At 47.0% G+C, this 144179-nt stretch overlaps 1 protein-coding gene and 1 pseudogene across 1 annotated transcript; both read right to left on the bottom strand.

The window, feature by feature from the left end:
- Positions 1 to 3512: 3512 nt before the first annotated feature.
- On the bottom strand, positions 3513 to 5385 carry GSC (goosecoid homeobox). Its single transcript, XM_068551200.1, has 3 exons — positions 4966 to 5385; positions 4235 to 4494; positions 3513 to 3928 (listed from the first exon to the last, which is right to left on the bottom strand). The coding sequence occupies exons 1-3, from the start codon at positions 5318 to 5320 to the stop codon at positions 3773 to 3775; spliced, it is 771 nt and encodes a 256-aa protein (XP_068407301.1). The 5' UTR covers positions 5321 to 5385; the 3' UTR covers positions 3513 to 3772.
- Positions 5386 to 23539: 18154 nt separating this feature from the next.
- On the bottom strand, positions 23540 to 141095 carry LOC137764945 (small integral membrane protein 12-like; annotated as a pseudogene).
- Between the last annotated feature and the right edge of the window lie 3084 nt (positions 141096 to 144179).

The following is a 144179-nucleotide window of genomic DNA, read 5'->3' as shown; positions in this document are numbered from 1 at the left end:
AACTTGATGGAAGAACTGTCATTGAGATACACTCTCCAAGGGTGCGGTTTGTAAAGCAATTGTTTTAAGCCCTTCCCCCTCCCCCATCCCCCCTGCATAGCCCGGAGCTAAGAAGATGAACGCGCCCTCCCTGGAGCAAGGGGCCCCGCATCTTCCCCCATACACTCCGTGGTCTCTTACTTGTCAGCTCCTTGCAGCCAAGGGCCTCCTTGGCTCAGGTGACCTGGGGTACCCGGAAGTCGTCACCCCGTATCTTGCCACCAATCCCAAGAGGCAGGTGGGGGCTCTGCTCAGGTCTGCTCTGCCCTTTACTAAGTGCCCCAGGGAAGGCATTTAGTCTCTCTGAACCTCCATTTCCAATCTGCAAAATGGGCTGCGACTCCCACCTCCTGAGGGCTCGAGAGGCGTGCAGAAGGGCTTGACAGTCGAAAGTGCTAGACTGATGTCAGGGGTTCTAATGGTCATCATTGTTCTTTGCCAGAGCCTGTCTGGCACCTTGTGGCAGATTAATTCCTGTGTCCCCCAGGGGCAACTGCATTCACTCCTGCGGAACTTATAAACGCAGCTTCAATCACCACCAGAAAAGAACAGCCTGGGTTCTGTGAGGCAGCCTGATTTATGGAAAAGAGCCCTGTCCCTTGGAGATGGCAGTTCTCATCCTGGCCCTTTGTGATAACTTTGTGCCTCAGTTTGTTCAATGGTGAAATGGGGAGAACACCTTCAAGCGGGAAGGGGGACATGTTGTGAAGACTGGAAAACACTTCGCCCATCACCTGGCTTACGTCCCCCCCACGTGAACACATACACATCACTTTTCTAACACCGGGATCCAAATTCTCACCCAAGACAATTACAAGGTGCAAAGACAGCTCTTGAAAGCCTCTGCTCCCAGACACCATGTGGCCCTCCCTGACCCCAACAGCCGGGCTAAGACGAAGGTTTGAGCCCCACAGCTGCCTGGGGAATGCAGGAGGAGGTGGCCGGAGTGGAATCAGACCATCCTGACATTTCCCTCTTTGCTCCAGATGTCTGTTATGTTTATTTCCTGTGAGCTGGGCCGATACTAAAGTGCTTCGCCGGGTCCTCCTGCGTGAAGACCTGGACAGGGGGGGAGCTTTCTCTTGCCATCCTGGCCCTGCCCAGGCCAAGCTGGGAGCAGCTGTCCCGCTCCCCATCCCGCCCCCCTCCTTGCACACCCCACTAGCTGTGGCTTTTCGTCAGGTGCCCGTGGGGGAGGTGTATCTGAGAACCTACCCCTCCCTCAATCCCCCTCCCTGTCACTTGTTGAGGACACTTCTCCAGGCTAGACAAATACAATTTTTTTTTTTTTTAATGAAAGATCCTACTTATAAGGAGTCTAGGGACAAGCTGTGGAGAAAGACACACAGGAGGTTATAGAGTTCTGGAGACGTCAGATTTCTCAGGGTGAAATGATGCTGCCTGCTTCTGTTGTATGTCAGAATGTTCTAGACTAAGGGAGTACTGGAGGAAGGGTGGAAGACAGGGCTCACCCCTCTCTAAATGAGACAGACAGCAGCACCTCGGAACAGTGATACAGAAGGGGTGTCGGGCAGGCAAGGCTCTCCCCCTGGGAGTCTGATATCTAACGAGGAGGTACCATAATGGCCATTGCAAGATTCATTTGAAATTAATGGAACAGCTTCTTTGAGTATTTCTCACCAGAACTGACATTAGTGGAAACATTTCCAATTACAATATAAGATTTACTTGGGCGAAGATGCTGTCTCCCCTTTATTTCTTACAAGCTGAATGTTGTTACAAAGTACTTAACCTTTCTGAACCTTAGGTTCCTCGTCTGTAAAACGGTGAAAACATTCCCCATCTCAGAGTACATGAAAGGTAAAATGAGATAATGTACATAAATCTTGAAGTGCTACGTCTGACATAATATGTCATAATCACATTAAGAACAAATAAGTAGCCATGAAAGATTCCCCCGTACTAGGTGTCATTCTACCTTTAATGAGATAGATAGTGCCTCATGTCCACAACCCCCCTGAAAGGCAGATGTTATTACTGTGCCCATTTTACAGTCATGGAAGGTGAGGCACAGGGGGAGGTTCAGTCATTTGCCCAACGTCACAAATGACGGAGTCTGGAGAGGAACCAAGGCAATCTTGCCCCTTGAGGCAGACCTGGTCTCCAAACTGCTACCCACCTCCTTCATTGATGGATCCTCTTTATTTAAAAGGTGTTGTTTGGGGGCCACTCCTTATTTCCTAAGTGCTTTCACCTGCTCCAAGAGTCACTTCTACCTTTTAAACCTGATAAATGCTATAAAAAAAACCCTACCGCTTCTTGTAAAAGGAAAAAAAAAAAAAAAAAAAAGGTTACTTTGTGTGTGCTGTGCTCCTTGCCGGAGGCCGCCCAGGAGAAGGGACGAGCTCACCTCCTCGGCAGCAGACACATCGGGACGCTCTCTGAACCTGAGCTTCCTTGTCTATAAAATGAATTTAGTGCAAACCCAATAAAGTTTAACACATTAAGAGCCATTCCTGCTGGCCCTTGGCCTCCACTCCATCCTCCCCATGGTCTGGAGAAACGTACAGAATGCATGCTCTCATCTTCGCCCCCAGCGCTTCTCCAGCACCATCGGGAGGCTTCTCCAGGCCTTCCCAAGCTACTGACCAGCGCCCCAGCCGCTCCGGGGCTTCTCCTACTCTGGCCCCACCAGGTGCAGAGCAGAGACAGTAGGCAGAGTAAGCCAAAGGCTCAGCACTCCCACCTCGCTATGACTCTGCCACAGCCACTGGTGTGCTCTAGGCCCGGAAGGCGGACAGCATGCAGGGCTCAGGATGTGCACCTGGTCATCGCAAACTCCCAGGGAGAAGCACGATGGGCCCCCGCACCGGCAGGCTCCCCACTGGGCTCTTGGGCGCACAGCTCCGGGCTGCCCAGCAGGGCTGTGGGGCAGAAACTTTTGCCGGGGAGGAGGGGAGCGGCGAGAGAGACCAGGAAAGACCCAGGAAAGCTTCTGGAGAGAGGGCATGCCTGCCTAATTCCACGCGGACCCGCCGCCTTAGGTCTGGGGATTTCGCGGGAGCAGGGCCGGGTGAGCAGCCTAAACGGACTCTGGAGACGCTGGCAGGATCCCTCAACTCCAAGCAGATCCTGCTTATCCGCTATCCCATGGGCAGCAAGGAGGAAAACGGTCCTGGCTCTGCCCACGGGCGAGGGGGAACAGGAATCCCAGGCAGCCTGCTCGCAGGGACAACGCTACCTCCCCCAGACAGCCGGCAATGCCACTCTCCACCCCTGCCCGGAAACCTACAGACGAAGTTTAAACCAGGACACCCGGTCCTGTGACCATTCGTACCCAGACCTTCTGTCTCCCTCTCTCTTTTTTTCTTTCTTTTTTGGGCAGATCAGAGCTGCCCAGTTTTCCTTTTGAAGCTATAGACTAACCAGATTTTGTGTGTGTGTGTGTGGGCCTCAGATGGTGCTGGCGGTGGGGTACGAAATACAGAATGTGGCCCGTCTACATCGCCGTCACTTTATTGTATTGTCACCGTTAATTTAACTATAAATACTACGGTGGGGAGCGAGTCGCCGGCGGCCTCGGACTTCGGGGCAGCAAGCCCCGGCGCGGCCCGACCCCAGGCGCCCACCCTCCGGACGGTACACTATTTACAGCTCCTCGTTCCTCGTTCTCGACCCCCCTCCCGCAAGGCAGCGCGTGTGCAAGAAAGTAGCATCGTCTGGGTGTGCAAGTCCTTCGAGTTAGGCAAGGGCCACGGCTGGCCCGCGGCCGTCAGCTGTCCGAGTCCAAATCGCTTTTACCTTCCTCTTCCCTCTTCTCAGGCGACGCCTTCGACGACGTCTTGTTCCACTTCTCGGCGTTTTCCGACTCCTCCGACGAGGACCGCTTCTGCCGCCTCCATTTGGCGCGGCGGTTTTTAAACCAGACCTGTTGCGCAACGGAGGACGAAACAACGGTTAGGATCAAAGGCGCGCCCCCGCCATGCCCGGGCACCTCCGGGACGACCCCGGCGTGGAGAGGGAACCCGGGGGCCCCGCGCGCACGCCATCAAAAGGAGACCCGCTCCCGCTTCCGTATTTTCATCCAACTTCCTGGGCCTAAAGCGCCCTCCAGGCCGCTGCTGGGATGTTTTTAAAGAGCAGGGAGACCCAAGGAGAGCTGAGCAAACCCGGCTGGAGCCTTATTTCGCTGGGAAGGGCCGTGGGGCGCGCGCCGGCGGGGTCCCGCGCCTACCTCCACTTTCTCCTCGCGGAGGTGCACCTTCCGGGCCAGCTGCTCGCGGGTACCCACGTCTGGGTACTTGGTCTCCTGGAAGAGGTTCTCCAGAGCCTCGAGCTGCTCGTCGGTGAAGATGGTGCGGTGCCGCCGCTTCCGCCGGCAATGCAGCTGGTTAAGGAGCTGCAGCTCGGTGCGCGACAGGGTGCCCACGTTCATGTAGGGCAGCATCTGGTGCGGCACAGGGGACACCAGCACCGAGCCGGGGCCCTCGTAGCCTGCGACAGAGTAAGGCGTACGGTCAGCCGCCTCCGTTGCCACCACGCGCGCACACGCCCGGCCGCCCGCCCGCGACCCACTCCGGATTTAAAATCGTCTGCAAGGGGGTGCTGGGAAATGGGGTGCGCGGAAAACAGGGTGTGAGGAACCGGGGGACCGTGCGACCGCGTCCACCCGCACACGCCCAAAGCCGGTTAGGGAATCCTAAAAGGCTAAATTCTAAAATCCTAAAAGTCTCCTCCACGCAGACACTGTTACAGTCTCCGCTAACTCTCGCCTAAAGTTTGCAGCAAGTGTGCAAACGCCTGCGCCCGATCCACGGAAAGACGGGGGTCGGGTGGGGGCAGGTTTGCAAGAGGAGAAAAGTTTGTGCAAAGTGAAAAAGGCGAGCGCCACCGCCCACCCACCTCCCGGGGGCTGAGGACCGCGGCCGGCCGCCGAGGCCGAGGCCGGCGCGAGCGCGACCCTACCTGGGGGCGTCGGGACGCAGGAGCACTGCTGGGCACCCAGCGGCGGCACGGCCCCGCAGCAGGCCGGGCCCACGGGTGCCGCCTGCACGTGCAGCTGCCCGTAGAAGTAGTTGTTGTAGCCCAGGCGGGAGCCGCCGACCGCGGCCGGGAGGCCTGCGCCGCCGGGGGCCACGGGGCGCGGGTAGAAGGCGCCATAGTCCGAGGAGGCGCCGCCGCCGGCGCCGTAGAGCGAGTCCCCGTGCAGGGCCGGGAAGACGACGGGAGCCGCGGCGCTGGGCGCCACCGGCAGCACCGAGTCCTTGCAGCGCGGCCGGGCGGCCAGGATGTTGTCGATGCTGAACATGCTGGCGGGCATCCCCAGGCCCCGCGCCGGGACCGGGGGGCGGCGGGGACGCGCCGAGGAAAAAGCCTCAAAGTGGGGGGGGGGGTCCACGCTCCTCCCGCGGCGGACCAAACCGAAAGAGAGAGCCGGCGAGCGCGCAGCCCCGCGCCCCTCCCCGCCCCCTGCGTCCGCTCTCCCTCCTCCCGCCCTCCCCTCGCTGCAGCGTTCGCCGAACTCAACTCGCGGGTAGGACGGAGTTTAGACCAGCTGAACCTCTTGTTGGTTTTATACTGAGTCGACGTCATCCTGGATTTAGTTCCTGGTAATATGCAGATGACAAACAGAACCAGATTTGGCCCTTTCTGTTCCTTTGGTTGGGGGGGCTTGAACAGAGGGGGAGGGGAAGAGGTGCCAAGGGGAGGGGGCTACGGGGGCCTGAAAATAGATTGTGGATTGCGAATTAATGAAATTAACCTAATCTTTTCCATTCAGCCGCCCCGCCGCGGGCCGGCGGAGCTGGGCGGGCGTCCTAATTGCCCCGGTTAATCTCATTAATTCCGCCGTGAGGCCGCCGTTAACAACTCCCTCTGCCGACCTCTCCGCCCCCCACCTTTTTTCCTCAGATTGGGTCCTATTACTGGGTGCGATTTCCTCTCCATGAAACTCAAATTCATTGTGGCCAGTTTTACTTTGGGGCTACATTTTTCTTTTCCTTTCGGAACGTGTTTTGTTTTAGAAAATGTGAGGGGCTGCGGCCTCAATCAAGCGAGTTTGAAATTCCGCTCTTCCTTCGGCCCCCATGCACTGGCCGCCTAATTTCACCTCTGTTTTTTATCTTGACATCCTCTTCCGAATGGAATTGGTTACCCCCCCCCAAAAAAAAACCCTTTTGTTTTTGCAAACGCCAAAATTTGTAATGACAAAACGACGAAAGAAGTGCATCGTGGTTCTTAATTGTGTGTGTGTGTGTGTATATATATATATATATATACACATATAGGTAGATTTTTTTTATTTTTTGCAGTCACTTTGGGTCTGAAAACTAGCATAGCAGTCCCTAGGCCCTTACACAGCGGAGACCAAATTCATCCACTACTTTAAAATTCGCCACCCAGAGTAGCAGTCAGAAGCGATGCTTCCAACTGCCTCCTGCGTGGGTGTCAGTAGGTTTCGTGTTTGGTTTTTTTTAATTTTTTGTTTTCGGAAGTAGGGTGTCTTCTCCCTTAACCGTTTTTGTTTTCAGTGCAAAATACAAAAAATGGGACTTTAGGGATTCTCTGTCCTCTTTCCCAACAATTGAATCGCATTTTTCCCTTTCGACTTGCTGATTCCCTGACTGGGACAGGCCCCCTAAGCTGTCCTTCCCCTGGCAGGCCTAAGCTGGGATCCCTGGGCCCCGGTGGCCTGGCCGAAGTTCGGCTCTGCTCTCGGCAGGCGGCCACGGTGATTTGCCGGATCCTCGGCGCGTCACGGCCCGTCAGCCGGAGCTGCTGGAGGCGCGGCCGGTCCACGACGGAGCGCAGGCGGCCGAGCGCCCGGCGGGAAGGTAGGATACGCTGGGCGCGGAACGAAAGCAGCCCCCGAGGTCCTTCGAGCCCGGCGCAAGTCCCGGTCTTGCAGAGCCGTACTTTCTCGGCCCTTCGCGCAGGCAACTCCGGCCACTCCAGGGGAAAGGGCAGTGCCGGGCCCAGGCGAGACTGCCTAGCGCCGGGGTACCGGGGCACCTCGGGTTTCCCGAAGGATGGCCGACTTTAACTCACGCCCATTTTTCGCTATTTCTTACTGTCTAATTAACCTGGGGCCCCAGCAAGAGTATCTGAAGTTGCCGCACTACGGCTAAGTATGTGGGCTGCCTCCTCCGTGGCTCTGAGGCAAAGGGGAAAGGGTACTTAATTGCTGGTTTCGGGTCAGAGGAGAGATTGAGCGGAGGTTTGGTCCTGCCCGCGCGTAGAAGTCCGGAGGCGCGCAGCGCTGATCGTCAGAAGCTAGGCGGTGGCGCTTCTCCTCCTGGGCCTCCCCGCGTGGACCTCGGCGCCCTCATGCCCACCCGCTCACCCGCTCGTGGCTTGAGAGCTTTGCTTCTATGAGTGCTGAGCAACTTAGAAGTGGTTGTAGGAGGAGATTAGGGTAGGACGCAGATGGGTCTCAATTTGGGGATGCGCTGGATTTTTTTTTTTTTTTTTTTACAATAAACACCGCTCCCAGAGGAAGGAGTGTAACCCCCCCGCGCCCCCCCCCCCAAGAGAGGTCAGATCTAGGGAAAGAAGTGTATCGCCTCTCCCTCTCCCACTAACCAGGGATGGAAGCTTTTTTTTTTTTTTTCCCCCCTGTTCTTAAAGACTTAAACATCACCAGGTAGGTTCTGGACACACACATTCCCCGCCAACCTTTTCCGAGTTTAATTCTACAGGGCAAATGACGGAACACGACTAGAGGCTGCAACTTTAGCAGGGACTCTGGCTGCGTTTGTGTTCGTGGCTGGGCGCACGCAGCGGTGCGCGCGCGCGCGCGCGTGTGGATCTTTCAAGACCTTTGATGAGTCAGGCATTGGCAGAAGTACAGTGGGAAAGCGGGGCGTATTCCTCGCGGGTTTCCGCAAAAGTGCTCGGAGCAGCACTACGGGGCGACTTCAGCCTCAGATCTCAGCGTGCCTCCGAATTTTTAAATAAGGCAACCTCCTCTCTTAACTTGCGACACGCCGTCCTGCCTCCTTCCACTGGGCACAGAGTTCTCTTTAATAAGCAGATTTAGCAAAGCCCTACGCTTCGCCCCTCGTTTTTCTGCAGCCTTCCCACTGTGCCATCCGATTCCTGGAAGGAAGAGCAGGGTACAGCGAGTCTGGAGCGTCAGAGTTCTAGACCTAACGTTGCCACCTTGCAAATCATCCCTCCTCTCCAGGCCTCAGGTTTTTAAGTTATTGAACCAATGCCAACCTTCACTGGGTCCCTTACAACCCGAACATTTAATGAGGCTGGGCAGTTGTCCCCCGTTTGCCAAGGAGACTGAGGGTGGAATGAGAAGCATTTCTAGAAATTTTCATTGGGACAAAGGAGCCTGCTGTCCCCACCCCCACCTGAGGGCAGGGTCTCTGTATCAGCCGGGTCTAAGATGAGGAAATGCAAGGCTGAAAGCTCTGTCTTGCCGTGGGTGGTGGCTTTCCGGGAAGAAATCACAGGGACCCCGAGGCCACCCCACTCCAGTTATTCAGAGGGCTCTCGGGGGGAGCTCACCCCGATGCGATGGGGCCTCTTCCTTCAGGTTGCCCCTCAATCCAAAGACGCTCCTCTGAGGCGGTAGGGAGGCGAGAGCCGTGGAAGGCAGTCAGGGGCGCTGCGCCTCCTCCGCGGGGCCGAAACCCATAAGTGTCCACAGCGCGCTAAACAAACAACCAGTAGCCTCGCGTTGCTCGGTGCCATTGGAATAACAAATACGACGCACGCAAATTGCCTGCCTCGTGTTGCTAAGCGATTGTTTGTCGCCCTGCAAACGCCGCTCAGCATGGGAGGACCAGGAGCGTCTGCAGGGGCCGGCGAGCGCTTAGATCGGAAATGCAGTAAACACGCTTCTGATTTTCCCTATTACCACCCAAACACGATTTCACACAAAGCAATCACCACGCAGAAGTCTATGAAAATGTGTTCGTTGAGGATTCAGTCACCCTGGTAATAGCCCTCATTTTTAAAATATTAAAAGAATAGATCAGCGGATTCCACATGCATAAGGTATATTTGCGGTTCAGCATCTATCAAGACGCTTTTGCACTGCGATCATCCTTAAATTGATTCACAGAGCGTAGATTAAATTGCTTCTCTGATTTCAAACCGAGTGCCCAAGTTTGGAGTGTGCATCTGGGTGTCTCCTCCTGCCCAAAGATATTTCATGGAGAAAACTGTTGTCCCGCTACCCATACACACACACACACACACACACACACACACACACACACACACAAACACACACACACACACACCCATGGCTATAAAAAGAAAAATGTATATGTGGCCCCAGCTTCTTACGGTTCGTTCCAGGAACTTTCTTTTCTTAATTCTTTCAGCCTCTTGCCCGGTCACAGAGCAGAGTTCACAATCGGATGCGTTTAAGTAGGATTTTTCGTGGCACGTGCAAAAATCTGGCGTGTCCTTTTCAAAGGTACGGAGCCCCCCTCGCAGGGCGAATTAGCCGGGTCAGAGGAATTGGGAACAATGCGCAGACCCGGCTGCAGCCAGGGCGCAGCGTAGAGACCCGCGCAGTCTGCACAGCGCTTATCGGTTTTATTGTTTACATTTGGACTTAAAAAAAAATCCAGTGTCTCGAAACCAGTGCGCAAAACCCGCTCCACCTCCCTGCTGCTCCCTCGAAGACACCTTCGGGAGCCCCAGGGGATTTTCCGTGTGAGGTTGGGTGGATGGAGTTGAACACGAAGCGCAAATGCCACCCCTCTAAGGGGAAGCGCTTAGGAGGGCTGGGTCTCCGGCTTTCAGCCCGACTTAGGGAAGCTTGCTAGCTGAATTTTGCTGGAGGTTTTGGAAATTCCAAATAAACCCACCTAGCCCCTGAGGACAAAATAATCAAGGTGTTAGGAAAACTCATAACACTGGGGGAGAAGGAGAGGGTGTCGAAAAATGACGCGTTCCCAAGGCATCAGAAAAAAAAAAAAAAAAAAAAAAAAAAACTCTAGTTTTCCAGGGTTGCAGAAATCCGCTTTCAGCCGAGCTATTTACCAAAGTTTGTTTCAAAGTGACTGCGCCGTTGCTTTTGCAAATCACAGAATGCAAATGACGATAATTTGTTCTCAGTGGAACTTTCTCTTGAAATGATTAGCAAAGTCAGTCATTTGAAAATTAGAGCGATTGCACAGACGGTTCCCGAAGCCCCTCGCTAACCGATATCAGCTTCTAAAGTTTTCATTCATGTAAACCTCATTAATGAAGATCTTTTATTTAAACGTCAAGGGGATTTGAAATTTAGAGTAAATTATGAAGCTTGTATGTCTAGCCAAGTCATGGGTCAAATGCATTTGTGAAAAACTGCTAAAAGAGCATATGGTTTTGAATTTTTCTACAATGACTAGTGTTTAAATAAATTGCTTGTACTGCTTAACTTCATGTGTAATTTTGACAGAAATTGGCCTATAGCCTTTTGATATGTAAACATTTCAGCCTTTTATGCGGTATAAAAAAGACACTTGCTTTTTAGGATCAGTTCAGGCAGTCACCCTGTAATTCAGAAAGCTGGCACCTACCATTACATTCTTGCTAGATTTCAACTTTCAAGTGGCAGCCTCAGGGAGAAAAAAAAAAAAAAAAAAAAGGAAGGAAAGAAAGAAACAAAGAGGATATTTCAAAAGCAATGTCCATTTGGGATTAAAAGCTGCAAATGAGGTGAGAACGTGCCACTTACTATCTGAGAGAAATGGATAAACCATAGTTATTAAAGAACCTTTTATGTCATCTTTCTTTAAACCGGCCTGGCTGAGGGGACACTTAAGCAGAGCTGGGACTGACTGGCATGTCATTAAACGCTTGTCTTGGTCCAACACACAAATAGGTGTTAAAAATCTAGCTATCACTTCAGGATGCTACCAGTGAAATGGCTTCATGTCACATTAAGATGCAAAAAAAATCACTCAGTCTCGGAGGAGAATCATCCTGGGCACAAAATCACTGGACACAAATTACAGCACTGAGCCATGCACGGGGGTCTTTCAGGGTGGGAGGCTCCTGCTGGGAGATGCAAAGCTGGCACAGGGCACAATTAAGAGACCGCTCTGCGCTGCCAGGGTTCCTGAAACAGGTATAAATCTGCATAAACCCATTTGTTGCTAATATATCCGCCTCCCATAAATAAGCGTTGGAATGTGGATTGGAGGGTGGGCTGCTCAAGTGCTAGACGGGGCTACACACATTGACTTCCGGATCCCGGTGGCAGGGCTAAGGCTGCTCCTTCCCTTCTGTTCTCCGGGTCCTGCCCATATTTATCCTCCAAGTCAGCTTTGTCATACACAGACTTTCTGAGAGACATCGCCCCTTTTGTGAAGTTTTGGAGGAATTGGGGGGAGAGAGAACCGGAGGCAACGGAGTGTTTCTTTGTATACACTTGAGTCTTCAGAGCAAACTGAGATTCTCCTTGTAAAGATGGTGCTGGGGAGAAATGTAATTAAGAAAAAAGACTGGCTGAGAGAGAGACAGGAGGAGGTATTTTATTTACATTTTTTATGCATTCCATCACATCATATTGTGGTCAGCAAACCGGAAAGAAAGGACATATTTCATGACATAAAGAACGCACCAAGCGGATTTTTTTGTTTTTTTTTTTCTAAGCGGTCTACACTCCTGCCTAACCTTTCTATCCATTTTGAAATGAATAAGGGTAATTTGTTTTTCCTTTGCTGTAGTTTTAAAGTTCTTGGAAAAACAATTGATTTGCTAATAAAATAGTTCTGGAGCTTTTAGCTGATTAACTTTGAGAAACTTACCCCCCAAAATGTATTCGTGATCAAAGTTAGCTAGGCAAGATCTGTATTTTGGGTAAAAGAGGGACGCTTAATACTTAAAAGATAATTTGGGAAATTGAGGGGGCTTTTTTTTTTTTTTTGAAGGAAAGAATATTGTAAAATAAACTGAAAATTATATGAAAAGATAGCCATGCCTGGATGGCCACATTACGTGTATAAAGCTATGGATCTAGGAAGGTTAGTATCAGTAAAGATATGTGTAATGTGGAACTTTGTTATTGTATTCATCTTTTTAAAGAAGACTCGATAAAATGGTCATTTGCTGGTACGTCATCTTAAGATCTGGATTGAAATTTATATTAGATAGCATTGTTGATTCTTTTTAAACATTGGAGTAAGGAAACTAACAAGCACATTCCCAGATGTGTCTTGTTCTTCAAAGTAGTCACTGGAGGAGACTCCAACATCTCTGTTTGTCTGAGGTTTTGAATAGTTTTCTGAACTTCTAGAAGGGCACTTACTTGGGCCCATAAATTCCCATCTGCTTTTTAAAGAAGCAGCTAGACTCCCTTGCCCACTGGTTAGATGCAGAAATCAAGGCTTCCTTAGACTAAACAGTCAGGTAGAGTCATGGGAAATGGAGACAAACAAACAAAGCCATTTTCAGAGGTCACTGGTCATGTCACCTGCTCAGTCCCACCATCCGAAGGATCTGATGCTGTGACTCAGCTATAGCCTGGCCTTGCCTTGGGCAGAGGAGGCTAAGCCCTTACCAGCCTGTCTGGATAATTCAGTTCTCTGCTTGCCTGTGATGGGAAAAAGGAGGAGAATTCTCAGGAAGAGCCTCAGCTTTCAGTTTGACTTGTGTTGGGGCTTTCATTGTCTTTTCTTTAGCCAGGAGATGAGGAATTTTGGAATCTACCACCTTCCTCACTTTCTCACATTTGCATACCCCTCCTCCCTCAACCCCTTGCTCCTTCATTTTTGTACATTGATCATTTCTGGGCCAGTCAATTCCAAAGCCGCTCCCTGGTCACCTCCTTTCTGGAGTTTGTGTACATTTTCTTGTTTGGGGTACCTACCTGCAGTCAGGGACAAAAACTGAAGGATGCTTGATCCACGATGAGGATTTGGTTTCACTTAGCAGTAAAATTCTTTCTGCAGACCAGAAGGTCTTGCTTTTAAAATCACAAGAGTCTATCTCCCATGTCATTGGGTTGGTGTAATTTATGTATTATGTGGGGAAAGTAGTCTGTTTGTAGTAATGATAGCTTGGGGAATTCAGTAAACGAGCCAAATGTAGGACAGTTGAGCTGAAAAGACCCCCTCTTCTCTACATGATACCTCGCAGGATTTTTTTTAAAAATAGGTCCCCAAAGAACATTTCATTCCCCTCTCAGAAGGTTTGTAGATGTAGTCATTTTTGGTTCTGCCGGGTAGGTCAACACAGTATTTGCAAATGAAATGGTGATGGCAAAACACGTTCATGCCCAACTAATGACAATACTTTCTCTGAAACTCTAGAATTCTGGAATTATTTGGATCTTAAAGTATCTCCAGTTGACTTTGAGACAGCAACATAAGTTTTTGATAATGCTATCCACATTCTGATTTAAGCCGTGGCCATTCTTTCTTTCTTTCTTTCTTTCTTTTTTTTTTTTTTCCAAAACCCTCAGAAAGTAGCTTTCCAAGTTAAACCGGGTTGATCCAGTGAATGTTTGACTTCAAATAATTTTTAAAATAACTTGTTCACCGTTCAAGTCCTTCAATAAAGGAGGAGCAGAGGGGTAAAGTTGTTTTGAAAAGCAGCTCTGCTTGACAAAGGAATTCCAGCACTTCTGACAAAAGATGGATATTGAATATGTGTGGCGAATGCCCCCACTCCACATTTCAGGGAAGTTCCTCATTGAATACTTCTCGCTCACAAAGCTGGAGTCACTGTGAAATCTCGCTCCTCGGATCTCTGTCAGGGCTGAACTAGCCTCCCAACCTAGTAACAAATTGCCTCTTTATGGGTTCATGTTCTAACTGAGAGCAAACATCTGCATCCCACGGCATCAAGCCATAGAACCTAGTATGAGGGCTAGCCACGACCATGCTAATCTGGTTGTTCCAGAAAATGGAGCAAATGGACCTGCCACAAAATTCTGAAAGTCCTGCCCAAAAGGAAGGGTGAAGGAGGGGGCCATCTCCGCGTGCTCAGTAGATGGTCACTGCCCTCCTGGGAGGTGGGCCCTGTTACTGTCTCCTGTTACAGGTAGGACAGCAAGGTCAGATCGGGTCCTGAGTCTGCCCAAGTCTTCCAGCTGAGGTCTGGATTTGAACTCAGCTCTGTTTAGCTCCAAAGCCATCTTCTTGGTCTCATATTATGCCGGTAAAACAAGTGAAATGCCCAGCTCCTTGGCCTGGCGAGCAAGACCTTTTGATCCCTGGCACCAAGTACTTTTCCTGCCTTTCTTCCCACTGTTGTCTGTCAGGACTCCAGCCATGTGGAAGGCTCCTGCTCTGTGCCACTCTGTCTCTGTGCCTTTGCTGGCTCTGTTCTGTCTTCCTACACGGCCTTGCCCTGCTGGCTCTGCATGTCCACACTGGCTTCCCTGTCTGGCCGCGTGGATGCGGCCTCTGCCACTCTGAAGACCTTGGGGCCGTTGCTGGGGCTTTTCTGTACTCCAGGACAAGTCCCTCTGGAGTCGGAGGTGTCCTACCTGGGACCACACAGGCAGAATCAGCATCAATTCAGCTCTGTATCTCCCACCAGCTGACCCCAGGCCTTGGTGCAGTGAGTGTGCTAAATAACTCCTTGTTTAAGAATACGGCTTCACCCTTGCCACCCCCCACCAGCCCCCCCTCCTGCTTTTAGATCTCTCCAAATTCCAGGCCAAAGACCATTAGCAGGAGAGTGTTAATTAACCACAGTGGGTGCTCTCCTGAAATAGATAAAAAGAGGAGGAGGGAGAGGGTCTGTCCATCTGTCAGCCGAGCAGTTGCCCAGAAGTTGGCTGCGGTCATCACGCAGCCAGCATGTGCCTCGAAGTGGTCAGCCTGCAGGTCACACTTGTGTCTCTTCGGCCACACCTGTGTACACTGGCAGGCCGACTGTCACCTTTGAACCTGAGGATGGACACATCCAGGTGGAGTGTCCTTTAGTCATCTGGGTGGGTCCTGAATGAAGAGAGCATGAAGGCTCCCCAGACCAGCCTGGGTTATGTCCCCATTGGAGCCTTCCTTTTCCTGTCTGTGAAATGGGGCAATAATCAGGAAACAAACTGCAGTTCCCTCTCAGCTCAGACACCTGCCATGATCCAACATTAATACGAGTTCTGGCTGCGTTCAGGGAAGACGCATCCCAGTTTCCCAGTGGTACAGCCTGTGAGGGGCCACATGGGGAAGTGGGGGCAGAGCTGCCCAGACACAACTGACCCCCCAAAATGTTTCCTCCTGGCCTTGAGTAGTTGAAAAAGGCTGCCTCTTGACACCTAAGCAGTGGCATATTGTTGGGAGATCCTCAACCACTTTTGGGGATCCTATTTTAAGACCATGGTTCCCACCCCCTGCCCCTCCACATTGACAAAGCAAGTCAAGGAAAGAGCATCGCTTGGTCCAGCGAAAAGAATGATTCCAATGGTGGAACTCTGACACCGGCAGTTCATCTAGCGAGAGAATAGCATTGAGGACTTCCCTGGTGGCGCAGTGGTTAAGAATCCGCCTGCCAGAACAGGCGACATGGGTTCGAGCCCCGGTCCGGGAAGATCCCACATGCCGCAGAGCAACTAAGCCTGTGCGCCACAACTACTGAGCCTGCACTCTAGAGCCCGCGAGCCACAACTACTGAGTCCACGTGCCACAACTACTGAAGCCCGCGCGCCTAGAGCCCGAGCTCCGCAACAAGAGAAGCCACTGCAGTGAGAAGCCTGCGCACCGCAACAAAGAGTAGCCCCCGCTTGCCGCAACTAGAGAAAGCCTGCATGCAGCCAAAATTAAAAAAAAAAAAAGAATAACATTGAACACTGGCAAAGCTCAACCATCTCTATCTGATTCCAGAGCTTCTAATCCCCACGGTGGTGGCCGGGGAGAGGATTCTGAGCCTCTGGCTCCGTGGGTGGTGTGACAGCTACAAGTCCAGCCTCCGTTGTTAGGCTGACTCCCAGCTCTTGTGCCTACGAGCCGTGTGAACTGGAGAAGTCCTATAATCTCTCTGCATCTCAGGCTTCAACTCTGTAAAATGGGGATGATCTGACCCCCTTCTCGGGGCTTGTGAGCACTCATCAAACAGCTGTAGGAATGTTTGCAGGCTTAAAGGCCTTAGCACATTAAGGGATTTTCACCATTAAGGCCCTCAGCTCTCCCACATGAAAAATTAAGGAAGTTATTCATCAAGGGACAGAGAAGCCCAAATATCTGGGGCAGTTTAGATAGTGAGGCCTGGCCTTTGCTCCCTGCATAACAAAAGGCTCAAATCCTATCCTGGGGGAATTTCCAAGGAAAATGATACTTCAGTTAGGAATCACAATTCTCCACGTCTTCATTTAATGCTCAGATTAAAGCAATGGGGGACGGGGAGAAGGGGGTACCACAGGGTAGGGACTAGTAACTCAGCTTTCCTGATGAGGAAACTGAGGGCTAAAGAAGTCCAATTACTTGCTGGCTGGGCCTTCTGGTAGCCCTGGGGCTCCTGTCTAGCAGACAACCGAGAGTGCAGCCTGGCCTTTGGCTCCTTCAAGTAACCAGCCACTCCAACTCTTCCTGGGTCAAAATCAAGGTGACTTCCAGTGGTGATGCGTCTGAAAAGCTGCAGGACCACTTGCTGGGAGGGTGAGGTCCTCCTGCAAAGCTGTGCACACCTACCTGCCCAGGTGGAGGTCACCCTTAGCCTATCTCCGCCTCCCAAAAAAGCATGGGGGAACTGCCAATTTTTAGGTCAGAGTTCAACTGTAATCCACACCTCATCTCTCCTCCCTCCCCCACCTACTGACAGGTTTAAGAACTCTGCCCTAGACCTGTTTCAGTGAGGCATTTACTATTCATAGATTAATGTACTAAGTAAGGGTTAAGATTTAAGACCCCCTAAGTAGATTTACCCTAGAAATCCCCTCCACTCTTACTATACACAAGGGCTGTGGAAGGATGCTCATGAAGGATAATAAAATTCATTAGGGACACCCTAAATGTTCACCAGTAGGGTACTCATTAAGTAACCAGTGCAAACTCATAGTGGAAACCCCATAGCCATTGAAGGGAATGAGGTAACATATGTGTAACTGATATGAAAGGATCTCCAGGATGGATTGTAGTAACAGAGGCAAGTTGTGGAACTCTTGCATGGTATGACTGTGTGTGTGTGTGTGTATTACATACACGTGACAGCACTATTTTCCAGGGGTTAATAAATATAAATGAGATAATATTTGGAAGGCAGTTAGAACAATGCCTGGAACATAGTAAGTCTGTACCGCGTTTGAGAAACAAATATAAATGCAAGAGAAAAAATCAGGCAGGTCCACTCTAGAATTCAGAGTTGTGGCCACCTCTGTGTAGGAGGGGCTGATGATTAAAGGGGACTCAAGTGTTATCGCCAATGTTTTACTTTTGCACAAAGACACGACATTCATGTTTTAATTGTGGTGTTAAAATTAAATATGCATCCAAACCCAGTAACTCCAAAATATGAAACTCCTTTCCTCTTCCACACAGGCAGCGTTAGAGGGAAACAGCACCAAGGTCGAACAAACACCTTGAGATAAACCCACTCGCCACCCACTCCCCCATCTTCATTTCCTTCACTAACACCTCCTCACAGGCAAACAGTGTCCTTGGGAATGAGTCCCCCTTGCTAATGACTCACTCCCCTGGCTTCCTGGACAGCAGCTGGGGGAGTGGGGCAGAGGGGGGTGTCCCAAGTAGGCAAATTATAGGTTTAAAGTCTTAAGACTGGATTCAAGTCCCAAAATGTGCCCTTTGTATGTGTAAATCACTTCTCCTTCTGATCTCTGCAGTGGGAACCCCAATCTTCGTATACCTTTTAATTCTTTTTTTTAAAGGCACGCATTTTATTGGCTATAAAATATTAAGTTTTGCTGTTTGTGCCACACATGTACATGGGTGTGTCTGATTATCTTCTTAGAACATAACTCTGTGAGTGAAGTTATTTGGTCAAAGGCTATGCACATTCAAAAATTTGACTTTTTAAAAAAGTGTGTACCTCTTAATTCTTGAGAAACAAGTGGGGTGCATGTGAGCATAATTATAATTACAATCATCTTTGTCCCTTGGTAACTAACAGTGCCTGGCACTCATAGATGCTCAGTGGATATTTGTGAAACTGAGCTGAAAATAGTTTATGTGGAATTAAATTAATGACAAAGGAATTGCTATTATAAAGCCTGAAATTAACATTCTGATCTTTCAAACTCATATTCGCAGTATACTCATTCAGTAGATATTTATCATTTACCTTCCGTGTGCCGGGCACTGTGCTACGTGCTGGAAAAAAGTGATGAAAGTGAAAAAGTCCCTGACCTCACGGACCTTACATTCAAAAGAGATTTCCAGCAATAAAAAACTATGCCTAAGGAGGAAATAAAACAGGGGATCTTAGCTGCTCAGTGTAGCAAATGGGAACAGGACATTTTAATCACAGTTCAAAGGGTTGCAATGAACAGAGCAACATGCGAGTTATTGGGAGTCACATAGACTCATAACTCAAATGTAGATACCACATGTGATCTTTACATATACATATTTGTATATCCTGATAGAGCTTTTTCTAATAAGCCTACCTGATCTTCAATCAGGGGAAGATCTGTCAGCCAAATGACGATCTTGGGGAACGTAACTTTGATGCCATGAACTCTTGGACCAGCCATCGTACTCAGACCTGAGCTCAAACTCCAGTTTCACCATCTCTTAGCTGGGTAATTGGGGTGACAGGGCAAGTTCTCAGGGTGTCTGAGTTCAGATTGGTTGTTAGGACTGCTTTGGGGGTTGTTGCTACATGGAAGAGAATTAACATAGGTGCAAGTCCCCAGCACACATTGGCTCAGCCAAGGGAGGCATTCTGGCCTGGGCAGGAGGGACAGCCAGCAAGAAACCTGCGCCCCTTCAGAGGCAGATCACTAAATTGCAGCCTGCGGAGGCACCCTGAGTGTTCAGATTTAGCATTTACCAAGGCCCTAAATACTTCCAAGGCCCAAGTCGTTGTATGGAGACTCAATTTGACTCAGAAGATCAACCTCGGTCCTCTTCAAGGGAAGGAGAAAGATAAAGAGGATCTTGATAGTATTTCCTTATCTTTAATATCTTTTAAAGCCCTTTTATCTTGCATTATTATCTCCATTTGCACTTGAGGACCTGAGATCCTGGGAGATTAAGTGATCACACAGATTGTAAAAAAGTAGCAGAAGTATGATGTAAACCCGAATCTGCCCAAAGCCTGTATTCTTCTCACGCAACACACAGGGAGGTAAGGAGGAAATGCAGTAGGATAGAAATTTCCAGCAAGGGCTTTCGCCTGTTAGTTTGCTTGGGCAGGTTTTGTAACCTCCCCTGATCCTCAGTTTTTACATCTATAAGATGGGGCTAATAGTAGTCCTATCCATATAGATTGTCATGGGGACTGAAGTTGCTATTTGTGAGTGGCTTTAGCGACATGGTGGTCCCGAGGGATGATGTTATGTGGAAACACATGGGCCTAATTCACAGAAGGAAGACTCTGTGGTTAGAGGAAAGAAATTTATGTTGCTTGCATTGTTTTTTTTTTTTTAATTTTTAATTTAATTTTTATTTTATATTGGAGTATAGTTGATTTATAATGTTGTGTTAGTTTCAGGTGTACAGCAAAGTGATTCAATTATAAATTAACACATATCCATTCTTTTTCAGATTCTTTTCCCATATAGATTATTACAGAATATTGAGTAGATTTCCCGGTGCTATACAGTGGGTCCTTGGTGATTACCGTATTATATATAGTAGTGTGTATATGTTAATCCCAACCTCCTACTTTATCCCGCCCTATGTTGCTTGTATTTTTCTTTATGTGCACATGAGAATGTGATAGATGATAAAGATTACCCTATGGCTACATAAGCCTCAAGATCTCATCACCTGAGAATGAAGGTGCTAAGTGGCCTTTGTGTGCACAGACACATGTGACATCTTAGCCTGGTACTTAGCAGGTGCTATGGTAGAGGTAATTAAGAGATCTGGTGAGCAGGTGAAACCAGGATTTGAACTAGGTGCCTGACTCTGAACAGACATGGGCAGCTGGCTGGCTGTCTTCTAGACCATTCTACCTCCCCTGGATGCTGCTGAGAGGAGCAGAGAAAGGATTTACGGCAGCACTTTGCAAATTGCTGCAGGCGGTGCTGTACGGGAGCCTCACAGTCCCGCCCTTCCCCTCTGCATGACTTAGGACAGGTGGAGTGTTTCAGAGAAGCGGCTGACCGCAGGTATGGGATGCGGCCAAATCCCATTAGCTCTCTTCCTCTTTGGAAGAGGGCTGTGTGGGGCTGGAGTGCCCAACCAGGCCTGGGGGAGCCGATGGCACGGGCCAACTGACAACCAGGTCAACTGCGCAGAGCTGAGAATGCGGCCCAGCAAGGCTGCTTCCAACAATGGAAGAATGTGCTGGAAACCTGGGTAATGCCACTCATGCCTTGGGACATGGGCAGCCCTCTGCAGAGCAGGAGGCCCGCTCTGTGAGACGATACTAACCACTGCAATAATGGGTGCAGTGATGATGGGTGGGGTCCCCCTAGCTTTCCCTGTACCTCTCTGAGGAGGGTCCTGCTGGAGGGACCCCCTCATCCCCTGTTGAGTAGCCTGGCTCTCTGGTCCTGGCTCCAACATATTTTGCAAAAGTAACGAGCACCCTGGAACATGAAGGAAGCACCTTCAGTGTGAATCAGTTATTCACGCCCCAGGGTCGAGTGGGGTCTGAGCTCCATCGGGGCTGACCCGCAGCCTGGGTAGCAGTTTGCATTTCCTTCTCTCTCATGGGCTCAGGTCCCCTGGAGGGCGGAGAAACTGCACAGACTTCGCGGTTAGACTGCTCCAGGTTCAGCTGTCACCTCTGGCACTTGAAGCCATAGGATTGTAATAAATCCCTTTAAGTCTGATTCAGACTCACTGCGCTCCTCGTTAAAATGGGAATAAAGACACACCTGCTAGAGCTGGGGTAGAGTGCCGGCTGACAGTGGTGTTGGTGTCAGCCTGAAGGCTAAGGCTGCCTTTCAGGTTAGCCTTACAGGTTCCACTCAAGGGTCAGGATTAGGTCTACAGTGAAGTCAGAGCTAGGGGCCACCACTGGGGGCTTGATGGGTCTTAGAATTAGTTTCGATTGACCTCAATGACTATGCATCTCCCAGAATTGCTGTCGGGTTAAGAGTCAACTCAGATTAAGTGCTTGGCATTTACTGTAGTTCATCAATCCTAAGATGCGCTTTTTCTGTTATCTACATTCTAATGCATCCGATGTTAGGGTTGACTTACGCCTATGGTGAGCCATAATTAAATTGGCAAAACATTTATCTTTCTTTGTACACATGAAATAACGGTGCATCTGACGTTGGATGGCACCTTTGGTTAAGAGAAACACACTGTACGGTTACTATTCTTGAGCCACCTGCCCTCTGCTTGTACATCAGTTCGCTCAGATAAGTTACCGAGCCCTCCCTTTGCTATGCCTGGGAGCTCCCATCCCCACTTTAGCATGTGTCACATGGCATTTTCTGCTCACTACATATTCACATTTTTCTATCCTACTCCTATAAGGTCCTCCAGGGAAGGAACTGGTCTACTTTCCCTCCCACATGGTCCTGGTCCCCCAGGACCAGGGTCTGATATGAACCATGGTGTTAGTAAAAGCTGCCATTTATTGGGCATTTGAAAAAACGGCATTTGCCAGAGGCTTTGCTTTTATATTCTCATTTAATCCTCCTAACAGCCCTCAAAGGTAGGTATTATTATTACTATTACCCCAATTGATAGGTGAGGAAACTGAGGCACAAATAGCTTAAGGGGTTTTTTTCAAGGTTACTTTTTAAATAATGCCCTTGGGGCTTCTTTAAAGACAATTTTTAAAAATTGCTTTATCAAGATATAATTCACATCCCATAAAGTTTACCCTCTTCAAGTGTTCATGTCATTGATTTTTAGTATATTCCCAAGAATGCATTACCATCAGCACCATCTAATTTCAAAACATTTTCATTATTCCATAAAGAGATTGCATGCCCATTAGCAGTCACTATCATTCTCTCCCCAAAGCCCCTGGCAAACATTAATCTACTTTCTATTTTTATGGATTTGCCTATTCTGGACATTTCATATATATGGAATCATACGATATGTGACCTTTTGTGTCTGGCTTCTTTCACTTAGCATGTTTTCAAGGTTCCTCTACATTGTAACATATGTTGGTATCTCATTCCTTTTTAAGGCTGACTAATATTCCATTGTATGGATAGACCACATTTTTTTATCCATTGGTCAGTTGATGGACATTTGGGTCATTTTCATCTTTTGGCTATTTTGACTAATGCTGCCATGAATGTTTGTGTACAAGTCTTCGTGTGGACATAGATGTATACCCAAGAGAAGTGAAAACCCAGGAGTAGAATTCCTGGGTCATATGGCAAATTTAACCATTTAAGGAAATGCCAGACTGTTTCTAAAGTGGCTGTACCATTTTATATTCCCACCAACGATGTATGAGGGTCCCAATTCTTCCCCATCCTCACCAGCACTTGTTAGTGTCTGTCTTTGTTAATTGTAACTATCCTAGTGGTGTGAAGTGGTACCTTATTGTACTTCTGATTCGCATTTTCCTAATGACTAATGGTGGTGAGTGTTTTTTTATGTGCTTATTGGCCATTTGTATATTTTCCTTGGAGAAATATCTATTTGAATCCTTTGCGCATTTTTAAATCGGGTTGTTTGTACTGTTGTCGTTGAATTTTAAGAATTCTTTATATATTCTGGACACAGGTCCCTTATTAGATATGTGATTTGCAAACATATTCTCTCATTCTGTGGGTTCTTAATAGTGCCAAAAATGATTTCCAAAGTGGTTGTATCATTTTGCATTCCCTTCAGTGATGAACATTTATGTAGTTTTTAACCTTTATTCACCAGTTTTCAGGCTAATGAGGCGGTTCCCTAGTTATACTCCAAGAGAGACCCAATGAGTTCTTTTCTTCCCCCCTTTCCTCTGAGTGTCACAAATTCATGGATTTAAATTTATTTTATGTGTTTCAGTAGAGTGAAATTAATTTTCTTATTAGGCTCTCATTTTCCATCTTTTGTGAATGCGAATCTTTCCTCCTGAGTCCCAAGTTGACAGGGCCACAGTAGTTTTTCTTCCCTTTCCTTCCTCCCTTCCTCCCTACCTCCCTTCCTCCCTTTCTTTCTCTTTCTTTCTAGTTAAGGGAGCCAGGTAGATTTTTGAATTCTCCCCAGTGCAAACTGGAACAAGACATGCGGGTATCCCTCCTAAAGGCGTCCCCCAGTCCCAGCCGCTCCCAGCCTGAGCGTGGTAGCCACCGTCCAGCAGATGCAGCCTCTGGGCCAGAACGCTCACCGGCCTTCCCCTTCACCGGCTCCTCAGCTGCCCGCGTGTCTGCCTGGCTGTGGAGGAACGACAGTGTGTGTGGGGGGTTGTGTGGTGCAGGAGGGACCAGAAGAAGCAATGAAGCACATCAGACGTGGGGCTGGGGCTGGGTGGAGATAGTGGCAGGATCAGTCACGGCTCATGCAAGGACCCATAGGGCCCTGCATCCATTGATTCTTCTGTGTTCAATTCATTCTTCTTTGGGGTGGTTTCGGTTCAGGACAGCTTCCAGCATGTCCCCAAGGCCCACCACCTGGCTGTGGTCCTGGTCTAGGAGCTCATCCAGCTTGCGATCCTGTCCGCACTCTGAGATGCTCTTCTGCGCCTCCACAGCCTGGGGATCCTTTCTCCTGATGAACCATTCCAGGTGGTGGCGCACGGCCCAGACCACGAAGGCCACGGGAATGTGACACAGGGAGCATGGGTGCTCACCACGGTCCAAAGCACAGGCCGTAGGACATCTGCTGCAGCGCAGACTTATCCGTCCACCGCGCCCTCCACCCTGCACGCGCCCTGGAGCACCACACAGGCATAGGGCGGGGTCCCCTCCCACCTGGCCCCATTAGTCTTTCACAGCTGCCTTGCTCTCTTGTATGACAAGATGTTCCAGAATCATCTTGTTCATTTCCTGCCCGACACCTGGAACCCTCCATTCTGGTTTCTTTAAGTGAGAGACAGCATTTAGAGACCATAATCTGGGTACTGGGGCTGCTCATATATACTGACTGGATATCGTTCCGAGTCCTTTCCAGTGGATCTAGAGTTAACAGTTTTAATAAAATACAAAAATTTTTTTAAAGATAAAATAAGTCATGAGTTTGTACTGATCCTGTATTCCAAATTCAGGCTATACTTAACCTTTTTAAACTCAGATTTCTATCTCCTTGTTCCTACACCAAAATCCTGGCTCCCAAAGGCAAGTGGAAGGAGATTAAGCATATAAGTGAAGTGCTAACAAAAACAACTGACATTTATTGAGTGATCATTATGTGCCAGGCCCCATCCAGTCCTCACAACCAGCCTAGGACCCAGGCACAGAGAGGCTGAGGAAGCTTCCTGGTCACACAGTTTGTTCAGGGCAAAGCCAGGATTCAGACTCAGACAGCGTGGCTCCAGGGCGAGCCCCTCCACTCTGCCCTCCTTAACTACCTCCTGGCTTAGGACAGAAGGCAACCAAGGCCCCAGAGAGAGGAGTGATTCAGAGCCCCTCCACTCTTCCCTCCTTAACTACCTCCTGGCTTAGGACAGAAGGCAACCAGGGCCCCAGAGAGAGGAGTGATTCAGAGCCCCTCCACTCTTCCCTCCTTAACTACCTCCTGGCTTAGGACAGAAGGCAACCAGGGCCCCAGAGAGAGGAGTGATTCAGAGCTGAGAAACTGAGCAGAAGGGGAGATCCCTTCCACAGTGGGCTGGTGACACCAGGAAGGTTTCTGTGATGTTCTGCGTTCAGGGACACAGCCTAGGCCATGACAGTGACAGGCGAGGCCCATCACACCTGGCGCACAGTGGACCATGTTACCTCTCAGAAAGGTAAGCAAGCCCCATTCACCACTGAAGCAGCGCCTGGACATTTTGGGTAACTGACTTGTGTCATCTTGTTCTGCCCCATCCGGGCTGTCTTTGAGCGTGAAAGGGAATAAGAATGCCCCACACCCAGCAGAGTGAAAATCAGGTGAGGGCATCCCGAGAGGGAGTCCTATGACCAGCAAAGGGCTGGACCAGCCCATATGGGCCTGTCGCCGGGACCACCACAGTGGAATGCAGGCACCCTCTCTGCAGGAGTTTCATGAAGACATCAGTGTCACTCCCTTCTGGTGACAAATGCAGAAACTGAGACTGGGGAAAGACTTTCCTAAGCTCATGTAGCTACTAAGTATAGAATCTGGCTATGACCTCAAGCGTCAGACTCTCAGCCCCAGCCCCTTCCTTCGTGATTTGCAGCCCAGGAACACAAGGTTGTTACACCCATGGTGGGTGTATTAGTTTCCTAGCGTTGCTGTAATAAAGTGCCACAAACTGGGTGACTTAAACCACAGAACTTTATCGACTCACAGTTCTGGAGGCCAGAAGTCCAAAGTCAAGGTGTTGACAGGGTTGGCTCCTTCTGAGACTGTGAAGGACAGTCTGTTGCAGACCTTTCTCCCAGCATCCAACAGCCTCAGGCGTCCTTGGGTTATTGATGATGTTCTCCGTATGTCTTCACGCATCTTCCTTCTGTATGTGTGTCTGTGTCCAAATTCCCCCTTTTTAATAAGGACACCAGTCATTTTGGATGAAGGCCCATCCTACTGGCCTCATTAATCTAGTCAAAGATTTGATTTCCTCTATAAAGACCCTATCTCAAAATAAGGTCACATTCTGTGGTCCTGGGGGTCAGGACTTCAATATATGAATTTAGGAGGGACACATCAACTCATAACATTGGGGATGGGGGAATCTTCCCCTACATGGTGCCAGCAAGCTGGGCAGAGCTCAGGCTCCGGCAGATACCTCCAGGTGGCTGCATTCCCTCTGAAGCCCTGACTTCACATTTCACTGCCACTCCTTTCCTGTATGTATGTGTGTGTGTGTGTATGTTTGTGCTATGTGTGTCCTCTGTGCTGTGTCTGCTTTGTCTCTCCCATCTGATCATGAGCTGCTGGGGTGGCAGGGACCACATCTTGGTTATCTTTGTACTCTCCTCCCAAGCCATGCTTTGCCAATTAAAATTCTCAATACAGTGGGGCAACATTTTCCAGGCCTTTATTTCAAGCAAACTCAAGCCTTCACCTGTGTTCCCCCCACCCACCTCATTTACATCTTTAAACGTAATTTGCAGCTGTTCTCATAAAAATTAATTCAGGGCAAAGGTCGCTGATGGATGTTAAAATCTCTGGGTGAAAATTATTAGGAAACATGATATGTATACAGACTCAAAACTACTAATCAATTAAAGAAAGAGATCAGAGATTTCTTATTAATCAAAAAGGAGAAAATCTAGTAGATACCCCCTCAATCAGTGACTGCAGTTACCCCCACTGGGATAGGACTGACTGATCCTACCACCCCGCTACGGGATGCAGTGGGAGGGATACAGCATTGTTCATGTTGCGTATTTGCAAAACATTTTTAATTTGAATCTAATAATGAGGACAATCAGACAAATCCACATGGTGGAACATTTTAGGCAACAGCTACTCTCTGACCTTAAAAAATGCCAGTATCATGAAAGAGGAGAGCAGGCTAAGGAATTGTTCCAGATTAGTGGTGATTAAGACACGTGACAGCTAAATGCAGTGTGAAACCCTGATTTCTATCCTGGATCAGGAGAGAGTTGCTATAAATGGCTGGTGGCCCCCACGTAGAACAGCACAGGATTAGACCATGAAACAAGACAGTGGTGGGTTCGAATCCCAGCCCTGCCACTTACTAGCTTTGTGAACGTTGGGCAAATCATTGAATGACGTTAAGCCTTAATGTTTCCTAAACTGTAAAATGGGATTTGACTAGGGAACCTGTCTCTTAGGGTTGTTTTGAAAATGAAAGATAGTGATCTGTGTAAAGTGCTTTATGGAGTATTATGCAGTCATTCATCCATCCATCCATTCAACCCATTCAACACAGAAGGGTTGCCAGTTCCAGACAGAACGCTTGGCAGGTAGTAAGCACTCCCTGCAAGTGTCAGCACTCTATTTATACTGAACAAATCACTGAGCAAGTGTAGATGAGGACCAACGCTGACAGTGCTGTACTCATGTTAAATGCATATGAGCGATGCTGGGAAGAAGCAGCATTCCCTGAGATGGCCTGACTCCTAGCTCAACGGTGGACCATTCTGAGTGCCTGGATCTCTCTACAGACTTGATTATTTGACAGCTGTTCACCCTATAAGCATTTCCTGAACAGAGTAATCGAGCCTGGAACTGTGGGAGGAAAGAATGATTAGAAGAGGCGACAAGAAAAGGGTAGAGGAGCGTGGAGAAGTGGGAGCCAGGGAGAGGCCCGTGGGAGACAGATAGGACTTGAGGGCGAGACCGGAAGATGGGACAAGGTCCATGGTGAGGCAGATGGGAGATGACACTCAGCATCAGGACCACCGTATGGACCCGATATCCAGGAAGGATGGATGAAGTAGCTTCCTTCTCAGGTGAGTGGACATTTGAGTGATGTCTTGCACATGTAAGAGTCAAGGAGAGGTAGAGATGACATTTCTGATGGAAAAATCCATCCACTCGTGTGGAGATCAAATAGCAGAAAGGGGCCCTGAGAGTTTGGGGACTGGGCCAGGTTGAAAGGGTGTGGTGGGGAGAGGGCAGGGCGTGGTTGGGGTTGGAGGGTGGGTGGACTGTGAAGGGCTTGGAAAGGTTAAGGGAGGCTGGACTTTTATCAAATGGCATGAGGAAGGCGTGAACTGGTTCTGCTCTGTAGGAGCAGGAAGGAGGCCCTTTGGCAAAGGTGGGCCCCTCTCAGGGGAGATAGCTAATGGATGATAAAGAGGAGGAGACCTCAAAAGTGCCCTGGGTCTTAGCTGGGGGTGGAAGAGCCAGAACTGCAGCTCCATCTTCTTCCTGGAAACCAGGTTCCCAGAAACCAGTCCCGTGGGATGGACCAGTGGAGAAGGGCCTTGCCCACAGCCTAAGTGTAAGAGATAACACAGGACGAAGCCCTTGATAGTGGAGTTAGGGAGGAGGACCGCATTGGGTAGGTGCTCAGGAAGAGGATTAACAAGTTTCCTCTAACAAATCTAGATCTTTCCACTCTGGTCTCTAGGCCTTTGCACTTGTTGTTCCTAGAAGCTAAGTTCAGTCCCACTGTTTGCACAGCTGCCCCTTTATCAGCAAGCAGGTCTTATTCAAACACCACTTATGAAAGGTCTTTCCTGACCACACTTGCCAACACTGTCACCTCTTCATCCTCCTCTTTCCCCACAACTCCGGCGTGTTATCCTGTCTTACCCTGTTTTTAGATAGCACTTCTCACCATCTGAAATCACATTATTTGCTTGTAATTGTCAATTTCCTCCCCCAGAAAGTAATACACTCCCGAAGGGCCTAGTCTCATTCCGTGTTCTCTCTCCATCATTTGGGACAGTACTTGACATCTGGTAGATGTCCATAAGATAGTTGTCTGAAGGAATACATGGATGGATGGATGGATGGATGGATGGATGGATGGATGGATGGATGGATGGACGGATGGATGGATGGGTGGATGGATGAACAGACAAACTTGCTGACTGCTTTAATGTGATTGAAACTAGGGTGGATGGAGAGCTGGCCCATAATCTGAACCGAAGATGGACTTTTTTTTTTTTGGTGTGGTCCTCCTATTTCAGCAATGTTTCAGAGCTGGACTTGATCTTAGTGACTGTGGAATTTGCACATGGTGGTGAGAGAGATAAAGAGACCAGATCCTAAAACGGGATATAGAGAAGCCACCCAGGAGCCATATCCAGTCTACACAGATGGTTGGTTTGAACTGCACCATGTGGAAACATTATTTGGAATTAGTTGCCAGCATTTACAAATCTCTTATGATTTCAAATAAATGTACATATCTATTTGCACTTAACCAAAAGATCTGACGATATCAGGCCTGCATTATTACAGGGCAAAATTGGCTGGAGCTGACTCACGTTTGCTCCCATTTGATCTGGTGGCTCTAAAACCAACTGGCCGGCTTCCTCATTCCCACCCCAGGCCTGGCCCCATCAGCCTTTGAATTTGCTTTTCTTGCTCTAATGCGCTAAATCATGATTCAAAGCAGTGGTTCCCAACTCTTTGAAGTATGAGGACCCCTTTGGAAAATAACTTTTCCCTGTAATCATGAAATGAATACATGCTCACAGCAGGAACTCAAGAAACACAGAAAATCAATAGAAGATAGTAAACATCACCCACAGGCCCAACATGCAGAGATCAGCACTGTTTACACTGAATGGATGTGAGGACTCCTAAAATCTTCATGGTCCTCACACTCCAGTACAGGGCCGCACAGCGGGAGGTGAGTGGTGGGCTGGCAAGCAAAGCTTCCTCTGCTGCTCCCCATCACTCCAATTACCACCTGAGCCATCCCCCTCTCCCCAACCCCCCTGGAAAAATTGTCTTCCACAGAACTGGTCCCTGGTGCCAAAAAGGTTGGGGACCACTGCTCCAGTAGTTTTATATATAGTAACTATTGACTGACTGAAATAAGATGGAATAAAAAAACACTATTTTTTTCAGAAACAGGGATGAAGGAATGTGTCTTTCCCTCAACACACTGTTTTCCCAGAGCCATTTGGAAAATAGTCGCACTTATACGTGGGCACATATTACAGGCTTACCTAGTGGGTCCTTTTTGGGGCCCACGTGGAGGTTCAGACTCTCATCTTTTGGGGCCCATAACTACTTCTACATTAAGGAAATACAGGAGAGACTGCAAAGTGTGAAAATTTGGCATTATGGCACTCATATCCCAATTAGATCCTGGCCAAATTATAGCAAACATACATTTTAGTGCATTGATGATCTTATCAGAAAAAAGGGAATTGTTAAGGGTCATTATAAATAAATAAGCAAGAAAGTAAATAAGCAAATATATAAATGTCAGAGGGCTGAAACCAAGGCAAGGAATGGTAAATAGTAAGTGAGTAAATTGAGCAATAACTATAAGGCAGGGTTGTCCTGAGGTCAAAGACCTATATTGGCACCACCAATGAGAAACTAAATTTTGGGTTCTTAGAAAGGCGAGGGAGCTGAACCCCAGGATCTATATTGAGCCTTGGATCACTAAAGACAGGGAAGAAAAGAAAAAAATAAACGTAGCAAAATGCAAAGTCAAATGATGCAAACAAATCCAGTTATTTCAATAACAGCAATAAATGTAAGGGGACTAAACCACCACCAGTTAAAAGACAATGATTGTCAGATTAAATTTTTTTAAATTTAGCCATATATTAATTACAAGAAACAGATGAAACTATAAACAAAGAAAGGTTGTAAATAAAAAGAGGATAATAAATACACCAGACAAATAACAACGAATATCAAATCAAAATAATTTTAAGAAAAAAGATGCAAAATTAAAGATACAGAGGATCAACATATAATGATAAGAAGTTCAATTCACCAATAAGATAAGACAGTTGTAAACTTGCATTCATTTTATAAAGCCTCAAAAATATGAAACAAAAATTGAAAATAGCTACAGGGAGAAATGGATATATCATGATAGTAGAAGATTTCAACACATTTTTGTTAATTATTGAAATGTCAAACAGACAAAAAATTAGTAAAGACATAGAATATTTGAATTACAGCTGACAGCCATGATTTTTTTTTGAAACTACCAAAAAGCTTTTATGCATACCAATTGCTAGGATGAGCACAATTCTTTTCAAATCCCAGAGAAATTACAATTTAAATAACTTCCAAAAGTTGTGCTTCACTGAAAAATACTGCCTCTCTAGAATAGGTATATGAAAGAAAATATAAGAACTTTTTAAAAAATGTGAAAACAGAGAAGTATCTCTATTGTATTTTTCTTTTTATTTTTTTAATTTTTATTTAAAAAACAATTTTTTTTGAGTATTTGGGGATCATTTTTTTTCTAACCTAATTTTTTACCTCATTTTTTTTTAATTGCATTTTTGCCTTGTTTTTTTTTGTTGGTTTGTTTGTTTTAACATCTTTATTGGAGTATAATTGCTTTACAATGGTGTGTTAGTTTCTGCTTTATAACAAAGTGAATCAGCTCTACATATGCATATATCCCCATATCTCTTCCCTCTGGCGTCTCCCTCCCTCCCACCCTCCCTATCCCACCCCTCTAGGTGGTCACAAAGCACCGAGCTGATCTCCCTGTGCTATGCAGCTGCTTCCCACTAGCTATCTATTTTACGTTTGGTAGTGTATATATGTGCATGCCACTCTTTCACTTTGTCCCAGCTTACCCTTCCCCCTCCCCGTGTCCTCAAGTCCATTCTCTAGTAGGTCTGCGTCTTTATTCCCGTCTTGCCCCTAGGTTCTTCATGACCATTTGTTTTTTTAGATTCCATATATATGTGTTAGCATATGGTATTTGTCTTTCTCTTTCTGACTTACTTCACTCTGTATGACAGACTCTAGGTCCATCCACCTCACTACAAATAACTCAATTTCATTTCTTTTTATGGCTGAGTAATATTCCATTGTATGTATGTGCCATATCTTCTTTATCCATTCATCTGTCAGTGGACACTTAGATTGCTTCCGTGTCCTGGCTATTGTAAATAGAGCTGCAATGAACATTGTGGTAAATGACTCTTTTTGAATTATGGTTTTCTCAGGGTATATGCCCAGTAGTGGGATTGCTGGGTCATATGGTAGTTCTATTTTTAGTTTTTTAAGGAACCTCCATACTGTTCTCCATAGTGGCTGTATCAATTTACATTCCCACCAACAGTGCAAGAGGGTTCCCTTTTCTCCACACCCTCTCCAGCATTTATTGTTTGTAGATTTTTTGATGATGGCCATTCTGACTGGTGTGAGATGATATCTCATTGTAGTTTTGATTTGCATTTCTCTAATGATTAATGATGTTGAGCATTCTTTCATGTGTTTGTTGGCAATCTGTATATCTTCTTTGGAGAAATGTCTATTCAGGTCTTCTGCCCATTTTTAGATTGGGTTGTTTGTTTTTTTGTTATTGAGCTGCATGAGCTGCTTGTAAATTTTGGAGATTAAGCGTTTGTCAGTTGCTTCATTTGCAAATATTTTCTCCCATTCTGAGGGTTGTCTCTTCGTCTTGTTTGTGGTTTCCTTTGCTGTGCAAAAGCTTTTAAGTTTCATTAGGTCCCATTTGTTTATTTTTGTTTTTACTTCCATTTCTCTAGGAGCTGGGTCAAAAAGGATCTTGCTGTGATTTATGTCATAGAGTGTTCTGCCTATGTTTTCCTCTAAGAGTTTGATAGTATCTGGCCTTACATTTAGGTCTTTAATCCATTTTGAGTTTATTTTTGTGTATGGTGTTAGGGAGTGTTCTAATTTCATTCTTTTACATGTAGCTGTCCAGTTTTCCCAGCACCACTTATTGAAGAGGCTGACAACCATGATTTAATGGACATATATAGGACTCTCCCAACATTAAATAGTACTCATTCTTCTCAAGAAATGTGGACACCTGTGTTTTAATAAATTTATTTATTTTGTTTTTTATTTATTTATTTTTGGCTGTGTTGGGCCTTCGTTGCTGCCCGCAGGCTTTCTCTAGTTGTGTTGAGTGGGGGCTACTCTTCGTTGCGGTGCGCGTGCTTCTCACTGCAGTGGCTTCTCTTGTTGCAGAGCATGGGTTCTAGACACATGGGCTTCAGTAGTTGTGGCTTGCGGGCTCTAGAGCACAGGCTCAGTAGTTGTGGTGCATGGGCTTAGTTGCTCCGTGGCATGTGGGATCTTCCTGGACCAGGGCTCAAACCCATGTCCCCTGCATTGGCAGGTGGATTCTTAACCACTGTGCCACCAGGGAAGTCCCTGGACACTTGTGTTTTAAGATTCCTTACCATTTTTTCAAATTGATTTCTGATTTAATTGCATTGTGGTCAGAAAACATGGTTGAAATATATAGACTTTATTAAACCACAAAACATTTGTCATTATATTTAAAATAATCATTATCATACAAGTATCATCATATATCCTCTAATCACAATGGAATTAAGAAAGTAGATATAGATAATGCAAAGACAAATTTTAGTAATCCTTTGTGTTTGGAAATTTAAAAGCACACTTCAAAATGAGTCATGAATGAAAAAACTAATGTAAATTTTGAAATAATTTGAGTTGAATGATTCTGAAAATACTACATGTCAATGTTAAGCAGCAAGTGTGATACTTTAAGGAGAAATCCATAATAATCTTTCAGTAATATATTAAAATAAAGGAAAAGCTGAAAATGTGTAAACTAAAAAGAACAACAGAATACCCCCAGAGAAAGTAGAAAGGAGGAGACAATAAAGAAAGATCAGAAATTAATGAAATAGGAAAGAAAAAAGATGTAACAGAGCAAATCAACTAGGCTAAATATTGGTTCTTTGGAAAGATTAATAAGGTAGACAAACTTCTGGTAAGACTGATTTAAAAAGACATGCACACATAACAGTATTAGGAATTAAAATAGATCAAAACTATAGCTACAATGAAGATTTAATAAAATTTTATACAAGTCTTTTTGCCAAAAATTGGAATGCTTAAATATAACTCCAAAATTGATTCAGAAAGGATTAAAAAGCCCAAATTTTCTTATAACCATTTAAAAAATGAATAAGAGGTTAACTATCTTCCCAGATTTTTTTTTTTTTTTTTAAACAGGGGTGTTCAACCAATCTTTCAAGCTCATTCCAATCTTACACAGAATCTTCCAGAGATTAACAAAAAATGCCTAGCCCATTCTATGGTGGTAATGTAACCTTGATTTCAAAATCATTCAGGGACAGTATGAGAAAGGAATATTATAAGTCAATCTCATTCATTAACGTGAATGCAAAAGTCTTATCTAAAATATTACCAAAGTGAAATCTGGCAATACCTAAAAAAGATAATGCATGAGAACTAAGTTGGGTTTAATCCCCAAAATGCAGAGGTGATTTAATATTGGGAAAAAATTACAAATATTCACTACTTTAACAGATAGAAGTAAATTAATTATCCCAGTATGTGTAGAAATAAGACTTCAGAAAATTTAACACCCGCTTGTAATCAATCAGTTACACAAACACAAAAATATTTACCAAAATAGAAGTGGACAAAAGCTTCCTTGACAAGATAAAGGTAGGTACCCAAATCACCAGTCTCAGTGGTGGTAAATTTGAACCTTTTCCTTAGAAATTAGAGAGAAGGCAAGAGTACATTCTATCCCCCTTACTGCCCCAGAGGTCCTAATTAGCACCATAAGGCAAGAAAAACATGTCAAATATATAATGATTGGAAAAAAAGAAATAAAACTGTCATTATTCATAGATGATATGATTATTTACATAGGAAATAAAAAAGAATCTACAAATTATTAAGATTAATGAGAGTTCAGCAAAGTAGATATAAAGTCAATAATAGAAAAATGAATTCCATTTCTGTACACCAATAACAAGCGATTAGAAAATGCAGTTTCACTTGGAGGGCATTACGCCAAGTGGCATAAGTCCGACAGAGAAAGACAGACACTGTATGATCGCACTTAGATGTGGAATCTGAAGATACAGCAAACTAGTGAGTATAACAAAAAGAAGCAGACTCACGGAGAACAAACTAGTGGTTACCAGTGGGGAGGGGAGAGGAGGAAATACAGGGGTGGGGGAGCGGGAGGTACAAACTATTGGGTGGAAGACAGGCTCAAGGATGTACTGTACAACACGGGGAAGACAGCCAATATTTTGTAATAACTGTAAATGGAAAGTAACCTTTAAAAATTGTATGAAAAATAAAAAAACTAATTTAATAAAAAAAGAAAATATATTAACTTAGAAAAAAAGAAAATGTTTCAAAAATGATTTTATTTATTTAATAAATTTATTTACTTTATTTATTTATTTTTGGCTCTGTTGGGTCTTTGTTGCTGTGCGTGGGCTTTCTTTAGTTGCGGCGAGCGGGGGCTACCCTTTGTTGCGGTGCGCGGGCTTCTCATTGCAGTGGCTTCTCTTGTTGTGGAGCATGGGCTCTAGGCACGCGGGCTTCAGTAGTTGTAGCACACGAGCTCAGTAGTTGTGGCTCGCGGGCTCAGTAGTTGTGGCTCACGGGCTCTAGAGCGCAGGCTCAGTAGTTGTGGCGCACGGATTTAGTTGCTCTGTGGCATGTGGGATCTTTCAGGACCAGGGCTCGAACCCGTGCCCCCTGCATTGGCAGGCGGATTCTTAACCACTGCGCCACCAGGGAAGCCCTGATTTATTTATAATAGCAACAGAAGAAAAGGTATGAGGCACCTACAGATAATTATTTTTTAAATATGGAAGACTTTTATAGAAAAAAACATATACTATTAGAGAGAATCATTAAAGAGTTCATAAATAAAAAGATAAATATTTTCAGTTCTTGGCCAGGAAGACTTGATATGTTGAAGGTCTCAAATATCCCCAAATTGAGCCATAGACTTAATACAATGCCAATCAAAATCCCAACTGGATTTTTAAAGGAACTGAACAAGCTGATTCTAAGATTTATATGGAAGAACAAAGGCCCAAGAATAGCCAAGACATTCCTGAAGAAGCATGAAGTGGGGCGATTTGCCCAGAAGATGTGGAGATTTATTATTAAGCTATGAGAATTATAGCAGTGTGTTATTGGCACAGAGAAACTGACCGGTGAAGCAGAATAAAAAACTCAGAAACAAACCCCAGCACGTTTGGTAACCTGATATCTGACTGACTGCAGCAGCATTTCGGGCCACCAGCAAGAGGAAGAACTAGTCTGTAGAAGATGCTGGGGCCACTCACTGGTTTCCATGGGGAGAAAAAACAAAAATGGGTCCTTACCCCACCCTGTCACTTACAAAAACTAGATCCAGATAAAGGTGTACATAAGAAAGATACAGTTTAAAAACTTTGAAAAGATAATAGAGGAGAATATTCTCATGACCTCCAGGTAAGGAGGTATTTTCTAATCGAGATTTAAGAAGGACAATCAGAGGAAAGACTGGTAAATACAACTTCAGTAAAATCAAGAACTGTTGTTCGAATCCCCCTTCAATAAACAAACCACAAACTGGAAGAAGACAATGGCCACACTTTAACAAACAAAGGATTACCATCCAGGATACAATTCCTGTAATCCAATGAGAAAAAACAAACAACCTTACAGAAACAATTTTGATATTAAAAAGGGATCCTCCCATCCCCCGAGGTATAAGCAGAGTGGTACTTCTGCTTTTTGGTGATCTCTGAGTTTTGTGCTAGGAGAAAGCTAAAAAACCAGGTTTTACAGGAGTCCTCTTACTTGAAGAAATGCGTCCATTCTACTTTGAGGAAGTGGAGACAAGCAAACTCTACCTCCCCAAGAGGCTGCAGGCAGCAGACTGAAGAGGAGAGTCAGGCGAGGACAGGGTGTTACTGGGTGGCTTCTGTGAGATAAGCAAAACTGTTTTGTAAACAGGAAAATAAAAACTTTTTTTATTGCCTTCTAGAGTAATGAAATTAATGGCATTAACATATGGGCAAAGTATTTTAGAAACAAAGGGTGATTTTTATCAATGGCAAGGGGATGGAGGGGAGTGTGGGGAAGATCCCTTCCCAGTGATGAGTTATCAGCTTCTGGAGCTGGGTCTTACTGGGAGCTAGGAGCCCTCAAGGACAAAAGATGAGAAGAAGTGGCAAATGAGCACCATGGGCACCATGGCAGAAGCTTTTCCAAACTCCCAGCAGTCCAGCCTGCAAGCTGAGATGGTCAGACAGAGGGGCATTCATGCCTGGGACCAGCAGGGTGACCTCAGGCAGGTTGGGAACACTAAGCATCAGATTTCTCTCCTATAAATGTGGGGTGGCAACACCTTCCCCCCAGGATGTGATGAGATATGACCTTTGTCATTTGGGTAGCCTGAAGCCTGGTACACAGTAGGCACTCAGCCAAGTTCCGTGGGCTCCTTCTCCCTTGGGAAACCCAGCGACACATCTGCTTCAGTTTCAGCTCTTTCCTCCCGCTTCCCTCTTTGCTGCTCCCCTTCTCCACAATTTTGCCTTTTCACTTTCCATCAACATTTAACCAGAAGTTTCCCTGGATATATTGATTTGGATAAACTCCAGTTGAGTTTCGAGCGAATGCATCATGGCGCACACAGACGTTAGAGCTCTTACAGATGGAAGGGACCGGTTAGGAATTACAGACTGTGCTCGTGCTAAAAATTAACATCAATAAAATAGATGATCACAATAATGAAACTTGCTGCCGTTTGGCCAGCACTGAGCCCAGGGTCTGAGCTAAATACAGTGCATATTTTCTCCAATTTAATCTCCATTTCATCCCTAGGACCCAGGCAGGCACTATTGTTCAGCCCATTTTGCAGATGTGAAAACTGAAGCTAGAGAGAGGTTGTGCATCTCGCCCAAGGTCATAAGGCTTGTTGGAGTAGGAGTCATACATTCTCCATAGACCTGTCAGTCAGCTGAGCACAGTGGTTGTGCTGAGTGGTTGTGTGTAACTTGGCACAGAGGTTGGAAAGGTGACCCTGGGCTGACATCCAGGGCTCAAGCCGTACCACCTCCCAGCTTTGGAACCTGAGGTAAGTGACTGCTCTGAGATTCAACTGTTCTCACATGTAAAATGGGGACCAACACGAGCTTCAGAACATTTTTGCAAGGATTCTATCAGATAAAAATATCTAAAGGGCTTAACACAGTGCCTGGCGCACAATTTGTGAGGATTAAATGAGTTAACACATGTAAAGCAATCGGAGGCGTGCCTGGCACGGAGTAACTGCTGCCTAAGAGCTTGCTTTTATTATTGTTCCTGTTGATGGCAGGACCATCCAGATTACAGACGAGCCCCTTTGCCAAGGACCCCGCATGTGCTTTGGGGTCGTATGAACAGATCAATCATGATCTGGGTCAGAGCCTCAACAATACACAGAACCCTTCCAGCCCATGATGTCTTGGGGAAAAAAATCCGATTCTACACAAAAATCTGAATATCCAGCTTCTCTTGAAAAGCTAGATCTGGCAGTCCGGAGCGCACATTCCTCTCAGTGACAATTAGTCCTCTCGTTGTGAATGGCGTGTTTGAGACATGTGGCCTCAGTGGGGAAATGTCACCTGCATGGTCCCTGTAGAGGCTGGGGTTTTGTAACCCCTGGAGGAAGTGCCCCAGGAGCACAGGTATGACTTGCGTGGTCTGAAAAGGGTAAGGAGGGCTTCTAGGAGAAGGTTATTTTTTGTTTTTTGTTTTTGTTTTTGTTTTTTTAAATTCTGAGACATGGCAAATGTACTCAAGAGCATAAAATGTATACACCTAGTTTAAAGAAAATGCACACCCATTTCCTCCTACTCGGGCTGAGAAACTGAGTATTACCAGTAACTCAGAGCCTTGGTGTTCAGCGTGATCCCCGACCAGCATCAGCCTCACCTGGGGGCCAGCTGGAAGGGCAGCATCCCCGGCCCCTCCCAGACCTGCGGAACCAGGTGACTCGCATGTACCTGGGAGCTGGGGAAGGGCTGCTTTCGAGGTGCCGTGTGCAGTTCTCAGCTGTGCCCACCTCCCTCCCCTACGCCCGAAGATTTTTTTATCCAACTCGAGGTTAGCTTTACCACCTGTGTAGGTATCTCCCCAACGTACTGTTTAGTTTTGAACCTGGTGATGCAAAGAAAGGCGACGTGCTTGCTGCGAGCTGAGTGCTGGGCACAGACTCTGGGGCACGCTCACTTCAGCTTCCCTGTGAGCTCCCTGGAGGGCAAGTCGGGGTGCGGGCACCCCCATGGGGCATCTGGAGGGGCCGCCATGTGACACAGGATGATGCCCTGAAAAACCCGCTCCGGAGGCCCCCCGTGGAGGTCACGCATCGGGCCAGTGGGACAGCCAGCCAGATGAGTGCAGGGAGACCCAGCCTTTCCTGGTTTTCTCCTCTCCTTTCCTCCCATCCTTGTGGAACTGTCCTCTTTAAAAATCCCTTTACTGTAACCTGGTGGGATTTTTTTTAAGGAATTGAAATTAGAAGTATGTGTTCAGCTTGCCCCGCTAGCCCAGAGCTCCTGGGCTAGGTCTTTGAACAGTAAAGAAGGTTTGGAAGGGCCCTGAGGAGCAGGCTTCCTGTAGGACTGGAGCTGTGTAAGGGAAGGATGGTATCTGCTCTCCTAGGGCCGCTGTAACAAAGCGCCACAAACTGGGTGGCTTAAAACACAGAAATGTATTCTCGCACCATTCTGGAGGCTGGAAATCTGAAACCAAGGTGTCAGCAGGGCCCTGCTCCCTCTGCACGTTCTGGGAAGGACTCCTCTTCGCCTCTTCTTATCTTCCAGTGGTTGCCAGCAGCCCTTCGTGGTCCTCGGTTTGTAGGTGTGTTACTCCAACCTCTGCCTCTGTTGTCATAAGGCCTTCTTCCTGTGTCTCTGTGTGTCCTCTTTTGTTTTTATAAGGACACGAGTCATTGGATTTGAGGTCCACCCTACTCCAATAAGACCTCATCTTCGCGAATCACATCTGCAAAGACCTTACAGTAAGTCCCCTACGTACGAACTTTCCGGTTGCGAACTTTCAAAGATGCGAACGTGCGTTCCATCGACATCAGGCGTGAATGAAACTGCAGCTTGCCCTCCATCTCCTATTGCTGACAATCCTTCAGCTCTACCATCTCCCACCTCCTCTCCCTCCTCCAGTCAGTAACGCTTCTTGCCTGTTCACTCGAAGCCAGCCCCTGTGTGCCAGCTGTTGTGCTGTACTACTGTACCGTTCAAGATACTGTCCGGTAAGATTAAAAATGTTTTCTTTGTTTTTTGTGTTTGTTTGTTTTTTATGTATTATTTGTGTGAAAAGTATCATAAACCTATTACAGTCCAGTACTCTATAGCTGATTGTGTTAGCTGGGTACCTAGGCTACCTTTGTTGGACTTATGAACGTGCTCTCGGAGCGGAACTCGTTTGTTTGTAGGGGACTTATTGTATTTCCAAATAAGGTCACATTCTGAGGTTCCGGTTCTGAGTTGTGGGGACACACTGTTCAACCCACTACAGATGGTGTGGCTGGAACTCAGGGGGTGACAGGAGAGCGTGGCAGGGAATGCTGTGACCCATGCCTCGATATTTGGATGGTACTCTCCGCCCATGGAGGGTTTTAAGCATCTAGGTAATGCTGCCCTCATCCCAACGTTCTCCCATATCTCCACATTTCTCTTTGCCTGTGATGACTCATCCTTCGAGGCTCACGTCAGCCCCTCTGCACAGCCATCTCTGGCCGGCCCTGAGGAGTTCACCGCCCACCCCCTGCTCGGCACCCCCCAGGCCCTGAGCTCCCCTGGGCTCCCCTGGCTCATGGCTTATCATGACCTGTGGACGTGTCCATCTCTCCTCCTTGGACAGGAGCTCTTGGGTTGAGGGCCAGCTCTCCTTCATCCCTGTATCCTGTGCTCCCAGCAAGGCTGGGGACAGCATGGATGGGAAGCCTGAGATGGGTCTCAGCACCAGTGCTGACCTGTCGGCGTTCTTTTCCAAAGAGGTGTTTGCTTTTCTGCCTTCATAAGAGGGCAGTTTTTCCAGATCAGAGATGCTTCCTGATCTCTTTTCAAAAATGAACTTCCTTCTAAATATGCTCCTATCCCTCAGCTGCCGAAGAAAGGCCGTTCGTCTTTGGAGCCCGGGTGCCCCTGTGAATCAGGCCCCCAAATCCACACCTGCCTCGCTTTTTGCCAGCCCCCACCCCCACCCCACTGCCTGCTGCCGGGACCCCTCGGTTTGCGGCCCTCCTTTGACGACAGGTCCCGCGTTTCCAGGACAAGCCTCGGTCATAAAATCAACTGTCCGCAGCCATTTAGGCCCAGGCATGGTTAATGCCAAAACTGGCCTCCAAATTGACAGTTAATGAGGGAAAATGATGAGGGGGGCGTGTTAACAGACAGAGGCTCAAGGTAATAAACAGGCCATTAAAGCCAGGTAGTAAACAGCCTGCCAAGCACCATTTATGAATTTATTTTTCTGAAGGGGAAAAAAAATTAACCAACAAGGCTTGTCTCCTTTGGTGACTGGGTCCAACTGGCAGTAGGAAGAAGGGGGAGATTCCTGACAAGGCCAGGGCTGGAGGGGATGGTGAGAGACTGTCCCAGGAAGCCCCCTGAGGTTGGGATGTGCAGGGGTGTGGGCGGGACCCTGGCACCTGGGCAGTGGGCTAGCTGTGGTCAGGACTTTGGTCCCAGCTGTTCCGTATACACTTGCAGGCTGTATGTGGTGTCAGGAATCCTGGCACCGGTCCTAGCTGGGCACTCTGTCTGGCACTGGGACCTGGGAGAAGTAACCTGATTTTTCCAGCCTCGGTTTCCCCACTGCAATGATAGGGAGAGACTCCGTTGTCTCTTCAAGGCCTTGTACTGAGTTAAATACTGCTCTCCCCAATTCATGTCCTTTCTAGAAACTCAGAATACCACTATTTTTTTTTTAATTGAAGTATAGTTGATTTACAATGTCGTGTTAGTTTCAGGTGTACAGCAAAGTGATTCAGTTATACATAAATATGTATATAAAGAATACATACGTGTGTGTATTCTTTTTCAGATTCTTTTCCATTATAGGTTATTACAAGATATTGAATATAGTTCCCTGTGCAATACAGTAGGATCTTGCTGTTTATCTGTTTTAGAGATAGTAGTATATATCTGCTAATCCCAGACTCCTAATTTATCCCTCCTCCCTGCTTTCCTCTTTGGTAACCATAAGTTTGTTTTCTATGTCTGTGAGTCTATTTCTGTTCTATAAATAAGTTCATTTGTGTCATTTTTTTTAGAGTCCACTTTTTTGGAAGTTGGATTGTTGCAGATGTAATTAGTTAAGATGAGATCGTACTGAAGTAGGATGAGCCTTAATCCAATATGACTGGTGTCCTTACAGGAAGAGAAGAGACACATACAGGGGAGACGGGCACAGGGGGACAGAGACAGAAATTGGGGTGATGTGTCTACAAGCCAAGGAACACCAAGTGTTGCTGGCCGCCACCCGAAGCCAGAAGAGGTGAAGCAGGACCCTCCCCTAGAGCCCTCAGCGGGAGCCTGGCCCTGAAACACTTTGATTTCAGACTTCCAGCCTCCACAACTGTGAGACAATAAATTCCTGTTGTTTTCAGCCATCGTTTGTAGTACTCTGTTAAGGCAGCCCCCGGAAACTACCACAGACCTCCAGTTCTAAAATCCTCTACGTGAGATGCTTGTACCTCAAATCCTTGCCAGTTTAAAGTGAATTTCTGGAGGACAGGCATAGAGCATTTGCACATACCTGTGGTTCAGAACTAGGGTGATTTTGCCCTCAGGGGACATTTGCAACATCTGGGGATATTTTTGGTTGTCACCGCTGGGGGATGGGGTGCGGTGTGCTCCTGGAATCTGGTAGGTAGAGGCCAGGGAGGCTGCTACACATCTTACAAAGAATTACCCAGGCCAATAGTTTTTGCACTGAGAGCCCCTGGCATATGGGACTATTGACTCAGAGCCCTGTGGAAAGGTAAACTGAGGCAGGTTAAAATTTTTCAAGAGTTTATTTGAGCATGTGTCAATTCAAATCAGGCAGCCCCAAACCAAAGCTGGCTGGGAGCACTCTCCCAGCAGGAGCTAGGGCAAGGTTTTCACAAAGAAGAGGCGACGCTAAGCAAAGCAATGATTTGACTGGTTATAGCCTAAGAGGCTGCCTGACTTGGGAAAGCCTCGTTGGCTGTTTGTGATTGGTTGTTCATCAGTTTCATTTCCTCAGATTCTAGAGCATTGGCCTGGCTTAGCTTTCAGTTTGCTTACGGGGGCTACCAGGGTGTTAGAGCCGCCCCATCTAATGGGCTCCTTGTTGTATTACTGTAACAGCCCTGATCTGGTCATAGTGCTTTATCAGAACCGACCCAGGAGAGTGGCCCGTGCCCAGTGCCGGCAACCAGACTCTTTAGCTACAGACTTATTCAACACAATGATATCAAATGATTGAATCTTTCTAAACTAAACCTTCCAGTTAACACAACCCTCCCCCCAACACACATACACATCAAGATCAACAAGAGGGTTTTCAAAATTTGCACATATGTCAACCGACAGGTCAACAGGTGTGGGCACCAATCAGCCTGAGGACCAACACATTAGGGTTCACCAACACACCAGAAAGACCCCGAGATTTAATAGCTCGAAGACACTTGCAAGGGTGAGAGCCTCTCCTCCTTCTCCTGACGCTGGAAGGCGCGTCCTTGGCCCGAGGCTCTGGGTCCCTCACCAGGTCCTAATCCACAGCAGTGCATCCATACCCACAAGGCAACTGATGGACCAGCCCTGAGACCATTGAAGGTACCCCAAAAGAACATGTCTGGTAGAAGAGGGTGCATTACCTAGAACCGTTAAGTTTAGATAGATTAGAGAATTTTATACTGTGGAGTTGAGTGACTCTGTAACGGATGTAACTAAGTTGAGAAGGTCACTGCTGGCTGGTTTCCACGTCTTGTGTCAAAGCGTGTGGCGTGGGCATTGTCACACAGTTCATTCTAGCCTTTGACTCACACAGCTTTGCCAATGTGTCACCCACACGGGACGGTGTGTCACCCACCGTTGCATCCCTGACCCAGCACTGGCCAGTCCCTCACCTGTGGGTGAGCGCAGAGAGGTGCCAGCTGCTACTGCTACTCCTTCTTCGAGCCCCATATTTTAGTGAGTAGCAAGCAGACAGCTAAGCTCTGGGCTCTGGCTTCAGGGTGCTTCTAGGTTCAGCGGCTGCCCTGTGGCTTCTACAAGGTCTGGAAACTGCAGAAGCCACCATCCCTCATTTGTAAAGCATGGGCCATCACAATAGCACAAACCTCTCAGGGTTTTGTGAGGATAAATGAGATAGTGCAGCTAAATAAAGTGCTTAGCACAGCACCTGGCACAAAGGCCATGCATAAGAAACCCCTCAGATACCTGTTTTGCACCAGCATCCTTGCACCAGAACCAGATTTCCCACCCCGCCCCACAAAGTATAGGCTTTGGGAGGCAGACACCAGCTGAGTAGCTTCTGGTCAGGGACTGATCTCTCCGAGCCTCGGTTTGCACAGCTGTAAAATGGGAATAATGCTTATCTTTGGGAAAATTAAATTAGATAAAATGCTCAGCAAGATACCTCTGAGGTTTACACTCATTCTTTCCCTTTTTCCAGGTTCTTGTCAGGGTCTGCCTGTCCTGCCACTGAGGAAATCGGGGCCTGGCTGGGAAGAGAGTCGGGTTCCCTGGGTGCTGGTCACCAGCACCTGGAGGCCTCCAGGTCAAACTCTGGAAGCATATCCAGGCCTCGATTTTAGGATGTTACCTAGAGGCAATGCACCCAACTTCCCAGTTTTACAAAAGGAAGCCTGACACCCGGATGGGACAGCGACCCACCCCCCTGAGGTCCCCCAGCAGGTCAGAGCAGAGGCTCGCTCCTCTTTCCCTTTGCTGCCAACTTTATTCAGTAGGTGCTTGTGATCCCTGAAGAGCCAGGCGCCATGTGAAGGACCTGAAAAGAGGGGCATCCCGTGTCTGCCCTCCCAACTGCAGCTGGTGAATGATGCCACCCCATCCCACCCCCGCCAAAGATATGTCCATTGGTGCCAGGGTCTTTGTAGGTGTAATTATGTTAAGAATCTCGAGATGAGATTATCCTGGATTATCCAGGTGGGCCTTCTGTCCGGTGACAAGTGTCCTTTTAAGAGACAAGAGGAGGAGAGGGAAGGCCATATGAAGAGAGAGGCAGACATTAGACACAGGTACCCTCATTATCCTATTTTACAGGTAAGAAAACTGAGACTCAGAGAGGCCAGTAGGAGGTGGAAGTGGGAAGGAAACTGTTTGCTTCCAGCCTGTGCTCTTGACCTCAACACTGGGCTGTCAAATACGGGGAGCCATTCAGCTCCCCCTCTTTGGTCCTCTCATCAAGCCAGCTCTTCATAGAGACCTTGCCCAGCCCCGCAGCTCCGTGGGAGCCAAGTCAGCTGAGAAATAGTTACAATACCAGCAAGGAACAATTGCTGGGCATCTGCTCTGCGCCAGGCACTGTGCAAAGCATGTCCACGAATTAGCCCATTGCCTCTATAGAGCCTACAGCTCTACAGAGCAATGGCTATTATTGTTATCATCCTATTTTACAGGTGGGAAGATTGAGGCTTCTGATGCACACCTATTTGGCCAGAGTTCATGATCTCAAGTGCCCATGTTGTAGGAAGCACCTTTGAGAGGAAGACAGGCCATTGGCCAGAGCATTTGCACACAGCTTGAGTGGGATCATCCAAACCCCAACCCTGATGCTCTTCGTAGGTCATCGTTCGCAGCTCTTGGCACGTTACTTAACCATCGAATTTCATTTGTCTGTTTTTACACAGTAGAATGGAACCTCCCTGAGGGTAGGGGCCACATTTAGCAAGGACAAGCTCAGTACTATTAGAGGAATAATCAAGTATCTCTGTCTCTCCACCACACTCTGGACTCTTCGGGGTCAAGACTTGTCCCGGGACCCAGGCATCTAGCGCAGGTAGAGCCAGAGCCCCTGCGCGGCTAATGACCACCAAGCCCTTGTTGAAACATAAATGTGGAGGAGACAGAAACCCAAGGAGGAAGTCCTCCTAAAACAAACGCCCCCATTTCTGGGCCTGATATATGTGAATGAAAATGGTATTTAATTGGCTAAAACCAGAGCTGTCATCACCTAACCAGAGAGCCTGAAAATAGATTTTCAGCACATTATGCTTCTGCTGGGGAACCGTGGTGCAGCGGCCCTGGGAGTCCGGGGCTTCTGGAGATACCAGAAGCAGCTGTCTGGGGAGCAGCTGAAGATTTGGTTATTCCATCAGGGGAGGCGCAGCATGGGAGAAAGCTCGGGGGGCCGAGGAAGCCTTCATTTCCGGGAAAGCAGACAGCCCCATTCGTTTCTTTAGCCTCAGTAATGGTCATCATTGTTCCTTTGGGTCCATCGCTTCATAGTTTGCAAAGCGCTTTCACATTCACAGGTCTTCCCTATGTGTCCGGGAGTGGGGTCTGGCGCGATTGTCAGCCCAGCGCTATGGTTAAGGGAACCGAGGCTCAGGCAAGGCAGCCGATCATGCACTGCCACGCATCTTCTGATACCTCCAAAGGCGAGTTGTAGAGCGTCATTTTCCTCTCGCAGGTGTACCCTTCCGACCGGCGGGGTGCGGTTGTCAGAACTTGCCCTGCACGAATTTGGGAAGTCTAATGAAGTCCTCCTGGGACCTGCTCGCTACCCCTGCCACTGCTGGGTCACTCCCGTTCTCTCCTCCCTACACCCAGCTCTCTTGGACTCCTGCGGGTCTGCATAGCTTGACAGGCCCTCTGCCAGGTGCAGTGCCAGCCCCTCCTCTGCTCTCCTTCCCCTCCTCACCTGCACTTGGTCCTGTGAGGCTCGGCTGGGGAACCACCCTGTCTAGGAGGCTCCTACAGGCTTCCTCTGTACTCCCTACGAAATCAGATTCCAGAACCTTCTCCCTGAGGCTGGAAGTCAAGGTGGACTAACCTTTGACAGAGATCAAGGGCTGTGTGGACCTGGATGGCATAGCAGGGTGTTTCAGCGAAGACAGCGGAAGGAAGGGATGGAGGACAGAGGCATGGGCAGGGCTGGGGAGAATCTCCAGTGGGTGGTGAGGTGCCCCAGGGCTAGCAATGGAGGGAAGCTGTTACTACAGCCAGGTCTGAAGGAACGAGGGGGAGGAGGTCTAAGAGAGGGCTGCGACGGAGCCCTGGCCTTGCCCAGCTGCCGCCCAGCAGGCAGTGAACATGAGCAGTAAACATCACCCCTGCCCCTTCTGCCTCCCATCAGCCAAACCCTACAAAGAGCCAGAGGGCGAGGGGCTGGGGTTAACTCCACACAGGTCAGCCTCGCGGGCTTGCAGAAGAGTGGAAAAGGTGAAAGGTCTGGGAGGCAAGTGGAGAAAACCCAGTACATGGGCTTCAACTAGCAGAGAGGCCCACACTGGCCCATCAAACGAATCACCACCAGGGGTGGTTTTGAATTTCAAAATTCAGATTCCCTGGCCCCTGCCCCACTTCAGAGGTTCCAATTTAGTAGGTCTGTGGTGTGTCTCCAGAATCTGCTTTTTAAAAATCAGTGCTCTGGGTGATTTTTAAGGGCAGTGTCTGTACAATTTCAGCATTCTTTCTCAGGTCACTGGGAGCTCTGAGCTCTGGTCCCATCCCTGGTTCACTGACAACCTTGGGCCAGTCACCTCCGCATTCTGGGCCTTAGTTTCCCCATCAGTAAGCAGAGAGGTCCGGAGGCTTCCAACCTGAGTGGCCTGCACTAAGTTGCCAGCCATGCGGGCGGCTTCTGAACTCTTCCCCCAGCTCCTGGGATCCCCCAGCTCTCTGAGGTTGACAAAGGCCTAAAGAGATCAGGTACCCCGACCAGAGGCACATGGCTTCCCTCTGCATTTGTTGTTCTCCTGAAATGAAATGTATGTTCTCCTGATGTGGATGGAGGTCGCTGACGTTGGGAACACAAGACAGATGCAGGGAGGCTGGAGGGAGGATGTGGGTTTATGTGGATTCTTGATGCATCCGCCCCCCACAATCAGGCCACCATGGCAAGAGGGGGCAGAAAGGCTCATGAGCCACAGTGCACAATCCTTTGGGAGCCTCGTCTGGCTCCTCTGTACCTCTTACTTTGGTCGGGGGGGTACCCACATATGATCTCCAGGAGAAAAGATGTAGAGCAGTCTGTCCCCAAGGGTGACTGTTCTCGACACCTCCACGCCCCACTTCCCCAAGCAAGCCCCGGGAGGCCAGCTGGAGAGAAGCACTCTCACTGCCATTGGCGCCCTGGGCTCGGAGCCGCCCTTCTCTCTCCACCACACGGTGTCACTGGGTCTCATTTATCTTTTATCCTGCGAGCCCAGCACAAGCCTAGAACCCAGTAGGGGATCATTGTGTGTTTGTCTACTTGGACTTCCCTTGTGTATTGCCAGCCCCTAAGAAAGAGCTGCGTGTTATTTCTCTGACCTTGACTCCAGCTCACAATAAAGTCCACCCACCAGCCCAATCGCCCAATGGAAGCCCAGCCACCATTTTGTAGCTGGTTCTCAGACATGCTCTAGTGGTTGAGAACGGCAGCAGCTGAGTTCAAAGAGCACCCCGACCCCTGCCCACCAACCAGGTCTAGAGGGAGGGGTCCACTGTCCTCAGAGAGCCTCCTGCTGTTACTGTTACTAGTGCTAATCATTGCCACTTACAAAGGCCCCGAGGGGTTAGGAGACTTGCCCCTGCCCACTCAGCTCATGAACAGCTTCATTCTTCCTGGCACCTCCAGCATTACACACTGCTGACCATCATTGCCACCACCACTGCCGCCCTCCCGGTCACCGCACTGACCAGCCCTCTTGTCCCTTGGTTCCCCTGTCATCTCCTTCTTTGAAGACACCATCTCTCTGTCTTCAGCTTCTCATAAGATTCCTTCTCAGTCCTCTTTTCTGGCTCTGGTTCTCTTCCACCTCCAGCTGTGGGTGCTCAGGAGTCCAGGAATCCCCCATGGGTACCTCACTGTCTTGATGAACCAAACTGCCATCGCCTTCAGCCTGGTCAGTTAATTGTTGGCCAAGCCCCGAACTCCCTTGAAGGGATCCCTCATCCTTGTAAACTCTGTATCTGAAGTCTTTTTTGAAGACTTTCCATCACTTGGCCATTTTCCATCACTTGGCCACACATCACTTGGCTTCCCCTACAATCATGCCGCGGTATCCCCCGTTGATGTTCTCAGAGGCCGCTACAAAGAGAAGTCTCATGTTTGAAGCACAGCATTGAGTCACGCAACACTTGCAGCCTGGTATTAAGCTGAGTCATGCTGAGTTTTATGTTTCCAAAGCACTGAGAATCTCCTTGGTTGGCATTTCCCACCCCTAAGGATGCTATCAGAGCCTCCAGCCTCCTGAGCTGGGATTCTCCCTGCCCTGTATTTTTAGATAGTCCCCAAATGTTTGTTTAGCACCTGGACCCTGCTCTAGACTCTGGGGGTACAGCAGGGAACAAGACAGATGAGGTCCTGACATACAAGGAGAGGAAACACGATTATAAGCAAAGGTCATTTCAGAGTGGGATAACGTTTGAAAAGAATATGGCGGATATGACATGATGAGGGTGTGAGGCCATGGTAGCTGGAATGGTTGAGGAAGACATCCTTAAGGAGGTGCTATCCAAAGGGTAAAAAGGAGCAACCCATGTGAAGAGATGGGAGAGGATCAAGTACAAAGGCCCCGAGGAGGCCGGTGTGGCTGGACAGAGTGAGCAAGGGGGCTAGGGCTAGGAGGTGAGGGCAAGGGGCAGGCAGGAGCCAGGTCGCTCTGGGCCTTGAAGACCATGTTAAGTAGTTTGAATTCTGTTCTAGGTCATTGGGCATTCATCTTACTGGCTATGCCATGAGTGCAAGTCTCTGACCACTCTTTACCTGAGCCATGTCTCAGGGTTGTGTTTATAGTGAGCAAGCTTGAGACACCAAGTAATGTCCCTCCATGACAAAGAGCAGACTTATTTCCTGATTGCTGTAATGTGGCATGTTCCCCGAGCTCAGAGCTCCTCTCCTGTAGTGCACACCCAGGGCACGTGCAGCTGTTCGTCTAGGCCCATCCGTGTCACCTCTGTGGGAACTGGGGCTGAGGAACCTTTGGTGACCATGCTGATAGTACCCACTCCTTTTGCTGTGAGTGACACAGGCTTTGGTCTCTGACCCAGGCGTCTCGTGTCTTTTATCAGCATGCATGAAACCAGCATACTAATTTGTGAGCTTTCAAGTAAGGTGAAATCTCAGCCCCTTCTCAGTTCTTGACAGGATGCCTTTGGCAGGTGGAAGGACAGGGCATCAGGGAGAGGAAGCAGGAAAACCAGTCAGGAGGCTCTTGCAGTGAGTGGTCCAGATGGAAGATGAGAGTAGGTCAGCCTAGGAGCCAACTGTGGAAATGGAGTAAAGTGGACTGGTTTGGGATTTATTTTGGAGGCAGAGTTATTAGGTCTTGCTGAAGGATATAGGAAAGAGAGCAATTAAGGGTGACCCCAGGTGTGTGGCCTGAGCAGCACTGTGGATGGCAATGCCACTTGGTGAGATGGGGTAGACTGGCAGAGGAGCAGTTTGATGAGCTCTGCTTCAGCCACATTAAGTCTGAGATCCCTGTGAGACATTAGGCGCGGGTATCACCTGGGCTGGACGTGTAGACTTGGGAGTCGTCAGCATGCAGGTGATGTGGAAAGCCATGTCAGGGGATATTGGCCCCTCCCAGCCAGGAGCTGAGGCCTATGCGCGTGCCCTGTGGAACCTCAAGTCATCCCAAGTGGGGCCGATGCTGGGCCTGAAAGGGCCCCTCTGGCTCCCAGTCCTCCCTGAACGTTTGGAGTCAAAAGGCCAGCCTTCAGAATCCTTGAAATCTAGACTTAAACACTTACCCTCAGTGCCCAACTCGGCAAATGACTTGGCTTCTTTAAGCTCTGTTTCCTAACTTTGTAGAACAAGAATAATTGTACTTACCTCTGGGGTGGTCCTCTGAATTAAATTTAGCGTAGTGCCTGACACAGTATAAGCACTGAGTAACACTGCTGTTTCTGTCTGTTCCTTCATTCAATGAATGGCTTACGGTGCACATCCCCTGGATCAGACACTGTTCTAGGCTCCACGGACACAGCAGTGAACAAAACAGGAAAGTGGAGTGTATGTTCTAGTAGAGGGGGGCAGACTATGAAAAAAATAGTCAAATGGAGAACAATAAATCAGGGTGTGGAAGGGCCTGTGCTGTGCTACTCAGATGCCCCCTTGTCAGGATGGCAACCTGCATTCCCCCACCTGCTAGGAGCATCGGCTGCCAAAGGCTCTCAGCTGAGTCTCTCTCTGCCAGTTTCCCTCATGCAAGGTCACACTAACTTCCCGGGGGCATCTGCCTTCAATGACTGGTTGATGTTGGGGTGTAAAAGTCTTGGCTTAGTTGGGGACAATTTGGAAAGGTCATCCCAGCTCCAGAGCTCCTAGAAGGTATGAGGCCTTTGTTGTGCAGTAGAGTTTGAAAGTGTTGGATGGATGGATGGATGGATGGATGGATGGATGGATGGATGGATGTGTGCCTTGGGCTTGCTGTATTTAACCTATTCACCTAAAGTCCAGTCCCTTTGGTTCTCCCTGTTGGCATCAACCAAACTTGCTCTCTGCCCTTTAGCGCATGGTACTGTGTGTTCACAGGCGCTATTGTGCTACTGGCTGGCCTCTTCCCCATTCGCTGTTTGGGAAGTGGAATCATAGTATAGAGCACACTCTCGCTCTGGAAAAAGAGACCAGGATCGAAGCTTGACTCAGCCATTCTCCCTTAGAGGGTCTGCTGTGTATCTTAAATTTTTAAAAAATATCTGTTAAGTGCTTACATAATGCGAGACACATAGTTCATACCCATTGAAGGTCCTTTTCCTCTTCTCTTTCCCTCTGTCCTGATTTTTTCTTTCAGTCCATATCCAGTGCCTCATACATCCTGAGGGTCCATTCTAAGAGCAGCAGCCACTAAAAATAAAAACTATTATTTCTCTGCATTCTGCCTCTTTCTGAAGACATGATGGGTAAGCTTACATTGAAATTTAGGTTTGGTAAGGATAATCAAAGGTAAAATTAGTAATCTGGAAAATAGAGAACTCAGAGGCACACGGCATAAGCAGTTGCTGGCACTAAGGTACCTGGCAGACAAGGTGAAAAGGGGAATGTGGCCAGTTGCTTAGCTCTTATTATCAGAAAAAGGAGAATCCACCAGCCATCCCAGGAGATCAGAAATGGCTCATTCGACCTGCAAGAGAAGAAATTAAATCCCATACCCTTCTAAATTTCTTAAACTGAAAGAATTTAGGAATGTGGCCAGTTGCTTAGCTCTTATTATCAGAAAAAGGAGAATCCACCAGCCATCCCAGGAGATCAGAAATGGCGCATTCGACCTGCAAGAGAAGAAATTAAATCCCATACCCTTCTAAATTTCTTAAACTGAAAGAATTTTGGAATGTGGTGCCTGCCTATTCCTAGGTAGAGTTTCTACATAAATCCTGGACTGAAGCAGGGGGAGGGGAAGTTTGGAAAGAAGGGAAATAGATGCTGTAAAAAAGTTATTAGTATTACACATAGCAGTGGACTTAAACTAACATCTCTGATCTGATGTGTCTCTTGTGGAGAAATGAAAATCATATGTACGCTGGTCGGGAAAATGCTTCCACCTAATTGCTTGTGGACGAAGCACTTTATTTATAGATACCCAGAAGGAAATTTGGCTCCCCTGCTCTATAATACGGCAGGGAACACGGCCAGGTAGCTGCTGACTCCAGGACACTCTGTGTTCCATACGGCAAGAATGTGGAACCACTTTCCATGTAAACACAGTGGTTCTTCTTTTTCTCTCTTCTACTTTTTCTTTTTTTAATTTTAGAGCTCTTTGAAGAGGAACCGGCTTAGCCATGAATGCAAGGAGCTAGTCACCCCCGCCGTGGTTAGGTGGTGGGATCTGAGGGTGAGAGACTCTGCCAGACCTCACTGCCCTTCCTCATGCTTTAATTAACTCCCAAGGAGATAAGGAGGACAGAGTCTCCCCCAGCTCCCAGATTCTGGAAACAGTGCAGAAGGCGATTTCAACATTCTCACAAATTCTCTGGATTAAAAGGAAATGAGAATTGGGTACATTGTAGAGAATCTAATTACTGCCCAGTCCATCAGTGCTTCGCAGCAAGAAGGTCCCACAGGAGGGAAACCTTTGCTCCACTGCACTCAAGAGCGGGTCAGGGAAAGCCAGAGAGAATCATTGACTGTGGGCCAGGACAAGCTTTGTTCCAAGAACGAATGGGATTTGGGATTTGGACGGCAGCGAGGAGTTCCTCAAACAGTGCTTCAGACCAAGGAGAGAGGCCTAAGGGTCATAACAGAGACCAGGTGGACAGGGCTTCACAGTTTGCAAAATGCTCTCAGCTACTCGGTTTTTCAGACCTTCCTTGCCAGCAAACATTGATTGTGCACCTGCTGAGTGCCAGGCACGACACATGATGGGCTTGTTTCTGGGAGAACAGAAACGATCAGCATCTGCCTGTCCTACCTGCAGAGGGGAGCTACATGCCCGTGAGTTTGCAACCTCCCTGCCATCACGGTGGTCCAGGCCGCCATCGGCTGCGTGCCTGCAGCGGCCTCCTGACCAGTGTCCCTGGTGGCAGCCAGCCGTACCCCTGCAGACCATTCTCCAGAAGGAGACAGGAGGATACTTTCCAAAATCCGTCAGTTCATGTCGCTCAAAAGTAAGTCAGAAACAACGCCAGGTAAGCGATCAGGTAGAATGTCATCTGCATAGAACCTTCTAAAAGCCTGGGAATGGTGAGTTGAATGTGTCAACTTGACTGGGCTCCAGCACTCAGTTATTTAATTAACCACGAATTTAGGTGTTGCTGTGAAGGTATTCTGATGTGGTTGACATCCACCATTGTAAAGTTGACTTTAAGTTGAGGCGAGAGCCCCTGATAATGTGGGCGAAACTCATCTAAGCGGTTGAAGGCTTTAGGAACAAAAACTGAGGTTTCCGGAGAAGAAGAAGAAATTCTGCCTCAAACTGCAGCGTCGGCTCCCGTCTTCTGGTCTGAATGTCTCGTCTTCCAGTCTGTCCTATGCATTTCGGACTTGCCAGCCCCTGTAATCCCATGAACTAACTCCTTGAAATAAACCTCTTTATACACACACGCCCTATTTGTTCTGTTTCTCTGGAGAGCCCTGACTGATACAAGCCTCCTCTCTCATTCAGAATAAATGCCCAAGTCCTTACGATGGACGACAGGGTCCCCGCTCTCTGTCCCCCTCTCCAGCACCACCAAGCACCCCTCTCCCTTGCTCCTTATGCTGCTGTGTTTTCTCACAAAGGCCTTTGCCTTTCCCTCTGCCAGGCATGCCCTTCCTCCAGGTAGTCACACTACTGCTTCTTCTTTCTTTACTTCTTCTCATGGTCTCTAGTAAAATGTCACCTTCCCTAAATACCACCTAAATACCAACCCCTGTCACTCCCTACTCCCGCCCCTGCTAGGTTTTCCCTCTTGAATTGGGTACCATCTGATGTAACATACACTTACTGGCTTTTTTCTTTACTTCCTTTCTCCTCACTTGAGAATGGAAGCAACCTGAGGGCAGAGCCTTTGGTTTATCTTGATGACTGAGGTGTCCCCAGCACCTAGGTCTGTCTGGTACATAGTTGGTGCTTGTCTTAGTCAGCTCAGGCTGCTCTAATGAAATACCCCAGACTGGGGTGACTTAAAGAACAAAAATTTATTTTCTCACAGTTCTGGAGGCTGGACTTCCAAGATGAAGGTTCCGGCAGGGTTCCGTTTCTGCTGAGGGCCCTCTTCCTGGCTTGCAGACGGCTGCCTTCCCACCTAACTTAGTTACCTCCATAAAGGCCTCATCTCCAAATACAGTCACACTGGGAGGTTAAAGCTTCAACACATGAATTTTGGGGGATGCAATAAGTTCATCATAGCACTCAACAAATGCTTGTTGAATGATCAAAAGGACGAAGTAATAGGGAGTCAGGTGATCACCATTCAGAAGACCCTCACCAGCCCGGATGGTGCTGGGAGCTTCTGGCAGAGAGGACTCCTGGGCTGCAAACCTAAAAAGCCCCTCCGTGCTGATGGCGTTCTGTTACCATTCTTTCCACTTCACACGTCAGAAAAGCGAGGCTCAGTGACGTTCAGCAACTCATTCAAGGCTGGAACTGAGGACCAGGAAGATGGGGCTGGGGGTGTCAGTGGGGAACAGACAGGAGACAGAAACCATACCAGGTAGTTGAACAGAGAGAATCTGATATACAGGATGGTTAACTAGGTATAAAGTGGTTAATTGGGTAACTCAAAGGGTACAAAGACGACTCTAAGGCATTTGGGAGGTAGCAGCTGCAGGAAGCAACATCCTCCTCCAGGCGTCGGGGAACAAAGGAAAGCGTTTGGAATTATCACAACTGAGATGCTTAGAGGAGGGTGCAGGGGGCCACCCAGGAGGGCTCAGGCTGGCCAGTGGTGGAGTCTTTGGGGAGGCCGAGGCCCAGGGAAGGGGTTGTGTGAGTGCCGGAAAAACTGCAAATCAGATTCAGTTGATCCTGTAGAAAAGCAACGATGCCAGATGACGCTCTCAGGAAGGCCCTCTAGCCTAGGTGGGCTGCGAAAGTGGGTGGTGACCTCGTCCGGTCTCTTCAGGGAGAAGAGGTTGGGTTAGGGAAACAAGGGTGTCCACCACCCTTCAAAAAATCAGAAATAATAAGAAAACTATTTCCATTTTGAGAAAAATATCAAAATAGTTATATGGTTGAACTTAGTTCTGTTTTCTATGTTAAACTTTGCATGAAAGTAGGAAAGAAATCTTCGATGAAATTCTAGGAAGCACTTTCCATGATCTTCCAAATGATATTTTTTGGTGGCAAATACCACATTTTGTACTGAATTGAAAATAAAACGGTAATAATGATAAAACCTATTCAGATCATGTTATTAGCTAGACTAGCAAAGATGCACTATACATCTTCAAAATTCTTGCAAAGTGTAGTTTGATGTTTCCTCTGACAAATGTAGAAAAACTGTTTGAAATATTAAGTTCCTTTAGGGGAAAAATATGTTTTTAAATCTGTCTCCTTCCAACTCCTCCCAGCAAATGAGAAAGAGGTAGAGATGAAGATCAAAATGTAAGCCAGGGTCATGGCAACACCTACTCAGAGAAGACGCCAGCTGGGTACCGGGTCAGAGATACCCATGGGGACACCTACAGAACAGGTGGGCAAGGTCTTTGCTTCTGGAGATAGTAGGTTATTGGCACTTACTTTGTGCCAGGGAGTATACATTTACTAACTCATTAATTCCTTTAACAAAATTAGAAAGTAGGCACATTACTTAATATGATAATCTCTAGGTCCATCCATGTTGCTGCAAATGTCATTATTTCATTCTTTTTTTATGGCTGAGTGGTATTCCATTGTGTGTGTGTGTATATATATATATATATATTTATATATATATATACCACATCTTCTTTATCCATTCATCTGTTGATGGACATTTGTGGGGGAGAGATAGATTAGGAATTTGGGATTAACATATACACACGACTGTATATAAAATAGGTAAACAACAAGGACCTACTGTATGGCCCCGCAAACTATACTCAATATCTTGTAATAACCTATAATGGAAAAGAATCTGAAAAAGAATATACAGATATGAATAACTGAATCATTTTGCTGTACCCTTGAAACTAACACAACATTGTAAACTAACTACATTCAATTAAAAAAAAGAAAGTAGGCACATCATTATTCATTCATGATGGAGGTTACAGGATACATATGCTAATATTTGTCAAGTCGTACACTTGAGGTTTATGCAATTTACTATATGTAGGTTATACGTACATCAAACTTTATTTTTAAAAATAAGTCACGAGCAGAGACATCAACTGAAGACAAGGCCAAAGGCAATCACCTCTCTCGCCTGGACACAAGCACAGTTGCCTGGTACGTGGAAGACCTCGTTGAATTATCATGGAAGGAGTGAATGAATGAATGGCATCAATACTCTCACATGAAAAACCATACCAGCTCCTTATAGAAGGGAAGCAAATGGAAAATGCAGCTAGACAAAACATTCCGGTTAATAAACCACAAATATCCATTTATCTATCCAATTTGGGGAAAGTGGAAGAGTGCTAGGTGGCCATGATTACAATGCCAGCCCTTGTTTGGGCTGACAAATTAATCTGCCCAGGGTTTGGGAAGCGAGGGAGTATCTCCCCACATCATACCACAGGCCGGGCGGCCTCATCTGATTTCAGTGGAATAGATGGAGGCGGCCTGTTTTTCATGTAGATTACTTGAGAGCTGAATGTAAATTGATGTAAATCAGGGAAACGGATCAACAGCCACGGCACCTCATTCTCCTTGGTGGGGCCTCTCCTGTGCGTACACTGGCCATTGGCTCTCTGGGTATCTTCCCAATCTGAGCCAGGCAGCCTTCTGGGAGTGCAGATGAGGGGGGACCGAGGAAACCTTAAGGGAGGTAATGTGGGCTCCATAGAGCCCTTGAGGAAATAGCATCTCCCGGGACAGATATCAATGACAACTGCCAGCCTTGCAGCTCTCTGTGAGGGCCTCAGACCCATCCCGACTCTAATCGACACATCAAGCCAGAAAGAAGATGTTTATGGTTTCTATAAAGGCAATATATGTTCATTGTAGACAGACCCAGCAAATTTAGATAAGTGAAAAGAAAAAATGAATAAATAACGATCATCCACAACTCTACCCGGCACAAATAATCAGTTGAGATTTGGATGTGTTTCCTTGCAGACCTGTTCTAATATACATGCAGAAGTGTATGTCTGTTTTGAAATTGGTTTGTCATTTTTAACTGTTTTATTCCTTTGGCTCCATGTAATGAGTATAGAAACCGAATCAGGATAACATGAGGTTTTTCCGGAGGTAGATTTTCCATGACGCTAAAGATGCTTAAGCTACAGGACCCCCGTCTGTTCAACCCCTTCCAGGGTCCTCTACCTAAATTTGCATTCATAATTTTGTGTTCTTTCCCCTGAAGAAGGCTCCCCAAACTGTCTCTATGCTCTGTGAAACCTGATTCCATGCCTGCATTTAACCGTCAACCAGTGCTATAGGTTGAATCATGTCCCCTAAAAAATATGTCCTAACCCTTCAGTGCCCACAAATGTGACCTTGTTTGGAAATAGGATCTTTGCAGATATAATCAAGTTGAAAGAGGATCATACTGGTTTAGGGTGGGCTCTAATCCAATGACTGGTGTCCTTATAAAGAGGGAAATTGGGGGTGCACACACAAGGGCAAAGGCCATGTGAAGATGGAGGCAGAGATTGGAGTGATACGTCTCCAAACCAGGAACGCCAACCACCACCAGAAGCTAGTGTTATTGTGTTACTGCAGCTCTCAGAAACCAATACAGCCGGTGAACCCCAAAGCTTGCTGAGCACTGGAATTCCTGGGGAGGCGGAGGAGACCCCCCAGGAGGTTGTTATATGATTGAGGGCCTAGATCAATGTTGGTGGTATGTGCCTGGCCCACAACTGAGGCCACCTCCTCAGTCTGCAAACATCCCTGTCTGCCTTAGGTAGTGCTGGATTAAAAGGAAAACACACATTCTTGTTAATTTCACTTCCTTTTTTTTTTTTTTTTTCCTGCATTGACCCAAAGAGAGGAAAACATGTTTATTGAGCATCTACTAAGTGGCAGGCTCTGAGCTGCGTCTCCACTTTTATCATTTATCTGTATAAATCTCACAGTGACTCCCCCAGGGAAACAGTACTGTCCCCATTGTGCTGCCAGGAAAGCCGAGGCTCTGAAAGGTTGAACAGCTTGCTTGAGTGATGAACTGCAAGCAGATGAACCTAAGGGACTCTCACACCAAAGTCTGTGCTCTTTCCCCTCTTGCTTCCCTAAAAGGGGCTTGGAATGCCGTGTCTAAATTTCAGCTTTCATTATCCACAGCTGGAGGTAGAAAGAATTGACTGGAAGCTCTGGGTCCAGGATAGAGTCTGGAAGTCTCTTTCAGTGCCTGCCTTTCCCATGGTCGCACCGGGCTGTGAGCCCCTGGACGGTAGGGCCGGCCCATCCACTCACCACTGTTCACAAGCCAGTGAGCCCATGGTGAGCCCTCAGTAGAAGAAGGAATCTTCACTCTAAAAAAATCTTCAAAGAAAAAAAATGGAAAAGAATAACGGTTGTCAAGGATGTGGAGAAATTTGAAGCCTCATACATGGCTAGTTTGACAGTTTCTCAATGAGTTAAACCCAGGATTACCGTGTGACCCAGCAATTCTGCTCCCAGGTATCTACCCAGAGGAAATGACAACAGGTGTTCAAGGAAAAAAAACCTGTACACCAATGTTTATAGCAGCACTACCCACAATAGCCAAAAGGTGGAAGCAGTCCAAGTGTCCACCAACAAATAAACATGAACAAAATGTGTTATATCTGCACAATGGAGTATTATTCAGCCATAAAAAGGAATAAAGTATTGATGCATGCTACCACATGGATGAACCTTGAAAACATCATGCTAAGTGAGAGAGGCCAGTCATAACAGGCCGCATACTGTATGAATCTATGTATGTGAAAAATCCAGAGCGAAAAAATGCTGATTGATGGCTGCCAGGGGCTGGGGGGAGGGAGGAATGCCTAGCGGGGATGGAGTCTCCTTTCGGAGTGATGGAAATGTTTTGGAACTTGATAGTGGTGATGGTTGCATCACCAACCACTATTATATATTATAGTGCCACTGTACTGTATACATTAATATACATTATATTAATGCCACTGTACTGTATACATTATAATGGCAAATTATCAATATATGTTATATGTATTTTACCACAATGAAAAGTATTTCCAAGAAAACCTTCAATGGATTTCTCATGATGCTGCTTTTTCTTTTTTTTAAATTTTTATTTATTTATTTATTTATTATTATTGTTTTTTTGGCTCCGTTGGGTCTTTGTTGCTACGCGCGGGCTTTCTCTACTTGCGGCGAGCGTGGGCTACTCTTCATTGCGGTGCGTGGGTTTCTCATTGCGGTGGCTTCTCTTGTTGCCATTGCGGTGGCTTCTCTTGTTGCGGAGCACGGGCTCTAGGCGTGCGGGCTTCAGTAGTTGTGGCACGCAGGCTCAGTAGTTGTGGTGCACGGACTTCATTGCTTCGCAACATGTGGGATCTTCCCGGACCAGGGCTCGAACCCATGTCCCCTGCATTGGCAAGAGGATTCTTAACCACTGCACCACCAGGGAAGTCCGATGCTGCTTTTTCTAATCCTCTCTCTTCTCTCTTGTCACAGCCAACCTTCTCAGAAGAGCGGTCCATACAGACTATCTTCATGTTGCCATCACCTGCTCACCTACAACCTCCTCCCGTCTGGCTTTGGGCACCATCATGCCCCTGAAGTCCCACTAGATCACCTTTTTACCTCTCCTCTTACCTGGCCTGAAGGCATCATCAGACCACACACACACACACACACACACACACACACACAGAGACACACAGACACACAGACACACACACACAAACGTTTTTTTCTATTTGGGGTAGGCTGCCCTCTCTGAAGATGGTCTTGTTCCTGATGCAGCTCATTTGGCATTGGAAACTTTGAGACTGACACCTCGATGCTGACCTTGAACAAGGTTTCATTCTCTGGTGGGAGAGATGGGGCTGAGCCCAGCAATTATGCACTGATGGCCATCAACCTAGCTCATCCTGGGGAAGACGATTCTCGCCAAGGCAGGCATCAGATGCGGAATACACATTCATGAGAGTCAAAAGGTAATTTGCACATGTCTCAAATTGCACCGTACCTCTCCCCTATCAATTTTCCTCTCCCGCGGAAGGTAAAATTAAAGGCTTCGGAATATTACACCTTTTAGTAGTCACCAGATGACAGGGAATCAAGGTGTCAAAGCTATCGACAGGCTGACAGGTTGAACTTGGACTTGGAATATCCCTTTATCACAGCTACAGTCAGGGCACTTTGTAACCACATCCCAGAGACAATAGCAATTAATTTAGGAAAAACACAACCTTTATGACAACGCCTATGAATAATTGTACCAGCGTGCCTTCTGATCACTTTGAGCTCTTGGGGTTCAACTTCACTGAAAATTGGAGGTGACAGAGCACAGGGGTTCAGAATGCAGGCTTTTCTATCGAGACAACCTGGCACAAGTCCTGGCTCTGCCACTTACCAGCTGCGTGGCTTTGGACCAGTCCTTTGCTTCTCGGACGCTTGGTTTCCTCTTCTGTAGAACGGACAGTGCTCCCATTCCTACAGCGTGGGGGATTTTGTGATATTGCAAGGAGCACATTTCTCCACCTGATAAACCTTTATGATGTGCCTGCCACTGAGGGCAGGATGGAGATCAAGCCGGGTAGGGACATGCCCTCCTACCACCTATATTATAGAAAATACTACAGGTACAGAACTCAGGCAAGGTCCGGCTTCCTGTAAGCCTTTAGCAAATGCTAGTTAATATTATATTCAAGGAGAACACTTTTTCCTTTTTAGCTGAGATATCACATGCTATACAGTGCACAAAATATACTGCTCAATAATTTTTTAAGAATAGACTTTCTTTTTTAGAGCAGTTTTATGTTCACAGCAAAATCGAGTGGATGGTATAGAGAGTTCCCATATATCCCCTGCCCCATCACCCCGACCAACACAGAGCCTACCCCACTATCAAATTCCCCCACCCCAGTGGTGCATATGTTACAATCGATGAACCTGCACTGGCAAATCATCACACAAAGTTCATACTTTACATTAGGCTTCACTCTTGGTGTTGTACATTCTGTGGGTTTGGATAAACGTATAATAACATATATCCACCCTTATGATATCGTACAGAATAGTGTCACAGCCCTAAAACTCCTCTGTGCTCTGCCTATTCATCCCTCTTCCCTCCCTCCATCCCTGGCAATCACTGATCTTTTTACTGTTTCCTTAGTTTTGCTTTTTCCAGAATGTCATATGGTTGGAATCCTACAGTATGTAGCCTTTTTAGATTGGCTTCTTTCACTCAGTAATATGCATTTAAGTTTCAGCCATGGCTTAATAGCTCATTTCTTTTCAATAAAATAGAATAACATTCTGTTGTCTAGATGTACCACAGTTTAAAGCTCCATTGATTTTTCATGTACACACATGTAACCACCAGCCAGGTCAAGAGATAGGACATGTGTAGCCCACACCAGGCTCTCTCGTGCTCCCTCCCAGCCAAACCCCCAACAGTGACCACTTTTCTCTCCTCCATCACCAAGAATTAGTTTTGCCATGTTTGAACTTTATATAAATAGAATCTTACGCCTTTACTCTTTCATGTCTGGCTTCTTTCATTTAAACTTATGTCTGAGAGGTTCATTGATAGTGCATATAGCAGAGTTCATTTTTTCTTTGCTGTGTTGCATGGAAACCTATCTATTATACGTTGTATCCTAAAGTATGCACATGCCTGTGTATCAGACACTGCGCTAGGCACCAGGGGATACAGAGGTGTGTCCAGCGCAGGCCTGTGCTCAGGGAGTGCACAGCTTAAGAGTGGATGGGAAACATCCTAAATTTCCCCCAAACGAAGTGTCACATCAAGTGTGTCTAAAACAAGGAGTGGGACTTCCCTGGTGGTCCAGTGGTTAAGACTCCACGTTCCCACTGCAGGGGATGTGGATGCGATCCCTGGTCAGGGAACTAAGGTCCCGCGTGGCATGGGACGCGGCCAAAAAATTTAAATAAATAAATTAAAAAAAAAAAAAAGGAGTATATTATGCTTTATGGGAACACCACTGGGAGGAAATGTATTCATTTAAATACTCTTGAGCTCTCACAAGGTGCTAGGCCTTGTGCCAGGAGCTGGGAGGAGAGTATGGTGGATGAGATATGCTTCCTGCTCGTGGGGAGCTAATATCTGGGGACTGGGGGAATAGAGACAAGTTGTCATGTGATCCGTGCTATAATAGAAGGAGCACAACAGACTGTGGGAAAAAAAAAAACAGGCTGTGGAAATCCAGAGAGAGAGGGGCCCCTCGCAGCCTTGGGGCCTGGGGGGAGGGGCATGGTGCGGGGGCGGGGGGGAGGTCAGGGAAAGTGCAGTAGACATTGTTGGTGGCCTGGCCTGCAGATACCCCTCCCTCTCTCCCCACAGCCAAGCCATCCTTGTGCAGTATTTTTCTCAACATGGTGGCCACAGAATCCTGAGCGTCCCACCAGCTCCAGAGGTTGACTCCTGATTGGTCCAAGCCAACCAAGAGGCTCCTGTTCCCCACCAGCCATTGGTTTAGCCATGGGCACGTGTTGCATTCTGGCCAATTAGATATGAAAGAAAGTCACCTGGGGCGAGTGGATGGCAGAGCTTCTAAGAAACATATTCCTTACTGATTTAAAAAAAAGAAGCAACTGCTGTACACTTGAAACAAACATAACATTGTAAATTAACTATACTTCAATTTTTAAAAATTTTTTAAGAAAAGAAGCAACCTCTCTTGGGAGGAATTATTCCATTTTTCTGCCACTGGTCTTCATTATGAGTAGGTGACACTGTGTCTTTTTGCTTATTAAACTCCTAGCAGAATTAACCCAGAACTACTTCATCTCTAGACTTCTGGTTCTGTCCTACAATAAACCTTCAGTTACCTGCAGGCAAAAAACATTCCAGTTTATATTCTTAGAGGACAAGATTTCTTAGCTGAGTCTTCAAGGATGCTAAAGAATTAACTGGGGAGAAAACTCCATGGAAAGAATAACAAATAATCTGCATACAAACCAGGACACTGCGACAGGCACCTAAACCAGCTCTCCACCCGCCATCCCCCCACTGCCCCGCCAGGGAAAATGGGACATAGGACATCTTTTCCCCAGCAAGAGCTCAGAGTGAGCAAAGAAATGACACTTCTTTTAGTTTTGTTTTCTTTTCTTTAACAAACAAAGGATGCTTATTCTGTATTAGGCATTGTTCTCAGAGCTTTAGAAATATTAACCCAGAAATGATCACCAGTGAGTTGGCAGGGGGGAGGCAGGAGGACAAAAGACAGGGATGACTCAGAAGACCATGTGGGCTTCACTGAGATGGAGGTATTTAAGCAAGACCTGGAGCGGGAAGGGTATACCAGATGGGGGCACAGCCTGAGCAGGAGGGGAGGGAAGAACAAGATGTTGAGGGAGAGGCAAAAACTCAGGAAGGTTGGAGTGCTGTGTGCAGAGAGGGGAGGGGATGATGGCCAGGGAAGGGCAGTCGAGGCCGGCTTGCAGGAATCTGGAGTTTGTCCTGAAGACCTCAAAGGGTCTGAACAGCAGGGGCAGATGCTGGTTTTGTGGGGTCTGAAGCTTATACAACTTGGGGGTGGGGATGCTCTTTCAGAAAAAAGAATACAATTTCATGGGACACAGAAGGGGTCCATTCTACTGGGAATGAGTAAGTTTCACTAGCTTCGCAGGAAATGGCCTCTGCTGAGAAGAGAGGTGATCCAGTCACAGCTGGGCTTAGAGAAGCACTTGTGGCCCCAGCACAGTGCCTGGATGTGAGGGAGCAAGGTGGGAAATCTGATGACGATGAAGCATGGAGAAAGAAATTGGGAAACTGCATCTTGTACTCCATCGGAAACGTCCACAGTCCGTGTGGTGATAAGAGAGTCTTTGGCCACTCGAGGGGGTCATGTGGAAAGGAGGTGTTGTGGTACTATCTGGGACACATTCCATCTGCCCTCTGGTCCTAGTCTCTCCCTCTGTAGAGAGAGGAGACCAGAAGATATCTCTGAGTCTTTCTACCGCTGTCATTTGGCGATTTAAGGAGACACAGAAAGCCAATTGAGGCCAGCCTGGATTACAAAACTTTGCACCGAAAATGACCTCATATAACAGGACCTTCCTGGCAGTTGAGATGCATGAGATTAATGTTCCAAAATCCAGCTGGTTCTCAGAGTTTCCCCAGAAAGTTTGAAAACAAAAACAAACAAAATTTTACTTCCAGGTGACCTATGTGCAGCAGCAGACCAGGTCAGTAAACTCAAGCCAGGGATGGGGTTGAGTGGGGTTGGGGGTCCACACTGGGCCTGAGGGACCCTCAAAATCTTCAGAGTTGGATGGAGGGAGGCAGGACACACAGGAATAGGGCTACTTCCCTGTTCAGCCCCTGTGGCTCACTCTTAGCCCATTGTATACATGGGGCTTTTGAACAAGGTTTCATTTGTGAACAAGAGAAAACTTTGTGCTGCTAACAGTTTTTATTTTTATTTTTTGAAAACCAATGCTCCAGAGTCAGAGTTCTTAATGTGGAATCCACAGAACTAGGGGTCCTTAGCTGGACATCCAAGAGCTGGAGGACGTTTCTGGACCCCTAAGCAGAAATCTGTGTGCATTTGCATATTTATATTTTTCTGTGAAGAAGACCCCATGGCCTTCAACGATTGCAAAAAGCTCCTGTCACAAAAAGGTAAGAACTACAGATCAGCATTTCTCAAACAAGTGTGCACAAGAATTCCTGGGGCCCTTGCTAAATGCAGATTCTGACTCAGTAGGTCTGGGCTGGGACCTGAGAGTCTGCATTTCTCACACGCTCCCAGGTGACGCTGAAGCTGGTCACCTGTGGACCACACGTTGAACAAACATCTAGGACTACGTTGCCCAATATGGCGGATTCTGGCCACGTGTGGCCACCGAGCTCTTAAGATGCGACTCATTCAAATTGAGACATGCGATAGGTGTGAAATACACATCAGATTTCGAAGACTCTCTACCTGCCAAGTGTAAAATCTGTCATTAATAATTTTACATCGATTATATGCTGCCATGATAATCTTTTGTATGTATTGGGTTAAGTAAAATATATTATTTAAGTTCATTTCAGCTGTTCCTATTTACCTTTTTAAAATGTGGTCAGTTAAAAAATATATTTGAATTACAACTGTGGCTCACATTGTATTGATGATGAAATGGCAGCTGACTCAGGAATGAAGAGGTGGTGTGGGGTAGAGGAATTTAGTCCCAGGGTCAAGTCTCAGTGGTGCGGTTGAACAGTCTAGAGACCTTTAAATAGTCCCTTCCGTGAGTTAGTCCACCTGTATAACAGGGAGGTTGGGGGGAAAGTGTCACCGAAGGCCCCTCTCAGTTCTCAAAGTCTCCCCCGTGACCTCACCTCTTTCCGTAGCTTAATGCAGATTTACAGTCTTCCAGAGAGGCAGTACAGGGGTCAAGGGTGCTGGGGCAGACTGCCTGTGTTCACATCCTGGCTTGCAAGTTACCACCTGTGTGGCCTGGGGCAAGATGCTGCACCTCTGCTGGGCCTTGGTTTTCCCATTTGTAAAATGGGCATAATAATAGCACCGATCACACAGTGTTGAGGCGAATAAAAGAGTTAATACCTAAAAAAGGCTGAGACCATGACCTGGTACACTGCACATCCTCAATTAATAGGAACTCTTACTGATATTACAAACCAGGGTTAAAATCCACATCCCACCCCGTTCAGGTAAAGTGAGCTTGACCTTTTACTTGTCAACCCTCTGGCCCCTCTTTTGTCAAATAAAGACATCAATTTCGACAAACAAATAAGAGAATAGTCATAAAGTGCCTAATGCTGTGTGTAGCACATAGCAGACCCTGAATAAATGGCAAGTCATTATCCTCTTCCGCTCCTTTCTGCTATTTTAGTGTCTGTTCTGGGGACCGAGAGATGTTGTGTTTCATCAAACAAAAATGTCCCCGCTCTACTGCATTGTTTCTCAGAGCAATCAAGCCTCAGGTGAAGGCATCCTTTTCAACAATGTGGGGTCTGGTACCAGGCCTGTAAACTTCCAGCATGAGCCCCCTCAGGATGCATTCTATGCCCCATCCAGAATCTGATCAAAAATTAAAAAGAAAAATAAAAATCACTGTCGTGCACCAGCTCCCATAGCAAGGTACCCTGTGGATGGCCACAGTGGGTCGTAGCGCTATTTGATTCATTTGCAAGGCCTGGAAACTTTAAAATTGCACTTGGAGGCTGTGTCTGTGTGCCCTCTCCTCTCTGCGTTGGTGTTTGGGTCTCAGTTGTAATCTATTTTAGTTTTGCAACTCCACACGACACTTCCGGTTTTGCTTTGCCAGACTGATGGGGTCCAGAAGACTGTGTATCCACCCCGTGGGGGACATTTCCGAAGCAGAGTTGCCTAGTGGAAAGGCCTGGAGAATGATTTATGGGTCGTGGGGAGCTGCCTTGCATGAAATAAAGGATGGGCTAATTAATGGGCTGGTCCCACTCGGGAGAGAGAGCATTTTTTTGTTCCAAGAAGCTGAGGACCACAACTATTTCAGACAAGCAGGCTTGGCAGTTCATTTCTGCAGAGCTTCACGGAAGGTTGCAGAGCTCATCAACTTTTCCAGGCTTTAAAGCAATTAGGCAGATGTGGTGCCGTGGAAAGCCTGCCAGCGTTATAGCTGGGAAAGCTGGCTTCAGGCCCCAGCTGTGCCTCTTGCTACCTGGCCTCTGTTTCCTCATCAGTGAAATGGGGATAGTAATCCATTGCTCCTGAGTTGCTGAGAGGAGGGATAACGTGTGAGATGGTGTCCCTGACTTAGAATTGGTGCTTCACAAACATTCATGGAACTGAGAACCATTAGACAAGTGCATGCAGTCTTGGGGAAGAATTAGTGAGAAGGACTTTTCAAGCTCTGTGTCTGTGAGAAAAAGGCAGAAAATCTCTGAATTCAAAATGGCCCCCACGGCCACTGGGAGGGCTTCCTGAAGGCTCTGTGCTAAGTGTGTGTGTGTGTGTGTGTGTGTGTGTGTGTGTCCCAGGCACTATTTTATTTATTTACTTTTTTTTACAGTAAATTTTTAGTTTTTAATTTTAAGTACAGTTTTAAGTACAGTTGATCTACACTGTTTCAGGTGTATCTGTGGTGAGTCTTGCAGTGGTTGGGAGGAGAGGAGAAGACAGACTCACTGGCTCCAAGCTGGCTGTGCCTCGAGGCTTTTGGGAATGCCCTTTGTGGATGGATATTGTTATTTTATGCTGCTCAGAAAAGACAGCCAACTGTTTTGTGCTAATGACTAGCTGTTTCCTTTCTCTGTTCAAATTTTAATACCCAGGTACCCATTTGCTCCTTTTTTTTTTTTTTTTTTTTGGCATTATAAATACTACAACATCCTCCCCTACACACACATACACACACTGACCTATCCCATCAGCAGGGCTATTGCCCCAAAGAGAATGTATACTCCCAGCCTCCCTTGCAGCTAGATGTGACCTTGTGATGAAATTCTGACCAATGGGATAAGAGAGCAGAAGTATGCAACTTCCAGGCACATCCTTATAAAGCAAGTTGCTTGCCCTCTTTTCCTCCTTCCCACTGGCAGCTACAGGAGCAGCCATCACTGCCCCGGGGCTGGGGATTGTGTGTTGCACATGCTGCCTGCCAATGGGTTACTGATGACTTGGCAGAATAAAGCCAACTACTAGCCCTGGACCAACAGCCTACCTCTGCACTAATACAAGAAAGAGAAATAAAATTTTCTCTTATTTCAACTGCTGTATTTTGGAGTCTCTGTGTTAGAGCACCTTGGTGCCACCCTAATTTACACACAGGGACTGGATAGTGGTCCCAAAAGGGAAGAGTTTTGCCAAGGCCAGCTCTGTAATGAGGGATTTGGGAGGTGGGTTCCTTCATGTTTCTCCTCAGAGCAACAGGATTTTTTTCTCTTGGGATTAAAAGTTGTTTATTGTTTTATTCTAATTATAAATGCCGTACCTGGTCATGGTGGAAAAGTTTTGACAATCTCATCAGATGTAGGTCATCTCTGTGAATCATTTGATGATACGTCCTTCTGGTAACTGTTTCTGTGTTTCTTTTATGAAAGAGGATTCATCATATATACTCGGTTTTGTAATTCATGAATTTTTTTCACTTCAAATTACGCTGTGAAAACTATCATTTGAACAAAGGAAGTACAGATGTTATTTGGGGTGTGTGTGTGTTAAATGTCACCGTTTGTGCATACATTTGGATGTAAACTAAATCCCTGAAACAAGTACAAAGTATGAATGAGATTATCATTGCAGGCAAAGAACTAGACCTCCAAGGGCTGTATGTTTTTTGAGAAATTTCAAGACTGAACAAATGAGTCTTTAGAACTCATGAAAGATAATGTGTGGCCTGCTCTATTTCTTTGAACTAAAGTTTCTTATGTCATAAACTTTAAGTATTTAAGCCTTTCTATTTTTAAGAAAATGCCAAAAAAGTTGTATCCTCCCTCCAAAGTTGCAGTGCAAGCACTTTCCCATGCTATTACATTCTCCTTGGAAAATATGACTTTTATCAACTAATCATATTCCATAGTACGGGTAGCCCATTATTTACTTATCCAATTATTTTTGCACATTTGATGATTTCATTTCTCCATTCTTTTGCTATTAAAAATACACTTAAAGAGAAACCTAATATTGACGTCTTAGTGTGCATTTCTGACCCTAATTTTGGGGTAGATTTTTTCAAAGTGGAGTTATTGGGTTAAAGGTCATAACTATATTTAAGACTCTTAATACATTTTGCCAAATTTCCTTCAAGAAATGTTTCAATGCAGCACATTCCCACAAATAATATAGGAGAGTAGGGCTTAGAATCATGACCTAGATTGTGGCAACTTAGGACCCACCAGCCCAGACTCCATCCCTGGTGTCCCCAGAGAGCCTGTTAATCCTTCTCTGATGAAGATGACAGCATGACTGGCTGAGGATGGCAGACATCCCTACTACTGAGTGGGAGTGGACACCGTTAGGGCACGTTCTAGAGTGATTCCATACCACACAGAAACCCTGCTTGCAGGTCTGGCCCAGTCTGGATGTTTCATCTTTCAGAGTCTGTGTTCTCATTCCACACTGTACTGCCCTGAATGGTCGCTTTCTTTTGTTAGCATCTGTGTCTACAGTTTCTGCCTATGTCGCTTTAAACCCAGTCCTTATTAAGGGTATTACCAAGCTGGGTAGTCTCCTTGAAGAGTCTCCGATGAAGTCTGCCACCAGGGACTTGAGACATTCACTCATCTCTTTATTCATTCATTTTGTATTCAACACATATATGATAACTACCTACTATGTGCCAGGTACATTGGGAAGCACAGTGGTGGACAAGACCTACATGGTCTCTCTCTTCGTGGAGCTTATTGGCTAGCGGTAGAGCAACATAATAGGCTCTAGACAAACAAAATAATATATAATTACCAAACTTTGATATGCACTATAAAGGACACAAATAGAACCCTATCCTAGGGACCTCTGTGGGGCTACTTCAGAGAAGTGGGCAGGGATGCTCTCTGAGGAAGTGGTGTTTAATTTGAGACTTGAAGGATGAGAATGAGAATGGGATGATTGAGGGAAAAGTATTCTTGGCAAAGGGAACAGCATGTTCTTGAGATGGGAGAGTTCTTTGTGTTTATAAGGGACCAAAAGACAGCAGTGGGCTGGAGCAGAGGGTGACAGTGGCAGGAGGTGGGCTCGGAGCAGGAGGCAGTGAGCAGTTTTCCTTTTGTTCTAAATCCAAGCCACTGAAGGGTTATAAGCCGAGGCAAATGGAGGGAGCAGGGTCGCATGAGCCCACTTTGTAAATGGATTAAAGAGGATGAGGCAGTGGCGTGGCATCACCATTACAGGTATCCAGGAGAGAGACGATGTGGACCAATAGCAGGGTGAGGGTGTAAAACGAAGCCAGAGGGAACTTTCATGGCATCCCATCCATGCCATCCTATTGGACATCGGGTCAGTCTGGGGCCAGGTCAGGCTGACCAAGGGCGGCTGTGGGTGCTGTCAGCTTTTCCCACGGCCCCATTCAGCAGCCACCTACATAGCGGGCTAGCCGAGCACCAGTCACACCCCAGACCCTCCCTCACCTGTGAAGACCTCGACCTCTGCTCATAGAAGTGCACTCCTTTCCCAAAGGCATGTGTAATTTTCAAAGGAAAAGTCAACCCTGGAGAGGTCTCATTTCAACCTATTCTCAGTTACTGACGCCTGAGTGGGAAAGAGTTTCTTTTTTTTTTTTTTTTAAGCTTTTAAATTTTATTTTATTATTTTTTTTAACCTCTTTATTGGAGTATAATTGCTTTACAATGGTGTGTTAGTTTCTGCTGTATAACAAAGTGAATCAGCTATATGTACATACATCCCCATATCTCCTCCCTCTTGCGTCTCCCTCCCACCCTCCCTATCCCACCCCTCTACGTGGTCACAAAGCACCGAGCTGATCTCCCTGTGCTATGCGGCTCCTTCCCACTAGCTATCTGTTTTACATTTGACAGTGTATATATGTCCATGCCACTCTCTCACTTCGTCCCAGCTTCCCCTTCCCCCTCCCTGTGTCCTCAAGTCCATTCTCTACGTCTGCGTCTTTATTCCTGTCTGGCCCTTAGGTTCTTCAGAACCATTTTTTTTTTTTAGATTCCATATATATGCGTTAGCATACGGTATTTGTTTTTCTCTTTCTGACTTACTGCACTCTGTATGACAGACTCTAGGTCCATCCACCTCACTGCAAATAACTCAATTTCATTTCTTTTTATGGCTGAGTAATATTCCATTGTGTACATGTGCCACATCTTCTTTATCCATTCATCTGTCGATGGACACCTAGGTTGCTTCCGTGTGCTGGCTATTGTAAATAGAGCTGCAATGAATATTGGGGTGCATGCGTCTTTTTGAATTATGGTTCTCTCAGGGTATATGACCAGTAGTGGGATTGCTGGGTCGTATGGTAGTTCTATTTTTAGTTTTTTAAGGAACCTCCATACTGTTCACCACAGTGGCTGTATCAATGTACATTCCCACCAACAGTGCAAGAGGAGGGAAAGAGTTTTTGAGACTAACCCTTAGGCAAGTTACCCTCTCTGCATCGGCCTCTGTTTCCTCGTCTGTTAAGTGGGGGTTGTGTCTCCTCCCTGCCCTTTATTCATTCAACAACTCGGGGAGCCTGCTGTGCCTGGCCAGGGGCTGGGCCCTGAGAGGAGTAAGATACGCTTTCTGCCTCCCAGAAGTTTAAAACCCAGCAGGTCTCCAAGGATCCTGTGAGCCTGTAAACATAAAGCTCCCTGATTTTCCCACTTGGCTGAGCATCGCTCCTGACTTCCAGGCACCCACCCCTCCTCTCAGACCTCATCCAGTGGGTTCTTTTCTTTTTCTTTTCTGTGCTTTGCTTTGCTTTCTTTTCTTTTCTTTTTTAATTTTTATTTTATATTGGAGTAGAGTGGATTTACAATGTTGTGTTCGTTTCAGGTGTACAACAAAGGGAATCAGTTATACATATACATGTATCCATTCTTTTTCGATTCTTTTCCCATATAGGTTACTACAGAATATTGAGTAGAGTTCCCTGTGCTATACAGTAGGTCCTTGTTGATTATCTATTTTATATTTAGTAGTCTGTGTATGTTAATCCCAACCTCCTAATTTATCCCTCCCCCCCCCTATCTTTCCCCTTTGGTAACCAGAAGTTTGCTTTGTAAGTCTGTGAGTCTGTTTCTGGTTTGCAAAAAGTTCATTTGTATCATTTTTTTTTTTAGTTTCCACATATAAGTGATATCATATGATATCTGTCTTTCTCTGTCTGACTTACTTCACTCAGTATGAAAAGGTCCATCCGTGTTGCTGCAAATGGCATTATTTTATTCTTCTTTATGGCTAAGTAATATTCCATTGTAAATATATACCACATCTTCTTTAACCATTTATCTGTCAATGGACATTTAGGTTGCTTCCATGTCTTGGCTATTGTAAATAGTGCTTCTATGAACATTGGGGTACATGTATCTTTTCGAATTATGGTTTTCTCCAGATATATGCCCAGGAGTGGGATTGCTGGATCATATGGTAGCTCTCTTTTTAGTTTTTTAAGCTAAAAAAACTGTTCTCCACAGTGGCTGCACCAATTTACATTCCCACCAACAGTGTAAGAGGGTCCCCTTTTCTCCCCACAAGTGGGTCCTCTTCGTGGCATTGATGCCTCCTGGGGAATTTCTCTCTGATTTCTGGGCTGTGATGGAGGTTAGGGACTCACCCTGACTTACTGGGCTGGTATGCCCAGAAGCACAGGACTCTCACTCAGACCAATACCTGGACTTTGTGACAAATGCAAAGCAATGTGACATTCCTGCCCCTGGGACAGACCCTCACACTATTCCCTCCTAAGGGTTGCTTCTCCTACCCACGCTCATCAAAACCTCACTCTGGTCCCAGCATGGTCTCTGCCTGGGCCAGAAACTAGTCATAAATGATTGTCAGAGAGAATTTCCATGGCCTGAAAAATTCAAACACAGCCACCAAGGCTAATGCCAAACTTCGTTATTACAGTTCTAACATGAATACTTTCTAGAAGGGTCTTGCTCAGGAAGCCAAAACCTGTTTGGTCTTTTTACAAGGGGAAAAAATAAAATAAGATCAAAGAACAGAAAGAAAAGGAAAAACTTTAGCTGTCACTGAAGGCATACTATGTGCCTGGAGGTCCCACATATGTTAATTTTCTGATAGACAATTTTACAGATGGGCCTTCTGAGGCTAAGAGGTCAAGAAATTTGAATGTTCAGCCAATACATTTGAAGGCCGGGGATCAAATCAAACTTGTCTCTGAAATGTTTCCTTTTTACTACCCGGATACCCAGATGAAAAAAGGACTGGAGTAAAGATAGATGGAATTTTGGACGTGGCTCATATACCCCTCCCTTTATCATGGCTGATGGAGTTCCCTCAAGCCAGCCAATACCGCATGAGCTCGCCATGTGCCTGGCGCCAGATGGCAGAGAGATCGCAAGATGTGCTCCCTGCCCTCAGGGAGCTTGTAACTAACAGGGAGCTCACACACACACACACACACACACACACACACACACACACCAGGAAAGGAAGAGAGAATGCAACAGAACAAGGCTAAAAGCCAAGAGAACAGATGCTCCCGGACATGGAGGCGGTGCTCCCTTCCAAGTATGTCTTTTCTTGGGAGGTTTCCTCTTCAATTGCGGGTAGTAAGCTAGCCCTACCATCAAAGGACATGAACATGGCAAAAATGCCCTTTGAGGGGAACAGTTTGTCTTCTGGATATCTGAAAAAACCAGGTTCCAAGCTGAACGCATGCCTTCCGGGTTGGACACGCCCCGATGCCAGACTTTGAGTCCCTGCTGAGTCAGATTCTACCACCACTCATTTTACAGAGAACACAGAGGAAAATCCATTCTGGGGGTTGTTTCTGCATGATGTGTAATAATGGGGGAAGGCATCCATGATATGCTTAAAAGAAAGAATGGAAGGAGGAAGGGAAGGGAGGGTGGGAGAAAAGTGGATTCGATTTCTACGGCTACATAACAGATCACCACAAATGCAGCAACTTTAACACAATTGATCATCTTGCAGTTTCTGTGGGTCAGGCGTCTGGGCGTGGGTCAGCCAAAGGTCCGGCAAGGCGGAAATCAAGGTGCTGGCCAGGGCTGTGGTCTCACCTGGAGCTCTTCCAAGTTCCTTCAGGTTGTGGGCAGAATTAAGTTCCTCGCATCCTTGATTCTCTGCTGGCTGTTGATCGGGGGCCCAGCACACAAAACTGGCTGCGTGGACACAGCTGATGAAGGGGCGTAGAAGCTGGCGTTGCAAGGAACACCCACTGTAGCATCAGGCTGGACTTTGTTTAGTCGAATTTGCACAGTTAGGTGAACTTGAATTTGGTCAACAAGGTCAAGGGGAGTCCATCTTCAGAGGGTGATTTTCTGGTTCACTGACCAGAAAATCCGGTCAGTTACCTGAAACTCTCTCATTTAAGCAGGCAACCTCTTCTTTTCTTTCCTTTTCCAAGAATTAAAAGTGACAGCTTGAATTGTTTTTCTCTTCCTTCCAAAGCAATACATATTCATTGTAGAAAGAGGAGAAACCACAAATTAACAAAAAGACAAAATATACCCATTCAGAATCCCTCCCTAGAGGCCACTTTTAAGACTTTGTGTATATTTTTGTCCAAAATGAGAGGATATTATACATATTGTTTTATAACCCATTTTTTCACTGCCTGTATTGAGAGGATCACAGTATATCACTATTTTCCTGTTACTGCACAATACTCCTTTATACAGACATGTCATGATTTATTTAACCAATCTCCTATTATAAACTATGTTGTAATGAACATCTAATAACTAAATCTGAATCATTTCCTTAAAATAAGTGCCCAGAAGTAGGATTAGTGGACAGATTACTTTCTGGGTCTCAGTCTCCTCATCTCTGAAACGGGGAGAAGAGTAGTGCCCACACCCTAGGATTGATTGCGTGGCAGTTGAATGGATAAACAAGATTCAGCACGTAGTAAATGTTCAATGCAAGTTGCTATTAAGCAGCACCTTTTTGGAAACATGCTTTTTAATGGAAATGTTTCTAACATATAATAGACACATACACCTGTCTATCCAATGGCAGAACCTGAGTCTCCACCAGCCCATGGCGGTAGGAAATCCAGTGTCCCTGTGGTAGCCTCCAAAGATGACCATCAATTTTTTCTCCCTGCACGCATTTGCTGCTGCTCACATCTCCATCCCCTCTGGATGAATCAGGTATGGCCGTGCCACTTGCTTTGGCCAGTAGAAGACAGAGGAAGTGATCCCGTGTGTCACTTCCAGGACCAGCCTTTCAGAGGACTGGCGGTTTCCTCGCCTTGGAATGTAATCCTACTTTGAGACGGCATCGCTGTGAGGAAGCACAAGCTGGCCATGTGGAGAAATAGGCCCAACCAGCCCCCGGTGGTTACAGCCACCCAGCTGAGGTACCAGACTTGGGACTGTTGTCGCCATCTTGGACCTTCCAGCCCCAGCAGACAGCACGCAGAGCAGAAGACCCACCAGCTGAGCCACGTTAATAAACTGCCATCCAGACCACTGAGTTTGGTGGTTTGTTATTAAGCAATAGAGAACTGAACACCCTCACCCCAGGAGCCTCTTCCCCGATACGTCCAGGAATATTCAGGGGAGATCATTCATGTACTCAAATCTGGACCAGACTTTTGGGGCCAGAGGTCTCCACATCCCGCCCTGCATGCAGTCACTCTGGTCAATAGTTCATCACAGAAGCAACACCCACCCTCCAAGGGGGCATTTTGGATTTCTGTGCAGTGGGGTTGGTTGTTATAATAATTGAGGAGGGGGCATGGCTGGCATTTCTTGGGTGGACGGTGTCCCTGCCAAAGCACAGGGCAGTCCCGCATGGCAAAGGATCTCCTAACCAGACATTCCTATGAGTAAATAAAAGCAACAATCTTTGTGCAATTACCGGAGCCCAGAGTTGTGGTTCTTAACCAAGGGTGATTTTGCCTATTAGGGGACATTGAACAAGTCGGGAGACATTTTTGGTTGTCACACTGGGCATGGGGTTGCACCTGACATTTAGAGGGTAGAGGTCGGAGAGGCTGCTGAACATCCGACAATGCGCAGGACAGCCCCCAAACAAAGGACGGTTGTGCCCCAGGTGTCAATAGTGCTGAGAACTCCTGATCCAGAGCCTTACTCCATGTGATGTATAAACTCAGTTTATTCTGCAAGGTTGAAATATGCACTGAATTCTTCTGGACTGAAACTATCATATAAATCAATGGAACTTGATTAAGAATCATCCTCCATTCAGAAAAGCCCCTCCCTGGACCCAAGATTTTTGCTCTGTGAGCTGCCAGCCCAATGCCATGTGTCCATGTGTCCATCCTCTGGGGACAGCTCTCACATCAACAGTGCTACATCCGATAGACACTCGTGCCCCCTGCTTCATCCCAACGGAGTCCAGCCCACGCATTCACCTACTGAAACGCACACACTTTTTATTATACATCACTTTCTTTTTATCTAACATTTGGGGCATTATATTAATTTGTAAAACGATGTGTGTAGTTACATGATAGAGGCTAGGAATCTGTACTTCAGGATCATAAAAGGGAGGTTAAACTAAGTGTTGGAAGGGAGCTTTGAGTCAGATGAGTCGAGAACTGTTTGTCCAGAACACGCGATGGGGCTGTCCCAGGATCCAGAGTCTGACTCACCACTGGACAAATGTGCCGGCACCCTGGCAGAGCAAGGAGACTGGTGCAGACTGAGTGATCCCACGGGCGTCATCACTAACGGGGGACCCAGACTACGGAGGGCTCCTCGGGACTCCAGAGAGAACTCACCATCCCTCGTGTTCTGCCCAGCCACACGGGCTCCACGCCACAGAAGGGGCAGGGACTCAGCTTCACTCGCGCCGCTGCTTCCCCGGAAACTGGCCTGCCATCAGGACCACGGGGATGGGACCATCAGGCTGATGGGACCATCAGCCCTGGGGTCAGCGTCCTTGCAGGCCAGAACCAGCATGCCCCTTCCACCGGTAACCCTGGAAAGGAGTCCCAATTGGCCCCATCTCTTCCCGCCCCCTCCCCTGGGCTCACTACTCTGGCCTTGGTCCCAGCCACCGTGTCCCTCTGCCTACAGAGCCCCAGCTCAGACACCAGGTCCAGTGACCCCCACTTCCCTGACTCTTCTATTCTCCATCAAAAATAACAATACGCCTGTCATCAGCAGTCCAGGTATAGCACAATTTTATTTACTTGGTTCAATTTGCTATTTTTAACAGCAAAATTAGCACCTGTCAATCACCACTTACAATACAGCTAAGACCTTAACAATAATTGCCATTTGTTATGGTCCTTCCCACAATAGCATCCTCAAGCTTATACTCGACATTTCCTTGCTTTCCATGTTGATAGTTTTTGTTTTGTTTTGTGTTTATAGAAGGGAACTCTGTAGAGCTGCAGAAAAGGAAAGGTTTTTATTTTTTAGGCCACGCTGCATGGCATGAGAGATCTTAGTTCCCTGACCAGTGATCGAACCCGTGCCCCTTGCAGTGGAAGTGCAGAGTCTTAACCACTGGACCGCCAGGGAAGTCCCCATGTTGTATAGTTTTATTGTATTTATTCAAATTCTCATATCTTTATTTTATTTGCATTTAACTGTATTCAAAGGATATCATACTGTATGCAGTCTTTGGGGACTTATTTTTTATTTTTGTACTTAATATTATTTCTGGTACCTTTTTAAACTCCGTATTCTACGTGAAGACCCATCCATATTTTGCATTTGCTCATTCTCTTGGTTGCATCACTGCATTCCATGGTGAGTACGTTCTACAGTTTATTCAGCCGGGGTCCCGTGCTTGGCATTGGGTTGCTGTTAGGGGTTTGCTCTGGTGAATGGCACTGACTTTTCAGTCCACTCAGGCTGCTATCACAGAATACTGCAGGCTGGCTGGCTTAGAGAAATTTATTCCTAACGGTACTGGAAGCTGGAAGTCCAAGAAGACTAGGACTTAAGAACACAAGGCACTAGCAGATTTGGTGTCTGGGGAGAGCCTGCCTCCGGGTTCATAGACGGCTGTCTTCTTGCTGTGCCCTTACATGGCATGAGGTGAGAGAGCTCTCTGGGGTCCCTTTTATAAGGGCACTAATCCCATTCATGAGAGCTCTACCCTCATAACCTAATCACCTCCCAGAGGCCTCGCCTCCTAACACCATCAGATGGGGGGTTAGGTTTCAACATGTGGACTTTAGGGAGACACAGGTATTCGGTCCGTAGCAGTGCTGCTTTGAACCATCGCTGCTCTGAGCACGGCTCCTGCTACCCAGGGGCAAGGACATCTCTGACGCACATTCCTGGAAGAGGAATAGCTCTTCCCTGCCTCTTCACACAGAGAAAACTAAACAGATCAAGCTCATCATTCTCCAGGTGTTGTGAGGTTGACATGATGTTGGAAAGGGCAAGGGTTCTGCAGCAGGAAGAACTGACGCTGCCCCCTGCCCCACCACTCTCCGGCTGAGACTCTAAGTGATTTATTATCACTTCAGAGCTTCCATCCCCTCACCTCTACATGGGTCCAAGGACACATTCCTCTCCAGGGTGAGAATTAAGATTACTTCCAGCTCCTCAAAGTGAGGTACAGGCCCTGGGGACAGGTGTGATGTGCCATGGGAGGAACAGAGCACAGCTTCCTGCAACATCTGCTTTCCTCAACTATCAGGCCAGGGGTATGATATTTTTGTGTTAAGTCAAATACAGTCATGTTGGGTAGTAGAACAAAACACACACATACATCTTGGGCGAAATCAACTGTAGACATAAGAGAGGCAGCTTGTGGGCTATCGGCTCCCCAGGGACTCTAATGTTTCCCATCTCCAATTCTCACCTCCGGACAAACAGCACGCATCCACCTGCCCTTTCGGCATCTCCATTCTGATGGACCATGTCAGGCATCTCAAACCGCCACGTGCAAAACAGAGCCCAGCCCGCACCCCCCCAAACTCGCATCTCTTCCAACATCCCCACTCGTAACCCCAAGATCCAGGCGGTTCTCATATGTGTCTGCTCCATTTCATCCTGACTTCCCCTGCTCAAAAAAATGATAAAAATTATAATAAACACATACACAGAATGCTTGGTACCATCCTAAGCATTTAGTATATAGCAGCTCATTTAATCTTGATGACTCTATGAAGTGGATGTTAGTATCACCATTTTACAGATGAGGGAATAAAACTCAAAGAGATTAAACCAGCTTTCTCAGGGTCCACAGTTTGCAGAGGCAGAGCAGGGATTTGAAGCTAGGCAGGCTGCCCCCAGTGCCCACGGGTGTGACTGCCATCCTAGACTGCTTCCTGTGAGCACCCAGCCCAGAAACCGGGATGGGGCCCCCGCAGAGCACACAGCCAGCAGGAGGGGCTCAGGAGGCTGAGGCCCCCCGCCATCTTCCTGAGGTCCAGGCTGACTCAGTGCCAGGCTCGGGTGGGGCACACAGATTTTGTCCATTAGGGAGTTGCCAAGTATACACAGCGGCCACTATAGAAGAATTAGCCAGCTACGCATCGCCCCAAATTAAACGCAGCCTGACGTAGACTCACAATTGGCTGCCCACAAAGTAATCTTTGTGCCGCCCCCAGCCCCCCAGACCTAATATCATGATCCTATCAACAGAGAAGCTTTGTTCGAAAGGCTTAGAGAGGAGCTCAGAGACGCTGGCGAGGATGGAGAGGTCACCCCAAGCTGCCCAGCAGTTACAGTGAGGGGTCAAATGCTGAGCTGGACGCTCTACTCATGCAATTGCTCCAGAGTCAGACCCCACGTCTCCCAATACCCTGCTCATCTGAAGACCCTCCCCTGAACCCCCAGGCTGGTTGTCACACTTCCCTGCCTTTGTTTCTGCTGTTCCCTCTGCCACTCATGCCCTTCCCTTCTGAGCAGCTCCAGCCAGGAAGGGACAGAAGGGGATTTTTTTTTTTTTAAAGCAAAAGTTTATTATGTTTATTGGCGTAAACTTTTAAAATTATATTTACCTAAGATCCTTACTCTCTTTTGGTCATGTTATTTATTTATTTTTTAACATCTTTATTGGCGTATAACTGCTTTACAATGGTGTGTTAGTTTCTGCTTTACAACAAAGTGAATCAGCTATACGTGTACATATATCCCCATATCCCCTCCCTCTTGCATTTCCCTCCCACCCTCCCTATCCCACCCCTCTAGGTGGTCACAAAGCACTGAGCTGATCTCCCTGTCCTATGTGGCTGCTTCCCACTAGCCATCTATTTTACATTTGGTAGCATATATAAGTTCATGCCACTGACAGGAGGGGATTTTAAGTCAACCTCTCCCTGCCAACGGGCTCCCTCCTAGGCTACTAAAGGCAAACACCAGTCAGATCATGCACCCAGCTCATAAGCTAAGGCACCGGTGTCCTGATAAGAGAGAAGCAGAGACGCAGAGACAGAGACACACATAGAGAGAAAGGCCACGTGATGACGGAGGCAGAGATTGGAGGGATGCAGCCACAAGCCAAGAACACTGAGGACTGCTGGCAACCACTAGAAGCTGAAAGAGGCAAGGAAGGATTCTCTCCTAGAGCTTTCAGAGGGAGCGTGGCCCTGCGGACACCTGATGTCAGCCTTCTAACTTCCAGCGCTATGAGATAATAAGTTTGTGTTGTTCAAGTCACCTAGACTGTGGTACATTGTCACAGCAGTCCTAGGAAACCAATACACTGTCTAATAAAAAGGCATCCACGCAGCAACTTTTAGAGTGGATGAGCAGAGTGGCAGCTGTGAAGAGACGTCCAAGTCCAACTCTCTTGTTCACTAGCTTTGTGTGTTGAGCAAGTTACCTATATCTCTGAGCCTCAGTTTCCCCATTTATAAAATGGGTACATTGCCCCTGCCCTGTCTTCCTCTTAGATTAGTGCGAGGCTCAGAGTGGTTGATGGATGCAGAGCACTCCCCTGACTTTACGGTGCTATAAAAAAGTTGAGTTTTAGCACCAAATGAATAATTTGCACAGTAAACATTATTGCACTCCTGCCGTGTAGGCTTTGTACAGGCTGGAGGTAAAAAGACTGACTCAGGATCAAATTTATTCTTTAGGGATCTTGGATAAGAGATACCAGATGAGTAGAAAGTAGATTTCCACCAAATCCCCAGAAGAACTTCGTGAAATGGGTGCGTTACAATGCCTGCCTTAGTGGAGACGGTCGAGTGGTTAAGAGCCAGGCCACCGGGGCTCGAGTTCCGTTCCTGCTATTAACAAGCTGCATGACTTCAGTAAACCTTCAGAACCCCTCTGTGCCTCAGTGTCGTCGCCTGCAAAGGAGATAACTAGTGCAGTCCGGCAGGGGTGTCTAGCACACGATGGCCCGCACTAAGCAGGGAACCTTCTGCGCCTGGAAGCGTGTGGACAGAGGGAGGACAGACACGTGCCTGGGTGTGTGGACAAAATCCACACCCCAAGCAGGGGAATCCAGAGGCTCCTGAGCTCCTGAGAGTTTACAAATGCATGGCCTTGCCCTACAGGAGCGCCAAGGTTATGGCATCTTGACAAGTAACTCTAACCCAGGTGAGAAGTGATTGATGCCAGGAGAGCCGCGCATGAGAGATGATGTCACCGAGGGGGTCAAGGATGGCTTTGAGCAAGGGGCCATTTGAGAGGGCCTTGCAGGATGATTTGGATTTGGACCTTCAGGGATTCAGAGGAAGGACCCTCGCTGGAGATGGATAAGTCTAGTCTATGAACGGGGACAGGTGAAAACAGCTCCATTTGATGGGCCTCTAGGATAGAATGTCGGGGGAGGGGAAGCTCAAAGGGCCTGGATGCCAGGCAGAGGGGCCTGGACATTGGCTGGGTGCTGGGAAGTTCCAGAAGGACCAGGCTGGTCTAACCTTAATTGCTTTAGGCAGAACCAAGCACCCGGTTGTTAAAACCTGCCTGCAAACCTTTGACCCGTCCTCTACCTTAGAACTGAATAGGATTGTCTCCAGTCCCCTGTGCATACAGAATGATGTCACCATGCTGGGGTCCTATGCTCGGATCTTAACTAGCTTCTCCCTTCTCTGTTTCCAGGTTTCTTTGAGGGACGAGGGTCGCTCACTGGCTGGTATCTGGGGTTGGCAAGAGGGAGGCCAGCCAAGGGGAGAGAGCGGTGATGCCAGCAAGGGTGGGCTCCTCCACCTTGGCAACCGGGCTCTGGTCTTGATGACGGTGCAGGAAAGGGCTGCTAGGATGCCAGAACCCAGACTGCTTGAGTGACAGCTCCAAGAAGGATCTAAAAAACATCATTAGCCTGTAGGTGGGACTATGCAGAGCATGGCTCCTGATAAGATGCCATTGCTGAGACACGATCAAATCCTACTGCTTCTTTGCCCCAATCCCTCCAGGAGACCCTAAGGAGTAGGATAAGAGGCCAACCCCTACCTTCCAACCTCCCTATTCACCTGCCTCTTTGCTCTTGGATGCCCATCTTGGCTGACCACCCTACGTCATCCTGAGCACATCTCCAGCTTTGGAAATGCTGGCAGTGCTTTGCTTTTATTTTCATTCAACTCAAGAGTCTGTTTCCAAAGATCTTCCCTGTGCCAGGTACCAGGCTAGGGGCTCTCACTACTTCATTTTATTCGGTCTTTCCAACAGACCTGAGGGGTAGAAATGATGACACCCTTTTTCCAGATGAGGAAACTGAGGCTCAGAGATGGGAAGAAATGTCCCACAGTAAATAGCAGAACCAGATTTGGAATCTCCAAGGCACACACACGCTGTTCCCGATCATCAGCTCTGGCTGCCTCACTTGGGTGCTCACGATGGGGTTGAAAGCACAGTGTCTGCCGCTCAACTTCCTGGCTGAGAATCCCGGTTCTGTATCTTATTAGCTATGACTTTGGACAAGTTATTAGTTCCTCTGTGCCTCAGTTTTCTCATCTATAATATGGGGATAATAATATTGAACTACTCGAATTAAAGAATGATTACGTGTAAAATATTTTTAGCAGTGCCCGATGCATAGCAGATGTTCTTATTTTTATTATGATTAAGGAGGGCATGGCCTCCAGTTTGGTGCCAACCACCAGTGATGTCCTAACCTGACTTCAGGTTGCATGGTCTGTCACTTACCTATTTAATGACTTTGGGGACAGTCACCCCCCTCTGCCTCAGTTTCCCATAATCTAAGATGGGATTTAACTAGGTCCGTGATTCTAACCCTAATGGAGTCGTGAGCCCTTGAGGATCTGAGGGAAGCCGTGAACACCGTCCAGAAGGAATTTTCACTCGGTCCAAGCATTTCTCAGCCCCCAACGTCCGCCCATGAGCCTCGGTTTGAGGACTCCAGGATCTGTGGGCTCCCCAAGCTTCCAAGCAGCTCTGGCAAGAAGAGGAGGTGGGTGTAGGATGGGAGCCAGGCTCCAAGAGTCTCCTCTCGGCTTTTTTGTCTTTCCTCCTTCCTCTCTTTCTGTATTTTCTGCTTCTTGAAACCCTGTTGCAACTGTGAGGTTAGAAAAAGTCCAGGGCAGAGGGTGACTTAGGCTGGACTTGCCCATCACGCCCCCCTCCGCCCCCTGCCATTTCTGTCTGAGGTTTTCTCTGTCTCTTCCACTGCTCAGAAAAAGCCTTCCTTCATGGGGGTGTGTGGGTGGAGAGAGCATGTTTATGAGAAAACAGCGTAATCCATACCAAGGGAAGAGGCAGCAGGAGAAACCCAAGATGCTGGGGAAGGCATCCCTCTTTATCAGCTGGATCGGGGGCCAGCTGCCTGTGCAGCAGACCATCTCATGCATCACTCGGTGGCAATCAGGGGGGATTTACTGAGGCTATCCCGGCAGGAAGGCAAAAACCAGCCCCGCCAAAAGAAAAAAAGCCGCCCAGAGTCGGGCCTACGTCATGGAATTGTCATCCCCTCCCCACCCCCATAAAGGAGACCAGCGAGGCACCTGGGAGCAGTGCCCCCCCCTCCCGCTGTTGGGGAGCGAGGTGGAGCCGTCAAGCCCTCTGGGTGGGTTCCCTGTCCTCGCAGTCTCCCCCCATAAATGGTCCAGGTGCTTGGCGGGCTGCTCTGGCCATTTTTATTTGGGATCGTTCCCCAAGGCCACGTGGCCAGAAAACAGGGCCGGGGACACAATGGTGGCACAGTGACCGGCGGCCTGGCCCCCGGCTAATCACTCAAAACACCTGAAGGAGCTCGTCCAAGGAAACAAGAAACAAAATCCCTGCGATTAGGGTTGCAGGCTTCTGGTGGTCCCAGCTAATCTCTTTCAGGTGGAGGGCCTGGTGGGGAGGCTGGGCTGCCTCCCCAGCAGAGCCGTCCGCAGCTGGGGGCCTGGGGACCAGTGGCTGGAGCATGTCCAGCCATGAGGCACAGAGGCTGGCCTGAGCGTCTGTGATGGCAAGTGCCCCATAAGTGCCAAGGGGGTCTGAGCAGACAAGCCGAGGGGTGTGTGGGAACCCCATAAAAGAGATGAAGCTACTAAACAGACCACCCCCTCTCCATGGAGAGCCCCTCACCCCTCAGTCCACTCCTAAAGCAGGTCACGAGACAGACCAGCCGAATGTCAGAGCTAAGATGAGCAACCTCTCAAATAAAATCAGCAAACACAGATCAGTTTCTCTCATTACAAAAGTAATACATGTTCACTTCAAACATGTATCATTAAACTAAGAGCGCAAAGTCCCACCACCTAGAAATAATCATGTTTCATATAGGGGGCGTAATCCTTTATGGCTGTATGTAGTGGAAATTTATAAATGTTAAATGAATATTTTCTTCCCGCAACCAAATAATGTCATACATACCATTTGAAGCCTATTTTATGCACTCATCCATACATCCTCAGCATCTTTCTATGCCATTCATTGTTCTCCTACCTCATTTACGGCAGCTCCATAGTCTTGCCTTGTGTGGAAGCCTGAATTCATTTAGCTAATCCCAGACTGATGGCTTCTCCAGACTTTCCACACTCACATTCAGGATTTCTCTGATGCATTTTTAATCTTGAAATGTCGTGAACTCCCACCTGGGGCACTGGTTGGAAAAAAAAATACAATGAAAAGCTTTAATGAATTGAACGAGAATTTTAGATGAATTGGTGTACCGATAAGGACATCAGTCTAAGACAGACTTTGAGGAGCAGGGATACTTTGGGGCGAGAAATCAGGATCTGGTCCACCCCCAGCTCCCTCCACCCCCAGTTTTGCACATAAGGACACCGAGCCTTGAGGAGGCTGCCTCTGGAGGTTGCATCTTTACATTATTTTTTCTTTAACCAGTAAAGAGTTGTGTTCTCCGAATAACCGTGGGCTAAAACCGCCTCTTGTCTTTTGAATGTTGGTTTTCGGAATGACTCAGCCTCCCCAGAAGAGAGAAGAGGCAAAAAGGAATGCTTCCCCGCTGGAAATCCAGTCACTGCCCAGCCCTGAGAGGGGCGTCCGGGGCCTCTCTGCGGCCAGGCTCCTCGGTCAGGGCCGGGTTCACGGCTGCACACAGAGCCCCACTCGGAAGACCCCACTCAGGGCTCTGCTGCTGCCATCTTGAAATCCTTAATAATTTTTGAACCAGGGACCCTGCCTTGCATTCTCCCCAGGCCCTGCAAATTCTGCAACTGGTCTTGTCCTCAGGTGGACACTGCCACTTCCCTGTTGGTGTCATCTCAAGTGTCACTTGGAGAGGTCTATACACGAAGGCCTCTATGGGACAAGGAAGTTGGTTCAGGCCCTCGATGGGAAAAATGACTCAACCAGTGTCATGTGACCACTTGTGATAGAGCCGGGACCCAAGCCTGGATTCCCAGGTCTGGTGCAGAAAAGCAAACTGACCGCAGACCTCGTCTGGACACAATCATTTCATAAATAGGGTTGTCACCCTTTTATAAACGGAGGAAAGGCCACACAAGGGAGGTATTTGGAAGGTTCTGGCAAGGATTTCTGCCTGCAGACATGGCTCCCCCGGGCCTGCCTGAAGTTTACCATTAGAGAGAATTTGGGCTCTAGGCACTACGTCCCCAACCCGCATCTTTGGAAACTTGCATGGATTTATAAGCCCCAAGTACTGGTTCTCCATCAGCTTAGGGTGAGCTACAGCCCTAATAATCAGAGCTGCCATTGGTTCAGGTCGGGGGGATGGTGGAGAAAAATCAGACCCAGCCCACGGTCTCATGGGCAGACCACTCCTTAGATGTCCCCAGGCTTCCCTGGCTGAGGCTTTGCAGTCCTGGGTGAACTTGGGTGCATCACTGTACCACTCTGAGCCTCAGTGTCTTCTTCAGTGAAGTGGGGATAACACCCACCTTGCAGGATCCTTATGAAGGTAAGTGGCTAGTACAGTGCCTGACAGAATAATAAAAGGGTGTATTATTATTATACATATTACTATGCAAAGGTAAACATTATCTTGTGTTAGGGCACTCTTTCACCTCGGAGAGGACTCCCATGACAGCTCATCTAGATTTCACCCTCTGTGAGGAAGACAACTCAGCCTGCCTCACTCGCTGCTCTACTCCCAGAACTGGCACTGCGCCTGGCACATGGTAGGTGCTCAAATAACCTCCGATGAATTGAGTTGCAAGTGAAACTGATGTAAAATTCACCTCTTCCAGACTCATCGGGTCTTGAACAGACCCCTAGAAAGAAGCCCAAGCCCCCCAACCCAGCATTCGGGGGGTCAACAATGGCCTCAGCTGGCCCTTCCAGCCTCACTCCTGCGATGTGCCACATGTTCCTCCTACAGGAACATCCTGACGTGAGCCCAGACTTTCCCCAGGGTCCCTTCCCTTCCTGTGCTCCCGCCCCCTGAACAGCCCGGCTCCCTAGTTTCTGCTGGCCAAGTCCCATCAGGCGTCTGTCGCAGGAGTTCAGCTGAGCTGGAAGAGGGCAAGTTCCTGGGGGTGGGGAAGTGTTGGGGATGGACACGGGGACAAAGGTCATGGGTGGACAGAACTGAGGCTGTGGGAGGTGAGACAGGGAGGGGCGGAGGCAGCTTGCTAGTCTGGCCTGGGTAGCCGGTGATGGTGATACCCTCACTGGAGAAGGACCACGTGTTGGGCCATCAAGCGTGGTTACCCCAAACCCCGGGGAATGCCCTGGTGCCTCCTCCAGCCTTGTTCTGTGAGATCGGATGCATTTATTCAATTCACTAGTCATCTTTCTGGAATAAATCCAGAGGAACTAAAACATAGACCATGGAGCATTCCTGCTGATGGGGAGGAAGCACGGAAGGGAGGGGGCCCAGCAGAGAAGCATTCTGTTATAGAATACAAACGCAAAAAAAAAAAAAAAAAAGACGCAGGCACTGCATGCACCTCATTTCCTCATGAGAGTTGAAATGTCATGGTCAGATGCATAGTCTCAGGGCTGGAGTTCTGGTTCTGTCACTTACTAGCTTGGGCAAATCATTTCCACTCCATCTCTGTTTCCTCATCTGGGAAATGGACCTATTAGTTGCACCTCTCAAAGGTTGTTGTGAAGATTACTTGGCACCCTGCCTGGCACAGAGTAAGTGCTCAATCAGCATCAGCTCTGAGTGATGCAGCCCCCAAGCTAAACCTTCTTAGCCCCTGGACCTGCAGGCCTCTTTTCAAATTTGCGATTGCTGTATTTCCTCAAAAATCTGTGCAGTGTGTTTTTCACGTGTGTGGGAACAAAATGATGGCGTTTGCACTGAGCCTTGTACCTTCCTCAGACTCACGTGGCCGCGTGGACCAAGCTCATCTGACTTCCCAGCGGCAGGGCCAGTGGGGATGCGTGCTTCTCCCATCACCTCCACATCACCTCGCACCCCTTTCTACTCAGCGTGCTCGCTTGGTGATTTCACCGTTTGCCGACCCAAGAACAGTCATTGCATTGTTTCATCCTCAGCCCAATTCTACTCCCTTTACATTTTTACCGCTAAATTGAATCTACTGCCAGTAATCTAATTTACATTTGAAGGCACACACAATGCCAACACTACCAAACGCCAATAAAATTTCTAGTAAAACCCATAAATGGCTCGGTGCTCGTGTTTATGGAAATCTTAGCCTGCTCCTGCCCCAAGATCCCTGCAACCCAGAGCCCTAAATCATTCCCATATGATGGTGAGACACTCCGGATGCCCCTGGCAATGGGGGACGAGGCTCTTCTCCAGGGCCTGCGGTGGAGACCCCAGAGATTCTGCCCCATTCCCTGGAAGAGGATGGGGTGGGCTGGCCCGGCATCAGGTGCGCACACCTGGTGAATCAGGGCCGCACCTCCTGTCCCACCCCATCCCTCCCCATCTCCCTGCATCTGGCCACACAGCAGGGGCCTCTTTCAGAAAGCGCTGACCATACCACTCGGGTTTCTGGACCGACAGATGAGAGAAAATTCACTGGACATGGTAATTCACTCTCTCCTGCTGTCACACTGTCCCATCTGTAGACCATATGACAAGTGTTTCACAGACTCATGGAAGCATTGACTCTCAATTTTGGAAGCAACTCAAGGAAGACACGGTCCTTCTTTTAATAATAGTTTGAATAATAATAGAAATAAAAGCAAACACTTATTGGAGATTTAGTACGTGGCAGACACTGTTTTTAGTTCTTTGTGGCTATCAACTCAGTTTTTTTTTTGTTTTGTTTTGTTTTATTTTTTTAATTATTAGCACCTTTAATTATTATTTATTTATGACTGTGTTGGGTCTTCGTTTCTGTGCGAGGGCTTCCTCTAGCTGCGGCAAGCGGGGGCCACTCTTCATCGCGGCGCGCGGGCCTCTCACTATCGCGGCCTCTCTTGTTGCGGGGCACAGGCTCCAGATGCGCAGGCTCAGTAGTTGTGGTTCACGGGCCCAGTTGCTCCGCGGCATGTGGGATCTTCCCGGACCAGGGCTCGAACCCGTGTCCCCTGCATTGGCAGGCAGATTCTCAACCACTGCGCCACCAGGGAAGCCCTCAACTCAGTTAGCTTTGAGCACAGCCCTGAGAGGTGGGACTTTTGTTATTCCCAGGTGACTGGAGAGGACGCTGAGGCACAGAAGGGTTAAGAACCCTGCAAGGTCACACAGTAACACAGGCACAGAGCCAGCTGTTCGGGTCTGGAATCCACAGGCTCGGCCTCCGCCTGCATGACACAACCTCTTATCTCCATCGAAGAAGCACCTACTATGTGCCAGTCTCTGGGCTGAGTCCTTTACATATATTATCTTTGAGCCTTGCAACAGCTCTGCTGTGCAGTACTGGTGATCCCGGAGAGGCTGATAATCTTGCATTTATGTGTGAGCGTGTGTGTGTGTGTGTGTGTGTGCTGGTGAGTAGGTGTGTGTGCACATATGCTTGAGATTTGCAAACCCACCTCTTGATTATGGGGGGACCTTGGGTACAGAGGGCTGAGCTAATCACACTCCTCGATTCATGGCTAAAGTCACTGCTGGTCCGTGCTGGCGTCCCATCTTGATTGACTGATGATTCATAGACCAGTGTAATCCCTTTTTGCCCGTTCCTACACCCAACATTGCCATTATTGTAAAACACGTTCTATTACTTTATGTGCACATAATTTTACTGCATGCAAATATGATTAAGCTAGAGAGATCATGCTGATTCTTTTTTTAGTTTTTATTCAATTCTATGTATTTATGCTTTGTCCATGTTGCTATGTGTCTATTCCTAACTGCTCATGGTGTTCTGAAGTGTATACATTGAGCATGTTTTAATTATCCATTCACCCAGTGATGGGCATATCAGTTGCTTCCAATGCCCCTAGACCTAATCAATGATGTGATGAACATCTTTGTAAATATTTCCTTCTGGACTTGTGTGGGAACCTCTCTGGACCAAACACTTGGGAGTAGAATTGCTGGGTCAGAGGAGATACTTATAATTAATTTGATTGAGTTTCATCAGAGGACCCCCAAGGATGACACTCCACCACGTCCTCCATTCTGCTTTCTAGTTTGTGTTGATCTGATGGATGTAAAGTGATATCACCTTGTTGGTTTAATTTGCAAGTCTCTGTGTTACTAATAAGAGAATTTCATCAGATGCTTGTTAGAATTTGGGGCTTCTTTGGTTGTGAATTACTTGCTCCTCTTCTTTGATCATATTTCTATTGGGATTCCTATTTTTTGTTTTGTTTTTTGTAGATTTACAGCAGTTTATATATATTCTAGGATATCAGTCCCTAATTAATTTTGGATATTGTACGTATTTTATCCCTTTCTGTCATTTATCTAGTAGCTTTTTCTAGGTTGTCCTTCATTGAATGGAAATCCGTAATGTTGATGTACTCAAAATCCATCAGTTCTGTTCTCATACTTCATCCAAACCATAGTTTGTACTCTAGGGGTCCTGTATAGAAAGTCCTTTCTTGGCGCCAAGTCACAAAGATAATCTTCTGTAATCACCTTTATTATGTTTACGGTTTGTCTTTCACATTTAAGGCTTTAATCCATCTACACTTCAACTTTGCTTACACCACTAGTTTGGGATCTAATTTTATTTGTCTCTTGTAGTGGACCAGTTTTCCCAACACCAAAACAACTTTTCCTTTCTCCTTTGAAATGTGGTGTCCCCTTTATTGTATACTAAGTTCCCATATATGCATGCATCTCTCTCTGAGCTCCCTCTTTGCTTCATTGGTGATTCAACTCAATTTTGTTTGTGGAAAGTAGCTTTGTAGTATGTTAATATCCGATGGATGGGGATACCCCTCTTGTCTCCTCCTTTTCTCAGTTGATTTTGCTATTCACAGACTTTTATTCTTCAAAATAAGTTCATTGAGTCCCTCAACAAACCCAACTGAAATTTAGATTGAGATTGATTAATTTGGAGAAATTTGACATCTTTTAAATATTAAGTGACCCCATCAAAAGCATGAAATAAGTATTTATCATGGGGGGGGTCTTCTTTTAAGTCTTTTAATACAGTAAAACCAAATTTTTTTCATGGAGGTCATGTGCTTTTTTTTTTAATAATTTTTGAATTTTATTTTATTTATTTTTTTATACAGTAAGTTCTTATTAGTTATCCATTTTATACATATTAGTGTATATATGTCAATCCCAATCTCCCAATTCATCACACCACCACCACCTCCTGCCGCTTTCCCCGCTTGGTGTCCATACGTTTGTTCTCTACATCTGTGTCTCAATTTCTGCCCTGCAAACCTGTTCATCTGTACCATTTTTCTAGGTTCCACATATATGCGTTAATATATGATATTTGTTTTTCTCTTTCTGACTTACTTCACTCTGTGTGACAGTCTCTAGATTCATCCACGTCTCTACAAATGACCCAGTTTCATTCCTTTTTTATGGCTGAGTACTATTCCATTGTATATATGTACCACATCTTCTTTATCCATTTGTCTGTCAGTGGGCATTTAGGTTGCTTCCATGACCTGGCTATTGTAAACAGTGCTGCAATGAACATTGGGGTGCATGTGTCTTTTTGAATTATGGTTTTCTCTGGGTATATGCCCAGTAGTGGGACTGCTGGGTCATAAGGTAATTCTATTTTTAGTTTTTGAAGGAACCTCCATACCATTCTCCATAGTGGCTGTATCAATTTACATTCCCACCAACAGTGCAAGAGGGTTCCCTTTTCTCCACACTCTCTCCAGCATTTGTTGTTTGTAGATTTTCTGAAGATGCCCATTCTAACTGGTGTGAGGGGATACCTCACTGTAGTTTTGATTTGCATTTCTCTAATAATTAGTGATGTTGAACAGCTTTTCATGTGCTTCTTGGCCATCTGTATGTCTTCTTTGGAGAAATGTCTGTTTAGGTCTTCTGCCCATTTTGGATTGGGTTGTTTGTTTTTTTAATATTGAGCTGCATGAGCTGTTTATATATTTTGGAGATTAGTCCTTTGTCCGTTGATTTGTTTGCAAATATTTTCTCCCATTCTGAGGGTTGCCTTTTCGTCTTGTTTGTAGTTTCCTTTGCTTTGCAAAAGCTTTTAAATTTCATTAGGGTCCTATTTGTTTATTTTTGTTTTTATTTCCATTACTCTAGGAGGTGGATCAAAAAAGATCTTGCTGTGATTTATGTCAAAGAGTGTTCTTCCTATGTTTTCCTCTAAGAGTTTTAGAGTGTCTGGTCTTACATTTAGGTCTCTAATCCATTTTGAGTTTATTTTTGTGTATGGTGTTAGGGAGTGTTCTAATTTCATTCTTTTACATGTAGCTGTCCAGTTTTCCCAGCACCACTTATTGAAGAGACTGTCTTTTCTCCATTGTATATCCTTGCCTCCTTTGTCATAGATTAGTTGACCATAGGTGCATGGGTTTATCTCTGGGCTTTCTATCCTGTTCCATTGATCTATATTTCTGTTTTTGTGCCAGTGCCATATTGTCTTGATTACTGTAACTTTGTAGTGTAGTCTGAAGTCAGGGAGTCTGATTCCTCCAGCTGCATTTTTTTCCCTCCAGACTGCTTTGGCTATTCAGGGTCTTTTGTGTCTCCATACAAATTTTAAGATTTTTTATTCTAGTTCTGTAAAACATGTCATTGGTAATTTGATAGGGATTGCATTTTTATTTGTTTATCTATTTATTTATGGCTGTGTTGGGTCTTTGCTGCTGTGCGTGGGCTTTCTCTAGTTGCTGCAAGCGGGGTCTACTCTTCATTGCAGTGTGTGGGCGTCTCATTGCGGTGGCTTCTCTTGTTGCAGAACAAGGGCTCTAGGCTGCGTGGGCTTCAGTAGTTGCAGCACGCAGGCTCAGTAGTTGTGGCGCATGGGCTTAGTGGCTCAGCGGCCTGTGGGATCTTCCCGGACCAGGGATTGAACCCATGTCCCCTGCATTGGCAGGCGGATTCTCAACCACTGCACCACCAAGGAAGTCCCCATGTGCTTTCTTTTTAGGTTACTTCCTACATACTTTATGGCTTTGTTGCTCTTGAGTGCGGTATATTTCTTTTTTAAATTATATTTTCTGTTTATTGTTCATGTAGAAAAATCTACTGATTTTTAAAATAAATTTATTTATTTATTTATATTTTATTTTTGGCTGCGTTGGGTCTTTTTTGCTGTGCACGGGCTTTCTCTAGTTGCAGCAAGTGGGGGCTACTCTTCGTTGCGGTGCCCGGGTGTCTCATTGAGGTGGCTTCTCTTGTTGCGGAGCACGGGCTCTAGGCCACATGGGCTTCAGTAGTTGCAGCACACAGGCTCTGTAGTTGTGGCTCATGGGCTCCAGAGCCCAGGCTCAGTAGTTGTGGTGCACGGGCTTAGTTGCTCTGCAGCATGTGGGATCTTCCTGGAGACCAGGGCTCGAACCTGTGTCCCCTGCATTGGCAGGCGGATTCTTAACCACTGCACCACCAGGGAAGTCCAAAATCTTCTGATATTTTAAAGGTGGTTTTGTATTTAGAAACTTGCTGAACTTTCTTATTAGGTCCCATAATTTGTTGATTTAAAAATAAATTATTTTTATTTTTTGTGAGTCTGTAACTTTCTTTCTTGGACTGCCGTTGTCTAACTTAGGGATCAAGGTAACACTGATAATCTGACAAACCTAATTAAATGGTTTCTTTTGTTCTTCATCTCCTTTTGAAATAACTTGTATAAGATAAAAATTTTCTGTATGTGAAAGTTGGTAGCACTCACCTATAAAACCGTCTGGGCCTGGGACTTTTTGTGATGAGGAGACCTAGACTACCATTCAATTTCTTTAAAATGCGTATTGGTCTATTCAAGATCAGTTGTTTGTTCTTGAATAAATGTTTGCTCTTTTTTATTCTTCCCACATTTTTCCATTTTTTCTCAAGTTTAAAATGTATTAGCTTTTAGTTTTTCCTAATACTTTTAAATTATGTTTTAATTTTCCTTATATCAATAGGTATTTTCTTCCATTTCAGTTTGTATTTCATTGTTTGCATTTTCTTATCTATCTTAATTGATCTTTTTGAAGAAACCACTTTTGGTTTTATTAATCTTTTCCTTCTTTTGCTATTGTTGTTTTTTCTCCATTTCACTGATTTTTTTCATTATCTTCATTATTGTCTAACCAGAGCCAGTTCTAATCCAGGTCTTCTGAGCCTTGAGATGTCCTTTTTGTTTTGCTGCGTTACCTCTGTAATAGCTCCTTCAACGGACAGCTGACCTCTGTCTTGTGACTCTGAACTCATTGTCTTAGGATACAGCTTCTCCCACCTTTGGATAATTTTTGTGCAAGAAAATTCTTTCCCAGATTGACCCTTAAAATGACTCTGTAATATCTCTACTACCTTTTGGCTACACAAAGAATGTTTAGTCAACCTTCCCAGAACTGCTTTTCAGCTATTTCAAGATATTTTTAGGTGCTCTGAGTTTTCTCTTTTCAAAATGAATCATCCCCAGAAATTCCTTCAACTACCCCTTTGTGGTTCTATCTGTCACCTCTGCTCCAGATTTTTTCAGTCAGCCAGTGCTTCTCTTAAATAGCAGGGCTCGGAATGCAGGACAATTTCTCCAAGCATGGTAAAACAGAGTTGAGTGAAAGGGAAATAACCTCCTTCATTTTAAACATTATACATCTGTTAATGCAACCCAAGTGGGCATTAACTCCATTAGCAAATACCTCACAGTGGGACTCACGTTGAACTCAGTGCTGGCCAAAACTCTTTCTCTGTATACTAGTTACTGTTTAATTTTGACTCCCCTTCCTGTTCCTGAGTAGTTGGAATGACTGACTCCTTCATTTCAGCTGGGGGACATTCTTTCCTCACAACTGTTCAATCCTCTTCATTCATAAACTCAGTAAATGTATATTAAGTACCTAATATGTACCAGACCTTGGAGATATAACAGAGGACACAGCCCATCACAGCCCATTTCCCAAGGCAGTCCTCCCAGCAAGGATTCATGAATCTTGCTTCAAGAAAATTGAACGAACTTGAATTCATTCACGAATTCATCCATTTTACAAACATATAATTTAACCTCTACTGTGTGCAGGATACTTCCTCCACTCTCTTTTTGCCTGCCCCACCTCTCTGGCACCGCCCACCCCCCCCCCCCCCCCCACAAACCTCCATGTGTGAGAAGCGATATAGGAGAAGGAGGAGGGAGCCAGGTCTGGGCCCTTGGTGAAACCTTCATTCTCTGCCCAGAACCTAGAGTCACAGCATAGCCCTACGGTCTCCCCAGCAAGACACCTCTTCCTCAGCACCAAAGGTATGACACCCAGGATCCATACTGGCCCTCCAGCCCCATCAAGGGCACTGCTAGACCCTGGGAGAGCAGGGAAAGTCTTGTCTGTGCTTGTTGGGAGATGGAGTGCCTGAAATCTGAGACTTCTCAGTGTGTCCACCAATCAGGCACTGGACGTTAGAGCTGGAAGTGTCACCCTCCCATTTTACAGATGTGGAGATTGAAGTGTCTGCAGGCCACATAGTGAGGCTGGGGCAGGGGACTTAGCAGACTTTGTTCCACATCCCAAGTCCAGGACTCAGGGGGTGCTGATGGGTCTCCTTCTTGGGCAGGGCATCCGTCCAACAGCCCAGAGCAGTCCAGGAAAGGGGGCTCCTGCGGGGGCGGTAAGGATTGTCAGAGGCAGGAGGGGCCTGTAGCAGGAAGCTGCTGGGACTGAGAGGGACTGGGAACTGAGTCTTCAGGCTCAGAGGCTTTGGGACAGCACAGGGGAGGTGTGAGGAGGTGGCCACCTAGGCCAGAGAGTAAGCTACACTTGGGTGGTCCATTAAGTACCAAAATGTGATAATACAGCCAGTTGCTTCTTACCCAGGAGAGGTTCTGCTTGAACCCAACTCCTTTCTGCTCACCTCTATGGCCCTTTTCTCACCCAGACCACCTGTGTCTGCCTCTCCAAGAAGTCCTCACCTCCGTGTTACCTTGAGTAGTCCTGCCACTGAAGGCAACACAGGTGGCAGCTCTATCTGTGAGCTTGTGAGAAATGCAGACTCCCAGGCCTCCCCCCAGACAGACCTAATGAATCACAGTTTGTATCTTTTTTTCCTTTTTTTAAAACCATTTTTAAAAATTGAAGTATCATTCATTTACAATGTTGAGTTAGTTTCAGGTGTACAGCAAAGTGATTCAGTTACACACACACACACACACACACACACACACACACATATTCTTTTTCAGATTTCTTTTCCATTAAGGGTTATTACAAGACACTGAATTTAGTTCCCTGTGCTATGCAGTAGGACCTTGTAGTTGACCTATTTTATATGTAGGAGTGTGTATCTGTTAACCCCAACCTCTTAATTTACCCCCCTTTCCCCTTTGGTAACCATAAGTTTGTTTTGCAGGTCTGTGAATTTCTTTCTGCTTTGTAAATAACTTCACTTATATCATTTTTTTAGATTCCACATATAAGCAATATATGATATTTGTCTTTCTCTGGTTGACTTACTTCGTTTAGTTTGATAATCTCTAGGTCCATCCATGTTGCTGCAAATGGCATTATTTCATTCTTTTTTATGGCTGAGTAGTATTCCATTGTATATATGTACCATATCTTCTTAATCCATTCATCTGTTGTAAGACATTTCGGTTTCTTCCATGTCTTGGCTATTGTAAATAGTGCTGCTATGAACATAGGGGTGCATGTATCTTTTCGAATTAGGTTTTTCTCCAGATATATGCCCAGGAGTGGGATTGCTGGATCATATGGTGGTTCTATTTTTAGTTTTTTAAGGAACCTCCATACTGTTCTCCATAGTGCCTGTACCAGTTTACATTCCCAGCAACAGTTTAGGAGGAGATTCCTTTCAGAATCTGTGTCTTAACAAGGTCCCGGGTGCTCATTTAAAATCTGAAAAGCTGTGCACTAGATTGTAAATTCTATGAGGGTTAGAAGTGTATCTGTCTTATTCACAGCCCAAAAGTTTGAGAAGCACTAGTCCACCTGGGTGACTCTAGGCATGGCATTTAAACTCTGTGCCTCTGTTACCTCATCTATAAAATGGGAATGATAAGAGTTCCTGCCTCAACAGAGCAGTGGGAGGATTCAGTGAGTTGATAGAGAGAGAGCTGGCCCATAGTAATCGGTTTCTAAATACTATTTTCGGTACTTTCCGTCCACTTGGATCACTTTCTAAATCTTCCTGGTCACAGAGGTAATCAGCCACAGTCTGGCTTTATTTAGGTCCCCATTTTGATTTTGTCAGAGTATGTACGTTGCCCACTGCCCTTACAAGCCAACTCCACCTATACTCTTTATTAGTTAATGGTCCATCCAATATTTATTGAGCATCTATTGATACTATATGCCAAGCATTGTTCCAGGTGCTCGACTTACAGCAACGAACCACAAAGACAGAATCCCTGCCCCCCATCCTCAAGAACCTTACAGTCTAATAAAGGGAGACAGACATGAAGGTAAACAAACAAGCAAGGTAATTCAGTGTTGGGAATTCCCTGGCGGTCCAGTGGTTAGGACTCTGTGCTTTCACTGCCAAGAGCACAAGCTCGATCCCTGGTCAGGCAACTGAGATCCCACAAGCCGTGTGGCGTAGCCAAAAAAAATAATGCCAATTCAATGTAGGGACTGGGCTGCATGCTACCATTTCTCAGATGCGTTTTCCATGTTTTAACAAAGTGGTCACCTCACCTCTCTTTTTAATGTCTTCAGAATCCTTTCTGGATCAATGCTATGGAATTCATAAAATTTATGGACACAAGTCACACATCTATTGTCAGCGTTGGTCTCAAGGTGGGTGAGTTCCTCTCCCTCCTCCTACTGCATGTGGGACCCTCCTGAAGGAGCACAACACGTAGGTCTGACCAGTCAGAACATCACCCTACACTGGCCCTGCAACTGGTCGAGGGAGGTGGGCATGTGACTTGAGCCGGACCAATCAGCCCCAAGCAGAGAACCACCCCCCTGCCCCCGTCTTTGCCTGAGTGCATGGAAAGAGGCTTTCTCTCTTTCTCACTGTAAGTTAGGAGGATGTCAGGTTTGATCTGGGGCAAACACCTCACCACCATGAAGGCGGAGCTTCTGAGAACATGGGGAGAACAGAGGAAAGAGCCTGCAGACAGAGAGAGAGGGACTGAGTCCTAGAAAGAGTGTAGGAACCCTGTCACCTGCTCCTTGACTTCTTCCACTGAAGACAATTTAGGCTATTTTCTCATCCCTTCTCAGAGAGACATGAGGTTATCTTTGTTCTCACAGAAAAAATGGGGGTGCCATGTCGTAATATGGGAGCCAAATACAAAGAATTAACTGCAGTCCCAGAGTAGCACCCAACCAATGACACCCAGGAGTTGATGTATTCATACCCCAGCCCCCTAGGCCCTCTTTGTCTTGAGTGCAAGCCCTGCCCTGGCTCCCAGAGACCCCAGCAGGACCCAGCTCCAGTTGTCCCCATGGTAACTGGCTTGCTAACATCTGATTGGCTGCCTTCCCTTCCCTGCCTCCCTTCCTCACTTCCTGATAGGCTACCTTCCCTTCCCTGCCTCCTTTCCCCACTTCCTGATAGGCTGCCTTCCCTTCCCCACTTCCCTGTTAGCGTTTCCTGGGATCACCTCTCTGATAAATGACATGCATCCTTTTTTCAGGGTCCACTTTCAAGGGAACACAAACTAAGGTGCCTCCCAGAGGCGACTGTGAAGTTTGAATGGGGAGGAATGTCTGACACAGAGCTGACATCTACGGGGCCCTCAATAAACAGTAGTTATTATTATTACTTCTCTCTTTGGTTTTGAAGTGTGCTATACTCCCTTCAACTTTTACCTTAAGGGACAAAGAGGGAAGCCAAGCAGCCTTTGCAGGTAAATATTTATTATAAATTTTACTCACATGAAAGATGTATAGCACACAGTTAACAAATAATAAAGTGCACAGTACTCCTCATTGTAAATTCCACATGGCCCCAGTTGATTCTCAGAGAATGCCTTCATTGATCATTCTTGAACTCCTATATCCATAGCCAAACTACGGATGCAATCGAAGAATAAGGGCACTCCAGACAGGAATGTTTGTTGATGTTTTCACTTATGTGAACAAGTAAGACAAAAGCGAAATGATGGAGATTTCACCAGCTCACTAATGACATGTGCAACTTCTCCTCTGACTCAGATAATAGTTTTCAAAGGCTGGCAGAAGAGTTCCTCAATTTGAGGGGCTATTTATAACATAACAGCTGTAGACATGACATATTTTAAGTTTATTCTGCATACTTCCTCAAGTCTAAACAATCACCACAACAACATAAATTAAGCCCCGATGTGTAGCAGTTGTCCATTTACATAGCATAAATATTCCCACCATGGCTGGTTTCAAGCTATCAAAGCGATGTCACCTGAATGTAGAGTTGGGAAAAGATGGAGGTAGTCCATCATTATTTGTACTTCCATTAGATGATAGCAAAAATCTAGTAAAATAATCAGGAACTGATGAGTTTTGACTAATTAACCTCTGATGAATTGAGTTGTAATTCATAAACATTGTCTTATAGAGCAGTTTTTTTTTTAATTCATAAACTTTGCCTTATAGAGTAGTTTTAGTTTCACAGGACAATTGAGCAGGAAGTACAGAGAGTTCCCATATCCCCCCGTCTCCACACACACACAGTCTCCCCCACCATCAACCCCCCCCGCCCCCCCGCAGTGGTGCATTTGTTACAATCAACGAACCTGCATTGACACATCCTCATCACCCAAAGTCCATCATTTACATTGGGGTTCGCTCTTGACGTTGTACATTAAGTAAGTTTGGACAATTGTGTGATGACATGCGTTCATCATTATAGTATCATGAAGAGTAGTTTTACCGTTACCTTTGGTTTTTGTTTTGTTTTGTTTTGTTTTGTTTTGGCTGCGTTGGGTCTTCTTTGCTGCGCTTGGGCTTTCTCTCTAATTGCGGCGAGCGGGGGCTACTCTTCGTTGCGGTGCGTGGACTTCTCATTGCAGTGGCTTCTCTTGCTGCAGAGCATGGGCTCTAGGCGCGCGGGCTTCAGTAGTTGTGGTATGCAGGCTTAGTTGCTCCGCAGCATGTGGGATCTTCCCGGACCAGGGATCAAACCCTTGTTGCCTGCATTGGCAGGCGGATTCTTAACCACTGCGCCACCAGGGAAGTCCACCTTTGTTTTTAATATGTTATTCAATCGTAAGTTTACATAATTTAATTTTTAATGGTGACTCTGTTTAACAACCTGCTGGTAAAAGTCCTGAAATTTTAACAATTGGTTTCCAGGGGCCGGTGCCTGCCAATTCCAACCCATCCCTGCCATTGGGCCTCCATAGAGAAACTGAGGTCGCTGGACCTCACCTGTAAGGCCACCTAATGTTTTCCTGGCAAAGCCAGACATGCTCTGGGTAGCTCTGAACTTGGAAGACCCACCTGATAACTGGGTGGGGCCAGGTCTCACCCATTCCTCCCTGTCCCTCCCCAGGGTAGGTGCATCCAGAGCTCCCACCTTCCCACCCATCAGCTGCCTGGTGGGACTGCCTGATTTGGGGGCGGGAACAAGACCTGGGAGCCACACGGGCAGCTGCACCAGATGGGCCAGAAGCAAGAGTAGCATCTCCAATCTTTGTATCCCTGCAGGGTGCAGCTGTTGGAGTTACCTCGATCATGCTTTCGGATGGGAGGACCTGAGAAGTTTACAGTAAAAATCAAAAACAATTTTACGTGGAGGAGGAATCATTTAATTGGATAGCTCCGATCTAAAGTTTCTCTGTTCACAGGCTTAACTAGCATGGCTATTATTTTTATTGCCCTCCAGAGATATTTATACAGGGCATGCCATCTTGAAGAGACAGCCCTTGAAGGTTAACCTGGCTGGACCCGGGAGGGAGCCTCCTGAATGTTCGGAGGTCCTGGGCCCGCAGAGCCAGGGGCTGGGGCTTCAAAGACAGCAGATCTCACAGTCTGTGGGGATGGACACTCCCAGTACGGGGAGATTTGTTCCGCAGTCCAAGGATACACAGATGAGGCATCGACCCAATTATCTACTTAACAAACACTCCTGTATCACTTGCAATGTCTCAAACACTGTACTAAACACTTTGCAAATAATACATGTAAATGTCACCAACCAGGGGCTAGGAAACCCATTTTAGAGATGAGTAAATCGAGGCCTCAGAAGGATAAGTGACAGGGTTTGAACCCAGGCAGTATGGCTCCAGCATCAGTGTGAGCCATTAGGAAGGCAGCCAAGAATACGGGGTAGCAGGGAACTTATACCTGTAGTTCAGTTAGACTGGTGTGGTCTGTGTGAGCATGGGGAGAGGGGACAGAGGGACCGGGGACCAGATTTTACACACTTGCACGTGCATTACGCATGCACACGTGCATACACAGTCGTGCACATATGCACACAACACGACCATGTATGTATGTATACGTGTGCACACATGAAGACCTGTGTATACACATTGACACATCCACACATGCACACACACACAATCACACACTTGTGCACACACACTTTATTTGGACCCTGAGGGCAGTGGCAGGTCCTTGAAACAGAAGACTGTCCCCATCAGAGTAGTGCTCTAGAAAGCTCCCTGCAGCCTGAAGCGTGTGGGGAAGCCCCTTCTCTCTGCACCTCAGTTTCCTCCTGTGAAAACTGGGGGACCAATGTTCCCTATCATGAATGGGAAAGGTCTTTGTAAACTGTGAAAGTAAAGGCGTGTGTGCTGTGTTTTCAGAAGTCCATATCCTTGTCAAGAGGGTAAAATGTGAAAGTTACCCACTTAGCTCTCAACACCCTATGTCACCTCGAGAGCGGTGGTGGCAATGTGTGTGTGTGTGTGTGTGTAGCAAAAGAAGAAACTGGGACCCCAAAATGAGTAAGAAAAATGCACAGGGTCACCCAGCAAGTTGATGGCTGAGCTAGGACTCGAATCCAGCCCTGTCTGACTGAAATCCTCACGGTTCCTGCCTGATGTCTTGTTTCTCCTCGGCCACTCACCTCTTCCGACCGTTTGACCTCCTTATCCCCGGGGCGAGGCTAGTGGGCACTTCAAGCCAGCCTCACAGGACAGCCATCCACAAGCCATTAAGCACTGGTGACCTGGTCAACTTAGAAAGATTGATGTGCCCTCTGCACAGCCTGAGAAGTCGTTACAGGGCTTTGTCTACCGCCTCCCTCTTCCTGCACCCTTCCTAACTTTCCTTCCTACGAGCAAGGGTGCATTCCCCCCAGAGGGACCCAGCGGACATCAGAACAAGGGAGGCAGCTCACAGAGCCTTGGACTCCTGGCCTCAACACTCCCTAGCTGTAAAATGGGCATGAAATAATAGTTAACCCTGTAAAAACCATGAAGCCCAGTGCCAGGTTAAGAGGACATGCTTGATAAGTGCCGAGAAATAAAAAGGGATGGGCAGGGGGCAACAGCCCTCCGGCGGGTGAAGGGTGAAGGGGGGATAGTTGGGCAAAAGGGTCCTTCATTTAACTTCCCGAGAAACAGCACCCACTAGTCCAAAGAGCTGCCAAAGGAGATGAAGCCACAGAAGTGACCTCTGTCTCCATCCCCAGGTCCTGCTGCTTGAGTGGCAGCAGAGAACTTAGGGAAAAGCAACCGCAGAGTGGGAAAGGCCTGTGAGCTTGAGCCCCAACTCTGCTGCCTACTTGCTGGGCAACCTCACCGAAATCACACAGCCTCTCTGAACCACAGTTTCCTCATCCATGAAATGGAGATAATTACATCTGAGCTCTGAGCTCTGGGGACAGTTGCAGACGGTGGAAAGGCAGGCCCAGAGTAGGCGTTCAATCAACGGTTCTCTGAGAAGCATCCCTCCTCACCGAGGCAATGGACCCGCTCGGCAAAGCCTCAGGAAAACTCCAGACTGCCTGCAGGGAGGGAAAGCTCCCAGCACCTCCTTTCCAGAGCACTGGGGGCTTCGCTCACCTCTCTGAAAATTAAATTAAAGCTCAACAGTAGTGCCTTTGTGGCTTACGCATGGCAGGCCTCGCCAGCGAACAGTCTTAATATCCACTGCTGACAGGATGGAATTAGCTGAATTTTTTTTTGTTGGGGTCTTTATTTCTTGCTCTAACTTTTGTTCTTCCCCACAGGGGTGTTAGCTGGTGTTTAATCCCATCCTGAGAGCACCGGACCACTCTTCAGTAGGGCAGGCGGAGGCCTTGGCCCCGAGCAGACCAAGGTGAGCGCTCCTGGGTGGGTGGAGGGAATGCTCTGGGGCTCCCCCGCCCCGGCCCTGGGTTGGCCGACGCGGGCTCTGCAGGCACAAGAGAATCAATGAAGAATCATCGTTAAGCCTGCTGATTAATCTCCTCATTAGAGGTAACTGGAGCTCGCCTGGCCCAATCGCAGCTCTAAACCCCACTAAGACGGGACACACTTGGGAAAAATATGCTAGATGTAATTTAATAATCCTGGAAACAAGTCCACACACTTTTTTGTCTTTGGCCCAAAGGAGAGGTAATTCCTGATGCAGCCGGAAGAGTGGAACTGTGCCGACTTGAGAGAAAGGCCTGGGTTGGCTAGACGAGGACTTGGTAGGATTTGGAGGCCGTGCTCTGCTTCTCCTGGAGACAATCACCTCCCCTTCCTCCACACCCCCAACAAGGCTTCTGCTGGTCCTTCAGAACCTTCCAGAGCCTTCATATGCATTAGAGAATGGAACCCTTTTCTCCAGGTCCATGCAGCCCTGGGCTCGATGTTACCTGGCAAGAGGAGATGAGGCTGGATTTCAACCCCACTTTGACCCCCCCCTCTGTGCACCCCTATGTAGAGGGCTCCCCTGCCACCCCCTTGCACTCAGACTGCACCTTACAGTTTATAAAGCACTTTTGCATCCTTTACGTCTTTGGATTCTCCCACAAGTCTCTGAGAGAGGCGGGGTGAGATTATTATGGCCGCTTCACAAATAGGAAAATGGAGGCTCAGAAGTGTGAAATGTCTTAACCCACAGGGCTTCCAGGGACCAAGGTTGAGTCTAGAGCTCAAGCCTTCCGACTCCGAATCCAGGTACCCTTCTTGTGTTCTCCAAGGCTGTCATGGGCTGGATTGTGCCCCCCAAATCCAGATGTTGAAGTCCTAACCCCCAGTACTTCAGATTGTGACTGTATTTGGAGACAGGGTCTTTAAAGAGGTGATTAAGTTAAAATGAGGTCATCAGGGTGGGCCCTGATCCAATATGACTAGGTCTCTTTGTAAGAAGAGGAGATTCGGACACAGACACACAGAAGAAGGCACAGGAGGCCAACACTGCCAACACCTTGATCTGACGACCAGCCTCCGGGGACCTTGAGAAAATAAATTTCTTCTGTTAGCCACCCAATTCGTGGTGCTTTGTTACGGCAGCTCAAGCTGGCGAACGCCAAGGCTTTATTGGGTTTCCCTGCCTCCACGGAGTCTGCCCTGTTAACCCAGCTCCTATTCGTCTTGCCTGCTCCTAGCCGGGCCTTTGCCACCCACCTACTGGGACTGAGAACCCTGGATTTGGGAGGCGCCAGTGGGTGGGGAACAATGGGTTCCAACTCCTTTGTTATCCATCAAGGGCTTATGGGTGATAGAGTTTAAGGCTTCTTAAACCAATTGGATTTTTAGGCTATTCTTCCTCATTAATTTATGTTTTCATTAGAATTTATACTATGATACCAGCTTCCTATGTTTCAAGAGTGCTAGAAATCTCTACCTGGGAACAGGACTTTTGGAAGAACTTTAGAAGAATTTTGTAAAATTCACACTTAGAATCATATGCACATGTGTAGATTATACATACAAAGATGTGTGCAGATGTGCTCCATGATTAGTTTTCTGTATAAGATTATCCGTTGAAAATTATTTACACAACACATATACGTTTGTATATATGTTTTCATCGTATGTATAAAATTCTAGTTTTTAATCAGCCTATGCTTTTCGTGAACATACTAAAAAAAGTTATTTTCCCCCTAGTTTTCTTTTCTAGAAACCTGTTGAGATGCCTTTAAAAGAGGTTAAATTACTATAGTATCGGTCACATTTTGATCTCTATATTTACAACATTCTCATTCAAAATGTTTTGAGACTTACCTGTTAGACCCTTGAATTAGGCAGAAATCTTCAAAACCAGCAAACTTTTAATTTCTAGCACCACTCACTTTTTAGCAGGTGATCATCACTCTTACGTGGGTGTGTCCCCCCGTGGACCTGAGCACGGGGTGACAAGTAGACAGCAGGTGCATGATAAAGGCTGACGATTTCCCAGGCCTCGGTCCAACCTGCAGGGTCCTGACCCACTTGGGCGAGACCACTGGTGTCACCAAGCAGCGGGTCCTCTCGGGGAGGGCTGACTCTTGACTTCACCGCCCCTGCCCCTCCCTCCAGCATCCCATCCTCACCTGGGAGGGTGGGCTCTCTGACTGGGAAGGTCTGAGTCCAGGTCGGCAGAACTAAAGCCTCTTGCAGAGGGATGTTGAGGGCACAGTGAGGGCATCCCAGCCTCCAGCCGCAGCAAAACCCGAAGAGCTCACCCGACTATGGTCCAACTTGGTGGGGGGGAGGGCAGCCCCGGCCAGCCTTGGCTACACCTGGTTTCCCAGTGTGTGGTCACTGGGACCCAGCACACAGGAACGTGGCCCATGGAGATGGCGGTCCAAGGAGGATCCCACCCAAGGGAGGGGGACAAATGTTGAGACATTTGTGATTTGGGGCTGAGGTGGCAGGGCTGTAGAGGAGAGCGAGCAGAGCGTGGGGAAGCAGGGAAGAAACCACATTTTCTGATGAAACGTGAAGGTGAACAAGTGCCCAGAGGCAGGGAATCAGCCTTGCACTTGGCAGCCCTATGGTCCATGCTCTACGCTCCTTGGACCTGAAACTCCGTAGACCAGCTGTGTGACCTTGGCCAAGCCTCCTCCTGTCTGGACCACGGAGAGAGGCAGGAAAAGCCACTTGAGTTCCCTGTCAGCCTCCTCCACCTTCCTGGATCCCAGCAGTGTGAGTGGGTTGGCAGGTCTCTGTGGGAGGCTGTGGAGAGGGCGGGTTTTTCAGGTGGGAGACCCTCCTGAAAACGAAAGCAAACTATGATACAAAGAATGGATAAACAACAAGCTCCTACTGTATAGCACAGGGAACTATAATCAATATCCTGGGATAAACCACGATGGAAAAGAATATGAAGAAGAATGCATATATATGTAGAACCGAATCACTTTGCTGTACACCAGAAACTAACACAATGTTGTAAGTCAACTATACTTCCATAAAATAAAATTTTTAAAAGATGTGAAAAGCAAAAAAAAAAAAAGGAAGCAAGGAGAAAGTGGCTGTCCCTGGGGAGAAACTGGTCTCCCCAAGCAGCCTGCCAGGAATGTGCTGACAAGGTAGGAACCCTGTTCCCGCAGTGCCAAGGCCCTTCCATTGGCTCTTTAATAAAAGCAGCATCTGTCTTGTGGACCCGAGCGCTCTGCCTTCCTGCATGGGCCCTGGACAGTACCTGAGATATATAAACAAGGCCGGAGCGTCAGGCTATTGAATTAGGCCGCTTCTGGCATTGCTGTCGTTGGCAGAGTGGGTCCCCCGTGATTGTTATCAGCTATAATCAAATCTGGAGAGTGGCTGGAATGCTAATACCTTCCCCAGCAGTGCGTCCTTCTGCGGACACAGGCAAGCTATCCCCCCACTTGTCAAGTCTCTGTGGTGGCTCCAATCCACCCCGGCTGTGTTTCGGGGAGGCGGCTCTCCGGATGAGCGCTGTCAGCAGGACAACGGGTCAAGTGATGTTGTCTTGTGTCCCAGGAGAGGGCCTCCTACCCCAGCCCCAGGCTTAAAGTCTGATGGCCAATGAGAAGGTGACAGTGATGGATTGCGGCCCCTGCCCCAGCCCTGCTGGAAGGGTGCACAGGTGAGCACCAGGTGGGCTCGAAATGTGATCTGTCCGTACCGCAACAAAATTTATTCATTTATTCATTCACTAAACAAAGGTGGGTTGTACACTTACCCACAGGGCATGGAATAGGAGGAGTCCCTGCCCTCCAAGGGCACCCAGTTTAGGGTGCTGTCTCTCCAGCTAACGATAGCATGTACATTACAGCATGTGTATTACAGACACCAGGACAAGCACAGGATGGGAGACAGGGGTGCATTCTGGAGGACTTCCTGGAGGAAGCTGCATGTCAGATGAATCAGAGGCAGGGCGGTGAGGGGTGGGTATTGTGGCAAAAGACTCTTCTCAAGGGCCTTTAGGGGTCTCAGCAGAAGGGTTTGAATTGGACAAATAGGAATCAGAAGTCACACCCTCGACACGGGTAGAAGAAAGGAGGGGAATCTTATGGTCCCAGTTCCAGTGACAAGGAGAGTGGCTCCCTCCTTGCCAGAAATTGGGATGTGGTGGGGAGGGGAGGGCTGGAGGGAAAGCCTCAGTTGGGCTGCAGCTGCCTGAGGAGGGTGGGCTGATTGCTAACTGCTTTCAGGTGACTTCGTGCTCGGGGGACTTTGTGACTTCCACGGGGTGTTGACAAGAAAGGCTGGCTTGTGCTTCACACCCAGCAGGGGCCTGAGGTCCTCCCCAAGCACGGGTCCAGTGGTGTCCTAGGCTCAGGACTCAGCTGTGAAGAGGATGGATCGTTGGGGTCCACACGCAGCCTGCAGCGGTGTCTCGACCCCCAGGAGCTCACACCATGGAGGGAAGAGGCAGGTGGGTAATGGGAAACACAAAATCTACTAAGTGAACCAGATGATTTCAGTTGTAAGAGCTCTGAAGGTAATAAAGCGGGTGAAGTGATAGATAGTGGATGGGGGTGGGGTGCTGAGGTTAGATGATGAATGAATGAATGAATGAATCTGCATTATGATCAAATCCAAGAGTGACCAGTACATTTCCTGTCCCCTGCTAACTGACGAGGCCCCTGGTGAAGTGGTTCAGAGCCCATCCACCTGAGCCTGTGTCCCAGCCCTGCAACACAGCCCGGTCACACTGGGCAAGTCCCTTAAGGTCCATGAGCCTTAGACTTCTCACTCCTCATCTATGAAATGGAGATAAACCTTAGTACCTGTCTCATGGGGTTGGTGCACTTGTGTATGTACGACTTCAGTCGCTTAGAATGGTGACTGGCATGTGTACCTAGTTACACAAAGGTGCTGTGTCGTGCTTATTGCTGGTGCCCTGGGCTGAGAAGGATTCTGAAGCCACATCGGACTCAGTATGGCTGGGGCCCCAGGAGGAGAAGGGGATGCACTCAGTTTCACCATCCCCTCTGATCCCAGTGACGTCATTCCCCCAGTGACTGGCTTGGCTCGGAGCTTCCTTTTCTAGAAACCCCTCGACTCCTCTTGTCACGGCTCTGATGATGGTCTCCACCTCCCAAACCTCCCGGCCTTCCCTCTGCTCTCTTGACCTCATTCATTCGTTCTTTCCCTCTGCCACGATGGGTGGCAGGTTCTTGGGAAAGAGGTGAGGCTCGAGTGTTTAGGAAGCCTGCCCGGAAAAGGCAAGGCTTGAGCTGGACTTAGGAGGGTGGGCAGGGTTTGGCCAAAGAGGAGGAGCATTCTGGGTGCACGGCAGAGAAGGTCCTCCAGGAGATGGGGACCAGCCTGACTTTACCCGGGGAGGGGTGGGGGAGGAGGCTGGAGAGGGGGACCAAGGCAGAGGAAGTCTGTCCCTGCACCTGGAAGAGCCTTCCCCATCTTCCTTATGCAGTCGACTCCCCTTTTCCTTTCAAGACCAAGTTCAAACCCTATAACTCAGGCTTCTTCTTGCCTCTACTCTTGGTATCACAGCCCTGCAGTCGTTGACACCACACAGGCCAGTAACAGGCACCAGAGCTTAAGCCCTGGCTTTGCTGCCTCCAAACCCATGTGACCTCTGAGCCTCAGCTTCCTAATCTGTAAAATGGGCCTAGTAATACTAGCACCTCCCTCATATGGGGATTCATGCAATGAAGGACACAGCCCAGTGCCTGGCCCATAATAAGTGGTTAATAATAGTCACCACGTTGTATTATTTATCATTTATTCACTGACTACTCCCTGCCCCCAACCCCATGCCTAGCCCAGCACTGCAGGCCCCCAGAAGGACAGCTAATGAACTGAAACTCTTAATGTGCCTTGTGCAGCGTCGTTTTAAAGTACTTTTACCTGTGTCGGTCCATTTTATTCCTCCAATGTGACCCTGCGGGACAAGGAGGGCAGCAAGCACGTTTAGGCCCACTTTTCAAATGAGGAGAAAAATCCCTGGCTGCTCAGTGAGGGCCTGGGTCTTCTCCTCACCCCTGACGCTTCGGCTACAAGTGCAAGAGGCAGAGTGGAAACGCTTCAAAGCAAGGAAGTGAGGATACAAAATGTTACATGGGTGACTGTTCCCCACCCCAAAGCTGGCCACACAGTGAGAAATTATCAGGCAGGGTGGTGGATGGGGTGACCTCTGGCTGTGAGTGGCAGGGACAAGGCTGAAGGGGACCCAGTCCAATGACAGAGCAGACCTTTTGGACCAGAACTCCCGCTGGACCACTGGGCTCAGCAGATTTTTGTGGCAGGAAGAGGCTTCTAAAGACTTGCTTTGAGAAATTGGACATGCTTCTCACACAGTATCTCACGTAATCCCCACACAACTCCCTGAAACTGACCTTATCATTATCCCCAATTTACAGATGAGGAAACCGAGGCCCAGAGGGATTAAGCAACCCACCCAGACCACGCTGTTCATAATAGGCAGCAAGCCGGGGATTCAGCCTGGACTTGTCTTTCCCCACTTTTCTTGTCACCATGCTCCCCTCAAGAAGGCTGATACAACAAGCCCGGAAGCCGTTCCACAGGCCTGTGTCCAACCCTCCACCCTGTTCACAATGGGATTGTAAAACATCCACGTACGGGGCACTTTCTACATTACAAATCACTTCCACACACAAGAAACTCCGGCTGCCCCCTCAACCGGTAACGGTTTCTATCCTGGAATCTTTGTAAATACAAGGAATACCATCTACCTTCAGAGTAGAGGCTTGAAAGCTTAGAGCCCTCGTTACATCTATAAAACTCCAAGGGCCCTCAAGGCTGCCAATCCCAGACAACCAAGAAATACCCAGATGCAAATCTGCCATAAACACATCCTGTTTCTATGATGACGTCTCGCTGTCCCGGTGACTATGATGTCACCTCAACACATCATAGTTTAAAAGGTCGTTCCTGGGCACACATCCACTCATGCATGAAACACCTGCTGGGGGTCTCCCGTGTCTCAGCCGCAGGGCCAGGTGCTGGGTACACAGTGGGGCACAGGCAGAGTTCCCACCAGATTTCCTGGGGCTCACACGTGGGAGTAAGGGAGGCGCAGTCAACAGCAGCCAACACTATGTACAGAACTGTGTGAAGGGGACCAAAAAAGGGGTTCTGGGTTGACCAGAGTAGACCACTCCGAGGGGTGGCCACTGGCCTGAACCCTAAATGTCCATATTTGATTCTCACATCTCTCTCTGTGGCAGGTAGACCAGGGATTATTTATTCCCATTTTCCCAAAGAGAAAACCCAGGCTCAGAGAGATTAGGTCACTTACGCCAAATCACACAGCTAATAATCCATCGAGTTGGGGCTCTAAAAGGGGGTCCCTGGACCCCAAGCCTAGGGCCCTTTCCTTAGACTTTCCTGCCTTACATAGTTCCCCCCTGAAGATTACTCAGCAGAGTAAAAATATAGAGTTGACATTTAAAAGCATGATGCCATAGAATAGGGGGTGCCTATAACTGAAAAGATATTCTTTGTCCATTTCGAAAGGATCCCAGCCCATCCTGCAAGTGACGCAGACACATTTAGGGAAGTTCTAATCATCACATGACGAAGCCGTGACAAGGAGCCTCTGCAAAACTTGTGTCCTGTCGATACGTTTTTAGGCATATCATCACCCCCAGGTTTTAATAGCCACTGACAATAAAAGCAGGACTCAGCAAAGGGTGGCAGTGTGTGTGTGTTCACGCGTCTGTGTACGTGTGTGTATGCACGCGTGTGCACAAGCATGCGTCTCCTCGTCTGCTCCCGGTGACAGGGTCAGGGAAGAATTTTCTGTGACTAATTAGGTTTTAACTTGCCAGAGAGAAAGTGGACATTGGCAGCCTATTGTATAAGAGTGAAACAAAGTTTGAACTAGAGTGAACTTAATTTCCTTTGCACTGAAAGGAAAGAAAGATTAATGAAATATCCCCAAATCCATCCTGTTAGTTTTTATTAAATCAGCAAATGAAATTTAACCTCCAATTCTGTTATAACGTCCTTTCCTGTAGATTGGGTTTCAACGAGCCTAAGTGAAATAGACACCCTCCCCCTAGAACAACATTTCGATATGAAAATTGCATTAGTGCCGTCAACATCGGGTTACCTGAGGAACAAGCCACTTGGAAAACAATTACATCCACAAAGAGCGGAATGACACATATGTGGCCTCAAATTTACAAGAACCACAATGTTCTGATTATGGTATTTCTGCAAGGCCACTTCTCACCTCTGCTAAATGCTAATAAAACATTTAAAGTTGAATTTGATGTCACAGCAGCTGCAATACTTTCCTCTTCAAATAGGGGTGAGAAAAGGGAGGGGTGAGGACAGCCAGCAACGATCTGATCTATCTTGTACCTACTGTGCACTGGCTTTCTCCTGGGTATTGTTCTCATAAGGCTTCAAGGTGGTGGTACTTACCCATTATAAAGATGAGGAAACTGAAGTCTCAGGAAGACAAAGTGAATTCACTAGGGTCACAGAGCTGCTATTCAAGCTCCTTTATCTGAACTGCGATTATTTCCTGGCTTTGTAGAAGGAAGTATATATATCACTTTGTTAATTGGACGAACCTGGACAAGCAAAGCATCACTATGTGCTGCTTCCCAGATGGTCGTGGGAACCCCAAGCGTCCACACGTACATGATGATGACGACAGTCTTACAACTTCTGTGCAGCCCTTGGCTATTCCTGTCTCCTCTTATTTGACCTTCACCGTGGCCCCATGAGAGGGAATACTAATGCCATTTTATAGAGTTTCAGAGAAGGGAAGTAACTAGTCCAGGGTCATGGAGAGTAAGTAGCAGGGCTAGAGCTCAGAGCCTGGGTTTCCTCTCTGAGTCCAGGGCAAACCTCCCCAGGAGGCCCCCAATCGTGTTTGAACTCTTACGTCCTATGGGCTGCGTGGTGAGGAGGGGAGAACATTCTTAGGACTTTCCCAACAATGGTTTTCAGATGAGTGACACCAAAAAGCCTGCTGTTATGGGATGGAAGGAAAAAGGACAAAATGAGGAGAGGTGATTTGGGGAGGCTTGGAATTATCTTTTTATTTCTGCAGGATTGAGGCAGACGTGCTTCTCTGTGGGCCCATGGGGGTGAGGCTGGGAGAACCTATCAGATTCAGATCTCAGCTCAGAAACTCTTCCATCAGTGAGAGCTGCCGTCAGATGGATGCCTGCCTTAGGGAGAGATGAGAAGCTTGTCACTGGCGGAGAGCAAATGTAGACAAACTGACACTTGGCGTCAGGGTTTGTGATGGGGATGCAGCCCAGGCTTCTGTCATTCTGGGACTCTGTCTGTGCCTTCGGAAACGTCACGTCCATGTTTTCTCCAGGGCACGGCTCAGTGACCCTGAGGATGCAGACACAGATGGAGCAAGGGCAGTGCTGCCCTGCCACTTACTGCTGGTAGGCAAGCCCTTGACATCTATGAGCCTCGGCTATCTCATCTGGGAAATGGGAACGATGGTAAGCCCTTCCTCACTAGGCTGCCTGTTGTCAGGATTAAATGAGAGAGTGAGTGTGAGTGCTTAATGCAGTGCCGGGCACACAGTAAGTGCTCAATAAATGTAGACTCTGATTTCAAGACTTTTTCTTCCTTCAAAGCATGAAAATTCCTGCAAAACTCCTGGCTTAGAAACCTGAATGCTCATGCCTTGCTCAAGGGCCCCCAGAGATCTGCTCTCGGGGGGGAGGCTGCATACATCAAAACATACATTCCGATGGGACCCCGTCAGTTTCCGAGTGCCCACATCTTGGGCCCCATCGCAACTCTATTAGCTGCATAAAATATTCGAAGCGATAGCCAAGGAGGAGGCCCCTTTGCCAAGGTTCCCCCAGCCCTTCCTCTGGAATTGATTACTCGGAGCCTTTCAGAAACGCAGGAATAAAACGATGCCAGGGCGGATGGACAAGCTGGGGAGGACTCATGTTTCTAATCCAGCGGCCCCCCTTCGCCTCCCACCCCGGAACAAAGTCTTCTCCAGTTTTTAGTAAACTTAACTTGACAATCGTCAAAGAGAATCAAACAGCGCAGAAACGAAGCCTTTAAAAGATGTCAGAAGAAGTCAGAATCGGTAGAAATCTACTACGCTTCCCAATGCCCCGCCCCTCACCTGAATTAGTATTTAAATCTTTTAGGAACAGGCTCCAGGGGCTGAATTATTTAACTTGCTGGCAAGAATGCGCTTAGGAAGGGCACTTGTGTTTATTTTGGGTATTACCTCCTCACCTCTTTAGTGTAATCCCCGGACTTAATCGGAGGTTACTGGGAAGACACCAATTAACAGCACCGGCTGTATCCCTCCTCACCCCTAAATCCCCAGATCGGAGGGGAGAAGCCCCTGGAAGGTAGATAATTACCAGGAGGTGCTGCTCTGTTCTCTGCAGGCCATGGGGTGGGAGTGGGCCCAGACCACCAACAGACTGAGGGGCTTTCACCACCCCCTGGCATTATCAGGAGGGCCTCCCCAGCTAAGTGGCTCCCACCCCGCCCCCTGCTCATTAACAACTCCAGCTGGGGGCTTCTCTCCACACAAAGCCTCTTTACAGCACAAGGATTTAGCACAGAATAGGCCAGCGGTGCCTCCCGAACATCTGGGCACAGCTGGCTTGCTGGGCCAGCACCGCAAGATCACGTACAGTGGGACCAGATTCCCGGGGGCCAATTCTCACTGGGGATGGACGAGACAAAGTGCATGTTTGCGGATCGTCTCCCACATGCCCTGAGCTGGGCAATTTATTGATGCCCTTTAATTCCACATAAAGACCCACATCTCCGCCGTGCCAGCCTGACGACCCCATTTCTGCTCGGACACCCCAGATTTCCTTCTCAGCTTGGCCCCCGTTGGGGGGAGGCGCTTGAGGTGGGATGGGGAAACGCATGCGTGGATACAGGTATGGTATTTGCATATGAAGACACAGCCGTCCCTCCGCCAGTCACCAGTCACCAGCCTGGGCGGCTCCAAGACGGGGGATTCCTCACGGCCAAAAAGCAGCTGAACGGTGTTTGCTGGGACCTTGGGCTGCCCACCACCGCTTCTGTCCCCAGGAATGCAAGGCCTTCCCTCTCTGGGCTCTGTTGCCATGCTCCAAGGGGACCACTTGGAGACAGTGCTACTGCTGTTTCCTTTCTAGCAACGAAACAGAATGTCTCCAGCCTACTTGGGTCGGGAATCTTCCCTCTGACCGTGATACGGAGGAATTGGTCTGGCAGAAACCAACTCGGTGAGCTGAAAAAGCTGGCGGTCAGAGCTAGGGCCAAAAACAATGTCATTGCCCCAGTCTGGCTGGGCAATAGAGATGGTCACTGGACGTCTCCGGCCACTGTCCCCTCACAGATGATAATAACCTGCCCTCTGGAGGCCACAGGAAGGCACGGGGCTGAGTACGTGCAGTGCCCAGCACGTTCACAGTGCATGGATGGACCTCAGTGAAGGAGTTTCCTTTCTTCCCCTGTGAGCTGAAGCCAACGAATGTTCTGGAAAGGTTTTAACCCAGAAGGTACAGCGATGGCACTTTTCTTCTCTGGTGCTCTGATGGAGACACAGCCCTCCTTTCCAACAGCTTCTTGACTTTGTGAAAAATGACCTGGCCCACCATGACCTATGCATACTGGGGCCTAGCAAAGCAGACCTTAAATGTTTTAAATCTGCCTGGTGAGCTAAGCCTGAGTCTGGGGGCCTGCCTCGAGGTTGCTGCCCTGTGACCTCAGGGAGGCTCTGACCTCTGCCTTCTGCTTTCCCAGGCGAAAGCCCTGGGCTAATGCCACCCACTTCCAAAGGGCCCTGTGGAGATCACACACACAGGGTGTCCCACGAGGGTGAGGGTGGACGTTAGAAACAGCAGCGAAATATAATGAAGAGGTCAGTCCAGAGGAGATGGACGCCTCCTGGCGTGTGATGAGCTTTGGTGCTGCCTGTGTGAGGACACCAAGGGTCAGACATCCTGAGCAGTAGACCTGGCCCTGCTGCTGAAACACCCTTTGTCCTTAGCCACGCCACCCTCTCTGGGCCTCTGTGTTCTCACCTCCCAGGGAGAGTGGAACTGGATGGGATGGCCCAGTTCTGAGAATCTGTCTTGCAAGTGGCCAGACTGCATCCTGGAGACCCCTGAGGTGGTCCTGCCCCAGCCCCGGACGAGCATTCTTGAGTCAGTTTATGGTCCTGTGGGTCTCCATGGGGCCTCACTGTTAGATGGGTCTATCTTGGGCTTCATTCATGGGCTTTCTGCTTAGATTGTATGGCAAGAACATTACTCATAAGGGAATTTTTCTAGACAGCAGATTCTAGCCATGGCTTTTAGGTCAGCGACCAGGGTGACATGAGCTTCCAAGAGCCACCATGACATAACCAGGGTTGTCAGGCCAGCCCCCTTCTCCCCTGCCATGAAGGGACCAGATTAATGGGATGTCCTCGGGAACACCTGTACAGGAAGGTGCCCCTGAGCAGTAGGATGAGGCGGGATTTTGCATTCTGACGGCCCTGTTTAGATCCCAGCTGCACCCTTTGCTTGTTGTCTATGACCTTGGGCCAGCCCCTAGCCTCTCGGAGCCTCAGTTTTCTCATCTGTATGTTGGGGATAATGGCACCTACTCCTTGGGTTGTTGGGAGGATCGAATGGCAGAAAGTTCACAGTGAGATGTACCCACAGAAAGTAGAATGATGGGGCTCCACCAGTTAAACTTCCTCCTCTGACCACTGCTTAATTCCTTCCAGCCATCCTGATGTCCTCAGTAGAGTGGTTTGACCTTGGACACAGTGGGGACCCATGCTGATCTACCACTTCATTCATTCTCTCTTCCATTCATTGAGGGGCTGTTATTGAAAACCTACTATGTACTCCGTCTAGTGCCAGATCCTAGGGATAGAGAGATGGTGAATCCTCACTCCTTGCTTTCAAACGCTCATGATCTAGAGGAAAGATATATGTAACAATTACATGAGGGTGCAGGTTTACAAGGGCCCATGGAGGCACGAGAGGGCCACCCAAGCTTGCCTTTCTATGAAGTGGAGGATTTGGATGCCATGATTCCAAGGAACCTTTCTACCTGCCGGTGGGAGAGGAGTGATCAAGAGGAATTCTCTCTGAGTCCTGTGTTTTGGTGTCTTTAATGCTCTGTACAAATGGTAAGCATGTTCGCCACACCATCCTGGCCACTCTCGTGCACAGCATTCCAACTTCTTAAAGGGTTCTTCCTTCCGAGAACCCCTAGCCATGACCCCACCCTGCAGGACACGCTGAAGTTCCCAAATGATGCCCAAGCTGCACTCATCATTCTAAAGACTGTCCTCCTCCGCCAGCGTCCAGTCACAGCGTCTTCAGTTAATAACTTGGTGAGAACCCACAGGGGACTCCCCAGCAGAACCTTCTACCTACAGACCCCAAAGGAAAGTGCACCTAAGGGCAGATGGCAGCTCGTGATCCCCCATGAATCTCCCCTCTCCCACTGCCTTCCCGCTCTTCTGCTCACCCATCACCAACACACAGGGACACATGGCTCCTCTCTTAACAGCTTTTCCTTTATGCACCAGAGTGAGATTTCACAAAAAAAAAGGACAATCCTGGAAGAACTGGTTAAGGTTGGCTGCCGATGACTGGGTAACTCCTGGTGAGCCACTGGGCCTCAGGAAGATGTCAGAACACGAAGACGTTTGCCAGGGAGGTGGTGGACCAGCCCCCAGAGGCTCATATGATCCCTTCCCCCCACCCCGCCTTCTCTGCCTCGAAATATCAAGGAGAGGGGCTTGGGGTGAATTATGTGAATAGATGCGGTATTTTATGAAATACAAGAAGAAAAATGCTCTAAAACCCATAATCATAAACACAGCATATGGAAAAAGGAAAGAGCTAGTTTTGAGTAAGAAGCGTCTTTTATCTACTCCCATCCCCTCCCGTTTCTGGTCAATATTAGATACATAATCAGAGAAACTCTTAAATTTCACCCAAGGCTTACTTGAGTTGGAAGCTTGATTTTTTTTGTAAAGAAATTCCCTACCATGCATTCTATTGCAAGAAGGATTTTCTTTCTCAAATGCTTTCACCTGTCAAAAGCCCTCTGTCCAGAAACTTACCAGATCCCTCTACTCTCTGGTTCTGCAAAGCATAGGGGAAGGGAGATCATGTCCAGTGTCTACTGTGAGCTGGGCACACACGCAGACATCTGGCATCTCCCACTGGCTTCCAGGAAGGTCTGTGAGGGCAATGGGCTGCCCACAGGCTCATGGGCTCAGAGAGGTCATGAGCCTTGCTGGGGAGCACCAGCTAGGGAACAGCAGGGCCAGGAGGCTGTGTAAAAGCCCAGGGTACCCCAAAGCCCAGTGCATCCCACCTCCCAGACCTCTCATTTGAGGAGACTGCCTGTTAAAATGCAGAGAAATTGGGGGCAGAGGAATGTTTTCACCCCAATCAACACAGGTTAAAGTTCTCGGTTTACTTCATGCTTCTACATTTTTATTTCTCTCCTAGAAACAGTCACGTGAAAAGACTGCTCAGTCACTTTCTCCTATCTCATATATTTCCCTCCTCCCTCCCTTCCTCCCTGCCTCCCTCCCTCCTTTCTTTCCTTTCTTCCTTCCTCCCTGCATTTTCTCCTTCCTTGATTATTAATTTTTTTTATTATTTATTGAGATCTGATAGATAGCAACATGCACACATGTATCAGCTTGTGATGAATTTGTAATATACATATACCCATAGAATCACCACTCAGTACACGCTCCTCCCTCCCCTCCCCCGGCAAGCTAGGTAAGGAATGTCCTGTTCTTTAAAAGCAGAGATTGCTTTCACTGGCCCTTCAGCTTCACTGTTGTATGGTTCGGTGGGTTGTTCTTTTTCCTTGCTGTATAGTATTCCACTGGGTGACTATACCTCCAATTATTTATTCATTCTACTGATAACAGACATTTGGTTGTTTCCATTTTTTTAGTGAATGTGTATAATGTTGCTATGAGCTTTCTTGTACCTGACTTTTGATTGGTATAAACACATTTTACTTGGGTATATAACCAAAAGTAGAATTACCAGGTCATGATGTATAGATGCTTTTCTTAATTATTATTATTATTTTTTAGTTTCAGCAGTGATAGATATTACTGTAAAAAGTTAAATAAGAAAAAGTTACACCCCACCTCCTCTAGACCCAACCCCCAGGGTATGTTCTAACACACTTTTCTATCTACTCATACAGCATACATGTACACATGCACCATGCGCACATCATGTTCTTCACTTCTTTCTTTTCTTTTTCATTTACTTTCTTAAACAAAAATAAGATCATTCTATAACACTACTTGTGACTTGCCTTTTATTTATTTATTTATTTTTGCTTAAACTTCGCATATCTTGGCCATTGCCCCAGACTGATACATATGAATCTACTCATTCTGTTTAATAGCTGAAATAATATCCCAGAATAGGGATGTAAAGTTATTTATTTGACCAGTATTCTCTCTTGGTGGAGGTGATTTCTAGTTTTTGCACCTTAACACTCAGTGATACAATGAAAATTTTGAGACATATGTCATTTAGTACTGTTGCTTTTATGTTTCTTGCAAAGCAGATTCCCAGAATTATGATTTCCGGATCAAAGGATATGTGCATTTTCATAATTAAATAAATTTATAAATGTCATATATAAATTTAATATAGCCAAGTCAGACACAAAAGGGCAAATAGTGTATAATTCTATTTATATGAGCTACAAAGAATAGTCAAATGTATAGAGACAGAAAGTAAAATAGAGGTAACCAGGGGCTGAGGGGAGGGGGAGATGGGGAATTCATGTTTAATGGGTACAGAGCTTCTGTTTGGAAAAATGATGGTGCTGACGGCTGTATAACAATGTGAAAGCATTCAGTGCCTAACTGGACACTTAAAAATAGTTAAAATAGTAAATTTTATGGTATGTGTATTTGATCACAATACAAACGTTTTTTTTAATTAAAAATTAAAATGTAATATACCCAGTGATGATTTTTCATTGATTTACCAAGCGCAGCAGACACTGGTGTCTCACCCCCATCTCTTCAGCACTCTTGGTTCTGGTATATTTCAGCTGCATCCAACCGCAAGCACCTGGACTCCTCACCTGACGGTTCTTGTGGCCTGCATGGTGGGGCAGGTGGACGTGCTGGGGAAATGATGCTCCCCGAGAGCCCTCAGCTGATGACAGATGCGCAGTGGAAGGCAAAGGCCCCAGCTCCTTGCCTCTCAGAAGGAGCAACTCCTTGGCTTTGTCGACACCCTAGAGGTCCCCGGATGAGGGCTCCTCAGGAACTGCAGGATAACCTGCTTGGATGCACCTGTTATCAGCTTTCTTCATGAGAAAACGTTCCCCTTTTCTCTCGCTTCCCCACTGCCTCTACTGCGCTTCTTGGGATCACCTCCCAAATAACTGTGACACTCATAGCGTGTCACAGGGTCTGCCTCCAAGGGACCCATCCTAAGACGCCAGCTGTCTGTTGAACAGATGCCGTGGGCCCACAGTGCCCCGGGCCTTGTGGAGAAGACAGAAGTGAGCTGGCACGCTGCACAGCCAGAGGCAGAAGCAAGGCTCCGTGGCCTGCGAGGAAGCCTCCCCACCCCCGTCAACCCAAAGAGTCCGGAGAAGAGCGCAACCTCTGGGGCTGCCACATCTGGACATCCTGGAAGCGACCCGTGCAGGTCGGTGGATGCGGCGGAGCTGGAGGGAGGGAGGTGAGCAATGTACTATCAGGAGGACCTGCCCAGGCAAAGAGCCAGAAGCTGGAGTCTGCAAGCCCCGCGCAGTTAGGGATGCTCTGGCTCCTGCCAAGGTTGTGTGACTCACATCTGCCCTGCGGTAGCCGGCAGGGCTGGGGCAAATCGCTCAGATTCACAGAGACTTTATGCTTCCTCTGGGAGGACCAAGTGAGTCAGCGTGCGTGGATGTGCTTTGCAGAGCGCAGGGCAGATGGTAGTCATTTGGGTTCGTGCTTCCTTAAGAGGGTGGACATGTGTGCCTGGGGGCTTAAAAGACGGCCACACCCCCAGCCTCCCCCTAACCCACGCTCTGCTCAGAGCCCTTTGGAGCAGTGGGATTCTTGAAACAGGAAGGATGGGAAAAGGCTGCCATCTCCAGTGGCCTTGCTGCTGTAATTAACAGTAACGATGTGCTTTTAATGACCTTATAATCAGGGTGCCCTCTAGCAAACAGAAAAGAGATTTCTTACCAGTTTCACTCTCCTCGTATTTATTAACTGCCTGAAAAGTGGCTGGTGCTGGGCTGGGCTACAGGCGACATGGTGACACAGTTCGTGAGCAGCTCATGTTCTGGTTGGGGATGTACACCTGTGAATAGCCAGGTGACTCTGAGCAAGTCATTTCACCTTCTATTAAGCCTCAGTTTTCTCATCTGGGAAATGGGGACCTCCTACAGATGTTCTAATGATTCATCAAGCTGATCAGTGGGAAAGAACCTGTCCAGCCCTTGCCTGGGAGCCTAAGAAATGTGGATTCTAGTTGCCCACTCTGTACTCACAGTCACCCCCGGCACACGAAACCTAAAGGAAATGTGTTAAACAACCAATGTGGCCTATAAAACCCAGGGCACCCAAATTGTAGGGTATACCACATTTTATTTATCCAGTCATCAGTTAGTGGATATCTGTGTTGTTTCCAAATTTGGGCTATTATGAAGAATGCTGCTATGAACATTATTATATACAGGCAGACCTCGTTTTATTGTGCTTTACTGTGTTTCACAGATACTGCATTTTCTACAGATTGAAGGCTTGTGGCAACCATACATTGAGCACCTCTATTGGTGCTATTTTTCCAACAGCGTTTGCTCATTTTGTGTCTGTATCACATTTTGGTTATTCTCAGAATATTTCAAACTTTTAAAAATTGTATTTGTGATCTGTGATCAGTGATATTTGATGTTACTATTATGACTTACTAAAGGTTCAGAGGATGGTTAGTAGTTTTTAGCAATACGTTTTTTTTAAATTGAGGTGTACATTGTTTTTTTTTTTTTAGACATAATGCTGTTGCACACATAATAGACTACAGTATAGTGTAAACATAACTTCTATGTGCACTAGGAGACCAAAACATTTGTGTGACTTGCTTTATTGCAATATTTACTTTATTGCAGTGGTCTGGAATTGAACCCGTTGTATCTCCGAGATATGCCTGTATGTCCTTGATGGACATTGTACACGTTTCTGCTGTGTGGACACTAGGAGTGGAGATGTTGGTACATAAATCATGCATATATTGAACTTCAGTAGATAAGGCCTCACACTTTTCCAAAGCAAATGGTACCAATTTCCATTCCTATCAGTAGTGTATAAGAGGTCTTGTAGCTCTGTGTCTTGGTCAGCACTTGGTATTGTTAGTCTTAAATTTTAGCCATACTGGTAGGGCTGTAGTAGAATTGCATTGTGAATTTATTTTGCACCTCCCTGATAACTAATTCAATAAAACATCTTTTTACATGTTTATTGGCCATTTGGGTGTCTTCCTTCATGAAATACCCATTCAAATCACTTACCTCCTTCCCTATTGCATTGTCTGTCATTTTCTTATTGATTTTTAAGCATTCTTTACATATTCTGGCTACCAATCCTATGTCAATTATCTGTACTGCAAATATCTTCTCCCACTCTGTGAGGATATTTCAGAGAAATTACATCTAATGTGCCCAGAACACACAGTTAGTAAGGTCTGTCATTCTTTTCTAAGGACACACGGTAAGCGTCCACAAGGTCTGCCTTCATGCTATGCTAACACCACTAAACCTCTAGATTTAACACTTCCTTGGCCAAACACAGAGCACCGACATTAGCAATCATGAATCATGAATGGGTAAGATAATTATTCATTGCTAAGTAAAATAGCATGTTGGCATAAGGCTTATACCCTGAGTTTTTGCATCGTTACAAAATAACCTATTTTGGTTAACATAGCCTCCTGTAGAAACCCCTGGGGAATTACCTATTCATTTAACTATGTTCTGAACACAGAACGATGCTCTTGGTAAAGCCCTAAGGCACGCTCAGGTGGTGGTTCTCAAAGTGTGGCCCTTGGACCAGCAGCGTCAGCCTCACCTGGGAACTCATTAGAAACAAAAATTCCCAGGTCCCACCTCAGACCTTTAGAATCAGAAACTCAGGGGCCCAGCCATGTGTGTTTGCACAAGCCTTCCAGGTGATTCTGATACGTGATTAATGTCTGAGAACCACAGTTCTAATCAATCTCATATTTATCAGGATGCAAAGGGACACTGAGCCCAAGCTTCAGCTTTCTGTGGCCAGCATTTATTGCATATCTTCCTAGGCCTTCCCCTGAGTAGATATCTGCAAATATTATCCAGTTAAATCCTCAGGATATCAGTAGTAAATCCATACTACTGATAAGAAAGCTGGGGCCCAGAAAGTTTGAGTGACTTACCCAAGGCTGCACAGCTCAAAGGTTGTGGGAGCCACGGTTGCAGCCCATGTTCGTCGGACTGCAAGGTCCATGGCTGCCCCACCTGCTGCGCCTGAAGTCCTGATGTATCACTCCAGAAAAAAGTCACTACTGGGGTCTTGCCTTCTACCCTCATCCACATACTCTGGGTTGAGAACTGGGGCTCAGCAAACACTAACTTCTAGAATGTTGGAGCTAGAGATGCAAACTATTTTATATATATAGAGTGGATAAGCAACAAGGTCCTACTGTAGAGCACAGGGAACTATATTCAATATCCTGTGATGAATCATAGTGGAAAAGAAGATGAACAAGAATATATATATACATATATATGTATAACTGAATCACTTTGCTGTACAGAAATTAACATAACATTGTAAATCAACTATACTTCAAAAATTTTTTTAAAAAATAAAGTAAAATGCAGAGAAAAAAAGAATGTTGGAGCTAGGACAACCCCTCAGCATCTAAATAAACCAATCCAACTACTTACTAGGTCTACCATGTACTGGGCACTCTTTTGTACACTGTGAGGCCACAGACAGACACCATCAGGCCCAGTCCCTGCCCTAAAGCAGCTCACAAGGCATTTGGACCAGACAAGCTGATCAGAGCTTTGGAGCTCAAGACTGGCTTTTTTCAGGAGCTGGGTTTAGCAAGTCACTGAGGGATGGGTGGGCAGGACCTCAGCAGGTTTCCAGCACACAGGGCAGTGCAGGAAGAGGGGCTCAGGAGACTGAGGAAGGGGTGGGAGACCATATTTGTGAATGTGGAGCCATCCCCGGATGGGACTGGGAAGAGAGGGCACATGGAGTGAAGCGGAGGAAGAAAGCTGGAGCAAGAGGTCAAGGTCAGATTGGTCAAGGAGTTTGGACTTTATTCTGTCGAGTCAAAGTGAGCCACTGAAGTTGCAGATCTGGGGCAGGAGAAGGGAGTGACCTGGTCTCAGGCACCGGAAGATCACCCAGGAACATGGCCCTCCATCCTCTTTCGCCCAACCAGTCCCTGGAGCAGACAGGATGGTGCCGGGGCAAGGAGGGGGATGAGGTTGGAGTGGGTAGCAGGAGTGACGCTCAAAATATATCCCAGCCAGAACGGCGCGGTCACTGACTAGCTAGCCAGAGTGGACATCAGCCATAAACAACAGGCAGAGACATCCCGGTGCAAACCGACTAGTCACCAGCCCTGATTTACTCTGGAGGCTGACGTTGGCTTTGAACACCAGCATGATTGCCCAGGACCTTAACACTCTTCCCCCGATGCTATTAATCTCAGCAAGTCCAGCCGTCTTAGAAATGTTCACTCTGTCCCGGGTGGACGACGTCTATTTCATAACAGCTGCTGGGGGCCTCCCTGACTGGATGCTACCCAAGAAGGTGCCCCAAGTCTGGGGGTGTACCTGTTCATACCTGCAACGATATTCATCTTAAGGAGCCAGGAGCAAACCAGACCAGGGGCTGCCTGATGACAAATATGAAATACGCTGGGTGACCAGTCTTTGTTAGGGTTTGAGAATGCATCAAAGGTTTTTAATTAAAGTTAAGAGGATCTTTGAGGAGCCTGTGACTTTCCAGTCTGCGTGAGTGAAAGATTGGTTCTGCTGATTGATGGGCAGTGGGTGGTGGGTACGAGGCCTCATTCAGAAGATTCTCTTTGAGACCAAACACATTGACTCGTCCAGCACTCAGTTTCAGTGAGGACTGTGAACCCCCAGCAAGCTTAATCTTTTTGCTGTGAAAACCCAAAGTCACCAATTCCAGTTCTTTTCATTTTTTTTCCCCCTATAATCTCGGTCTCCTAACCTCTAGTTCAGGAGTCTTTGCATTAGCGCCTAAGACCTCCTCTTAGTTATTTTTTAAGAAAATGGCCAATGGTCACTGGAATGGCTGACATTTTTCTAACATTTACTACCATTTCTGACATATTCTTACCGTCTTTACTTCCTAGCTCCCCAAAGAGGCTGAATTCCTATAGTTCTATCAAATGGGCCTGGTAGCAATACCTGATTTAAGAGATGGGCCCAATTTTAGAAAACTCAATGCAGAGAAATGAAGAAATTGGAATTTTGAAAATAGAATCCTTGAGGGTTGAGAGAGGACAGCTCACTACATTATAAAATGATCCTCTGTGTCAGCAAAGCTTTTCACCTGGTTGAGCAGGCCTCTTCTGCTGCATTAAGGGTCTGGTCAACCAGACCGTGTGCTTTGTACCTGCTGTGTGTTGAGCACTGGACGAGGAATTAAGAACAGCAAAATGATGACCATATGGTGTGAAACCAGCTGTGATAGGAGCAAGGCCATGGGAGAGCTGGGAACGGAACAGTTAATCACCTACTGCTTTGGAATATCTGATTCCCTAATTAACCTCCTCTTCATTCTACAGGCCCTGTGTTCTATCGTACAGACCTGACCTCTTTTGAGTGAGAATCTGTTGGGTAGGGGCATCTCAAGAGCAGTGGTCAACAGGTTTCTCTCTGGTCTCCTGGTCCTTAGCACGCAGTACTCCATAGCATTCCTGGCACATAGTAGGTGCTCAATAGATGTCTGGTCAATCAGTAATCAGTATAGGAGTGAGAAGACTAGGGCAGATGAGGGAACCAGAGTCTAAGACCTCTGCCAGTTGGATCTGAGAGAAGACAATGACAGCATGAGCCAGTTGCAAAACAGAATTCAATTTCTTAAAAATTCAAAATATGTGGAACATTTTCAGGCACTGAGTGTTCCACAGTCGGAAATACTGGTGTGAGGTGGAGGGGGCAATGGTGATGACTGGTTTCAGTGTGGCCTGGGGACAGGCAAGTAGGATGAAGGGCCTCTTGTAAAATGATTGAGGGGTTAGCTGATTCAACCAAGAGTTTGTTGGAAGAGCTCTGGATTTCTTCACCCACTGGAGGATGTAGGCTAACTGGGATGGGGTCCGGTGACAATTGAAGATGGCATCTGAAACCCTATTTGGGTTTTGTTTATACTCTGAGGTTTAAAAACTGTTAGCCTGTGCTCATTGGTCCCCAGTGCAACCAAAGTCCATGCTGTTCCAGAACCACAGAGCATTCCGGTTGGATGGATCTTGAGTAGGGCGGCCAACCATCTCGGTTTGTCCAAGACTGACCTGGTTTTAGCACTGAGAGACCCATGTCCTGGGCATCCCCTCAGTCCTGGGCAAACAGGAACAGGCACCCAAGTCCTTAGTGACCATTAACGGACCCAGACAAACCCAGATTCAGGCCCTAGTGTGTCCCCTTCTTGGCAAGGTGACCTCCAGCTTCCTTCTCTCTGAAAAAGGGGGACTAACAGGCTTGATCCAAGGTGGTGTAAGGATTAAATAAGCAAATGCACATATGGCACTTAGCACATTGCCTGGCCCTACAAAGTGGGAGATAAATTATAGTTGCTATTGTTGTTGTTATATTCCAAACAGCGCACCTACAGATGAAGCCCAGAAAGAAAACTGACGGGTCAAGTTCTCCCAGTGGGGCATAGTGGAAAAGCCGAGACTCAAAGCAATACCCTTGACTCCTGATCCAGTGATCTTCCTTAAACCAGACCAATAGAGTCTTGGGCTCCCCTTAGGCTCTCCCAGGTCTCTGCCAGCCAGTCTGCAGCACACACGTTTATCCCACATTCAAATGCAAAAGCCATTGCAACAACTGGAGCTCTCTGGTCACAAGCAACAGAAACGGATTTTGGCTAACCAAGAAGAAAGGGAGATTATGGGAAGGACATGGGGGCTCCCAGGACCACATGGAAAGCCAAGGAGCCAGCTTGGAAGAGGAGGGTCAGATGGGTCAGGTAGTATCTGAAGGTGCTGCTGGCAGCAGGGTCTATGTGACAGTGGCTCTGAAGTGCTTCCACAAGAATGAATGTATTCCAAAGAATTCTTCCATCCTTGAGCCCACCCAAGGGTCCAGGACCCAGGAGAGGGAGCCCAGTTGGCTGAGCTCACCCTTTGGCAGGGCTGGGGAGGAAGAGAAAGGATGGAACAGAAAAGCCTCCGGAATTCATCTGCTTTCATAGCGGAAGGGCAGACACCACCACCCAGTATGCCACCAACACTGCATTCCAAGGGAGTACCCCTAAAGGAAATCAGGGTACCCTTAGGAAGGAGAAACTGGCATGAGGCCGGTGGTCCCAAACTACAACTGCCCACTCCAGTTGTGAGTTTAGTGAAGGTTGTTCTAGAACCACCTTGTGATGGACCCAGCTCTCCCTTCTCCCCGTTAGAATTTGGCCTGAACTCACCCCAGTTTCCAGAAGGGACCTGCCCGTGCCACCACCTTCCCCCTCCAATGTGACACTTTCTCTCCCAGGGGCCACTTCCTCTGCTCTGCCCCCCTGACTTGACTTCCTCAAACCAAGACCCCTAGTGAAGGAAACCCGTTTGGGGCTGAACTAAAACCCGAGCTGACTACAACTTTTGAATCCACATGAAACCCAAGTCAAACATTCCCCTTGGAACAAAGTTGCTGCAATTTTGGTAAAACCACTGTAATGAAACAGTAGTAAATGTTCCAGAAACTCTCAGTGTGAACCAGGACCAGAAGCCTGTTTTCCCCCACAAATGGGTCCATTTTTCACTTTCTACTTTTCCAAAACGTTCAGAGTAATGACTTGCTGAAATCTTGGAATATACCACATTATTTTGAAGTCGAGGCTGTCTTCAAGGTTTTTTTTTTTACCTCCGATTTAACTTGCTGGGCGCCTCTGGAGTCTGGTATTAATAATAAATATTATTGCCGTGCATCCTTATTTTTCCCTTAATTTAATTAGAGAAAATGTAATAGCCCTTATGAAAACAATATATGAGTTTTCAAACCTAATTAACATGATACAAAGTGCGCAGGTCACAAAAATTGGTGTTTTCTCTGGAAAGCTTCCATGCAAATAGATAAAAACAAAACTGCATTTAATTCCACAGCCTGGGCTAACAGGCAAATCAGAGATGACGGGCTTTTGCCCGAGGGCTTGGTCTGCCTGTAATAAATACTTTCCTTTTGTCACGATTCAAGGGGGACCAAGAGTGATACACGAACCCTATCAAATGTTCTGAGGGGGAGTCCAGTCAGCCGTGACTGGGGTTCAGCCTCGACCATTCATGATCCTTAAGCTGAAAAGCAACCCAGCTTAAGGAGAGCCTGGCTCTCCCGCATGACCTTTTGTACTCTGCGTGCGGTACCCCCGCCTTGGTTCTTGGTCAAGGTGGGCCTGTCCCGGGCACTGAGCATCCTTCATCCTCCTCCAGTGAGTCTCCCTGGGCATCGGGCTCTGGCCAGTCACCAGGCGGAGTGGGCAGGGCCCCAAGCTTGGAGGCTGACCCTTTAGGGTTCTCCAAGGCCAAGCAGGAGGCTCTGTGGTTACTCGCTTGGTGGGGAAGGCAGCAACCCCTCAAGTGCCTGGCTTGGGCTCTGCCAGGAACCTCACCAGCCTCTCCAAGTGCACACGTGGGCTCACTGCTCAGGACACGCCTCCTTCCTTCCTTTCCACAGCAGTCCCCAAGCCAGAAGCTCATCCCACTTTCTTCTCCTGGATTTGAATCAGCACAGAGTAGGAACTTTATAAATGTCGCTTCTTTTTCTCTAGAGCTGATAACTCCCACTTATTTTATACAAAGTCTGAATATGGAGTGGGGAAATTTCCTTTTCTGCAGTCCCCCATCTTCTCCTTTTCTGCAGACTCATAAAGCAGCAGCCCGCAGGCCCTTTTCTTTGCAAAGGCTTTTGGGTTCCTGCTCCTGGAGGAGTAGCTGCATCTTTGTGTCCAGGCGTTGTCCAGGTCAAGGAGCTGGAAGTCCAGGAGGAGAAAAAAGATATGGGAAGTAGGGTCCAGCCCCAGGGGCAGAGGCTTCGGGACCAAGGGAAGAACCAGGGTTCCCAGCACACACAACTATATTCTGGATTCTGGTCGGTTCTCCCCAGGGAACTAGAACAGGGACTGGGGACATAGACCAACACAGAAGGCCAGGGGACCCCACCTGCCAAGGACAGTACGACTCAGAAGGTTTGGGGTAATCGGTCCAGATACCAGGTTCACAAGTGGCCAAGATGAGAGTTTGTCCCAAGCCTGCTGGTTCTCAACACAGTGTTCCTTCCATTTCTTGAACAAAGGATGGGCCATCTAATTATAAGACACCAAATTGGAAAAGAGCTTGTTTATAGTCAGGTGTGATTATATTGTCATGGTAGTTATCATGTAAATGGTAACTACTGTTATTAATGAAAGCATGCTTCCTAAATGCACGTGTTACAAAGGCTTTAACAAACAGGATGCAGACATTGGGTGTTGCTAATGGTGCTGATTCTAATATTCACTAATTCACATGGGCACATAGTCTCTGTTGGCAAACTTGAAGCGTCCTTTCACTGAATTGTGGATGTGGGTAAGTGTGTGTGATCGTGTGTAGACCAGAGAGAAGAACGCTCATGAGATAAAGCAAAAGACCCCCACGAGCTGACTTTTAATAAACATGGAATATTAATACACGTTTATCTCCTCTCTCTTTCTCTAACACCTTCTGAAGTGACGGTAAAGGAAAAACAAAGGTATGTATCCTCAAAAAACAGTAGAATTGAGGTGGGGAGAGGTAGGCTCCAGAAGACAAGAATTGACCAAAAATTATTAAATGGACAATATTAACTGACTTAGCAGAGCAGTATCATACCTGCCACTGGGGAGGGGTGGGAGTGGAGAGCAACTTCAAAAATCAAGCTGATTTAGGAACCAGACCCCCAAAGACCCAGGAGTTGGAGGCTGCAGTTTCCTCAGAGGGTTGGGAGCCAGGTATGTCTTGAGATAAGAAGATTCATCCAGAAGTCATGTAAAGCGCAGTTAGAACCCGAGTTTCCCTTCCCATCACACTCCACAATGTGACACCCGCCCCACATGGTAGCAGAAGGCAAATGTTAATCTCTGAAGAAACTGAACTATGGAGGGTGGGAACCCAAGGACACCAGGCCCAGCTGAGGGTAGAGTGGGCGCCATATCGGAAACAGGGAATGAAGTAAGAGTGGTGTCCTAAATGGTGGGACCCCCTGACCCTTCCCCTTCTAGGCTTCCAGGATTCAGGCAGCTTCTTCCACAAGAATGAGCCTGGAGCGGACCTCTCTAGGAGAACTGACTAATCTGAGAAAAAAAATAACTATAGCTACTCACACTTGGGATCCCTCCATGAAACAGCCATAACTCTGTAAAGAGACCTACCAGTCAACATGGCCCACCCTGCATCCAAAGCTTCCAACCAGCTTTTTAGTTCTTTGTTCTTAAACATGAACAGACAGACAATAATTACCAAACCTTCGAGAAAAGCACTAAAACCAGAGAACAGAACAAAGGAACATGTTGGAAACAAAGACTTCAAAAACACGAATTAATATCTTCAGAGAGATAAGAGAAAATATTGCATCCAAGAACAGGATGTCATTTATAGAGCTCTTAGAAACTAAAACCTACTTCAAATAAAAATTCAGTAAAGGGTGGGAAAATAGAATTGAGGGAATCTTTTGGAAATTATAACAGAAAGACAAAGAGCTGGAAAAGAGAAAAGCCAGAGAAATGAGAGGATCAGTGCAGGAGGTCCAATAGCAAATTATTAGGATTTCCAGAAAAAGAGAGAACTGAGAAAAGAGAAAGAAAAAAATGATCAAAAAATACAATTCAGTTTGGTGGAGTGCAATCAAATGAGTTTCCAGATTGAAACAGCCCGCTGAAGACCTAGCTCAAGATAGAAATAAAAGGTGCTCACCAAGGCACATTATCAAGAAATTTTCGAGAATCAGACATAAAGGAATCCTAAATGTTTCTGGGAAATGGGAGGAGCAGGTTCAATACAAAGAATCAAGAATCACAGTGACTCTGAATTTGTCAATAAATGGAAGGTAAAAGATGATGGAACAATGCCTTCAATATTCTAAGGGAAATGATTTCCAACCAAAATTTATATACCCAAAGTATCAACTGAGTGTGAGGATAGACTAAATAAAATTTTAGATATGGACGGTGTCAAAAAATTTGCTTCCATGAACCATGTCTGAGGAAGCTGCTGGAGGATGCGCTCCACCAAAATCAGAGAGTAAGTCATGTGTCGTAATATACTAGGGCTGCCATAACAAGATACCATAGAGTGAGTGGCTGAAAGAACAGACGTTTATTTTCTCATGGTTCTGGAGGCTGGAAGTCTAAGACAAAGGTGCCAGCAAGCTGGGTTTCTGGAGAGAGCTCTCCTCCTGGCTTGCAGACAGCTGCCTTCTTGCTGTGTCTTCACAGGGCCTTTCCTCCATGCATGCACATGAAGAGAAATTTCTCTCTTCCTCTTCTTAGAAGGCCACTAATCTTATCAGATTAGGATCTCACCCTTATGACCTCATTTAACCTTAATTACCTCCTTAAATGATCTGTCTCCAAATGTAGTCACAGTGGGGGTTAGGGCTTCAACATACGAATTGGGGGCATACAATTCAGTCCGTAGCAACATGGAGCCCATGAAACCGGTAATTTAACACAGGACGAAGGAAATTTCCAGGATGACAGCTGGGCAACAGATCTAGAGAACAACCAGAGCAAGAGCAGAGGGTGGAAGTTTCCAGGAGTTAATAAGGAAACTGGCAAATTATTCATCATGTTTGAATGTATCAAGAGAAAGTTCACACTTCCAGCAAAAAAAAATTGGAATACACAGGAAAAGACTTTTTTTAAAGTCAATAATCAGCTATTTGATAAGTAGTAATTAATATAAGGAAGGAAATTCAACCACAATATACTATATGGCTTAGCAGTGAACAATATTTATATAGTCCTAACGTTGTAAATATTGAGTACTGATATTTTTTAAATTGTGACGTAACTATATTGAATCTAAATGCATTATACTTTTCACCTATGAAAGTGTTATAAAATTGTCAGAGTACCAAGGTTTGCTCTATGTAAAGCCTCACCCCTTTCAGTCCAAGGCAGTGCCTCCCCCTCCTCTGAGCTCCCTCCACCCTGTACTCCCCTCTCTCCCAGCCCTTAAAATACTGCGTAGTCAGTGTCTTTTTACACGTCAGCCTCCCCAAGAGTGTCCTTCTGGAGAGCACATTTAGTGAAGGAGACAGAGAAAAAACACAGCAAATGAGAGCATTGTAGCCTATTAGAAGTGATAAGAGCTATGAGAAAAAGAACAATTAGGACAGGGTAATGGAGGCTGGGAGTGCCGGAAGAGGGATCATTCTGCATTATTAAATAGGAAATGGGGAGTCATTGAAGGTTTTTGAGCAGAGGAAGGGCCTGACCTGATTCATGACTGCAGAGGGACCAATAAATGGCTATCGCAGCAATCCAGATAAGAGAAGGTGGGGGGTTTCCCTGGTGACGCAGTGGTTAGGAATCCGCCTGCCAATGCAGGGGAAAATGGTTGGAGCCCTGGTCCGGGAAGATCTCACAGGCCCATGGAGCAACTAAGCCTGTGCGCCACAACTACTGAGCCTGCACACCTAGAGCCAGTGCTCCACAGCAAGAGGAGCCACCGCAATGAGAAGCCCGGGCACCACAATGGAGAGCAGCCCCCGCTCACCGCAACTAGAGGAAGCCTGCGCACAGCAACAAAGACCCAACGCAGCCAAAAATAAATAAATAAATAAACAAATAAATTGTTTTTAAAAAGACATGATGGGGACTCTGTGGAGGTGGATGGAAAGGGTTGGCTTCTGAATATATTTTGAAAGAATGAGTGAATAAAACCAACCCACATGAGATTCTATTTGACATTAGTTTTCTTGGGCAATCTGGAGAGTGAGGATGTGGTCTGGAGAGAGCTGTTTCCTCTGACACCCAGTTTCCATTTTCGGAGAGCTCCCAATGTGAAAGCCTCTCCAATCCACTTAGTCTGGTCCAGGACTGGGACCCCAGGAGGGGAGAGGCACATAGCTGAGCCTGCAATCCTTACCTCCCATTCTGCTGCTGTCACCACTCAGCCACGTCTCCTGAGACTGCTATTGGCAGTTCTGAAGCCAGGGTCCTCCCAGGCCCTTCCAGAGCCCCAGTCAGGGGAGGAGGCCCAGACAACAGGACCTTGGTCCTGGCATTTGTGTAGCATCGGGGGTTCTGCAGAGCAAATGAGAGAAGGGAGGAGAAGTGCCATTTACAGAGAGCCCCAGTTCTGTGCTGAGCTCTGAACCTGCCACCAGACACTTGCCGCCACCGTCTCCTTGAACTTGAGCAACCACCAAATGTTCCAGATCAAAAAACCCAGGCTGATGGGGACGAAGCAGCTTGCCTAAGGTCACCCACAAGCAGAAAGGGCTAGGGCTGGACTCCACCCCAAGAGTACTGATTGCAAGGCTCCTGTGCTCTCCAGAGGGCTGAGGGTGGGTCTGCCTTTGGACGAAGCCTTCCAGGATTCAACCACAACCTGCCGAACTGACTGCCAGGAATCTAAGCCTGGCCTTGGCCTTTGTGATTTAGAGAAATCCAAATGGTGGACAAGAACTGCCACTGGTTCCTCAGAGCGACCTGTCACTCAGATCTGCTGATGCCCCGGGACCTCATCTGCCTGAGGCTTCAAAACTGCGGGTGAAAGGAGTGAAGGAAACTTTCAGAGCCCCTTCTGAGGGAGGGATGCTTGTCCTTACAGCTCTGCTTCCCCACCTGCTCCCTTCGCTGTCAGATACCCCCGCGTTTCACGGGCCCCTCCCCTGCAGCAGCATGCAGCAGTGCACATTTATGCAAACCCCACCTACAGCTTCTGCAAAGACGGTCATATGGGCAGCAGCTGGGACTCCCAAGTTCCTTTCTATAGGATCTGAAAAGGAGCAAGAATCACCCATGTCCTGCTTTCCCCAGTGGCCTTGAATGGGTAGTGGAGGGGAAACAGCAGATCCAAGTTGCAGTTTTCTTTTCAAGATAAAACATGGAAGCTTTGGAGCCAGATGGGCTAGAATTTGAGGCACAGGTATTTTGCTTCCCTCTGTGGGACCGATGGCAATTCTTTTAAGTTCTCAGAGCTTCAGCTTTCTAGCCTGTAAAAAGGGGAGCCCTGTGGGCCTGTTGTAAAGATCTGAAATAGTGTGTGTGAAGTCACCAGCACAGGGTCTGGCACATAGATGCTATGGCTAGGACTGGGTATCAAAATACCAGCATGGAGGGATAAGAGTCTTCTAATTTCTTGCCACCTGAGACCAGAGCTTGGTTCATGTTTTGCAATGGGAAAATACACTTTAATCACATTTTATTTTATTTTATTTTATTTTATTTTAATTTATTTTATTTTACAGGGCCTGTAATAAGGATGATAATGATGAGATGGAGGTGAAGGGGAAGCGATAATAATAGCAATAGTTCATCGAGCAGTTAGCATGCAGTAAGCCTCTCCCCACCTGTCCTCGTGTCAGTGCTCCTGGCCACCCACTTCAGCAGGTAACCCAGGAAGGAGCAGGGCTCGGGCCACAGTGCCTGTGTTCACATCCCATCTCCTCTGCTCTCTAGATGCATGAGCTGGGGTGATCTGCTTCACCTCTCTGTGCATCAGTTTTCTGATCTGAAAAATAATCTAACAATTGTACCAGCCTCCTAGGTTTGAGAGGATTATGTGAAATGATGCACAGAAAGTGCTAGAACAGTGACTGACACGTAGTGAGTGCTCAATACACTTAAGCTAGTACTGTCTCCATTTGACAATCACTTGCCCAAGGTCACCCGGCTCATCAGTGGTAACTTTTATTTATTTATTATATTTATTATTATTATTATTTTAAATGAATAAATAATAAACCTCACAAGCCATTACTGAGCACATGCTGTAGACCAGGCAGTGTAATAGGTAGGGATGTGAGATGTGAAGGGAAACACTTTCCAAAGGCAGTCACTTGCCTCCCCAACGACTATGGACTGAACTGTGCCCCCAAGATGCATATGTTGAAGTCCTAACCCCCAAAGTGACTGTATTTGGAAATAGGGTTTTAGGAGGTAATTAAGGTTAAAAGAGGTCATAAGGGTGGGGCCCTAATCCAACAGGATTGGGGGCCTTATAAGAAAGAAATCTCTCTTTCCCTCTATCCCCCACCTCTCCCTCCCCTCTCAGCTCTTCAATTTTATTTTTAATTTTTTAAAATTTTTATTGGATAATAAAACACACTTTACAATAGTGTGTTGTTACACACTTTACAATAGTGTGTTAGTTTCTACTGTACAGCAAAGTGAATCAGCTATACGTATACATATATCCCTTCTTTTTCAGATTTCCTTCCCATTTAGGTCACCACACAGCGCTGAGTAGAGTTCCCTGTGCTATACAGTAGGTTCTCACTAGTTATCTATTTTATGCATAGTATCTCCCCTCTCAGCTCTTCCACATGAGCACACAAGAGGTCATGTGGACACAGAGGGAGAAAGAAGCCATCTAAAACCAGGATGAGGGCTCTCAATAGAAACCAAACTTGCTGGCACCTTGATCTTGGACTTCCAGGCCCCAGAACCATGAGAAAACACATTCTGTCTCTTAAAACCCCCAGAATGTGGTATTTCGTTATGGCAGCCTGAGCTGACTAAGATGCCAACATAATCAGGTTCTGTTAACAGAGTAGATACTAGATGGGCAACAAGAGTTTGTACCACTCAAAACCATGCAGTGCCGCGTAACAATTAAAAAGACAAGGCCCATCTCTAAGAACTGGTGTGGAAATATGACCAAGACAAGATGTTGAATAGAAAGGCAAGTTGTAGAACAATTCGTAAAGTATAGTCACTGTACGCAAAACAGAATACACACACACACTCACAGACAAGTACAAAACAGTGCTATGTATTTCTGTTGGACCTTATTTAAGGATATAATATACAGAAAAAGTTCAAGAAAACTAGACTCATCAAACTAGTTTCCTTGACTACTTCCAAAGAGAAGATTAACATGGGAAGGGTCAAGAAACACTTTAGCTTTATGTGCAGTTTTTAACTTTTACACTGAAAATATAGTCACACGTTGTGTTTCTTGAGGACTAAAAAAAAGTAATAAAATTTATAAAAAGAAAAAAAAAAGAAGGAACGTCTTCTCTGATGTGATCTATGCCTCCATCACACACATAAAAGCCGCTGGCATAATTGTCTAATGCCTCTTCACCCCACACCCCATTAGAGTTCTTAAATGAAAGACTTTTTGAAAAGAGGAAGACGGCAAAGAGGATGAGAGGGTGGTGAAATCCATTAGATAGTTTGCAGAGAGGAGAGGAGGGCTGCAGCAAACAAGAGGAGAGATAAGGAAGAGAGGAAATTGGATCAAAGGCTATAACGTAAGAGGCATCAGTATTTGACGCACGTGTTCTCGCTGAATTTTCACAGCAGCCCTGCTGAGCATTAACCCTGTCCTGCAGAGACCCAGTCCCCCCAGCCCCCTGGCACTGCCCTCTTTCTGAAAAGCAGATCCGACAGTAACTCACTCTTCTTGATAAGATGCAGCCTGCACTCCTTGGCTGGTGCATCTCCTCTGGGGTCACCCGGCACGCTCTGTCCTGAGGATGGCACAGCAGGAGCCAGTGGCAGCCCTCAGCCTTCACACCCTGGGTTCCTGAGTGCCTTCTGTGTCCCTAGAAGGCCAAGCTCCCTCCTTCTGCTAACCCAACACCAAAGCCAGGCTGACACCCTTGGGTAGGGCCAGCCTCAATGACCCAAGTGAGCCATCTCCCGAAGGGACAGTGACAGGACCAAGAGCTTCTTGGAAGTACATGGGTCACAGTCCAAAGACTGGGGCACCAAAAAGATCATCTCTTCCAAGTGTGTTTAAAACCAAAAGGTTTGGGCTTCGCTGGTGGCGCAGTGGTTGAGAATCTGCCTGCCAATGCAGGGAACACGGGTTCGAGCCCTGGTCTGGGAAGATCCCACATGCCGCGGAGAAACTGGGCCCGTGAGCCACAACTACTGAGCCTGCGCGTCTGGAGCCTGTGCTCCGCAACAAGAGAGGCCGCGATAGTGAGAGGCCCGCGCACCGCGATAAAGAGTGGCCCCCGCTCGCCGCAATTAGAGAAAGCCCTCGCACAGAAACGAAGACCCAATGCAGCCAAAAATAAATAAATAAAATTTTAAAAAAAACCCAAAAAACCAAAAGGTTTCCTTTTGAAGGGAACTGGGAAAACCCAGACCCCATGGTTCATGGCGTCCTTCACACAACAAGTGGATGAGAATATTTTGTTTTATGACAGAGGGGAACGGTGAGTGCAAGACAGAGCAAAGGGATGTTTTTATGGATGTTGCTGTTTGTTTCATATTAATTGGTTTTTTTAAGTTGAAAATAATGTTTGCATGTGGTAGAAGAAAGGTAAGCCCAACAAAAGGATATTCACTAGAATCAAATCTCCTTTCCACCCGAGAATTAAATGCTATTACCAATGTCTTGTGTCTCCTTACACATACACACACGTACATGTCCACACACGTCTGCTTTTTCATGCATACGAAAAGTACTTTCATAGTAGACAAATACCATTCAGCGTTTTATTTTTCAATTGACAATGTATAAAGAAAATATGGATGAGGAGATTTCCCACCCCTAAATCATCTCAAGACCTAGCTAGACCTTGGTCTAAGATGTATAATCTGATATTGCTTGAAATGTAATACGAAGATGGTTTATGAAGGGGTGGGTATCAGGCTACAGAGGCCCCCAAGGAAGTAGAACAAGTGTGTAGCAGGGGGACCCTTGGTGACCAGTGACAAACGCAAGACCTGAATGACAGGTACAAGTTCTGTTATAAACGAGTCATAAAATGCTGGAGGAAGAAGGGATTGGTTCTGAATGGAAGCATCCGGAAGATGGGCCATGACGTGTCACCCTCTCAGGCTGGAGGTCCTTTTCCATTCACAGGGGTATGGAATCACCCTTTCACGACATGTGGCCTGAACTGGTGTGGAAGGTGGCCTAAAATGTTTCATATTTGAGAAAGTATCACGTATCACACTGCAGTGCAGTCTGGGAAAGCATCTCCTAACTAAATACACTAATATTTCTGTAGAAAAGATTTTCAATAATTTTCAGTTATTAAAGCTTTTTGAATTCAGAAATGAGTATACGGGATTGTGGACCTTAGTAAAAGACCTAATCCAAAGAGAAAAATATTAAATCCAATAAAAAGGAGTCAGATTCAAGAAGAAATTGGCCAGAAATGAAATTAGTAAATAGGCTGCTAAATCTAAACAAACATTGTTTGTATAAAATTTTTAAAATTCATGAGTTGGGGGAATTTGAAACACAAGAAAGAACTAAAATACTTGACAAAAATTAGAGGAAAACTGGGAGGTAGAAGATAAGAGTTAAAACACTCTAAAATCATTGTCTGAAACAGAAACAGACTCACAGACATAGAAAACAATTTATATATATATATATATTCTCTCTATATATATTCTATATATATATAACTGAATCACTTTGCTATACACCAGCAACTAACACAACACTGTAAATCAACTGTACTTCAATAAAATGAATAAATAAAATCATTGTATTTTCCTGGAGGATGACAGAAATATTTCGTAATGTAGAAGTTAAGCACTCAACTTGAAAAAGTAAGGTCGAACGCTAAAATTATAAAAGAATAACTTCCAAACAATCGAAAGGGGGAAGAAACTAATGAAGACTTGACTTAATGTTATAAAGCAGGAAAAGAGAAAAGAGAAAAGCAGTGAGAAACCATAGTGAATAGAAAACACAGAGCCAGGTGGCAGAAGTCAGCCCAGATACATGCAGCAGATATAAATGGATCAAACTCATCTATTAAAAGAGTGAGTTTTTTTTCAGAGTGAATTTTTCATGACCGAATTCTATGATGTTTAAGAGATAAAGCTAAAATAGGATGCCACAGAAATACGGAAAGTAAAGATATAGAGAAAGACACATAAGGCAAATAAGCACCAGCAGAAAGAAATCTTGTGTCAGACCAGATAAAACAGTCTCAAAGATGTTATTTAACTGTGTCTCAGTTAATACAAAAAGCAAAAAGCCCAATCAGCTGCATGAAAAATCAAAATTTATAAAATAGACGAACTCCAATATATTAGTCCCAGACTTCACATTACAAGGGAAATTGTCTGCTAATGTATCTATGTTGGCCTCTAGACTCCAAGCTCCTGGGAGGAAACAAGCTGTGTCTTATTAGTAGCCGCTCAATTCCCAGCACTTAGTCGGGTCTGACTTAGAGGGTTCTTAATAAATGTTTATTGAATAAACCAGTGGTTCTCGAGCCTGGCCGCACATCAGAATCTTCTGGGAGTTTTTAAAAATACTGAGACCTGGGCCCCACCCCAGACCAATTAAAAGGAAATCTCTAGGGGTGGGGCTTCAATATGGTATATTTTTTAAAAGTTCCCCAGGTGATTCTGATGTTTGGCCAGGGCTGAGGACTGCTGGAATAAATAAATGACTGAATGACCAAATGAATGAGTGTCTCTTTGATTTACAAAAGAATTCATTGCAGGATTCCTTTTAAAAGCACGTTCCCATGGTGCATTTTCAGTGTAATTTAATTTTAAGAAATTTGATTTACACCCAATATTGCCAGGACAATCTATTTTGTAAAGCAAGGAACATCTGTATTATCTATCAAATTTTTTTTTTTTTTATGGATTTGGGAATATTCTGTTTCTCCATTTAGAAGCGAGCTGGAGACTTGAGCAAAAACTGTATCATTTCCTGTACTCTGAAAACTGCTTTCTCCCACTCTGGCATTTAGAGACTATTTCCCGGCAATATTAAGCATGCGATTACTTAACGAGACACTGAAAGCAGTTCTGAGAAGTATAAAAACATCATTGTCTGGGCTTGCTGCTCCTGATGTTATGGGAGTGACAGATGATGAATCAAACTGAGTCCAGCCAAGGCGTTTTAGGGTCCTCCTGCGTGCCGGCACTGTGTCGGGTGCTGGGGGCAGAGCGGGAGAGGGGCTCAGGTGGGCAGCAGAAAGGAGGGCTGGCAGATGGGCATCCAGGTGTCAGATGAGGGGGCAGAGATGGCACTTTCCTAAAGCAGCGTCCATCCAGTGCTGGGCAACGAGAAGACAGATCAAGACCTTCTGATTAATCTCAAAGAGGCTGGAATAAGGAAACATCTCACAGAGGAGAGCGCCTTGGAGCTCTGTCTTAACAGATGGGGAGCATGTGCAGTTGGGGGGAGTGCGTTCTGGCAGAGGGAACAGTGTGAGGAGTTTGGGGAACTGCAGCAGACAGAGAGTGACCCTGTGGGAATGCTTCCCGGGGCTACTCTCCCAGAACTTGAGACCCCCTCATACCCACCTTCTTCCCAGGGTCCACGCTGGCCACACTGGGCATTTACTGTTCCTTCCTGTCACCCCCCCACCCACTTTCATAATTGCTGTATTCGTTTCCTAGGGCGGCCAGAACAAGGTACCATAAGCTGGAAGGCTTAAGACAACAGAAATTTCTTTTCTCACAGAGAGCCTCTTCCTAGCTTTTGGTGTCACCAGCGATCTTCAGTGATCCTTGGCTTGCAAGATGGGTCATTCCAATCCTCCCTCCTCACACGGCCTTCTCCCTGTGTGTCTTCACACCATCTTCTCTCTGTGCCTGGCTATCTCAGTGTCCAAATTTCCCCCTTCTATAAGGACACAGTCATATTGGATTAGGGCCCACTCTAATGACCTCATCTTAACTTGATTTCCCCTGTAAAGACCCTCTCTCCATTACAATAGCCAAGACATGGAAACAACCTAAGTGTCCACGGAGGGATGAATGGATGAAGAAAACGTGGTATACATACAATGGAGTATCATTCAGCCATAAACAGGAAGGGGATCCTGCCATTTGCAGCAACATGGATGGACCTTGAGGGCATTATGCTAAGTGAAATAAGTCAGACAGAAATGATCTTCACTTATATGTGGAATCTAAAACAAAACCAAACTTAAAGATACAAAGAGCAGATTTGTGGTTACCAGAGGCAGGCATGGGAGGTGGGAGAATTGGGTAAAGTAGGTCAAAACGTACAAACTTTCAGTTATAAGTGAGTTGGGCATGTAATATACAGCATGGTGACTATAGTTAACGATAATGTATTGTATATACGAATGTTGCTAAGAGAGTAGAGCTTAAAAGTTCATATCACAAGAAAAAAAAAATTTGATTACGTGTGGTGATGCATGGTAACTAAACTTCTTGGGGTGATCATTGTGCAATATGTACATATATCAAATTATTATGTTGCACACCTAAAACTAACACGATGTTATGTGTCAATTACATCTCAATTTTTTTAAAAAGACCCTGTCTCCAACTAAAGTCTAGGGGTTAAGACCTCAGCATATCTTTTATGGGGGACACAATTCAACCCATAACAATTGTAAAAGTTGAAAGATGGCCCCATTTTTATTGTCACATCTGTCTTTTTCCCTAATTCCTTTCCTCTCCTGCCTCTGAGCTATTAGAGTTTCTCCTTCTTTTCCCCCAAATTCTGATTCTTTTGCATCATTCCTCTTCCCCCACCCACTCTCACTGCCCACGTGATCCCTTCCCGCCACCCTGGACCGTTGGCGCACCAGTGCCTTCTGCAGCCTAGGTCTCACATGAAGCCCCACCCATCTTGCCCTCTGTCCCCTCCTTGTCCCTACAGCTCAGTGGCCCGAGCACATCTGTCAGCCCTTTTCCCTCTGGCTGGGATTGAGAATAGCTCTCCCTACGGGCCTCAGAGTCTATTCACTCAAGGCAACCCCGGGCCATCGGCTCCAGGTACGGTGCTTTTATGCAGCACTTTGCTGGCCTCACCTTGGGGACAATTCCGCTGGGCCTCCAAATCCTCCATTTCCCCTGCTGTCGACAGCAGCATCTTAGCGGTAACCCCAGAGCATCCCCACAACCCCTCGTCCTCCTCTCTTCTCTCCCAGTTAATCCCAGCAAAGTCCAGTCTTAACTTGTCCGACTGTCCTTCAACAGGATTTCGGCTCCCCCTTCATCTGTCTCCTGGTACATTCTTGAGTGTCTGCAGCTGAAGCTGTATTTCTTCGCTGCTTCCCTTTCCCTCTTCCCCTCTTATCACGGCTTGCTCCCTGCCTTCTCCCTTCGTTCCTCCATCTGTTATTTATATGAAGTTCCGTCCGTGTTCTTTATCCTGGAGAGATTCCCTGTCGAGGCTCGGAAGGGCCAGTGCTCCCTCTGGAACTTGGCTTGTCCTGTTGCTCGGTCTTTTTTTTTTTTTTTTTTTTTTTAAATTTATTTACTTTTGGCTGCATTGGGTCTTCGTTGCTGTGCTCGGGTTTCCGTTAGTTGCGGCGAGCAGGGGCTACTCTTCGTTGCGGTGCGCAGGCTTCTCACTGCGATGGCTTCTCTTGTTGCGGAGCACGGGCTCTAGGCACCCGGGCTTCAGTAGTTGTGGCGCATGGGCTTCAGTAGTTGTGGAGCATGGGCTTAGTTGCTCCACAGCATGTGGGACCCTCCCGGACCAGGGCTCGAACCCATGTCCCCTGCATTGGCAGGCAGATTCTTAACCACTGCGCCACCAGGGAAACCCCCTGCTGCTCAGTCTTTGCTGAGTCATTTCCAGTCATCTCACGAGGGGTGTCACCTGTGTGGACAGTGCCTGGACCGTGACCCACAGATGTCTGGGTGTGATACCACTTGGTCACTTTGGCAGGTGTACTCTTAAGTGATAAAGAGCTTGGCTTTGGCATCAGACAGATCAGGGTTTGGAATCTCACTGTCATTTATGCCAGAGGTCCCCAACCCCTAGGCCACGGACCGATACGGGTCCAAGGCCTGTGAGGAACCGGGCCACACAGCGGGAGGTGAGCTGCAGGCGAGCGAGCAAAGCTTCACCTGCCGCCCCCCATCGCTCCCCATCACTCGCATTACCTCCTGAATCACCCCCCTTCCCCCAGTCCGTGGAAAAATTGTCTTCCCCGAAACCGGTCCCTGGTGCCACAAAGGTTGGGGACCGCTGGTTTATGCCGTGTGACACTAGGCAAATTCTGTAACCTATCTAAGTGTTGCCTTCCTAATCCGTGCAAAGCAGCATCTACCTCAGGCAGGCCAGGGATCGATTAGGGCCCAGCAGGAAACAGGTGGCAATTCTGAAATATAATTCTAGGATTATTCAAGAAGAGTTTATATACAAAGAGCCTATTACAAAGTGGTGGGTTGCAGCCAGCTGTAACTACCCTAGGCCTTGAGAAACAGGGGCAGTGGGGAGGGGAGGGCATAGTTACCAGAACCCAGAAGGAGAGGAGAGCCCGATCCAGGGTCACAGTCAGGTCTACAGGGCGGGGGGTCAGGGGAATACAGACCCCTGACTCTCCCTCTTCTTGCCCTCCTGCCGCCTCTCATTGGCTGAACCCCACAGGAAACCAGAGTCCAGGGGCCCTAGCCACTTGCTCCATCACTGTCTGCCTCCCCAGCAGCCAGAATTGTAGGGGGAAGAGTAAAGAGAGGATCTGGAGGAACACATGGACGAATCAGCAGAGTCTGCAAATCAAACAAGATAGGCATGTGAGACCCAGCACCTAGTACATACCAAGAGTTCAATAAATGTGTGCAACTTTCCCCTCCTCTTCTTCATTACTATTATTATTTAGAGAAAGTAAAGCACAGTCTTTCTTGACTTTTCTCTCAACAATTCTCCCTCCAAGAAGAGAAACTACCAGAAACAGCTTCCTCATTGAATTGTTCAGACATGCCTGCCCACTCCCAGTCCTCTTCAAAGTATCCCCCAATGTTTCCATCTGGCCTTAGCTGATTGGACCAGGGGCGGACACCTCACCCTGATAGGCAGAGCACCCCCCAGTGTTTCCACCCTGGCGTTAGCTGATTGGACAAGGGGCGGATACCTAGGAGGCTGCTGGCTGGTGATTGGCCAACCCCAGCAGCTCTGCCTTAGAGGGTTTGCATGTGGGCTGTTCCAAGGAGTCAGTTTATAAGTAGGTCCAGAAGCAGGCAGAACAGGTGGGGAGCTGAGGCACCACAAAGATGACTAGTAGAGATCGAAGAGCAGACACCTATTCTGAAAGGCTGGAAATGTGCTTGAGACCCAGAGCTACTACTTTATCTCCAGTGCTGGTCTAGCTTTCCCTCAGGCTGGTGGCGGAGGGCACCAAGCTTTCCTGCCCCCTCACTTCCCTCCTCCTCTTACAGTAACATGCCTCTTAGCCGAGCTTGTCCCGGTCAGCTGCGACAAGAATTCCTAAACTCTTTGCGGGCACGTTTTCAAAGTCAGCATGTATGGCAGGCAAGCAGGAGGCACGGCCACAGCCCATTTGCTGCTCCTGAGAAAAGTGCTGAAGGTTTACGATGAAGAACATTCCCCCCTTCCCTCCATCCCCCCCCTCCCCGCCCCCCCTCCGTCTCTAGCTTGTCAAAGCAGGAGGAGAGAAGGGTGAGGCGCTTTAAATATTAAAGGACCTCTCTTGATTATGCAGTTACTTAGTTTGTTATTTTTATAATCAGGAGGACCCACTAATATGTTAAAGGAATTTATTCAATATAAATATTGGACAAATATTTAGCTACAGTGAACCGTGGGGGAGGTGGCAAGTAATAGAGCATAGCAACCAGCTCAAACATATTCCAGCTCAAACATATTCATTTATCCTCACCGTGCAAGTTTGCATAATTAAAAAAAAAATAATTAATTGCCTTTGCTTTCATCTCCAGACACAAAATATTTTACTCTCTGACACATCTGTTGGGCATGTGATGTATGCTTTCTCCTTTCTCTTTCAGAATGGAAAACCAGTAAGGTGGAGTCAGGCCTGCTCTTTTTTTCAGATGAGGGAGCCAAGTGCCCACAGGACTGGTAGTGCATTGCCCAAGATCTCAGGAGGTTAGAGGCAGAGAAGAGACCAGAACCACGGTGTAGAATTCCCAGTCCCTGCTCCTGCCAATATCCCACACTGTCCTTGTTACCTACGGGCATGCTGTC

The sequence above is a fragment of the Eschrichtius robustus genome, chromosome 1 (genome assembly GCF_028021215.1).
Source record: "Eschrichtius robustus isolate mEscRob2 chromosome 1, mEscRob2.pri, whole genome shotgun sequence".
NCBI lineage: Eukaryota > Metazoa > Chordata > Mammalia > Artiodactyla > Eschrichtiidae > Eschrichtius > Eschrichtius robustus.
Note: the sequence above shows the minus strand (reverse complement) of the source record. Positions and strands in the feature narration are given on the sequence as shown.

Coding starts and splice junctions, on each gene's coding strand:
- GSC (XM_068551200.1), bottom strand. CDS start 5,320: ATGCCCGCCAGCATGTTCAGCATCGACAACATCCTGGCCGCCCGGCCG. Junction 4,495..4,965: donor CTGCGTCCCGACGCCCCCAG/GTAGGGTCGCGC, acceptor ACTCTGTCGCAG/GCTACGAGGGCCCCGGCTCG. Junction 3,929..4,234: donor TCCGCGAGGAGAAAGTGGAG/GTAGGCGCGGGA, acceptor GTTGCGCAACAG/GTCTGGTTTAAAAACCGCCG.